The 144179-nt window shown below is 40.2% G+C and overlaps 2 protein-coding genes across 3 annotated transcripts; both read left to right on the forward strand.

Moving 5' to 3' along the window:
* The first annotated feature begins 21442 nt into the window (after positions 1–21442).
* LOC124776444 (GPALPP motifs-containing protein 1) lies at positions 21443–94568 on the forward strand. Of its 2 annotated transcripts, none has more exons than XM_047251445.1 (5): positions 21443–21738; positions 27418–27847; positions 40752–40925; positions 62301–62444; positions 93803–94568. In XM_047251445.1, exons 1-5 carry the CDS (start codon positions 21692–21694, stop codon positions 93956–93958), a joined length of 951 nt encoding a protein of 316 aa, XP_047107401.1. In that variant the 5' UTR covers positions 21443–21691; the 3' UTR covers positions 93959–94568. The 2 variants fall into 2 exon arrangements, with proteins under 2 accessions (XP_047107401.1, XP_047107402.1); XM_047251446.1 differs by lacking the exon at positions 21443–21738 and adding an exon at positions 22916–23075.
* LOC124776443 (phosphatidate cytidylyltransferase, mitochondrial) lies at positions 21771–23047 on the forward strand. The gene has a single exon (XM_047251444.1). The coding sequence runs from the start codon at positions 21863–21865 to the stop codon at positions 22904–22906; it is 1044 nt and encodes a 347-aa protein (XP_047107400.1). The 5' UTR covers positions 21771–21862; the 3' UTR covers positions 22907–23047.
* Positions 94569–144179: the final 49611 nt, after the last annotated feature.

Here is a 144179-nt window from a genome sequence, read left to right on the forward strand (position 1 = left end):
AAAGTTTTGGTGATTGACATCATCGATCCATTGTTGATCATGTGACCCCTGCACTCATTCCCTCCCAATACACGGGAGGAAATCATACGTTTTGTCATGGTTCTTGTGGTTGATATCAGTTGTTTGTTGTTCTTGTTTGTTATTTCTTTTGTTGAAATTTATGTCAAATCATGAAATATTAATTGAAGCAGTAAGGTAGCAGTGTGAATAGTACAACATGAGCATACTAACTTATTTGCCCTCCACTGCATTTATAAAATAGATTTTTATACATACCGCTACCATATTTAATATTTTACAATGAAATGGATTTCAGTACGGCTGCAATTTTACGTAGGTAGAATTGGATTGATTCATAGGTGAAATTTATTTTAACATTGTCAAACATTTGTAGTGTTTAATAAAGAAATGAACCGAAACTTTCAGATAGTGCAAGCTGTTTGTTGAAATATGTTTTTATGCAGGCTTATTTATTGTTAAGTTGCTCTCTGGATTGTGTGTGAAACCATTTTTCAAGCATCAGTGGTCAATATTTATCGTGTTTCATTACCTAAATCCAGTACAAATAAGCCACTTGAACTATTAAAAGCCAAACACAACATGTAAAGAAAACCTGTAAATCTTGAAGGAAATAAGTACGGAGTGAGATACGAGTGTTGGACTGGACTAGCAACTAAATCTTAAACAAAGCAGTTTTTCATGGGATGTAAATGGAAGCTCATAACACTATGCTCTTTTTACCAATTCTGGGTGCAATTTTTTGTAACAAATGAAACAACAGTTGCTTCGATTTTCTAAAATAGAAAGTCCAGATTCCTCATCTTCAACGTCTTGGTATACTTTGCGAAATTCTCCTTCTGTATCATGTAATGACATTTTTCAGACTTAGACTCTTTTTGTGTTGTTTTTCACTTCCTTCTGTAATATACAAGCTCTCCCTGCGTCTGCAAACCATTTGAGCCCAATAAATGTCATTTTTGTATAAATGTGCACTCCAGCATCCACTTATATAAGCTACTGCATTGTGTATGTGCACTTTACCTATAGAAATAGTTGAAAATCATCTTTTGAAGATCACAATTCCCGCAAAAACAGTTGAGGACAGCCATGCATATAGAGATCACATGACCCAAATTGACTTGACGTGCCATGACGTGATGGACAGTTGAATACATCTTGAGATGATGGTGCAATGATGTGATGGAGCTAGTTAGTGTGAATTGGCCTTCATGCATTGGGTTATTCTAAGCCACATGAATCCAAATGATACAGTGCACATCAGAGACAGAATGCTCCATGTTTTCAATTCTTGGAATACAACATAAAATCCTCCACTGAAATGTATACTGAGTAAGATCCAAAGAGATAATGTCTCTTAGTAGCTAATTATTATCTGCAGTACCACAGTGCTCTGTTGGAATGCTCATCATTCCACCTCCATCGAGAACAAGATTATTTTCGTGTGCTACCAGTGTACTGTTATAATATAATACTATTAACATCATCACTGATTATACTTGAACTGTTGAGTAAAACCACCTAAAATAGTTCTAAGAATCATTCAAAAATTTTGGTTGATGTATATTTTTATAAACAAAATATCGTTTTAACCAATTTGTGTCAAATGAAAGACATTTGGCTGGAGAGTGGCTTTAAAGTCAGTTCACATTGACCATCATATCATGTCACATCATAGCATTCTACAATATGTTTTAAATGACAGCGTTCACACAGGCTGTCAATGGACTGTGAAGTCATATCAAGGTTTCTCAGGAAGAAAGTTTTGATGGTGTCATCGCCTGTTAATATCGGAAGTTAACCTGGTTTCACATTCTCATTAGCGTTATTGTGGTCAATTTTGTGGTTTTGTATGTTCTTAATACTTATTTTATTATTGCACTTTGTTTTTGTGGCAAATTGCTAATGTTCCATGACGAGTTGCATATTTTTTCCATTGAGTGTTCTTCCACAAGGGAAATCAGATGTGTGAAAGTGAAAAACTATTTAAGTTTTACAATAACAGAACAGAGCTTGTAACACCGAAAATGCAGACAAAATACCTTCTGTATCATCCGAAATTTTTCGCCATTCAATATCCATTGATAACTTGTACTGTACTTCTGATTCTAAATTTGTAAGCTTTGTTACAAAAACTATAGTTAATGTCTAATGTATGTAATAGTGTATTTATATCCGACTGTATATAATTGATTGTAATTATAATGTAAATATTGTAAATTACTGGGTAGTAGCCAAGAGAACTTTATTTTTATGTATCGACACCAATGACGAAATGGCAGTAGCTGTGAGATTCTTTATCTTTGTGTGTGGAGAGCCTCTCTCACACTGTGTGCAGAGAGGAACCAAAGCAATTTGAGTCATGAAAGAGTGTGGAAAATGCTCGTTGGGTGTTCCCACAGATGCAGTACGCAGCTATGATCGCTCCATTGTAGCTGCACCTAATTCATTAACCCACGTGTATTGAGAGCATGGTACGAGTGAACATGTGGAGGAAGCTGCAATTCTAACTATTGCCTATCCCATAATTATTCGTGGTTCTTGAGACGACGGCAGCAACAACAGCAATGACGGCAGCTCAGCATTGTCATCAGCTACATTCTTCATCATCTGCACAGCTACAACATCATAAGACTGTTAACTAATGTTATAGAGGCCTTATCCAGTGGCATTTATTCCACAGAGTTTAACTTTCTTTGATAATAACCAGCAATAGTTAAAACCTGTAGGGCACCTGTGTTGTCATTGTCCACAGACATTATAACCAAACAGGGTCCCTTTCCTTTCCATGAAATCACTGACTGTCGTAAAAATATGAAAATTGATTAACTATTTATCGCCAGTTTTGTTTGTTTGCTAATGACCAGATGCAGTCTAAATGTTACTTTCTCAGTGACTGTTCATTCTTGTGTTGCATAACAGAGACTTAACTGATTTGCAATTTTGAGTATTAATTTCACCCGCCTAAAATAGTGTAAAACTTAACTGGTAAAACTAAAGATTGGCACATATTAAGGGAGTGCAGCTTCCTTTATTGTGTGTTTAGCTTAGCAATCGACTTCTGCTGGCTTGGTACATGCCTTATTAATGTGTTAAAACGCCATCAGTTGCTTAAACTAAATTCAGTTCAATATTTCATTAATTAAAAGTAAATGGCTTCCCATTTTCAAATTTTGCATTATATTATGTTGAGGTTACTGAAAGTCATTTTAAATAAAACAAAGTTTCAGTTACTGTCAGCCATTTATTTAACTAGCAACTTCATTTAACTTTACTTTCAAAATTTAGTATTTCAGACTGAGTAATTGCAAACTTAGTGATTTTTGATTAATTTATTTTCTTGTGCACTGTTGTATTGTGGAAAAGACAACCTTCCGCTGCCATGCCAGTGATAATTTGCTTGATTTTCTTTGCTATTACCTTTCTTAATATTCTGGACATTCACTATCCTAGTGGGCTGGCGACCTTTTAATTATCCTCTTTTTGCAAATCAGTATTATTTCTCTTATCAGTATTTCTTGTTTTAATATATCATGTGGTACCCCTCCCCCTCCCATGTGCTTCATGAGCGATTGCACTATGTTCAACCCATTTCAGAGTTATCACCAGAATTTAGATTAGGTTTAGAATAGATTCTTCCTTGAGGAGGGTCTGTTGTACACTTTCTTCCCACTAACTGGTAATATTTTCCGTTGGTAACGATAGCCTTACTCACTGTAAAATTTCTTTAGACATAAGTGATCATGGTCAATTATATTGCAGTCCAGTAGACTGATTTGGAAGGGGGGAGGTTACAAGCTGACACCCACACTGTATATAAATAAAAACATAAGAAGATGAAGCAAATTTAATTAAATAACATTTTTGTGACAAAGTCAGCTGTAATGAAGAAGAAAAGTAGTTCTTTATGACGCTATTAGTTACAGTAAGAACAAAAAGGCACACTGGATAAGATAAACAAACTCTGTTTATTCACATTTGATATGTGTGTGTGTGTGTGTGTGTGTGTGTGTGTGTGTGTGTCTATATACACTCTGACTTTTTGTATAATGGATGGTAACTCATAAACTCAGTTTCACCATTCAGTTCTGGGCTATGTAATGTAATGTGACAGTGTGACTACACCTTCACCTGATGGTGTTAGACATGATATGATGTGATGGCATATCCTGTCTAAATGTTTCAGAAAAGTAATTATTTCGTACATAATTTTGGCTTGTGTGATCATCTCTAGCAGCAATATACAATTTTACAGTCCAGGGTAGTATCTGTGACAGACACTAAAAATTCGTCCAAGTTCTGCTTTAGTAGCTCCTGGAAGCCGATTTGCCTGTATCAGTGACCAGTAGACTGCCAGTTAGGGTGAAATGCTGAGCAAGTTGTGGAAAGTTCAGAAACTGTCACCAGCATGGGAAATGATCAAGCACCCAATCTGCAAGCGAAGCATAATGACAGCATTGAACCCGAGAGATACGATCATACTAGTGACAAAGCAGATTGTTGTAAGGAAGGCTATGTACAATGCAACAATATGTATTCAGGTACTGCACCATCATGAAAAAGCCTCAGAAAGATGAAGTAGCGGAAGTCTGTAGTCAGTAGGAGAGCTGACAGCGAGGGAAAACCAGGACGCATGATGACATTGCCATTCCCATCACCAAAGAGCGTTCGGGAAGTGCCGACAAAAATACCCCACCCTTCTTAACAAATGTCTCATTGCTGAGTGCTGATTGTCGACTGCCCAGTGCACCTTGCAGGTCTGTTGGAGACTTGACCTGTGTGAGCAGGGCGCTGTCCTTCATCTTCCTTCAAGAAGAGGAGGAGAGGCACTGCAACTATTCATCATGTTGCTGCGACAGACATCGATGCTGCCAGCTCCTGTCTCCTAAACAGGGGCTGAGATCTAACCCCTACGAGCCAGTGAGTACTTCAGGTGGACCTGGGGCAAGACTCCTGAGTGCAAATCCTTGACTTCGATGAGAGCACTTTCGAGATCAATACGTAGAGCTGCAGACCACCAGAGTCCATGGGTCGACGACCCCCCATGATGCAACAGCCATCAATCGATGCATTGCTGTGCTGGTGGTATTGCCAGTCGAACCCGTGCCAGCCTTCTGCTGCTGATGAGGCTCTGCTCTTCCAGCCCACCTGAGGCATGGCATTTTGGAAGACAATCATGTATTACTGCCTAGTAAATGTGTTATTGTCAATACTGTTTTCTTGGAACTTTTGAGTGTAGCGAGGTTCTTACTACTGCATCCTGCCCGGCTCTCTCCTGATGACTGTAGTAGTCTGGGTCTGGACTCCTATAATACTCTAGAGAGAGGGGGAAGTAACTATAGATGTGACACATTCACTATATTATTCGTCGTTTTATAGAATCATCTCAATTTAAAACTGTTAATTCTTCTTTCATAATAAAAACACCTATTCTCAAATGTGGCAGAATTAGCAGAATTGTAGATAGTTGCGTGGCAAGAACCAGTGAAGGCAGGGAGAACTGTATTTGTTACAAAAAAAGCATGAAGCTCAAATCTGGGATCAGAAAAGAAAAAACATAACAGATGATTCCCAAATAAAAATATATTAATCTATATACATTTGTTTATTTTATTTTTGTTTAATTGCAACAGAGAACTGAAATAATTAACAAAATTGTCTCTTGTGCATGTTGCCCATTGTCGTAAAAACTCTTTTGATAATTCTGATGGCTGTCCCCTTGTCAGAAGCAATGCAGTTTCCAATGGACAGAAGGAAATTACCAGAGGCAAAATGAGTGTCAGTAGTAGCTGGTTTATTATTGGAACAGAGTTAGTTCTGAAAAATGAAACGATTACGTGAGTCAAGTTGAGTAACAGTACAAGAGGAATTTAAAAACCTCATATACCATCCACTCCTTCCACATCTTATGATTATGCGGATTCAGTAACTAAAATTGCTGTTAATTGAATGACAAGTACCAATGCTCAAATAACATACAGGTAACTACACTCCTGGAAATGGAAAAAAGAACACATTGACACCGGTGTGTCAGACCCACCATACTTGCTCCGGACACTGCGAGAGGGCTGTACAAGCAATGATCACACGCACGGCACAGCGGACACACCAGGAACCGCGGTGTTGGCCGTCGAATGGCGCTAGCTGCGCAGCATTTGTGCACCGCCGCCGTCAGTGTCAGCCAGTTTGCCGTGGCATACGGAGCTCCATCGCAGTCTTTAACACTGGTAGCATGCCGCGACAGCGTGGACGTGCACCGTATGTGCAGTTGACGGACTTTGAGCGAGGGCGTATAGTGGGCATGCGGGAGGCCGGGTGGACGTACCGCCGAATTGCTCAACACGTGGGGCGTGAGGTCTCCACAGTACGTCGATGTTGTCGCCAGTGGTCGGCGGAAGGTGCACGTGCCCGTCGACCTGGGACGCACGGATGCACGCCAAGACCGTAGGATCCTACGCAGTGCCGTAGGGGACCGCACCGCCACTTCCCAGCAAATTAGGGCCACTGTTGCTCCTGGGGTATCAGCGAGGACCATTCGCAACCGTCTCCATGAAGCTGGGCTATGGTCCCGCACACCGTTAGGCCGTCTTTCACTCACGCCCCAACATCGTGCAGCCCGCCTCCAGTGGTGTCGCGACAGGCGTGAATGGAGGGACGAATGGAGACGTGTCGTCTTCAGCGATGAGAGTCGCTTCTGCCTTGGTGCCAATGATGGTCGTATGCATGTTTGGCGCCGTGCAGGTGAGCGCCACAATCAGGACTGCATACGACCGAGGCACACAGGGCCAACACCCGGCTTCATGGTGTGGGGAGCGATCTCCTACACTGGCCGTACACCACTGGTGATCGTCGAGGGGACACTGAATAGTGCACGGTACATCCAAACCGTCATCGAACCCATCGTTCTACCATTCCTAGACCGGCAAGGGAACTTGCTGTTCCAACAGGACAATGCACGTCCGCATGTATCCCGTGCCACCCAACGTGCTCTAGAAGGTGTAAGTCAACTACCCTGGCCAGCAAGATCTCCGGATCTGTCCCCCATTGAGCATGTTTGGGACTGGATGAAGCGTCGTCTCACGCGGTCTGCACGTCCAGCACGAACGCTGACCCAACTGAGGCGCCAGGTGGAAATGGCATGGCAAGCCGTTCCACAGGACTACATCCAGTATCTCTACGATCGTCTCCATGGGAGAATAGCAGCCTGAATTGCTGCGAAAGGTGGATATACACTGTACTAGTGCCGACATTGTGCATGCTCTGTCGCCTGTGTCTATGTGCCTGTGGTTCTGTCAGTGTGATCATGTGATGTATCTGACCCCAGGAATGTGTCAATAAAGTTTCCCCTTCCTGGGACAATGAATTCACGGTGTTCTTATTTCAATTTCCAGGAGTGTATTATTTTGTGATAAATATGACTATGCTTATGTGGATAATACTAATAAATGAGAAGCATAACAGCTATATTCTATAGCTGAATAAGCATGTCCTTTTCCTTTTATTTTTTTTAAAGAAAAAGCGCTGACTTCGTTAATTAAAATAATAACCAGTCTCGAACGCAAAGATTCATTAAAAATTAATAATTACATGTCCAGATGGTAACAGGTTTCGATTTTAACTAAAATCATCTTCAGACCATGTGTGAACAGAGATGATGGCTCGCACATTGGTAAGCATTGGAGGTCACCACTGGTAACTACAATGGGGACCTGAGAATGAAGGTTGCAATGCTGGTAGTATTGTACCAGCGCGTAAATCGCACACTCACAGTCTTTTAGATACTTGTGGAGCAGTACCTTAGGTGCAGAGTGTGGGAGAAGGGAAGGTACGTGGAGGTGGTTACGTGGCGCTTTACTCGTGAAACCAGGTTGGGCAGGTCAGAAGGCAAGTTGACAGCTGTTGGAAAAAAGTTAGTAGGGAAGAAGAGCTCTTCACCATAAAAAATTTCAGTGAGCGAAGCTCCAAGGTTGCATTTGCGGTCTGTACACACTCCCAGGGGTACCAATGTTAGTGCCTCTGTCCAGAGTCCACAGTAGCACACGAGGTGCAATGCCATTGCTCGACGAGCCTGTTGCTCTGTGGATTGTATGCTGTCGTTTGATGGGTGCCACCTAGGTTGCATAACTCGAGGGAAAGGGCTGATTCTAACAGCCGACCTTGGCTGGTCGTTATGAACGTGGGACAAGCGAAGCTCGAAATCCTCAGTGAATTTTGCCATAAAGTCCTTAAGAGGTATAGCTTCCACCCATTGAGTGATGCGGTTGGCTGATGACATAATGCACCGACAGCCATTAAAAGTGGGTAGTGCAAATTCTGAAAACGTCCTTTTGGGACTTCGGAGCGACTTAGGGATGGTTGAGCGTGGCGCGATACTTTGCTCATTTTGCACAGAACACACACACAAGTCCAGAGCTTACAATCCTTCTTAACATTAGACAATAAGAAATGCTCCATCACCGGGCGCGTAATCGGACATATGCTTGAGTGTGCTAATTTATGGAAATGGTGAAGGATGAGATAGCGAAAAGGTTGAGGTACAAGGGGGAGTGTCCGTTTTTGAGAAATGTCTACATTTGCATTTAAATCTACAGTGATATACCGCAACCCACATTTTGGCGCGTGGCGAAGAGTATCCCATACCATTACAAGTCCTTTCCTTCCCTATTCCACACGCAAACAAAACGAGGGAAAAACGGCTGTCTATGTGCCTCCATATGATCCTTAATTTCTCATATATCATCTTCGTGGCTTTTATACGGAACGTATGTTGGAGGCAACAGGATCGTTCTGCAGGTAGCTTCAAGTGCCGGTTCTCTAAATTTTCTCGATAGTGTTCCATGAAAAGAAAGTTGCCTTCACTCCAGGAATTCCCATTTGAGTTCCTGAACCATCTCCATGACACTTGCATGTTGTTCAGACCTACCAGAAACAAATCTAGCAGACCGCCTCTAAATGTGTTTCGATTTCTTCCTTTAATCTAACCTCATGCATATACCAAACACTTCAGTAGTATTCAAGAATACATCACACTAGTGTCCCATATGCAGTCTCCTTTACAGATGAACCACACTTTACTAAAAACCTCTCAATAAACCGAAGTCGACTATTCGTCTTTCCTACTAAAATCCTCTCATGCTCATCTGATTTCATATCGCTTTGTAGCGTCACGCCCAATTATTGAAACGACGTTACTGTGTCAAGCAGGACACTACTAGTGTTGTATCCGAACATTACAGGTTTGTTTTTCGTACTAATCCTCATTAACTTACACTTTTCTACATTTAGAGATAGCTGTCATTCATCACACCAACTACAATTTTGTCTAAGTCATCTTGTATCCTCCTACAGTCACTCAATTACAAAACTTTACTGTACGCCACAGCATCTGCAGCAAACAACCAAAGATTGCTGCCCACCCTGTCTGTCTGCCAAATCATTTTTGTATATAGAGAATAACAGCGGTCCTAGAATGAAATTTTCACTCTACAGCGGAGTGTGCGCTGATATGAAACTTCCTGGCAGATTAAAACTGTGTGCCGGACCGAGACTCGAACTCGGGATCTGTTGCCTTTCGCGGGCAAGTGCTCTACCAACTGAGCTACCCAACCACGACTCACGCACCGTCCTCACAGCTTTAATTCCGCCAGTACCTCGTCTCCTACCTCTGTAGTGCGCTTGCCCGCGAAAGACAAAGGTCCCGAGTTCGAGTCTCGGTCCAGCACACAGTTTTAATCTGCCAGGAAGTTTCATTTAACAGTGGTCCTGTCACACTTCCCTGGGGCCCTCCTGACTATACACTTGTTTCTGATGAACATTTGCTGTCGAGGACAACATCCTGGGTTCCATAACTTAACAAGTTTGTGAGCCATTCACATATCTGTGAACCAATTCCATATGCTTGTAACTTCTTTAACAGCCTGTAATAGTGCACCATGTCAAACACTTTCCAGAAATCTAGAAATATTGAATCTATCTATTGCCCTTCATCTATAGTTCGCAGTAAATCAGGTGAGAAAAGAGCAAGCTGAGTTTTGCACAGGCAATGCTTTCCAAAATCATCCACATAACAGAGGATCAGATGCGTCGCACTCGAAATAGGCCGAAGTTAGATCTAGAGGTTCATTGAGGAGTCATGAAGAAGAGTCTGTAACTGTTAGTCTTGCTGTTGCACTTCTGTGAACTGATCATAGTCGAAGAAGGACGACATGGTATTGATGCACGAGAGGTACTGTGACGTTTTCCACACCTTTCACTTGACAAACGCTGGTGGTGAACTGTGCCGAAACTATTGTGGGCAGGTGTCATTGATCATATTTTGGATAGAGTCTGCAAGCAGTCAATGGTCCAGTAAATAATCGGGGGTGGTGGGGGGCTCGATGTCTTGCCAGAAGTAGTGTGCTACTTGATAAACTGCTAGCTGCTCTTGAACATACGTTGACCATTTGCATTGTGTAGACAAGAGCTTGCCCAAAAAAAATGAAGTATCTCTTGAACATACCTCTTGTTGCACGGCAGTGCCAGTAATGGAGTTACTAAGAACCGTTATTATGAGGCTCTGGGCGTCAGGTACGGGTGTGAGCCATAGTAAAGGCTCAGATGAAACAGTTTTCAATGTGATCGAAAGTGTATTGCTTCTCTGAAGTCCACGTGAGCTGATGAGGGTTCAAGTGAGTAGGTCGAAGAGAAGTAGCCACCAGACGATTCCGGTAGTAGAAATTAACCTTGTCTAAAAATTGATGTAGTTCATGATAGTCTTACAGCAGCAGGAGATGTTGAATGGTCTTTGTGTACTGTGGCACAGGGTGGATGCCACAGATGTTTACTGCATGGCCAAGGAAAACGAATTCATTTTGTTGGAGCTGGCATTTTTCTTCGTTGATCACAACTCTGCTGTTAATCAATGAATCAAAAACTGGCTGAGATGCATGTTATGGGAGTCTTCGTCTTGTGAGAAAATAAGAATATCGTCAACATAAGCATAACGGAATGAAACTTGAATAGTATGCTGTAAATAAAGTGTTGCCAGGCTTGAAAGGTGTTCTTAAGTCCATGTGGCATAAACATAAATTCAAACAAGCCAAAAGTGGTGGTAATAGTCATTTTGTGGATACTGTCTGGGCACACAACGATTTGCAGGTATGCCTTTCTGCAGTCATTGACACTAAACACAAAGGTGTCCACCAGATAAGGAGTGAAGTCCTGAATGTTTGGTATGGGGTAACTGTCCTGTACAGTTTGGGCATTGAGAGTTCTTTGATCTACACACAACCTAACAGAGCCATCTTTTTTCAAATTAATTTGATGGGTGAAGCCCAGGAACTGTCAGAGGGCCACATGATACCAACCTGTAGGATTTAGCTGACTGATGATTTAGTGACCTTTAATAGATCTGGCAGCAGTCTAGGTGGTCTGTGATTTACTAGGGGGTGGGGGGGGGGGAGGGGGCTGGGAGTGGTGTTGATCTTGCGGACCATTCCGTTTATAATGGCACATGGCAGAAACTGTTCTTGCAGGGAAACGAAGTCACAACAGGAGGAGGATGAACGAAAAATATAGAACTGGACTTTGTATCAGCAGATGGTTACAATGTTGTGGGTGTATCTGCAGATGGCGAAAGAATTTCAAGGTCAGGTCAGTGCAGATAGAAGGTAGGTGCGTCGGAATTGGTTGGTGGTGGTCAAGACTGCTGGTTGAAATGGAGCCTTGCCATGTGGAATTCCTCTTCAACTTCGTAGATTCTCCACTGGATGGCATAATTTTCATGTTCCAGATGGATGTTCTTTATGTGCAACTCGAAATATAGCTGCAGCACCAATTGAATGCGACTGATAGTGTGAAGGCAGTCCTGAAGGTATGGTGACCATTGGGCCTCTGGATAAGCAGCACATGCTGTTGTGTGAAGTGGGCGACTCTTCTGTGCCAGGCTGCCAATGGAACGTGGCTGATGACACCTGAGACAGACCAGTAATACCAGCATGACTCAAAATACCACCACACAGCTAAGGAACCAAGAAGAATTTTTTAAGGAAATCTGCGGCACGTACTGGCACGCTAACATCCACAACAATGAATGCCCAATCAAAAACATCATCAGAACCCAGCTCCAGCGTGCAGGTCTGAGATCCATAGACTTGGATTATCAAATTATTTACCGTGAGAAGCTGGATGGTTGAGCAGGCAGGCATTATCAATGCCAAAATGGTAACTTCTGTGCCGAGGCCGACAAGGAAGTGTTGCCCACTGATATGGATAAAAATGAAAAGCCTGCGGTTGTGATGACAATGGGGCAGGAAAGAGCCTGCATTATCATTCCACGTGTCTAGTTGGCTTAGATATACTGCATCGTTTGGCGCATCTCCTGTGGACTGTGCATCAAGTATGGACTGTCGCTCTGTCCATGAAAGTTGTGAGTAGTATCACTGAATTTTATGTCATACCAGCCGAAGTGGTTCTGCACAGGTGTAAGTGAAGTGCAATTGGTGTGTTTGTGGATGCTGTGATTGTGCACAGGTCGTCACTTTGGCTGGTAGCCGTGATGTCACAGTTGGCGGAGGTCAGATGGAACTGGCTCGGCTCGTGGTGGTGGGAAGCTAGTTGCACACCCATTGCAGTTGTAAATCATACCTGATGCTACTGTCGTCTACATAGTTAATACATGTTCCATGTTGAATGATGGCAAATATTCTGTCTGCAATTTTGAGGCGTGCATCTAGTGGTTCCAGCTCTTGGGCAATCATGGCCAGTGGAACGTGCAGGGAAGTGTTGACGACTCATGATGTCCATAGTGTGTTGTCAGGCATGAGGTGCAAATCTATTTGAGTGCATAACTGATGCCATAGTTGCGATGGAGTCCTGTCCTTTAAATCTTCATTATAGATGGCACTGTGTAACTGTTCTTTTGGTGAGCAGGAGAGGTAGTAGAGGAGAGCTGTTGTAGCAGCCTCGTAATTGTTGTTCAAGGGTGAGGCGAGGATGATATTGCTGATCGTACTTGCCAGTTCACCCAACTGAGTAAACAGTGTGATGCTTTTGTGCTTTCACTGATGATGCCACTTGAAACAAAGTTGCTTTCCATGATGACAAATCACAGGCTTGGTTGACCTGGCCATAAAATTGACTGTTTAAGGTGAGTCCGTAGTAGGTTACTACAGTGACATCCATAGATGAAGAACAGCCATGCAGTTTGACTCCACATGTGGCAAGACATGATGCACAGTAGGAAAGTCAAAAGACAGTGCATCCAGCTGCATGAGCCTGGAGTGAATGACTTCACACAAGGTGTGGATGACACCTCGGGCAAAGGTAACGAATGCATATCTGACTGGTCAGATTGGTGTAACTCGAAAGTAGTCCAGTTTATGAGCAGAGCAGAGTCCAATCTGAAATAACAAAGTAAGACGTTCGATGCACTCCATTGTTCAGCACCTTTGTTCACTGTCGGAGCACTGTCATGAAGATTGCCACTATCGCTTTTGATAACATGGAGGATGTTATCAATAACACTGTATATTGTTGCACGAGGACTGCTGTTTGCTTGTGTGAAATGTGCAGCACAATGGGGTCATGACAGCAGCATTGTAGCTGTGCAGTAAAAGTAGTTGCCCAGAAATGAATGTGAACACGATCGTCATAGATCACCAATGTAGTGCTCTACATATGGAATGTACAATAACACAATCTGTATCTGTACAAGCGCACACGTTATGCAATGAAGTTGGTACAACCACAGTCTAACACAACAGTCGCGACCCTGACTACTGTAAAAGTTGTTACCGTTTGATAGCTGGAGCGACACTAGCGCTCCAAGCAGTGAGAAAGGAGAACGTCAGATGCGTCGTAAGCATAATGTTTGTTTTGCGTCCCTTTCCTACATGATTTACGAAAGATTTGAAATATTTTTTTGCCTCAAAGAGTTTGTGTAATATCAGAGAACATAGAAGTTTAAAAAACGATTCTAAAATAAGCACAAGTAGGGATAAAAATCATGAATCCAGTGGAAACCTACAACACTTTTGTGAAGAAACACTTGTGACACTGGATAGAATTGCAGCTTACCACATTGATATCAAAAGCATATAGACACACATTTTCACACTTAATAAGCACAGAAATGTACCTCTATGTGCAAAAGGAATCAACGCCCCATCTGTCTTTCCGTAGGTCTACTGTGTTTTAGTCTTTGTCGCCTGTTGCCCCAAGTACGACCTTCATCTTTATATTATTCAAAGTGGGACAAGCTATGGCCAAATAGTGGGAGAAATATACTGTGAGTGTAAAGTCCAAGTCCTCAAAGCCAATAATGCTGTCAGAAGTACTGTCAATGTTACTTTTCCATTAGATACATTTCATCTGATGACATATTCACTTGTTTATCAGTATTGGAGAAATGCTGTACCTTCTGCTTTAAAAGGTTGAATACACTATCACTTATCCCACGTTTTATTTGCATGCCTTCCACATACCTCTGTAATGTATGCACTTATGGAAGCACAAAACTTTTGACAAAACCTGTATGCCTGAGTGCTGTCATATAATAAATTTAGAGCAAACAGCTTGTTTCCGTCTTTCCATCTTGCAGTACATTGCTCTTTCAGTGGCATGCTAATCTGACTTAACAACTCAAGGGCATCTTTTTTTAAATATCGGCATCTTATAGACTTTAAAATTTGTTTGTCCTTCTCCACTTGATCCTTCTGATACAGTTTCTTCTGCTGTCTGTACTTAAAATGACAGGCACATTCCTTGTCATGTAATAGTTTTGCGTGAAGACTAGCGATTGCAAATTCTTACACTTCACGAGCTTTTCAAAACACGAATAACTGCACTTAAACTAGCCACTTCACCATCATAACAGGTCTCTGTTGACGATCCAGATGAATTTGGGACTAATATATGAAGAATTGAACTGGCTGCTTCTGTGCCATAGGATTGTTTTACAGCTTTAGACGGTTTGCCGAAACTTTGTAGCAGTTTCCTTTTCATCGTCAGTTTAGGTGGCTTTTTTGGGATGTCAAACAGTGTGGGTTCTGCATTCCACACAAGTTTATTATTGTCAGCATTCGTGAACTGGTTTGGTTCAAAGTGTATTGAACAAAACTTAACATTATTGTAAACAGGTCTTTTTTCATAAGATCTTCTCGTCTGCTATTCATGGACCATTTTCTGCTTGTAAAACGAAACATTAATCATTAATACACATGTGGTTGGCATGTGAATCTTGACGATATAGTTTAGTAACATGATGGTGTATACCTCTTAGGGTCCTTAGGAAACCTAAGAAAGACAGATGGGTCTTCTTCTTGTATTTGTGCTACAGACACTCCTGTCTGTAAAAAAACCATTGTAGAAACCAAAATAAACAACTACTATTCGCTTTCGCTGAAACGATGGCGCCGAACTCAACAGTTTTACTTACTGGATGCTTGGCGCGCTGCTGGCGCAGTAGGCAACAGAATAGAGGCGAAGTGTCGCGAACATTATGTTAGACCGTGGTACAACATATTTGCCATAGTTGAAGTCCTTAAGGGAATTGTCTGCCAGAGATCTCTCACGTGTGATCTCAGTCGACAGCCAGCGATATTGTTTATTGTCACGGAGTACCCGCAAACATATAAATGCCGCGTCCACACGCTTGCCAAACCCTGAAAAGCCATCACAAATTCAAACTTGTGGACAGGGCGTTTGGCTTGACGTGCGTAGGCTTGTTAGCGCTTGTGGCCGATCCGGTGGAGTGTCGGTTTTTTGGTACAAATCAAAGGAGGGTTGCAGCGAGCGCTTGCAACGCGTTCACACGTTTGTTGTGGAATTAGTATTGTTTGTGCACTGGCGGCGGACAGAAGTGCGTTCCTCTTTGTATAGAAGTAGGCTACAGCACAGAATATGAATACCGGTAACTGGTCCAATGAGGAAATATTACAATTCATCGAATGTTATCAAGCAGAACCCTGCATTTGGGACCCGAGGAATAAAGACCATAAAGATAAAAAAAAATTGGCTGATGCCTGGAGTCATCTCAGTGAAGTTTTAAATAAACCAGTCAAGGAGATTAAAAACTGTGGTGAGCGTACTGTAAGACCTTCTACACACACACCATCAGATTATTTGACTTTTAACTCTAATGAAGCAGGCATGTCTAGTGGTCTTATCGTGGCGTGTTTATCTTCTGCCGTTAGGTCAGACGATGGAAATGCCACTTGCACACTGAGAGTAGCAGATTGACGGTGACCAACTTTAAACAGAACTTGATTTATTTTCACACATATTTATTAAAATAATACCAAGTATAAAAATTACTTAACTTTGTTCTGGATGCTATTTACAATTGACAAAATGAAGTTCCTTTGGTATTGGTATGTTAATCTTATTCTCACATATATCTCTGATACTGGACAAAAGTGTTTATACATTTATCGTCATGGCTATATACAGGAATATGGTAATCTTATTGGGCGCAGACTGAAACTTGACTATAGACTGGTACAGACAAATGTAGTACTCGTACAGACTGTTGCAGACAAATGCAGAATGGTGCAGACAAATGCAGACTGACCAATCGGAGGTCTGTACATTTGTTATAATACCTTGCGCGTTCATGTATCACTGTGCGAGTGTGATCAGCGAGGAGAAAAGGTTCTATGTTAGCAGCAATCTCATTGGCTGCGTTACATATTAATACGCGGATCGGTGGAAGCAGAATTTGGTCCGTCTCTGTGGCAGCGCCATCTCGTAGTGCGGAGACGGACGAGCGCTGCGCCTGCTCTGTTGTGCTTAGCGGGGCGCGCTCTAGTGGGAAAGTTGTGTATGCGCTGACTACACAGAACTCTGTAAACAACAAAAACAAAATAGGAAGTTCTTATGGTCACATTTTGTAAACATTTAAAGAAGAAACAAGATTCTATTCGTTCTGGCTCAGGTACAAATTTATTTATTTATTAATATTTACTGGATATATGCAATAAACTAGATAAATAGATGATTGGAACAAAGTGTCTATTTTTCAAAGTTCTATATTTATTTTTACTAAAATAGTTGTGTTATTAACAAAATAAGTATGTATATGACGTAAATAATAAGTAATAATAATTTTCCCCCAGGAGTCGAAGATATTAACAAACCAGTTTGGTTTGCATACCAGCTTATGGAATCATTTCTTCTGCCAAAATATACCAACAAGATTGGTTTGAACTCAGGTACGGTAAGCAAAAACACTTCAGTATTTTCGAATCTATCAATTTTGATTTTTACACTTTCTATAATATGAAGTACATGCTCTAAAATTAAGAAGTCAGAACTCCTCATGAAGCATTCGTACTCCTACAAAAGTATGAAGTAAATTCGTCCCTAACCTTGACGGCATTTAGTGGTGATCTTCAAAGTACTGGTAGCAAATTTTGTATTGCATTATATTCTTTTATATTCTGCCACGCACCAGATGTTGTCAGATTCCCATTACTATCCCATACATCCAAAGTTCCAGGGGGAATACATCTTTCTGCAGAAGATCTACTTTTTCTGAGTAAGTTATGTAGTAGCACACAGGTCATAATAATTTCTTTCAAAGTTTCGAGATCTAAATTAATAGGTCTTCGAAAAATTCTCAACACTGAAGTTAAAATGCCAGAAGTATTCTCCACTACAACCCAGGTTCTAGACAACTGTTCGATAAATATTCTTTTTGGCAATCTAGGGTAAGGCTTCATAACATGCGTACTGAGCGCAAAGGCACCATCTGCTAAAATACGTACGGCACGTTTATGTTATTATTCGATCCAGGAAGTGGGCATGATGTGGGGAAGTTCATTTCGTTTCTGCAGATTCTTTGCCATAATAATGAATTGTTAAAAACACCACCATCGCTAATCCTCCCTTGACATCTTATGTCAACAAATATAAAGTTATAATTGCTATCGACTAATGCCAAAAGCACTATACTGAAAGTTTTCTTGTAGTTGAAATATTCAGTTCCACTATGAGGCGGACACTCGATAACTATATGTTTGCCATCCAACGATCCCACACAATGTGGGAATTTACTGCTGTATCCCCTTTCTAAATTAATCCAATCTTCCGCTGTAGAGGGCATCTGAACAGATAAATGTTAAAATAATAATTAAAATCTGAAATAATTTTTTTGTACTGTAGAATTATTAATAAAATCTAATTTATGCAGCAATCAAGATCATCAGAAACAGCTGGCAAAGAAATGGTGGATGAATCCGAAAAGATAGAAAATTATAACAGCATGGTGGGTTCCTCAACTCCTGCGTCTACAGTTTCTTCACTATCTACAAGTAAATCTAAGGAGAAATCTCGTCGTTGCACTGCTTGGAATATAGTGGAACAGCAAATGGCCACAGCATTCAGTCAATTAACGAATGTACTTAGTCAACGTCCATCATGAGCAAATGCAGAAGTTGATGAATGTGATCTGTATGCTAAGCTATTAGCCAAAAAGATGCGGGAACTTCCTCAGGACGCCAGGAAATTAATGATGTATGAAATAGATGGTTTATTTATCAAAAGAATTAAACAGAGGTCATTTTCGTTGAAACACCATCCCCTCATAATTCATTTCAATATTCTAGACCATCATCAGTGTCAAGTGGATATATAATAGTACCAAACCACTCATGACGTGTTCTAACGTCTTTTTCTGAACCTTCTACTCCAGATCGTGACCCCTTCACTACCAATCCCATCTCCAATTTTGAAAGATCCTCCACTCCATTACCACCACCATCTCCTCCAAATAGAGATGATAACACAACTATTTACTCACCTGAATCCAACCCTTCAAAGCTCACCTCTACAATTACAGTAATACCAGTACTGGTATCTGATGAAATAACCGTGCCTCAGAGACAAAACATTATTAACGAAGCATTCCAGGTAGCTTACGAAGATTTTGAGCTATATGATACTAGTGCATAAGTAATAACAATTGTACAGAACGTTGATCACTATTTTTGTACACCTAGCTCTTCAAACTAGTAAAAAATATTTTAAAAATGTCAAACATTTTTCACATTACCTTTATTTCATCTTTCAGAACGTTGTTAATAGCTCTGCAGACTTCAGGTATAAGTTTTGATATTGCCTGGGTGGTTACTTTAAACAAATAGTGTAGACTTTTGTAACTGTCTCCAGATGCTAAATATCTTAGTGTTATTGTCAGACGATATTTAGCTGGTATAGCCACAGTCTAACATAATAGTCGCGACACTCACTGCTGTAAAAGTTGTTACCGTTTGACAGATGGAGCGACACTAGCGCTCCAAGCGGCGAGTAAGGTGAACATCAGACGCGTCGTAAGCATAATGTTTGTTTTGCATCCATTTTCTACGTAATTTACGAAAAATTTGAGTTTTTTTCTTGCCTCCAAGGGTTTGTGTAGTATCAGAAGGTATATATGTTTCTAAAAATGATTCTATAATAAGCGCAAGTATGGACAAAAACCATGAATCGAGTGGCAAGCTACAACACATTCGTGAAGCAACACTTGTGACGTTGTACAGAATTGCAGCTTACCTCGTCGATATGAAAAGAATATAAACACACAGATTCACACGTAAGAAGCACAGACATGTACCTCTACATGCAAAAGCGATCGACAGCTCATTTATCGTTCTGTAGGCCTACTGTGTTTGTCATTGTCGCCTGTTGCCACAAGTACGACCTTCATCTTTATATTATTCTAAGTGGGACAAGCAACTGCCAAATAGTGGGTGAAATATGTTGAAAACATTATAATGAGCTGATTACATTACATTTCACGCAAAACCAAATATCTGAATAATTTCAAACAACCTGTCAGTAAACAAGGTGCTAACAAAATAATGTCATCATACGAAGGAAGCAAGGAAAATTATGTGACTAACAACAGAAGTGAATGAAATACTTACCAAACATTACGATTTTGTAAGAAACGAATAACTGCACTTAATCTAACCACTTCATCGTCAAAGCAGGTCTGTGTTGACGATTCACACGAATCTGTCACTAATATACGGAGAGCTGAACTGGCTGCTTCTGTGCTGGCTACAGCTTCAGATGGATTGTCGAATCTTTGTGGCAGTTTCCTCTTCATCGTCAGTTGAGGTGGCTTATTTGGGATGTCAAACAGTGTGGGTACTGCATTCCACACGAGTTTTTTTGTCTGCGCTCATGAACTGGTTTTGTTCGAAATTTAGCCAACAAAACCTAATATTATTATACAGCTAAACTGGGTCTTTTCTCATAAGGTCCCCTCGTCTGCTATTAACTAGCCATTTTCTGCTCCTAAAAAGAAACATTAATCATTAATACACATGTAGTTGGCAAGTGAATCCTGACGATACAGTTTAGTAACATGAGGGTATATACCTCTCAGGATCCTTAGGAAACCTAAACAAAGACAGCTGTGGTGTCTTCTTCCTGTTGATGCTGCAATTTACTGAGCTACAAACGCTCCTGCTTGTAAAAACCATTGTAGAATTTAATATAAACAACCACTATTCGCTTTCACGATCACACCGAACTCACAGTTTAAGTTAGTGACCGCTTGGAGCGCTGCTGGCGCGGTAGGTGAAGTGTCGCGACTGTGGTATAGCTTCTCTGAAGTCTGTATTTTTCTTCGAAATCATAGGTGAAATTTCATTCAGCAAATACTCAAAATCAGCGCAGCTAATCATGGAGATGTTATCAAACTGTCCAGATGATTCACGAAGAAGCTCATTACATTTTTCTTCCATAAATTCTCTGCAATCACAAAATTGTAAATCAATAATTTTTTTATAGGCCTAATTATATTTAATGAAATACACATAAGAAACTATATAATGATCATAGATACATGAATGAAGCTATAATCTAATAATTTAACAATTACCTGTTACGGTTTCTACGAATTTTTAACATCCATCATCTTCTTTGCCGTATTTTTCGTTTTCTTTCCTCATTCTTTTTACTTGTATAATAAAGATAGGTTAAATCAAAGGTTATGGCCGGCACAAGCTCTATGTCCATCATGCTTGCTTCTCCAGAACAAACAAGCGCACTCGCGAGCGTGTGGATAGTTCCCCCAAAGGTAGCCAAGCGTTTGTAGAGGCTTGGAGTTAGCGGCAAGCGCCAAACGGGTGGACGCGGCACAATAGGTTGTAACCTTTTGTTGCATAGGGACTTTACGCTGTTTGAAAACTTGTTCGACACACACGTTCAACCAGTCAGTTTTTCCTAGAATCCTCTGCAGTGTGAATGATACATACCATAACGAAATGTATAAAACGTATATTCTGTTGTCACTAAGAATACCTTCAACGGGTGACACTATTTCTGTCAATTAAGTACAAAAGGTGTAAAAAGCACTATGTATAATTAAAGCCTTGAAAAACCACAACTGTCACAATTAGATTTTGCTGGGTGTTAATTTTAGTCGTTGGATTTTCGGAAAATACCCGTCATTGGAGAGGCATTGTGAAGCGGACTGGTGTACATGCTTGCATTTATTGGCGACTAGCAACTACTGATACACGCCACTTTCGCCCATGACTAGTCATGGCATAAAAGATGCTTTCATTGTAATTGTAAATGACTAGAGTTTCAATAATCGTTTGATTCAAAATTATCTCTTAGTTTACCGCGATCTTAAATAGATAAATTTATTTAACCGCGTATAATTATGTCGGTATGAGATTTTATGGGAATTAAACATTTCATAACTGAAGCAGTCAATAAAGAAGGCTGGTAAGTTTACACATATTTTGAGGTTATGTGTCAGTACGAAATATTTTCTTAACGCAGCGTGTTATTGTTCTGTACTGAATATTGAAATAATAATTATTTAGGTTTTCATATCTGCTCTCATAATATGATGGCTGTGAATTCTCTTGCGGGGCAACCATCCTTATATGCGAAAATCTTGGGGATGTTTCCACAGAACCTGTCGTTCGCATTTGCTTATGGTTCAGGCGTTATGAAGCAAAGTGGAGCCAGTCGCAAGTCAAAAAATATGATTGATCTTATTTTTGCTGTGGATAGTTCATCCCTTTGGCATGCAGAAAATATACGAAGAAACCCGAAACATTATTCTCATTTAAAGTGGTTCGGACACAATTTTGTCGCGAATTTCCAAGAACACTGGGGAGCTAGGGTGTATTTCAATACTTTAGTGCCAGTAGAAGGTGAAGATGTAGTGATAAAGTATGGTATTATATCTCGTCAAGCAATGGAAGCTGACTTGTTGGACTGGTGTGATTTGTATGTTGCAGGACGCCTCCATAAACCAGTTGTAATACTAAAACAAGCTACAAACTCCCATTTGCGCTCAGCATTGCATCAAAATCTGTACAGTGCTGTCCACGCTGCTTTACTCATTCTTCCAGAAACGTTTACGGAAACTGATTTTTATCGGTGTATTGCTGGATTGTCGTATTCTGGTGACTTTCGTATGACATTTGGGGAAGACAAGAATAAAGTTGTCAACATAGTTGCCCCGCAAGTGGAAGCTTTCAGGAGTCTTTATGCACCTGTTGTAAAATCCCTTCAAGATTACATGCACATGCCAGTTCTAATGGGTGAAGGCGAATGCTGTTGCCAGGATATTAGCCCAAGTGCCCGAATGTATCATCTTAATCAGCTTCCCAGAACGCCCCAAAGAGCAGTAGTGAGATTGTGGAATACTAGGGGTCCACGCCGCCTTCGTCAAGATACCGAAGATACTTTAAGAGCCATTTCTCATGACCCTGAATGTGGGAACGTAGTAGAAACATGCATACGGAACATTGTATGGAATTCCAGTGTAAAACAAAGTGTAAAGGGCATTGCTACAGCAGGTCTAATAAAATCCATCGTTTACAGTTGGAAAAAAATTAAAAAGATGTTGAAGGCAAGTTCTTGGAAGTCTAAGGATTAAAGATTAACGGTTGTCAAATATGTCGTACTTTGTTAACAAGGGCTGTAGGCAGTATAATTGTTACGTACAAGTTAAAGTGCTTGTAGTATTTTCAAATTGTATTATGAATTCAAGCCTAAACATTAAGCTACAAGATTACAGCTATGAAGTTCTTGCCAGTCATTGTCAGGTATGCTTCATCTAAAGATAATTACAATATTCTCTGAGCACACCATCATTCAATTTTTGTTACGTTGTTTATAAAATTTTCTGTAAGTATGTTGCTTTAAGTTAATGGAGTTTGTAGATAGCTTGTTAATCCATCTACTAATAATTTCTGTAACAGTAATGTGTAAAAGGTGGTGGGTAGAAATTACTAACTCATATCTGTATATCTTTTTCATTTTGTAAAATATATAAAACATTAGAAATGTTCAGAATGTAACCACATGTACAAATTAATTTGCAATGTGAGTGTAAAAGACTTGTGCCACGTCATTGCATCTATCGTACAAAATGACGCATGGAACATGTGACCAAGTAACTAGAGCCAAAACCACCCCAACGCAGATGATATGTGAGCAGTTGTGGGTTTACAACTAACTCCCAACAAACAGTTTACTCTCATAGAGACTCATATTACGCAATTTCAGATAAGCAAAAATTATCTGCAGGAATCAGAACCAGACCTTAATGGTCATAAACCAGTCAAAGCACTGTCTGTTTGGCGTGTTTCCCTTTTATTAAGTACCTCATTATTCTGATTTGTAGTAAAGTTGTTAGTGTATTTTGTTTTCCTCCATTCCCTTATACATGGAACTATCTTCTGTGGCAACAAAGCAGAAGTGTTTATTCAGGTAAACTGCGCAGGAAGAATATTGGGTGAAGAAGATAAAAATACATACAATAAATGCTTTCAAATAATTTGGAATTTGTGCACTCCACTTTGTTGTGATTGCTTATAATAGTATGATAATTGTCATTAAATGCTAGTTTTAGGCAAACAAAGTTCACAGGTGGTAGTAATAATATGAGTACAAACGAATACAGATTTTGTTTAAATTAAAGGTAACATGTTACACTGTAATAAATAAATATTACCACCCGCAAACCAGCACTAACATCAGTAATTCAGGTATACAAGCCGATGTGACAAGCAGAGGATGAATGGAGAAAGTAAATATATGAGGGTAGTGAATTGGTAATTTGATACATAAATGGAGATGAAAATCTAATTATCGTGGGGGATTGCAATGCAGTTGTAGGGGAGGGATTAGACAAAAGAGTAATGGAAGAATATGGGCCTGGTAGTACAAATGGGAGATTAGTAAGACAGTTCTGCAATAAATATTAGTGAGTAATAGCAAATATTCTGTTCAAGAATCACAAGAGGAGGCTGTGTTCACAAAAATGCCGGGAGATATTGGAAGATTCGAGTTGCATTATATCATGGTCAGGCAGAGATTCTGAAATCAGATATTGGATTATAAGGCTTACTCAGGAGCAGATATGGACTCAGATTACACTTTAGTAATGACGACGAATAGGCTCATGTTTAAGAGAACAGTTAGGAAGGATCAGTGTGCAAAAAAGAGGGATACAGAAGTACTAAGGAATGAAGAGGTATGCTTGAAATTCTCTGAGGCTATAGATACTGTGATAATGAATAGCTCTGTAAGTAATCCAGTTGAGGAATGGGCATTTGTAAAAGGGGCAATCATGGAAGTTGAAAGAAAAACGTAGGTAGAAAGAAGGTAACTACGAAGAAACCACAGTTAACAGAAGAAATACTTCATTGTTTGACTAATGAAGGAAGGACAAAAACTTTCAGGGAAATTAAAGAAATTGTTGTCTGAAGGACGGACTCAGCACATAGAAAAGTCAAAGCAACCTTTGGTGGAATGAAAAGCAAGGGTGGTAACCTTAAGACTGCAATGGGAAATCCACTGGTAAATGCAGAGGAGAGAGCAGATAGGTGGAAAGAGTAAACTGAAGGCCTCTATGAGGGTTAGTACTTATCTACTGATTTGATAGAAGAAGAAATAGGGAGCAGTCAACAGGGAAGAGATAAGGAATCTATTATTAGAACCAGAATTTAAAAGAGCTTTGGATGACTTATGATCTAATAAGGTAAAAGGAATGTAGACTATAACATTCCATCAAAATTTCTAAAATCATTGAGGGGAAGTGGGAACAGAACGAGTATTCATATTGGTGTGTAGAATTTGTGAGACTGGTAACAGCCCGGCCGATAACAATACAGTGCCAAGAGAGGCCCGTGCAAGCTAGGTGCAGCAGCCTCCTGTGCAGATGTGAGTTTTGTTGGTTTTCTAATGTGGCATGATCAACTGTGGATAAACAGACACATCGGGTGAGTCAACAAGGAATGGACCGAATTTCTGCTGAGAAAGGAGAAGAAGAAGATGATAGCTTATATCTTAACAGGAAGGGGAAAGATGCTTAACTGAAAATAAGGAGGTTGGGGAATGCCATCACTAAAGGTAGAATTCCTTTGATTACAGGTGTGAGAGGTAGGCCTTTTTTATATTGAATACCGTATTCAGACAAACTGCTGTAAAAGAGATCCAGATAAATGTAGTGTCACACACAAAAGAAACTAGAGTAAACTTACCATTATGCATTGGAGTATTAGAGGACTAAACAGAAATGGTAACAAACCTCTTATTTCATTGCATAGTCTAGTTTGTCAAAAAGAAGTTGATGTATTTGTCCAAACACCATGTAAATACAAGAATCCATATGTTAAACAGAGAGGACAACAAATTAGCAGACCACTTCTGTAGCCTTGAAAAAATTAGAGAAAATAGTGATTGTTTTACAGTATGTAAGAAAATAAAATAAATGTCAAATATGTCGCTTCTGCTTAGATCAACAATTGGAAACCTGCTTTTGGATTGCTGCTACTAGAGAAGTCATTTATAATTGTTATAGTATAAATAGTTGTACAAGAAATTAAAGTCATTATCATGTCATCTAGTGGTGAAAGTAAAGTAAATGACAGTCTGGGCTCTTGAAATATTATGAAAACTGTTTGATGATAGAAACAGTATCTGTTTTGCATTTTAAACTGTCAACATGTGAGTGGCTTGCCTCACATATTTTGGCTGCTTTCAAACTGACCATTTTTTCATCTGCGCTATTCAGTTTGGTTTGAAAGGAATCCTGTACACTACAACAGGTTCAAGAATTAGTAACAGCAGAGCTCTAGGTGTGGTAGGTACCATGCTGTCTGCAGGTTTTGAGGATTTTATCTGTGAAATGGGGATTCCAGCACTCTCTCATCAGAAATTAGGGAAAGAATGGAACAGTGAATGTTAGAGGCTGCAGCAGGGTGAATAAGGTACTCACATATATGCAAAATGCAGAAGTACGGAGTTCAAAATCACATTAAAAGTAAACAGAAAACATCCACTATCAGAAATAGTGCTACTAGTGGCTCAAGTACTGTAGTAGAGAAACTGTAAAATGAAATAAGTTAAAAAAGTAGGCTATTGTATGGAAGGAGCAAAGGTAAGGTAACCAACCTTTTAAATGAGGCATTGAGTGGTTGTTGGGTTTGTGAATATAACTGAAACCCAACAACCACTCAATGCCTCATTTAAAAGGTTGATTACCTTGTCTTTGCTCCTTCCATGAATAAAACTGAATTTAGCACCCGAAAACCTCAAACCACACACAATAAAACTGAAAATTTTGCTTAGCTTTAGATCAGAGTCCTCCTCCCAAACTAACTAATAAAACAAACGTGTCATATTACTGCCACATAAATGATGGATGAGAGACTCATGATATGAATGTTGTAAGATAGAACTATATCAGATCACTAGACCAGTGTTACGTTAAAACAAAGATAATCCAGTATGTGCGTATTGGGATTGGAGAAACTGAGAAAATGAAATTTATGCTGTTGTGTTGAGTGGAAAGTTGCACAAGATACTAAACCAAGAAAGAGAGGTTAAGATGGGATCTGACATATTATGTTGCTCTTTATATGTGAAGAAAGCACATTTGTTCCAAAAAGTTAATATCCATTCACCATTCCATGTACTTTGCTGGTAAATGTACACTGTACATTGCAGTTACTTAGCAGATACAAATAAATTTTGTGTTCTACAGCAAGAATTTATTGTCACAGGCCGAGCACCTGTCCTCATCAGTAGCAAGCAAAAGCATGATTACATGGTGGTGCTGTAGGGTTTTCAAGGGCGCATATTAAGAAAGTGATTGCAGTGTAACTGTTTTCACTGGTTAGCTTTTGGCCCTTGTTAATACCTTCAGTTTCTTAAGTAACTGAAGCCATTGGTTTATTCTTCAGTGCATTCATTTTTCTCTGTTTAACCGGGAGTGTGCGAATAAATAGGTTTTTACAAAATTGGTACTTCTGTATTTTGTTCATGCTGTGTAGCACAATGTGTAATATTTTGGTTTGGTTTTTCGTTTCATTTAATTTTTAATTACTATTTTCAAGTTCAGTTGAGTGTGGTAACTGTTGAATTGTTTGAATTCTGCAGGACACTGAGACAAAGAAACATGTCCAACTTCATTGGACCAGCACTGCCACCACATCTGAAGATTTCAAGGAAAAATTCAGATGACAAAAATGAGTGTAATGATGATGATGTCGTAACAGGTGATGTTTCTGATGAGGAGTACCGTGAGGATGCTCCAAGTGAGCAACCCGCAGTCTCGGAAGACATGTATGGTCCAGCATTACCACCTGGCTTCAAGCCTCGGGTGGTAGGTCCAGCTGCAATGGTTACCATTTCTATGGCAGAGCAGTCATCTACACCGCCTGATTCCATAAACAAGAGCTCAGATGATGAGGATGGTGATGTGGTAGGGCCAATGCCTGCCAGTGATATATCAGCCCAAGTTACACAGCAGTTACAACAGCAGCTAGAGAGCCGGGCTCACAGAATGAAGGAAAAACTTTCTGGCAAGGTTAGTGATAGCACTTTATTTTTGTATCAATTTTTATTTACAGAAAAGACAAAAATACTGGTTGCTCCACAAAAATAACTGCCCAAAAACATTTGGCCATTGTGATACAATGCCTACTAGAACCATTTAATATGAATAATATGTTATGTATTGCAAGTGAGTTTCTTAAGAACAGCTCAGAATAGATATGGTATAAATAAGTCTCTTATAAAACACCATATTGTCTAGTATGAGTTCTGGGATGGTTTCAGATCTTAAAGAATAGAATTTCGCAAAATAAACAGTGCTTTTGAAAAACTGTAATTATGTGCCACTAATCAATCACAGCTATTTGACTTTTTAAAAATTGTGTAGAAAATATTAACTAGGAAATGTATTCAGAGTTAGCATTTTTTGATGTAGAAAAATGACTTATTAGTGTGTGCTTTCATAAAGTGCAGAAAAGCAGTAATCAGAGTTAAATTGGTTCAAATACCACGTTGTTAAAAATCACAGTGCTGATGGCTGCTTCTCTGTAACCTGAAAACCTGATCACTCTTTCAGTTATAGAAAGACAATTTATTGTGATATCACGATGATGTTGCAGATTGACGTGTTTGGGTATAAAGTATTCCCAGGTTGAAAATCGCATCCATGGGACATAATTTGAATATAAGCAGACACACAGCCAGATGAAGTATGGAGCACCACGCAGTGTCTCAATTTTGCAACTTCTTCTTTTTTTTTTAAAAAAAGATAAAGAAAAGAGCTGTTTAAATCTATTACAGCTACAGTTACAATTTAGAGTAAAAACAGAAACAGGTTAATTGTGTAATTGACTGGTGAACACTTCTTTCTGCATATATAATAATTTTTTTCCTTTGTACACACTCTGGCATCATCTTGTAGTGTGTAGGTAGCATATTTTTGTTGAATCCTTAATATCAAAATCCTTGAGTTACACTGCATAGGCAATTTAGGGTGTAATGTGTACATCTGGGCAACTGAAGAATGTGTTAGATGGCTTAAAAGTCAGAAGTAAAAGTATCTTAAGAAAGGAAGGGAAATTTTTTATTGGTCGTGATATTGATGTAATTTTAACTCTTGAATTGCTGCTTCTGTAGATCATTGTTTAAAGTATGTAAAACACATTTGTTATACACATTGGTCATTGATCAACCAGAATTGTTTTCACTCTTTTGGCATTGTCCCTTAAACATCTTTTCAAGAACCTTTGAGTACCGTATTTACTCGAATCTAAGCCGCACCTGTGAAATGAAACTCGAAATCAAGGGAAAAAAATTTTCCCGAATCTAAGCCGCACCTGAAATTTGAGACTCAAAAGTCAATGGGAGAGAAAAGTTTTGGACCGCACCTCCAAATCAAAACAAAGTTGGTCCATTGTAACATGAGACATAATTTAGGTCAAATGGATGAAGCTACAGCTACAGTAGTTTGGTTCGAGTCGTAAGCTTAACAGTTAAGCTTTACTAAGTAGCCATTGCTATTGTTAGGCACTCCGTCTGTATTTATACAGGTAACCTTCCTTTTTCACATGCTTCGTCTGGTTTGAATCGATTGCTTATTTTGCTTTGATCTGATAAATGCCATTCTCTTTGTTATTGGTGTTTGTCACTCTAAGCTGAAAATGCATTGTTGTACTGTGTCATGCATTTTTTGTCGCACTCTGATAATGAGTGTTTATGACCTGTCGCCGCTCGCGGCATGACTTGCTTTTGTGCAGGCTACCGCGGCTTACAATTTAAAAAAAGAGAGGAATTGTCTCATAAGCAAAACAATGGCAAGAGACTGCTATTTGTTGTTACTTACACTGCTGCTTTCTTTGATAATGATCAGCAAGAACCAAATAATAGACTGCGTATGATAGATGTTCTGAACGAGAGTTTAGTGAAAATTTTTCTCTGTTTGAAAATCTTTGCAGACGCCTCTTTAGTACATTACATTCTCCTCTTTAGTACATTACATTCTGCACAGAAATTAGAGTCATCTTAGATTTAAAAATCTAGTTAGTTGCCTTGCTTCATTTCTGACTGTATTACTATTCACCATAAGAATAATACGAATATAAACATGACATGATATGTATATTCTTCGGCATTTGCTGTTGTCTCACTCTAGTTTCGTAGTTTATTAGGCAGACAGGATTTAAACGAGATAGCAGCAAACACAAAAGAATACATGGTATAATGTTTACATTATTCTACCTTTTATTTTAATTTATTTACTGACGCAGAGGTTTTGGCGCCAGTATTTATCTTTGTGACTGCAAGCATGCCTGTGTACTGCTATATATATTCGACAGCAGAAGTCAGTTGTGGTGGCACCTACCATTTTTCAGAACTTCCGCTTGCTTTGCACTAGATTCTAAGCCGCAGGCGGTTTTTTGGATTACAAAAACGAGAACAAAAGTATGGCTTCGATTCGAGTAAATACGGTAAGATGCTGTTGTGGGCCTAAGACACAACTTCAAAACCTGCCCTATCATCCTGGTTTAACTTCTACAGTTTGGCCAAATCATACCAAACCATTGTCAGGATGGTTTATTCATCAGGGACAAAGCTGATCCATCCTTGTAGTCATTCTCCATACGAGGCAGTCTAAAGAAATCCAGTCTGTGCTGTTAGGAGGCCACAAGTCTATGGATCAAACCACTTACACATTATCTCGAAGCAATATTTGAGACAAAAGCATCTGTGCTAGAGTGTAACTATGGTGAGGAAGTGTAACTTTTTAAGTGGCCATTATTTCTGTTCAGCGCTGCCCTACCATCATAATTGGTAGGTAAATTAATCTTTCCCGATGATCCCTCCCATCCCCCACCCTCCATTTTTAAATTAGTAGATGACATGTTAAATGTTGTGGGAAAGTTCTTGGAGAATTTAAATAATTTAGGATTAAAGGAGGCCACTTGCCAAAAGTACGAAGGTCACTCCAAAAGAAATGCACACTATTTTTTTTTTTTAAATCCATCTTTTATTCTACATGTTTGAAAGTTTTACAGTGTGTAGATACATCCTTTAGGAACAATATTTTCATTTCTACACGTAATTTCCATCCCTCTCAACTGCCTTATGCCATCTTGGAACCAGCGCCTATATACCCGCACGGTAAAATTCTGGACCAACCTGTTGGAGCCACTGTTTGGCAGCATGCACAAGCGAGTCATCATCTTCAAACCTTGTTCCACGAAGAGAGTCTTTCAGTTTCCCAAAGAGATGATAGTCACATGGAGCCGAGTCAGGACTGTAAGGCGGGTGTTTCAGTGTTGTCTGTCCGAGTTCTGTGGTAGCTTCCATGGTTTTTTGACTGACATGTGGATGTGCATTGTTGTGCAACAGCAAAACTTTCTGCTTTTGCCGATGTGGTTGAACATGACTCAGTCGAGCTTGAAGTTTCTTCAGTGTCACCACATATGCATCAGAATTTGTGGTGGTTCCACTTGGCATGATGTCCACAAGCAAGAGTCCTTCGGAATCGAAAAACACTGTAGCTATAACTTTTCCAGCAGAAGGTGTGGTTTTGAATTTTTTTTTTCTTGGATGAATTTGCATAATGCCGCTCCATTGATTGCCCCTTCATCTCTGGTGAAAAATGATGGAGCCATGTTTCATCACCTGTCACAATTCTTCCCAGATATTCATCTTCATCATTCTCGTACTGTTCCAAAAGTTCACGGCATACTGTTTTTCTTGTTTCTTTGTGAGCCACTGTCAACATACTGGGAACCCAACTGGCATAAACCTTTTTTAATGCCAACACTTTCAGTATTCTGCAAACACTTCCTTCCCCTATCCCAACGTAGCGTGACAATTCGTTCACTGTGATGCGTCTGTCAGCAGTCACCAATTCGTTAATTCTCTGCACATTGTCTGAAGTGTGTGCAGTATGAGGCCTGCCGCTGCGAGGACAATCCTCAATATAGCCGTACCCGCTTTCATCACGTAACCTGCTTGCCCACCGACTAACTGTACTGCGATCGACAGCAGCATCTGCATACACCTTTTTCAACCTCTTGTGGATGTTTCCCACTGTCTCACTTTCACAGCACAGGAATTCTATGACAGCATATTGCTTCTGATGAATGTCAAGTGTAGCAGCCATCCTGAAGACATGCTGTGATGGCGCCACTCACGGGAACAGGTTGAACTAAGTTTGAAAACAAGCGGGAAGGATGTATCTACACACTGTAAAACTTTCACACATGCAGAATGAAAACCGTATGTTTACAAAAATAGTGATCCTCGTAGAAGCATCGAGTTTTCGATAGGCACACATGGAAGAAAGAAAATTTCCTAGCTTTCAAAGCTATCTTATGATGGGATAGAGTGAAACACACACACACACACACACACACACACACACACACACACACACACACACACACACACACAGACTTAATCAGTAGCACCTATACCCTCAAAAAAATCTTGTATTCACCTGTATTTGTCTGTTTAATGTGAGTCTTCTTCTTGGTACAGGTATCCTTATTAGTTGTACTGCTATAATAAAACCTAAATTTTGCATATTTTAACACTATAATCTTAAAACCACAGTGACATCTCACATTGTTAGCTACTTGAGACTAGTGCAGAATCTCAAAAAGCTCCTGGACAAATAAGCATCAAAAACAAAGTGTGGATTATGGGTTGATGAAATGTATTAAGTGATCCGGCATGTTAGTAGATGACACACTAGCAAGTAGTGCAAACATGCAATGAACACGAAGAAAGGGACACACTGGTTTCCTAATAATGTGACTTTTAGGTTTAAAATAAATTATTAACTTCGATGTCTGGGTTGAGTATTCAATTAAAAGTAGTTGGTCATTGTCTCAAAAGGTGGTTTGAAGTCCCAAGTTTTTTGCTAGATATGGTTTTGGTTGCAAAACGTTGCCCCACAGCATATTAGACAAGCTTTTACATGATTTTGTCAAACTCCTATACCATCTTAGGTAGAAGTTAATATTGAATGCAAAAGGAAATTCTAAGGTTGAAGAAGTATCAAGGCCCAGTATATTGATCTGCTTATCAGAACTCGACAATGACTTGAAGCTGTGTGTGGTGCTGAGAGCAAAGAGTAATGGAATTTTGAGAATTTATAAAAATTATCAACAATATGTTGTGAAGCACGGAATATGTTATAAAATGAAGATGCTAACTATTTCTACAGAGAGAATTTTGGTGATAGTATTTTTTACAGTATATCTCCTGCTTCTCAAAAAAGTTGTATTTTGTACACTGTGGAGTATATACTTTTATCAAATCATTTCTTCCCCTCTCTTTTACAACACTTTATTTTAGTTTGAGTGAAATCAGCACGATGTCGCATCTAGAGTGTGGTTTCTGCAAGGGTTGCGTGGCAGGTGTTATTGCTGCAGGGAATTCAGTTGACTTAGGGAAGTGAGAGGGAGGCTGAGATCATCTGACTAAAATTCCCTGGCGTGGATACATATGATCAAAGGATGATGAGGATAACAAGCACGTCAGAAGATATTATTAACTTCTAAGTTTATTATGAATCTCAAGTTACGAAATGACTTTCTAGCTGAGGTGCTTCCACACTACAGTCAAATCTTTATGCACAGACAGTGAGTGTTTATCATCATTATGTCTGCTTACTGAAACTCTCATACATATTCTAAGGTCAGGAGAGCCCTCACAGCTATCTAACTTCTTCCCAGCAATTTCACTGTAACACACTGGCTGCCTCCATCTGAGACTGCTTCTCACCTCTAACTCATACTGTATACCGACTTTTCTTTCCGTACATCTCTTGTCCAATCTTGCAACTCCAGTGACTGGCTAAATGTTTGTAACTTCCTCTTGGACCCTGCATCCTCTAGTTTCATTTGCCTTCCCCATCGCTCTCACAAGATCCTGACATGAAATAAGGCTTTACATTGCCTTATTGGCTGCCCTCGTGCTTTATCCTTCAGCTGTCTTTCAGAGGCTGAAGGGAGGGGATGAGAAACCATTCCCTATAAGGTAAAGAACTGTCATAAGCCTTTCGTTGGCTTCTTATGACATAGCATCTGTCCCAAGACAAGCTCTCTGTCTGTCTCTCCAGTAGCTTCTGCTCTCTCTCTCTCTCTCTCTCTCTCTCTCTCTCTCTCTCTGTTCTAGCCGTTTGTTTCTAAGGTCCTGCACTCTGTTGCATTACTTATTTCTTATTGTATAAGGATTACCTTCATTAATGCTGTTCCCTTATTTACTCTGTTATTGTATAAGGATTGCCTTCATAAATCCTGTCATATAACTTATTATATTATATCTAGCCCTTGCTTCATTAACTAAGTCTCTTAACTTACTTCACAGGATTCTCTCATCCTCGCCCTCTGGCCTCCACCAACAGGTTTCTCATCCTATGTGTGTCTGCTTCTGCTGTGTCCCAGCTCTGTCTTTACTTTCAATATTATTTTTCTAGTTAATTTCAGTATTGTTACTGGAACTTCTCTTTATCACTGAGGACACAACAGTGGGATGGACTATTGTTAGGCCTACAGTTGGCACTTTTACTTCTATATGTAGATGAGTGTTTCCCAAATTGTGTTCTGCAGGAAGTTAATAAGTGCTCTGTGAAAAACAATGAATAACATAGTGACTTTTTTTGACATTTTGATGATACTAATTGTGATTTTAAGATCTTATGATTTCTGTACGGAAAAAATGGAAATGAGCGTTTGGCGTCATTGGCCGGGAGGCCCCTTGTGGGGCAGGTCCGGCTGCCTTGGTGCAGGTCTTACTACATTGACGCCACATTGGGCGACCTGCGCACCAGATGGGGATGAAATGATGATGAAGACAACACAACACCCTGTCCCTGAGTGGATAAAATCCCTGAACCAGCCGGGAATCGAACCTGGGCCCCTTAGGACGGCAGTCCATTACGCTGAACCTTTTTTTTTTCCACAAAAACAGTAACAAAAATGGCTAGCTTACAATGAAATGACATAAATAAGGTGACAGATAATTGCAGTCATAAATTACAGCATGCAAAGAAAGAGGAATGATAGCACCTCCATTGTCACCTTCAACTGGTGGCTGTTCATCATGCACATTTTCTTCTTCTGCAGCCTGAGGTTCCTCATCATCATTTCCCAGACTCAAATCAATCAGTCAGTAAATCCTTGATGTATGTTCCTTCCAGGGTAAATTACGTGGACAGAAGAGCAGTCCTGAACAGCGACATTGCAAAGTCCTTCACTGCCTTGTTATTTTTGTCAGTTCCAGCTTTCTAAATGCATCCTTAGGGAGTTCAAGATCTTCCTTTATAACAGACCCCAGATGTTTGCCGTCATATTCTTGTATTCTGCTGTACTACTGATGTATTTTTCATGCGTGACTTGTAGGTGAGTTTAGGGTCAGGGATGTGACACAACCCATCCCCTCTCCACGAGGAATCCAGTTCCTAACCTATACCCATTCTGTTGAAGACAATTCGGAGCATGTTACCATATTTCTTGTTATGATTAGAATACTTAAGTGTTTTATTGAATTCCTTTTCCATATACATCTTGTATTCAATATGTTCATCGCTCCCAATATTGTTAAATATGTAACTTGTATATTTGCCCATTAACCAAATCACTGCGTTAGTTTTTGCCTGAGGGTAGTAACTTTCTTCTGGTCTGAAGAAAATGTTAGTCTGTACATTGTTTGCTGAAGTTCTTGTTATTTGAGCAATTTTCTCCCTGGTCCACCTCCAGTTGATAATTCTATCTCCACATGTGTAACGGTGAGGCATACTATCAATGAGGTTGCATTTGCTGCAGAGGCTAGCATCACTTAAACTGATGGCAAAGAGGAACTCATTAGTGCTGATGATGTTACTGACTACCTTGTACTGCGCCGTCCTCATGTCAGACAAAAGAACATCACTACTGATGTTTTTCCAGACCACATTCCATGCTATTCCAGCATATTTAGTTTCTATGTTATTTTTCCTTTCATGTTTCTGTCTTTCAGCTAAAATCGCCTTCGCTGTAACGTTTTTGGAGTTTAAAGGCTTTTTGCTGAGATAGCTTAGTTCAAGATAATACTCCATAATATGTTTTAGTTTAAAATTATTTTTTGTATATTTATTGGCGGCTCTACACTTTCTGGCCTGACAATGTCGTATAGTTTTGCTGTAATGCACCGTGGATCGTTACATATTATGCTCCATGTTTGTTTGACATACAATGCCATCACTTTAGACTTGATGTCGATTAGTCCCATTCCTCCATTTCCTGGATCCAAAACTGCTGTCTTCCCCGGCACTCTAAACAATTCCCCTTTCCACAAAAACTTTGCTAAGGTGGACATGATAGTCTTCGCCACCATTGATGGAATGGGGAGAACCTGTGCTATGTAATAGGCCTTGGATAAAATATATATGTTGATAAACAGTTTTCTCTGGAACTGGTCTATGCTACGTTGACAGTTTTCAATCAAAGCTCCCTTGATTTTTCTTGCCACCTCCCGCCAATTCATTGCTATCATTTTTAAAAGGGAAGTTGTCAATGCTACTCCAAGAGCTTTATGTTCATTAACATGGTTCACCCACTCAATGTGCAAATTAGCAAGCTGCTTTATATTTAGAAATTTACTTTTGTTTTCATTTTCCCTTGTGTCACATCTGTGTGGTCTCTGATGATTATGCCTACATCGTCCGCGTAAGCACCTACCATGGTCTTGCACCTACCACGGTCTTTGTTCCTTGAATGGTAATGCCTGTCAGCCTGTGCTGTAGCTGTCTCAGGAAAGGTTCCAGTGATATAATGAACAGGAGCATGGGTAAGGGGCTTCCTTATGTAACTCCCCTTTCTATTTCAATTTGTTTTGTCAGTTGACAGTTAACGGAGATTTGTGCAGTAACACCCATTGCCATGTTTTTGATGATGTCGATGGTTTTTGGCAGGAAGTCCATTCAGTGCATTCTCTCTATCTGGTATGTGTGATTAATTTGATCAAATACCTTATGGAAGTCTATGAAAAGCAGTCCACATTTTATGTTACTTGCCTGCGTTAGCGCAATGACATCATGATACAAAGCTGCAGTTTGTAAAATCGTCTTTTTAAAAGCACAAGTCTGCTGTTGGCCTATGGTATTAGCAGTGCATGGAGTAAAGCGCTTGTTAATTACTTGAGCTCGCTTGTTAATTTCTCGAGCTATAATTTTATAATCTGAATTTAAAACCGAAATTGGCCATAGGTTGTTTATTTTTTTGCAGCCTCTGTTCTTCGGGATCAACACGATTTTGCATTGTTTGAACTCTGCAGGCACTGGCTTTCCCTGTAAGACTTCATTGACAATTTCGGTGAACTTTTCTCCTATTAGGGTCCAAAATTGTTTATAGAATTCAATGGGCAGTCCGTCAGGTCCTGGAGATTTCCTAGCAGGGAAGCTGCACACGATTTCTAATACATCTTCCTTGGTGATGTCCGAAGAAATGTTCTCATCATCATCTCGCAATATTTGTGGAAGATATGTACCAAACAGCTCATCGTATTCTTCTTCGTTTGTTTCCCCTGATGCATACATACGTTCATAGTACGCTGAGATCTCTTTAATTATTTCCTTCTGGTTGGTGATTATGGTACCATCATCAATTTGAAGTTCATCCATGAAACTACTTCTTCTATTCTTGGCGTGTCTGACAAGGTGGCACAATGCAGCAGTCTCATCTTCAGTGACTGACTTTGCTTTGGATTTTATTTTAAGTCCCTCCAGTTCCTTACATTTCAGACTTATTAATTTTGCTTTTATTTGCGTGATTTCTTTTGATCTTATAGGAATTGCGCCTATCTGATTGTAGAGGTCCCTTAGCATGTTGTAGTAGAATTCTGCAGTCTGTTTCCTTTCTCTGGCCATATCTATACTAAAAGATATTACAACTTTCCTTAGCTTCAGTTTTGCTCGTTGGCTCCACCATTCTATCACACTTGGATAGTTGTTCAGTGAACGGAGACACATTTCCCAAGCTCTGGTTAGGGCATCTTCTAAGTTTTCTTCTGATAATAATGATATTTTTAGATTCCCCTGGCTTTTTTCTCTTTGGGTAGGTTGTGGTGTTAAATTTACACAGGTCAACAACGCACTGTGATCGGAAAAACTAATGGGAACAGTTTCTGTTTTCAGTACTTTATCTGCTAACAACAATATGAGCAAAGTTCACCATTGTTGGGTATTATTTCCCACACAATTAATTTTAAAACAACAACAACAAGACATCTCAAGTCAGTTGAGTAATTGAAGTTCAGGATTTGATCCTTTCGACTCAATACACAATTAAAATCTCCCCCTATTATAAGGTGGAGGGGGTTTTTCCTCAGTAAATAAATTATGCTTTCATTAAAGAATGTGACCCTTGCAGCTCTATTATTGCTGCCAGAAGGTGCATATAAATTGATAATAACAACTCCTGCTACATTTATTCCAATACCTTGCCCCAATTCTAATTTATCAACATTATGTATGGGGATGACTTCTCTAACTAAAATGGCCATACCAACACTCGTTTCAGTGGAAATATTGTAAAAATCAACATAATTGGAAAAATGTAATTGTAGGAATACCGCTTCCTGTAGGAGAGCAATGTCCACCGGTGACTCTCACAGAAACTGTTTCAGAGCAGTTATTTTAACATCTGACTGTATCCTATTAATGTTTAGTGTGGTAATTGTATATGATTGTAACATAGGGGAGTGATCTTTTTTCCCGCTAATTTATCATTTCACGCCATTCCATGCCGTATACTTCCTGAGACTCTGACGGAAGACCACCATCCCGGTTCGCATTAGAACCTTTCTTTTTACTTTTCTTGCAGTTTGCATTGACACTGGCCTTCACTGAATGCTGCTCCTCCCACCCCCTGAGTAGTTTTCCACCGAGGGCGGCGTCGGTGAATCTGAGGGGCAGTCGTGTGCCACCATCTCTTCTGTCAAAGGCGGCGCAGACGCAGTTTGCAAACATTCTTCCAATGCCCGGTCACTTCTACGATCACTTTCATCTTGGGATTTGGGCTGTGACGTCTCCTGTTATTGACAATCACTCGCTACCTCGTCATGTTTGCTTTCAGTTGCATCCACAAGTGAATCTGTCTGCGTTGATTGACATACCAGTACTGCAACATGGGGTTGTGGCATCACCAAGACCAGCGCATTGCCATCTACTGGTGCGTCCAGTGCTACAGAATGGGACTGTGATGTCAATTCGACCTGTTCAGTTGATGGTGGCGTACTCAATTTGTCTACTGATATACTTGACCCAGAGTTTGAATCTATGCTGACAATATTGTCTGGAACAGTAGTTTCCAGTACTGTTTTCTGAATGTCACCTACAGCTTTCAGCAACGGGTTGATATCTTCATATGTGCTACTGCCGTCACAAGTTTGTCATCTCTTGTTAGCGGTTATACTACTTTCTCCAGCCAGATTGTCTACAGTGTCTTTCCTGAGTAAAGGTGGAAATGCTTAGAGTATTTCGTGGCCTTTCATCCACATTTCCCGTAATGCTGGAAACTTCACCACCTGTCATCTGATTTTCGGTCACAAGATCAGCCGGTGTTAACCTTTTACGCTGTTGTAAATTATTCTGCAATACAAACACCTTTTTTGGACAGTTCTGCTGGAGATGCCCACTTTCATTACGTATGTGACAAGTCAAAGTCTGTCCATTGTAAATAACGTGCATTTTGTAGCCACAAACCTAAATATGAGATGGAATGTTTTGTTTGACATGCATATTGACAGAACAAACACCACTAAAGCCTTGCAATCTATGTTGGTTTGACCATCGTTCATCACGAATTTGCTTGATGTCTCCATATTTAGATAATATGTCTTTCAAGTAGCAGTTTTCTACCTCAGGGGGCAAATTAAATACTCTGACTTGTTTATAATCAACATCAGCATTTGAAATGGTAACTGTTCTCAGCAAATTATCGCGATGGCAGATTTCAGCTTTTTCTTCAAATTTTTGCAAAATCCATTCCAGCACCAATGGGGAAAGCAGCTTCACAAAAAAGCAGTATTGCTCCAAGTCATTATAAGCAGTGTACGTCTGATCCAAAGTAATGCCAATAACATCAACAAACCAGTCATGAATTTCCAGTGAACTTGGCTGAACATTACGGGTTGCTTTGTCAAATCCAGATCTTAGGGTAAGCTTCCTGAGAAACACGGTTGCCATGTCAGCAGTTAAAAGCTCGCGAAAGCAAGGAAACTAAAATGCTGCATCACCACAATCACAATTTTACACAACACTGTAATGCAGAGACTGAATATAAAGTCGTAAAATCCAAACAGAAGCGCCACAGTGCGTCCGCTTAGGACGGCCACAAAAACCGCTATTCTGGCCCAGACAAATGAAACCTTTGTGTAATTGCTTGTCGAAAGGCTATGAACGATAATGGACAATGCTCAAAGTACAACTGTCTGTAATACAACTATATTTTTAAATTATTTCGCAATGCGAACCAAACTGAGCTCTCTGTTTGACCATTCAGCTATCGGGGTGGACATGATTTCTGTATTATTAGCCATGATTTAAAATTGAACTAATCACTGTATAAAACAAATTTTCTCAGTTTTTAAAATTTTATTAACTGTCAGAATAAACAAGCTTTTCCATCAATGTAACCAGAATTCTCAATGTGTAGTGTCAGAGGAAAAGGTTGGGACCCCCTGGTCTAGATGCCGTTCCCACTAGTTGTAAAATTCTTTTCAGTAGAAATATATCCATTAAGTTTGTTTATTTGAAGATGATTACAACTCCAAGTGGCTGACATGGTGACAAAAATTGTAGGAACAGATACTTCACTCTGATTAATATTATTTGTTAGCTTTCCTTATGTTTGTACATTTTTAGCAATAGTATTACCAGGCTTTGTTTCTTCATGAATGTAATAAAGTTTTGGTTGCAGGAAGAGGACCAAAAACTGAAACGTGAAACCTGGATGCTTGAACTTCCTCCTGAGAAAGCTAATCAGTTTGGCCTGGGACCACGGCAGTTTCGGGCACGAGCTGCGCCAAATACAGGAGATCGCTCAGTGTGGACAGACACACCAGAAGACAGAGAAAGAAAGGCATCACATCAGGTATTGTTGCTTCAAATGAAATTCTTGTCATCTTTACAATGTATAAAATAAATTTTGTATATGGATGTTACCTGTTGCCTGTCAGGCACCCTGAAGACATGGTCGGATGACATTGTAACTTCGTACATGTACACACTATCAGTGAGTATGTGAATGATTATAGTTGCAATTGTCTGTGACGGGTTGAACAGCCACTAGAGGGCATTAGTGTTGTTCACGTTTAGTGTCGTTACCAGGCCTATTAGGGTATAACAGGGGCATGAGGTAGGATACATCAGGGGCATGAACAGCATCATGTGTTGAATTATCACTGTGAAGGACTCTGAGATGCCGTGCATGCATGTGAGATGGCATAATCAGCACCTGATACAGTTTTCAAGGGATGTCATTGTGGATCTCGATTTGGCCAGCTGGTCAAATTGTGCAATATCCAGATTTAAGGGGCATTCGAATGTGACAGCGGCATGATGTTGGACTGCATGGGAACAAGAGGACAGGCATACTCACCATCAAGAAGCTGGTTGACCTTGTCTGACCACCACATGTGCTCCTGCCATTTGTGAACAAGTAATGGACTCCCTGAAGTATTCTGTGTCATCCCACACCATAGGTCAGGTACTGACAGCAATCAGACTAGGGAATTACTGTTAAAAGTGTAGGCTGCCATTAAATCACAGCACAAATGGCTGCATTTGTAGTGGTGCCATGATTGGGAAGCATGGACTACTGGTGAATGGCTTGCATTGTGTTCAGCGATGAATCGCAGTTCTGCACTACCCTGGATGACCATTGTAGGCGAGTGTGGCAGTGATGTGGGAGAGGCCCCATTCTTCCAATGTTTTGGAGAGGCACAGCGATGGAACTTCTGGCATCATGGTGTGGGGAGCCATCAGGTATGATAACTGGTAATGTAGTGCTTCGAGAATTTCGGAGTAAATTCTAGTACCACTAGGCCTTCCACCGTTTTGAACACCTGATATTTTAGAGGTGTGTGGGAGAAACAAATACGCCCTACTACACATCGCCTATTTGTATGTGCAAGTCTAAAAACAGTTACGAGAAAGAGATGGACCCGGTGGCTGAACGGCGGCAGACAAGTACCTGCTGTACGGTCCACAGAGTTTCTGTGTATGCGTTGAGAAGAACAAGGAAAGTTTATGTAGTATTCTGTACTCTCTAGTGTCTGTGTTGATTGTAAAAAGACTAATGAACAATTGAATATAGATTTCTATGTTCATTCATGTATTGGACTTGCTTCATGTCTTGGCTGTGAACGTAGCAAGACACATGTATGATGTTCATAAATTATTTGGTTATCAAACCAATGATATTTGAATATGTGTAAATGAGTCTAATGTTTAAGGACTAAGTTAGTTTGCAGAAGTTGTTGTCTGTGGGCGTTGAAAATATAAAGTGATTGAACTGAAAAGTATTCTATGAGTGCCCAAATTATTTCAAGGATAGAGAAGTAGTTTAATAAATTCTCTTAACCAGCTATAGTCTTCAGAGAAGAAGCTTTTGGGAGATCGACGTAGCTGATTACCCAGAGAAGAGGATTGGCTACACACAATGTGCAAGTTAATTGACTTGAGAGACATGTGAGCCTTGCAACCCAATACCACTCTGTCTCTTGTCGTCCGAAAAATGTTAGTCACAGCTGGAAGTGTGTTTCCTCATGTGTGATGCTATCATGTTGTCATTTTTCGACAGGACAATGCTCATACACACATAGTACATACCTCTATGAACTGTGTGTGATGCTGAGGTACTCCTATGGCCAACAAGATTCCCAGATCTCCCTGATAAAATGTGTTTTGGCCAGTTTGGACATCAACTCTGCCCCAGTGCCATTATACAGAATATCAAGGGCCAGTTACAGCAGCTTTGACACCCTTCTCAAGTGAATCAGTCCATGCTGCCAGGCCAGAAGAGGTGCAGTGATAAGTGGGCTAATACTGCCAAACTCTTTTTAAATATGACTTGATTTTGTAATCACTGCAATAACATCACATACCCTCTCAACCAGTTAAGTTTCATTTCAGATGCTTCACTTTTTTGTCTGACACACACACACATGCACACACACACACACACACACACACACACACACACACACACACACACACACAGAGAGAGAGAGAGAGAGAGAGAGAGAGAGAGAGAGAGAGAGAGAGCGCTTCGGGGAGTGTGCGGGGAGTGTGTAGTGTGTTCTTTCATCCTGGGGACTGAGTGAGCTGCTCTTCCTTTTTAACCTTCCTCAACCTACCTTAAAAAATCTAAGCTAGTGTATGTACATTTATAGGTGTTTATTGCCAGGGCTGAAATTCACCTCATGAATAAAAGTATGTAAAATTGTTTAATATGTATTTATGTCAGTGTTCCAAAGTTGACAACCATGGACCTTGCCACAGTGGGACAGCTTGTGTGCCTTAACAATACACATGGTTATACCATCAGCAGAGCCACATTGCAGGAGTATCTGTAGAGAGGTCTGACGTAACATGTGGTTCCTGAAGAGGGGCAGCAGCCTTTTCAGTAACTACAGGAGCGATGGCCTCAATGACTGATTGGTCTGGCTTTGCAACATTAGCCAATATGTCATGCTATGCTGATACTTCAAATGGCTGAAAACGATACAGCCGTTACATTTCCTGTGGACAGGAAGTTCTTCTGTATGGTTTAATCATGATGATGGTGCCCTCCTGATTAAAAGTAGTTCCCCATTCTGATTTAAATTGGGTTAATGGGTTAGAGAATTTGAAAAGAGAAATGGATAACTTAAAGTTAGATATAGTGAGAACTGGTGAAGTGTACAGGCAGAAAGGACAGGACTTCTGGTCAGTTGAGTACATGTTCATCAACATAAAATCAATTAGCAGTGGGTCTAATAATGAAAAAGAACACAAGGAAACAGATAAGCTACTATAAACAGCATTGTGAACATATTACTGTAGCCAAGATAGATACAAACCCAACATTCACTATTTATTACGAGTTTATGTGCAGACTGACTCCACAGATGACGGAGAGGTTGAAAGAATGTGTGAGGAGATAAAAGAAATTCTTCAGATGGTTAAGGAAGGTGAAAATTCAATTGACAGTAATGTGGTAGCAGGAAAAAGAAGAGAAAGAAAAGTTGTAGGATACCATGGATTGGAGGAATGGAATGAATGGGGAAGCCACCTCGTAGAATTATGCACAGAGTGCAGTTTAGTCATGCAAACATTTAGTCCAAGAATTGTGGAAGATGCCTAGAGGCAGACGCATCACAAACAGTAAAACATACCCAGTATGGACTGACCTAATTTATTGGTTATGAACTGCAGATATGTATTGAAGAAATTGTGGAGTGCTAGAAAATTAATGAGATGAGACCTGGATAAATTGAAATAACCAAAGGGAACTTTAGACAACTATTTACTGAAACCGGGGAAAGAAACACAACAGAAGACCAATGCGTAGCTATGAGAGATTAGACAGTGAAGGCAGTGGAGGAACAAGAAGATAAAAAAGGTAAGTCTTGGTAAAAATCCATGGATAACATGCGAGATATTGAACATAATTGATGAAAGAAGAAAACATATAAAAAAACAGGCAAAATGGAATCCAAAGATGTAAAAAATGATATTAACAGAAAGCGTAAAATGGAAAACAGGAATGGCTAGAAGAAAAATGCATATCTGATTGGGAAAGGAGGATATCACATATGGGAAAATTAAATAAGCCTTTGGAGACAGAGAATCTGTATGAATATAAACAGTTCAAGTGGAAATACAGTGTTACTCAGAGAAGGGAGGGTTGTAAGGTGGATAGGATGGCTATATAAAGGAAAGAAAAATTAAGATAGTGTTATAGAAAATGAAGTTGAAGTAGATGAAGTTGAGTAGGGGGATGTGATAATGTGGGGAGAATTTGACAAGGCTCAGAAAGACCTTAGTGGAAACATGGCATCTGGAGTAGATGCCATTTCATCTGAATTATTAAGGTCTTTGATAATATCAATTTCAAAGAAGGCAGATGCTGACAGGGGTGGTACTGCACCATCAATTTAACAAGTCATACTAACATGAACTGTTTGCAGTTGAATGGAAACAGTGGTCGAAACCAACTAGGGGGATGGTCAATTTGGGTTCCAGAGAAATGTAATAACACACCAGACAATATTGCCCCCATGATTTGATTAAAAAGAGGCAAATCTACATTTATAGTAGTTGTAGATTTAGAGAAAGCTTTAGACATTGTTGACTGGAGTATGCTCTTCCAAATTTGGAAAGTAGCAGGAATAAAATACAGGAAGAGAAAGGTTATCTATGACATGTTCAGTAACCAGACTGCAGTTGTGAGAGTTTAGAAACGTGAAAGGGAGACTCAAAATTGGGAAGGGAGTTAGTTGGGGCTATACCTTATCCCCCTCCCGCTACCCCACTTTCATTGTTACTCAGTCTGTACTTTGAGGAATCAGTAAACCGACCCAAGTAGGAATTTAAAAAGGCATTAAACTTTAAAATTCTGGAGAATAAATAGAAATTTTGAGCTTTACCGCTGAAAATACACACATCAAAAAGTTTTGCATCACCTCGGTTCCAAGAGTTCTCTGTACAGAAAATTGGATTAGATATCAACATAAACATCTTTTCCGCCCTTTTTATTGCTCATGAAAATCACACATTGCATGTTGTACCACCATACAGCAGTGACACCTTCAGAGGTTGTGGTCCAGATTGCTATACACACCGGTACCTCTAATACCCATTAGCATGTTGTCTTGCATTGATGCATACCTGTATTTGTCATGGCATACTATTCGCAAGTTCATCAGGGCACTGTTGGTCCAGATTGTCCCATTCCTCAACTGCAATTCTGTGTCGATCCCTCAGAGTGGATGGTTGGTCATGTCCTCCATAAACAGCCCTTTTCAATCTATCCCAGGCATGTCCGATAGGGTTCATGTCTGGAGAAAATGCTGGCCACCGATAGGGTTCATGTCTGGAGAAATTGCTGGCCACCGATAGGGTTCATGTCTGGAGAAATTGCTGGCCACTCTAGTCGAGCGCTATCATTATCATGAAGGAAGTCATTCACTAGATGTGCACAATGGGGGCGCAAATTGTCATCCATGAAGACGAATGCCTCGCCAATATGTTACCGATATGGTGGCACTATAGGTCGGAGGATGGCACTCATGTATCATACAGCCATTAAGCGCCTTCCATGACCACCAGTGGCGTACGTTGGCCCCATATAATGCCACTCCAAAACAGCAGGGAACCCCCACCTTGCTGCACTCGCTGGACAGTGTGTCTAAGGCATTCAGCCTGACCGGGTTGCCTCCAAACACATGTTCGACGATTGTCTGGTTGAAGGCATATGCGACACTCATTGGTGAAGAGAACGTGATGCCAGTCCTGAGCAGTCCATTCGCCATGTTGTTGGGGCCCATCTGTACCACGCTGCATGGTGTCGTGGTTGTAAAGTGGACCTCGCCATGGACGTTGGGAGTGAAGTTGTACATCATGCAGCCTATTGCGCACAGTTTGAGTCGTAACACGAGAACCGTTATTCAACATGGTGGCATTGCTGTCAGGGTTCCTCCGAGCCATAACCCGTAGTTAGTGGTCACCCACTGCAGTAGTAGCCCATGGGCGGCCTGAGCGAGGCATGTCATCAACAGTTTCTGTCTCTCTGTATCTCCTCCGTGACTGAACAACATCGCTTTGGTTCACTCAGAGATGTCTGGACACTTCCCTTGTTGAGAGCCCTTCCTTGCACAAAGTAACAGTGTGGACCCAATCGAACCACGGTATTGACCATCTAGGCATGGTTGAACTACTGACAACACGAGCCGTGTACCACTTTCTGGTGGAATGACTGGAACTGATCGGTTGTCGGACCCCCTCCGTCTAATAAGTGCTGCTCATGCCGGGTTGTTTACATCTTGGGGGGGGGGGGGGGGAGGGTTTAGTGACATCTCTGAACAGTCAAAGGGACTGTGTCTGTCATACAATATCCACAGTCAATGTCTGTCTTCAGGAGTCCTGGGAATCGAGATGATGCAAAACTTTTTTTGATGTGTGTTTAATCAGTAGATCCAAGGAAGGACTTCGAATGTCAGTTGAGCAGAGTGGATAATGTCTTGAAAAGAAGTAAAACAAGAGTTTAGAGCTAGCTGATTTTTCAAAACCAGTTAATACCTTTAAAAAGAAGTACTTTTTAAAATTATTACAAATATCTGCTACACATTAACTGTTGTTTAGGACTCACTCATTCTCTTTAATAGAAACAGTTTTATCTCGAAAGGTTCTTTTTCTTTCTTTCTTTTAAAGGTATTCAACATTGACTTTGTTTTATTGTCTGACAAGATATGAATTCTTCTGTAGCTCTTTTTAGTATGTTATCATACTTTTAATAATATGAAGTAATGTTGGATTCCTTCTGTTTATAGCTAATTTGAATATGTCTCTTTTTGTTTCTTAAGATACTCTGATGTGTGTAATAATCTGAAGTTTCTTTGAATTCTTCCTAATATTACTAATAATCATTTTTCCATAGTTTAGAAAAGAGTTGGAAATGGAAATGCCATGTGGCTAGGGCCTCCCATCTGGTAGACCATTCGCCTGGTGCAACTCTTTTGAGTTGACGCCACTTCGGCGATTTGCGTGTCGATGAGGATGAAATGATGATGATAAGGTCAACACAACACCCAATCCCTGAGCAGAGAAAATCTCCGACCCAGCCGGGAATCGAACCTGGGCTGTTAGGTATGACATTCCGTCATGCTGACCACTCAGCTACCAGGGGCGTGGGAAAGAGTTTTCAGAAATGGATACAAATACTGTATGTTGATTTTAGTGTTTGTATTAGGATAGCCTTTCCATATTTTTTGGATCTAACCGAGGATATATTATTGAAAAAACTTCGAAGTCTTATGTTGCGTGAAGCAGTAGCATTGATAGTGCCCCTATTTTCAGCTGTTTTCACATGACCTGTTATATTACCCTTTTTTTTACGTGCAACAGAAAATTCTCCAGTACATAGTACTATGTGAAATAAACACTTTCGTAGTTATTGTCTTTGAACAGTTTCAAAAAGTTTTATTCCTGTTACAAGGTAACATTAAACATACATCTTGTTTTGCTCATTTCTGAACATTGAGACAAAAAATGAATACAGATAAAATGATGAAAAGCATTTAAACAACTTACTCTACACAGGAAAACAAAATAAACACATTTCCCCTGTTGTGTTGCCAAATGACTAAGTGAAAAGTAGTGGGGAAACTGGTAGTCACACCTTCCCATTGATGTCAGCACCTGTTCAAAGGTCAGCTGAGAGACATGGCTGCAAAATAATGTTTAAAAAAGCGATACTGAACATATAGTTCTAAAATTAAAGAAAAAAAAAACCATGCCACTCATAAGATGCTCAAACCCTGGACATTTTTGCAACCTTGAACTAAAAATTCAGACCTGTCTGGACTAATCCCGAACATATAGTAAGCGGATATTGGATAATCGCAAACTTTGCTCCAATCAAAATTTTTAATCGTTCTCTTAAAATACATCATTATTTTCTTTGACTATTTGCAACCATTACATGCAGATGTGTTACGTAACGTAATTAACTCAAAGCTGCCAGCCTTGAGATGAGGCTGTCAGTAATCACATGTCGAATATGGACAGGAGCCAGGCCCCTCCTTCCCCCAAACGAAAAATTTTAAAAATTAGAATTCTGATTTAGGCCTTTAAACAGTGTATTTCAGATATTTTCTGAAAATATATTTAATTGATCATAAATTTATTTTTATTGTTGTATTAAAATTAATCCCCATTACTGTTTTGAATAAAGAAAACTTCAGCTTAAATACCACAAATATCACTCACACTTCCAATGAATGTGACAGGGGAATCTGCAGTTGATCTCCCTATCACACCCACATTATTGCCAAACACTGCCTCCACATGCATTGATCGCTGTCTCGTAGAAAGTGTCGTAAACTGTTTTTGTTGTCACCCTGCTTTCGTATGGCAGCAGCTCGTCTGACTTGCCCATGACAAATTTTTCCAATCAGATAATGAATCCTGCTGTCAACATAGTTGATTCTGCACTATTGAAAAATGAAAGACTTAATTTTAATCTAAATCCACTGCTGCTGGTGCCAAGCAACACAGCACTTTTTTGTTGGAGTTGTGTTTCTGTTCAATATTTTTATAACTATGGTTTCAAACATTCCAGAGACACTCTTCTGCCTCATAGTGTGAGACAAGTTCGTAAATTGTGCTTCTTGTCCATTCCACTTCATGAAGGAACACATGTGGAGACAACACATAACACTACAGCATTCAGTGGTATCAGATCAGGAGCAATGTTGCTCTCATCTGTACTTACACAGCCATGGAACACTGGTTTTCTGTTACCAAGATGCTGACATGTTGTTGCGAACGTTGATAGTCTAGTACAAGCCGCAACAGTGTTGCAGAATATGCTTCTAACTTAGTGTAAACACACATTTAGTAAGCTGTGGCGACGAAATCATTCGTAGGTAGATTTACGCATACCCAGGAAGGAAATTGTTACAATCTATAAAACAATGATTAGCAAAATGTAAACTGTACCTATTTTTTTAACATTAAATTGAGAGGTGTCTATTTCAGTAATTTTTAGTAACTCCTCATAACTCAGTAACTACAGTGATAACTCCAGAACTGTTTCGGACAGTCCGTAGTAGTTAGCAGCCATGCTAACTGTGCGTCATGAACAGACTGTTGATTTACTACAGGATATGTATGCATAACTTAGATGTGTTGTATGAATACATTATTGCTGTCTTGAGCTACTGTAATAGGGAAATTTATGACTGATGTTCACTTGTAAGTGGATTATAGAATCTTGATCACTTTTCCCATCAGATCCGTTTAAGAAATTTAAATTAAAATAATCACTTATCAATAACCATTTCTTTCTTTCTGACAACAGCACAGTAAGGCTTCAAAATTTTTCATGGAAATTTTCCAGTAACCCAATGGGGACTTTGCACTATAATAGTAACAAGTATTAACTCAACTGATCTGTTCAGTGTAAACAGTAAAAAGTTTGAGTTTTTTTCAATACATCTCAAACATGTTTATGCTGAGCAAAGTTTTGAGGAATGGAAAAGACTTGCCATGGTTCAACAACTGTGTAAGGAAGCCACTCCAATAGTAAAGATAGCTTCACATCAGATTTAAACATAGCCAAAATCTCATAGAGAAATGAAAACTGAATGAAAGCAAAATCGTAGTATGTGGGAATCTGCCCACTCGTCTCTTATAGGGTGCCTAGGAAGCTGTTTTCTTGAATAGCTGGACAACATACAAGCAAATCATATTAATGGAATTTATTACATTAATTGAATTGTGAGTACTTAACTTTCGTTTCTACACAATAGGTTGCAAGCAATAATCAGTGTCCTTTGATATATACAATTTCCATGCAAGGTAATCACACAAGTTCATAAGTCACTGCTATCATTAATATCGCTGTGGCTCTTCTAGTGCAGCTCTTCTAGTGCATTGAAGCTAGACGGTGCACAGCTTGTATTCTCTTCGTGTAGATGTCGCACCTGTTGTGGTGACGTCCCAGACAGCTTGTTATTTGTTGATGTCAACTCACAGCCCCCTCTGCTGTATTGTTCTTGATCTTCGTGCTGGCACTTGTCCTTACGCTGGAACATCAGAACATTCGTACCCCCCCCCCCCCCCCCCCCCAAAGTGACGAACTGTCATTGTGTAGGGAGCATGACAACGGCACGGGAGGCAGGGGTGTCGGCGCACCGGAAGCTATGTTTGAAGGGACATCAATCTTCCGGTCGTACCCCGCGATCTGGCTCTCACTCTGGTGGAAACATCCCCCTGGAAAAGACCAGAAGGGTATGGGTCCACCTCCTGATGCCATGAACCAGATGGAGAAGGTCGCGACTGCTGAGGCATGGGCGGGTCCAGCTCCATCGTTAGGGCTGTAGTAGGCGGAAGAGGCTATGGTGCCGTCTCCATCTGGTCGTTCCATAGTGTCGTGAAGACACCCTCTAGCAGCTGCTTGGACGCGCTGTCCTCAGGATCTGTGAATCTGGGGAAAGAGAAACCAAAAGATCATCATGCACATGGCAGCAGTGAAGTCAATTTTGATGTCGGCTCTGCAAGCCATCTGGACGTGAAATAAGATAAATGCAAGTGTCGACAGACGATCTCGCCTCACACCCACCATCTGCTGCTGCTAAAATCCCTGTAAAAGACAATATCGTGCAGCACAAAGTGATATATGCGGCCTTCCTTCAGATCCAGATGCTGAGGAGGGTGGAGCAGTGTCCAATGGCGGCGGCTGTGAAGCAGTTCCGCCAGCAATGGTCCATTCCATAGGTGCGAATTATAGGAGGTGAGAAACAGTTGCATTGCTTGATCCCTGGTGTGTGCGGAGCGAAGTTTGGCCATCTGCTGCTTGAAGGTTCTGACAAAACGTTCTGCTTTGCCGTGTGAGTGTGGATGGAATGATGCATTAGTTAGATACTGTATGCCATTGTGTTCACAGAATGTTTCAGATTCATTTGATGTGAACTGAGGGCTATTGTCCAACTCTATGACTTCAGGTAAACCTTCGAGGCAAAAAATAGAGGACAACACATGAATTTTTCTATGTGACGTTGGCGAGTTGATTGGCACAGCAAAAGGAAACTTGCTATATGAGTCAACCACAATCAACCAACGAGTGTTCCAAAAATGTCCTGCAAAGTCTATGTGCACACGTTGCCACGGTGCCTGCCTTAGGCCAAGCAGAGAATTTTTGTGGCGGAGCAGACTGATTTTCTGCACATGCATGACACTGTATGTCATCTGTTCTGTTTGGGTATCCATACCCTGCCAAGTACAGCACTGATGTGCTAACTGTTTTATACGAACAAATCCCCGGTGTAGTTGGTGAAGTAACTGCAACACTTCTTTTTGCAAAGCTTTAGGGATCGACACGTGTGACGGGCCACTGTCATTTTGAACAAGAATCACGTCTTTCTGTACAGCAAGGCTGTGCCAGCATGCAAAGTATTGGCGAACTACAGAGTTCTTTATGCTACGCAAGGAATGAGGCCAAGATGTGTGAATGTAAGTGAGCAAAATGTTCAAATCTGAATCAGCTTCTGTGGCCTGTGCAGTTTTCCTATAGTACAGCAGAAAAGAGTGAAGCAATTCAGAATCCTAAGAATCGATGTGACAACAAGATGCAGCAGAAGTGTCAAAGTCTGTATCAGGGCCAATCGGAAGACATGAAAGTGCATCTGCATTGTCATGTTGAGCTGTCGGACCATACACAATCTAGTATTGCGACAACAACAAAGCCCATCTTTGCAATTTTTGGGCAGTTAGTACAGGAACTGGTTTTGTCAGATGAAACAAGGACTGCAAAGACTTGTGATCCGGTACTAAGTAGAATATTCTGCCATACTAATAGTGGTGGAATTTGGTGACACCATACACAATCCCCAAAGCCTCTTTCTCAATTTGTGAATAGTTGCACTGAACTTTGGACAACACTTTTGATGCGAAAGCAATAGGTCTGTCTTTATCACCAATTCTGTGCAACAGCACTGCACTGATTCCATAAGAGGAAGCGTCAAGTTGGAACACAACTGGTTTGTCAGGATCAAAGTGAACTAAGCATCGATCACTGAGCAATGCGTCTTTAAGTTTTTGAAAAGCTACTTGGCACTCATCAGTCCAAACAAAAGGGACATTCTTTCGACACAAGCAATGCAATGGAGGCATGATGTGCGCACCATTCAGTATGAACTGAATGTAATAGTTCATTTTCCCTAAAACTGACCAAGCGAGGTGGCACAGTGGCTAGCACACTGGACTTACATTCGGGAGGATGACGGTTCAATCCCGCGTCCGACCATCCTGATTTAGGTTTTCCGTGATTTTCCCTAAATCGCTCCAGGCAAATGCCGGGATGGTTCCTTTGAAAGGGCACGGCCGACTTCCTTCCCCATCCTTCTCTAATCCGATGAGACCGATGACTCGCTGTCTGGTCTCCTCCCCCAAACAATCCAATCCAATCCCTAAAACTGATAGCCGTTCTGTGACATTTCGAGGAACTGTCAAATCTTGTATGGCTAACAAATGCGACTGATTAGGATGTATACCTTGACTGTTTATAACATGACCAAGATATTGCAACTCCGGTTTAAAAAAATCACACTTGTCCAGTATACACTTTAATCCTGCATCAGATAAAACATGAAATAAAGCACACAAGTTTTCTAATGCCTGCAGCAGGCTTTGAATACAGTGCATTGATTATGTGGGCCTTGTGATTAAATTTTTGTGAGTGGGCAGAATTCCTATGTTTGTTTCGTTGCAAACTTACAGATTGTACATGTCCTTTCCTACCACAAGTGTAACACTGAGCTTGTTGGGAGGGGCAGTTGTGGCATTTGTGTCATGAATAACACCAAGGACAAGACTTAATTATGTTCACCTGTGTAGCCACCTGTTGAGTGAACTGCTTACATGGCTTGAAGTGTTGTTTACTCAGCATGGTGAGCACAGGCCACTGCTGTGGAATGGGCCTATCGCAAACAAGTGACTCAACCTGACAAATAGCTGGCTGCTCAGATTTATTGTCTGACAGGGCACCTGAATCATACTGATCTAGTATTTGCACTACCTGCTGAAATGATGGATCATATTGTTCCAAAATCTGTTCTCCGAGTTTGACATCAGGTGCATTGTACACGATCACATCACCCAACATTACATCAGAATATAAACCTTCACAAACACGTTTGAATGTGCATTTCCTTGCTATACCCTGCAAATCTGTTACCCACTCATAATAAGTTTGTTCTAACTGTTTTTTTGCAGTTAAAAAATTGACACCTAGCTGCTACCACATTCACTTGTTGGTCATAATAGTTAGTTAGCAAATCCACAACCTGTTCATAAGAAAGTTCACTCGGAGTGGCATTAACGAAAAGTTCGTTGATGAGGTGGAACTCTGCACTTCCTACTGTGGATAAGAAATAATGGCTTTTCACAGTACCTTGTACATTGTGAGTGAGTATGTGTGCTTCGAACCATTGCAACCACTTGAGCCATTCCTCTTCTTGGTCATGAAACTGGCGAAATGGCGGTATAGCTGTAGGTGTTGCTGTAGCTGGTGCTTGTTCCTTCAACGTGCAGCGTTGGCCATTGTGACCGTGCCGAGCATGGTAGTGATTTGCTGCGTCTGGAACTGGAACATCTGCATTAGCTGTGTTGCATCCAACACTTGCAGCTATGGTGCCTGAGCAGGGGGGTGGGATAGGTGGGGTGGGCATATTGAAAGAGACAAATGCAAGAAACAGACAACGCAAGTAAGGAAATAACTAAAAAAGCAAAGAAAATTTCTGCAACGCCCATCTGAAAACACTGATTAGCAAAAGAGACTGTTAAAACAAGTAAACACCCTTCAAAGAAAAGACAAGAGAGAATTAAGGTGTGAGAAAAACAAAACAGAAAATTCCATGGCCACGAGGTGTGGGGTTGTTGGTATAACTCATCACATATGTGGGATCATGCCCACTCATCTCTTATAGGGTGCCTAGGAAGCTTGTTTTTTTTTTCAGATAGCTAGACAATATACAAGCAAATCATGTTAATGGAGTTAATTACAGTAATTGAATTGACAATACTTAACTTTCATTTCTACATGATGGGTTGCAAGCAGTTGGCGACATGCAAATAATCAGTGCCCTTTGATCTGTACAATTTCCATGCAAGCTAATCACACTAGTTCATAAGTCACTGCTATCGTTAATATCATTGTGGCTCTTCTAGTGTGGCTCTTGTAGTTCACCAATGCTAGGCGGTGTGTCACTTTTATTCTCTTCGTGTAGAGGCTGCTCCTGTCGTGGTGACTTCCTAGTCAGCGTGCTGTTGGCTGACGTCGTCTCACAGCCCTCTCTGCTGTATAGTTCTCGATCTTCATGCTAGCACATGATGTTACACCGGAACAGTGTATGTAGAGCTATGCATTAATCATTCAGTAAATTTACGAGTAAAATGCTATATACCAATCTGATGGAAAATCCTCAGAAGTTTTGGTTTAAGTTAAATCGGTAAATGGCTCAAACCCATCTGTTCAAATACTCTGTGATCATAATGACATTGAAACAGGGTGTGACAGAGAGAAGGCCATAAAACTAAATTCCTTTTTGCAAAATTAATTCACGAAGGAAGATTGAACTACAGTCCCTCCTTTCAGTCATCATACAGATGTTGAAATGACAAATATCGAAATAATTATGTGTGAGATAGAAAATCGGCTTACGAGGTCTGTTCAAAAAAATTCCAGAACATTAGTAATTTTGTGCTAATGGTGTGTTGAAGCAAAATTCGGTTGGTATCCTTGCCCATGGTGTGTTTAATGTGTAACTACTGAAAGTTTCATTGTTGTTTGTCTGTTAGTTAATTTTCAGTGCTATATTGAGTAGAATGTTGTGTCGCACAGTTTGCGAATTTCAAGATGACAGGTTTAGAGGAGCATGCTTGTGTTAAATTTTGCGTGAAGCTCAAGAAAATCTTTACAGAGACACACCAAATGATGCAGGAAGCCTTTGGTGATGAGTGTTTCAGCTGTACTCATTGTTACGAATGGTTCACAGGGTTTAAAAATGGCCTTACAGAAGTTAAAGATGACCATCGTTCAGGACGCCTTTCGACGTCTACTGATGATACTCATATCAGGAACAACAATGAAATTGCGCATGCCAATCAAAAACTGACTGTCCAAGAGACTGCAGAAGAATCTAACATTTCAGTTGGATCATGTCATGAAATCCTGACACAGCATCTTGGAATGCATCGTGTTGCCACTAAATTTGTCCCACGGTGCAGGAGTCACACATGACTATTGCACTGAAAGCGAAATTGCTGCACTGTCTCATCCTACGTATTCTCCAGATGTGGTCCCTGTGGACATTTTTTATTTTCAAAGTTGAAAACCTCTTTGAAAGGATGAAGATTTGCAATGCTAGACGAGATAAAAGAATATTTGCAGATGGCACAAAGCATTTGTAATGATTGGAAAAATGCACAGGTTAGTCCTGTTCAAGAAGGATCATAGAACACACACACACAACAGAGGGCCTGTATCACTGATGTCAGTCTTTTGTAGAATTATGGAGCTTATTTTGAGTTCCTGTATTGTGATCTTTCAGGAGACCCAAAATCTCCTCTGTAGGAATCATTAAGGGCTCTGCAAACAACACACTGTTGAAATCTAGCTTATTTGTTCATACAAGAGACCCAAAAGATCTTTGATACCAGTGCCCAGGTTCACACCATGTTCCATGACTTCCAGAATGCATTCTGCACTGTCACTTGGTGAACAAAGGACTAGTGTATGGTGTATCAGACCAGAAGTTTTTTGGGGGATTTGGTGGAGGGAATACAGTGGACACACTTGCCTCAGTGCTCTACTAGAAAGCTTGTTGACACTATGGCTCAGTGACTGAGTGTCTCATGCTAACTTATTGTGCATCAGCATGCATGATGTTTACATAACTTCAGGTCTGCTGAGACACATTAAAATACAGGGTGATTCAAAAAGAATACCACAACTTTAAAAATGTGTATTTAATGAAAGAAACATAATATAACCTTCTGTTATACATCATTACAAAGAGTATTTAAAAAGGTTTTTTTTTTTTTTCACTCAAAAACAAGTTCAGAGATGTTCAATATGGCTCCCTCCAGACACTCGAGCAATATCAACCCGATACTCCAACTCGTTCCACACTCTCTGTAGCATATCAGGTGTAACAGTTTGGATAGCTGCTGTTATTTCTCGTTTCAAATCATCAATGGTGGCTGGGAGAGGTGGCCGAAACACCATATCCTTAACATACCCCCAAAAGAAAAAATCGCAGGGGTAAGATCAGGGCTTCTTGGAGGCCAGTGATGAAGTGCTCTGTCACGGGCTGCCTGGCGGCCGATCCATCGCCTCGGGTAGTTGACATTCAGGTAGTTACGGACAGATAAGTGCCAATGTGGTGGCGCTCCATCCTGCTGAAATATGAATTGTTGTGCTTCTTGTTCGAGCTGAGGGAACAGCCAATTCTCTAACATCTCCAGATACTGTAGTCCAGTTACAGTAGCACCTTCGAAGAAAAAGGGACCAAAAACTTTATTGGCTGAAATGGCACAGAAAACGTTCACCTTAGGCGAGTCACGTTCATACTGAGTTGTTTCCCGCGGATTCTCAGTGCCCCATATACAGACATTGTGACGGTTGACTTTCCCGTTAGTGTGGAAAGTTGCTTCATCACTAAACACAATCTTTGAAACGAAAGATTCATCTGTTTCCATTTGAGCAAGGATAAAAGCAAACAAATGTACAACTAAATGAAACTTTATAGCTCTCTTAATTCGCCGACAGATAGTGCTTAGCTCTGCCTTTTGCCGTTGCAGAGTTTTAAATTCCTAAAGTTGTGGTATTCTTTTTGAATCACCCTGTACAATTTTTAAAACTTTACATTCATTTTACACATTTCCTGCTCATAATTAAAATGGTATTGTATTTCATTAAAATTCTAATGTAATTTCTGTAAACATTTTTTTCACTAATACTGCAAGTATGGATGATCTTTTTCCTTTCTATTTATATATTTTGCTTAGTATTACTTAATTATTAAAGTACACAATTGTGTGTTGCAGTCTGCGCTGAAGATTTGCAATGTATTTAGAATCACTGAAATTAATAACATTTCTAATTTAAATATTTTCACAAGAACCTATTTTGTAAAAAATCTGTCCTTTCTTTAATAATATTCTTTAATTTCTACAAATAACTCATTAAGGCTGATGTCCCCCTTCCTCCCAAAGAACTCATTGTGTTGTCACATAAATTTTGATATCTTGTTTCACAATAAACATTGTCAACTCTTAGAGAATTTTCTTTCATGAAATGGGAAATATGTAATTTTCATTCAGTCACTCCTCATAATACAATTGTTTCATAAAAAGTATGCAGACAACCAAAAAATTTCAAGAATTGATTAATAAAAAATGGAGAAACTTTGAGATGGTGGTTTTAATGCTTCAGGTGTTCTATGTAGTTTATCACCAATTTCAGTATAACACACATAACATGTATACATCCGTGTCAAACTGTCAGAAAAGTTCTTCTTTAGGATGTTATTCAACTCACATATCACTGGCTTGGATGTTGGTTATGTTGTCAAAGTCTGGACACTTTATGTAAATTTCTCATTTTGTGGTAAGTTGGTGTTGATATAACAAAGTCTCATCACTTGAGATGATTTTTCCCAGAAAAGAATTTGCACATTATGCATTTCCATCAAGTTGTGGCAGATGTTCACACATTGCTGTTTTTGTTTGGGAGTCAAGGTGTACAGGGCAGACTTTGCACGCACTTTGCTCTTCTTCAAAACATTATGGAGAATGCAGTGGACACTCGATTCATAGGTGTTGATTAAGTGTGATTTGTGACATGATGACGTTATACACTACGATCACACGTCCAGTACTTAACACTGCCTGCTCACAGCTGATTGATTGAAATGAAATGCACATCTGTTGTTTACAATTATTAGCTCAACCTGCCTCCACAGTTATTGAGCTGATGTCATGTATAAACCAAGAATAAAATCAATCTTTGTACATTTTGGGTAGACGATTTTATTTGTAACTAATTTTGTCAAGGAAATGAATTACAGTTTAAAATCTTACTCGTTACAGTTAATAACAGTTATAGCATTCGTTGAAATAAGTGCTGTGTACACAGTGAAACAATAATTACTTTGATTATCTTTGTTATTATTTTTGAAAAGTCATTTGGAACAATTAAATAAAACAAGGGAAGTAATACGTGAAATAAAGAAAAGGCAACCATTCACCTATAGCTAACTGATGTATGGTGCATTGAAACATGTGAGAAAACTATTTGTATTTGCTTTTGAGCTCATGCTCTTTCTCTGTTAGAAGTATACACATTCACAAACACAACCACATAGACATCCATATACACATTCCCATGGCCACAGCAAGACTGACTGTTGATAGCAGTTGCGCGGGCAGATGGATGTGGGAAGGGGTTAAGGAAGGACAAATGAGGTGGGGAGGGGGTACAGAAGGACTTGTGAAGCGAGGAGGGTATAGTGAGATAGTGTGCGGCAGGTCTTTTTTACAGATGATTCAGCGGCTGCAGAAAAAGACAAAAAAAAGTTCAAAGGATAAAGCATATAACAGTTGATGGGGGGGGGGGTGAAGGGAGGGGAGGTGAGTAGAGGAAGGTGGAGATGAGGAGGGAAACAGGGAGGGAAAAGAGAAAGGGGGAGGGGTAGAAAGAGGAGGGGGGGGAAGAGAAAGGGAGAGGGGCGGGGTTGGAGAGGGGTAGAGGGGGGGGGGGGGAGAGAGAGAGAGAGAGAGAGAGAGAGAGAGAGAGAGAGAGAGAGAGAGAGAGAGAGAGAGAGAGAGATTTGGGGGGGGGGGGGAGTGGTGGGAGAAGGCAGCAGATGATGTGAATAGAGGAGGAGTGGTGTGGACAGAAGAGAGAGGTGAGAAATTAAGGTGAGGCAGTGTGAAGAGGTTGTCGGAGGTTTAGGCCATGGAGACTGTAGGATGTGCTGGAGAGGTAATTCCCACCTGTGTAGTTCAGAGAAACTAGTGCTGAAAGTGAGTATTCAGATGGATAACTTAGTGAAGCATCTGTTGAAGACATTTGTGTTGCGCTGCACAGCATGTTTGGCAACTGGATGGTCACATTTGCAGTTTGCCACAGTTTGTCGTTTACCATTCATGTGAATACAGTTGGTTACTTGTCATGTCCACATAGAATACTGTACAGTAAGTGCAGTGTAGCTAATATATAACATGGCTCATCTGCCCTTGTAGGGTGGGAAATGCCTCTGACTGGACTGTTGTAAGAGGTGGGTGTTTGGAAAGGTCTTGTACCCGAGTCTATCACAACGGACTAACCCATGGGGTGGAGGATTGGAAGCCAGATTGGAACAGGGATGGGCAAGGATATTCTGTATGTTGGGTGGCAAAAAGAACACAACTTTGTATGATGTGGATAGGATTTTGGGTAGGATATCCCTCGTCTCAGGGCACAATGACAGGTAGTTGAAGCCCCAGTGAAGGATGTGGTTGGGCTTTTCAAGGCAATAGTGATACTGGGTAATCAGAGGAGTGCTGGTCAGTGGCACATTAACAAGTTTACTGGTGTCAGAGGAGGAGATTGGATGGGAGATCTGTTTATTGATGAGCTGGATAGGATATTGTCCGCCAATAAAAGCTCTGATAAGGTTAACCCTATATTTCAACAGCTGCTTTCCACTGCAGATGTGGCATCCATGGGTGCCAAGGCTGTAAGTAAGAGATTTTTTGACACAGAATGGGTAACAGTTTTCGAAGTGGAGTGTCTGTGTGGTGTTTGTGTGGATGTGTGAGTTTCTACTAGAGAAAAAGCAAGAATGTGAAAACTAGTATAAATAATTTTGTGGGTTTTTTTTTCCCTCCTATGTGCCACACGTCAGTCAGATATAGGTGAATAGGTGATTGGTTGCTTTTCCTGTATATTACGTATTGCTTGTAACACACACACACACACACACACACACACACACACTCTCTCTCTCTCTCTCTCTCTCTCTCTCTCTCTCTCTCTCTCTCTCTCTCTCTCTACTGTCCCGGTGCTGTATCCTGATTGGGATGAGAGACTGTGTGAGACGGAATGGGCTGAGAAGAACAGGGGGGAGGGACTGGTAAAGGGAAGGGAGAGTGCCTGTTAGCAAGGGAGAGGCAACAGGGAAACAGTGTAGGAATGTGGTGCTGACAAATTTACCTTGGTGCAGACAGAGGAAGTTATGTGTGAAATGCAGTTGAAGTGAAGGTGTGGGGTGGCAAGGGGTGAGAGTGGGCAGGTGTAAAACAGGGGAAATGGAGACCACAGAGAGAACAAAGTGGTGTAGGAAGCTGAAGAGACTGGTCAGTCTGTAGTGAAGTGAAAGGGAGGAGCTGAAAGATGTGGAGACAGTGCTGGAGGTGGGCGTGGAATATTAAAATTGCAGAGACTGAGGAGTTCAGGATGAAAGGGTGTGTTTTAAGGACAGTTTCCATCTACTCAATTAAAACAAATGCTGCTGTTGTGTGAGAACCGGAACATGTGTTGACATTGCATGGAAGTCAAAGTGCTTAGCAGCATGTTCTGGTACAGGATGGTGAACTTTATTCTTGGCCACAGTTTAGTGGTGGCCGCCTTCCATTCAGGTTGACAGGTGGTTGTTGGAGGTCATGTTGGCATGAAGGATGTGCAGAAGTTACGGCAAAGTCAATATATGATTTGTCCGCTTTCACAGGTCGTGCCGCATCTGATGGCGTAGGATGAGCTGGTGACAAGACTTAAATCAGAAACATGCAAGATGATTATTGTCGTTCATATCTGTGTGAAAAATCTATATGGCAAGGGGTTGTTGGTAGGTTGGGTAGAATAATAGTTTGGTGTGTGCTGTGTTGAATGTAGAGACTTTTCTTATCAATCTTATTTTGGTTCATGTGTAACACCAGCTTTTCAGTTTCAAATAATTTACTCTCATCTTTGTTGCCAGAGTTCTTTTACTTTTACTCTTGACACATTTTATGGTACAATAAATGTCATAAGAATGGAATAAAAGCAGATTTTATGCAATAACAGGATGTAGCATAAGTCTTGGTGATGTGTTATGTTGAATTACATACTTTAATGGATACACAGTATCCAGTCACCATTGAACATCCTTACCTAACATCAGTGGCCAAACTGGTTCATATGACATGGTCAACCCTGAATGTCCTTCCTTAACATCAATGGCCACACTGGTTTGAATGGCATGGCATAGTTTTTTATTTTATTTAAGAAAGTCACAGCATTTCACCATCGTATAGTATCTTAAACTTGAAGTTTCTGTAAGCTTCATATTATTGTATTGCCGAATCAGTCTATGTCTTATACATTAATCTTCCATTAAGGACTTACAAAAATCATAGGACTTTATAATAAATGCTGAAATGATTATTGTTAATTCATTCATCTTTCAAAGATATGTCAGCATGAACGTCTGTAAGAATGTTAATGTGCTTTTACCAAATATAGATCTTTTTTGTGGGTGCAGCTTGAAACACTGTGCCTTATTACTCTGTTTATTTTCAAGTACGTTGACTGATTGTAAAACTGTGTTTTCTCAGTGTGTAAAATTGGTAGGCACACTTTCTGTAATACTAAAACAAATAATTCTTCCTTTTGACCTGTGCCTTACTTACAACTTCACATTCAGGGTATTAATAAATGTGTTACTTATGATGTTTACAGCCAGTTGCACCAACAGACAGTCTAAAGCAGAAGGCTTTGAAACAACGTGACCAGGAAATAGAAAAACTTACTGAAGGATATTCAAAGAAAAGACAAAAGGAATCGTTATTGGAGTCTCATCAAAAGAAGCTGAAAAGTGAAAAGGTCAGTTAGGAAAAACTCCTCACGTAATTTCACTGTATCAAATTATGTTATTTTCATATGTTTTTATATGTTCATTGTATTGTTTTACTAATTATATGTTTTATGGTTAAGGAATTCTACTGCTGGTGATTATTTTCATGTTGATTACCATGCCTTAAGCATCCTCAAACTACATCTGCTCCTTCTGGAAGGTACTCCAACCCTGATATACAAGAATCTATCCTTTAGTTTCCTCGCCACCTCAAGACACTATTGAATCCAATGATTCCCTACTCTGCCCTTGGAATACAACAACCCAATGAAACTACTGTATCCCTCAGCAAATTTTTCTGCTCCCCATTCATAATCTCCAGATTCTGTTTTTCCCACCTGTTCCACATGCCATCAATCCAAAAGCTGCTGCTATCACCCAGTCCCACCCCCTCCCAGATATAAAGAGCACAAAACTCAAAGTGGCGATGTAGTTTTTAAACTATCTATTAAAAACTTAAATTGCACAGGAGTTTCAGTCCTGTCAGAGGCTTCACGGTCCTACATTCAGTTTCAATGATACTACATTACTCAGTAGGTATCTACTTGCATTCACCTTGTTCACAAGTGGAAATGCTTCTTTGACGTCCATCTTGCTGATTATAACTAAGTGAGTGTGTGCATAGGTCCAAACTTCACAATACCTATTCCAACCTAGTCATTCATAGTGGTGTGGTGCAGCCATCTACATCCTTCGTAACTAGGAACCTGGAAAAAGTAGCTTTTATTTTTGGTAAAATTTGCATCTGTTTTTTCCCAAACAAACAACACTCAACACAAAGCATTCAGGGACAGCTACTGTGCAATTGCTTGTTGAGCTTAGCAGAGTATTTTTAATAACATAGTTCAGGCCTGACCTGTAGTGATATTCGTTGCAACCACAGTTCAAAGCATCCACACCTAATTTGCCATAATGCCACGTCCCAAGGCCAAGTACTACGTTGGTTGCATTGTGTTGTTTGTATCTTAAACAGACCTTTCAACTGCCCACAGTCGGCATAGCACCAGATCATTGAGTGCTTCGATACATTGTTGCATTGATACACTTTTTATTTGCAGTTTCTTACATACATTATCTTTTCAAACTGGGCTTTGCCAGATGGTGTACAGTACCAGTAACTGATAATTGGTTACAGTTTTGATATTTGTATGCAGGAAATAAATCTATTTCAAACTATCTCTGATAAAGTAGTTCAACTGGATGCAAATCACTAAGAAATAGCATCAATTAAGTAATTTCTCATTTTTGCATTTTGAAGCATAATTTGCACATATTTTGCATTTATCACAAAATATGAATTTTCTGGTCCATACTCGTAACAGAAAATTACCCAACTATCCTTCCTGCAGACAAAGGTTTCAACACTGCCGAACAACAGTGGTTACTCTTATGTCACTGGTACTTATAAGGCTTGCTGCAGGAATGCCATTCCACAAGTTCGGCGTGATCTGTAATATCTATTTAAATTCTTATATCAGCTAAGAATATTTCACCTAAATCCTTTTCCTTTCTCACCACCATCAGTTTCCATACCTCTTTTTCTATGTGCTTTCCAAAATACAAAGAGTTATAGCTACATTAGTCATCCCGATGCTGCTCATTACTGTAATTTTTGCCTTAGTTGACAGAGATCTTGAGCGAGAACAATTGTTGCATCCTGCCTTCCCATAGTAAAAATTCCTACTACATCTCCATTGCCTCTTCAGTTACTGTTGATGCCATTCCTAATGCACCAACATACTTCATGCTCATGCTTTTGCTGCTACTGTTCATTAGTATCTTTCCTTCAAACAGTTGGTGATTGTCTTTTCTCATACCCACGTTCATATTCCATGCAGAATTTTCGCCAACCAAACACATTGTGAATGATGTTTGCAAATGCTTAAAATACTTGAACTTTCTAGTTACGTTGAATGTAAAAATTAATGTATGTTTACTTTTATAAGAAATTCGGTAATAAGCTCAGCTAAGCATCTGGGTAGCAATAATAACAGGAAGTTGCCTGACTGTTTCTATGTGAAGAAAGATAAAGAGCACAAGGAAAGTGAGCAGTTGTTTTAATATTCCCAATATAAAATCTGAGCAATGGAAAATTCAGAATGGAATGACCACAGTATCATGAAATGAATACATTGCTACTCACCCTATAGAGGAGACTTTGAGGCCAGACTCAGTGGTCAGAGACAGTGGTTGTGTGTGTGTGTGTGTGTTTTCTACTTTAGAAGAAGACCTTTTGGCCAAAAGATCAAATGTATAGCAGTGTTTTTGTTGTGCCTGTCAGCGACTCAGTGTCTTATCTGTATGATGAGTGGCAATCTATCCTTTTCTTTGTCAGTGTAAAATCTGAATTTTCATTAGCTACAATGCATCTAATTTGCAGGACTCTCAACTTGCCCGTGTTAAAAAAAAAAAAAAAAGAAGAAAGAATGAAAGAAAATCACTTGAGCTTATATTTGTTCAATATTTTATGCTACTTAGATAAGACTCCAGACATGTATTTTTTTGACTAGGAAATATCCATAAATTGTTTTCCAGAGAAATCAATCAAATAAATGTGGTGATCTATTTGAAAGTGGCATGCCTTTATTGTGTATTTCTGGTAATGACAGTGTAATTGGTTTGACAGTTTGTATTTAACATACCCTATGTAAGGGTATATTAAAGATGCAGTAAATGCTTTGTAAGTAATACGCCCTTTAGATTATGAGAATTGTTGACTTTGGATTTTCTGTTTCATTCTGGTGGGTAATATACGATGGCTGTTCATAAAGTAACCTTTTTTTAAAATGTGAGTGAAGTTATGGAGTTCGTTTTACAATTCTATGAATGTACACACTCTGATTTATTTTTCCAGCCACATTGAGTCATTTGTCATAGTGATTGAAGAGGGTAGAAGGTCTGCAATTATCGAGTTCTGCTGCTTTCAACTCAACCCAACTATAACACTGTTCACCATTGCCAAAGTGCTCTGAACCAAGCCACTTCTTCATTTGCATGACGAAATGATAATTGCTAGGTGCCAAATCATGGCTACAGGAAGGCTGATCCAATACTTGCCATTTTAACACTCACATTTTTTTTCGTGGTACTGTCTGCACAAACTAAGTTGACGCACTGTGTGGTGGCTGATGGGAACAGCCATACATTGGGAAATACCTTTACACTCCCATCAGCCACAGTGCCAAGTGTCATCTTAGTTGGCCTAGATAGTACTTTGCGCTGTATGCAGTCAGGCATTGTCATGCAGGAAAATCATGCCAGAGTTCAACATGCCACGACATATGATCTGAATGCTCGTTCTTGAGTTTGTCAGTGTGTTGCAGTAATTTTCAGCATTAATTGTGGTATATCTATGTAGGAACTCCGCTAGCAAAATTCGTAATCTGTCCCAGAAGACAGTACCATGAGTTTCCTGTTGGGAAGTGTTTGACGATGCTTTGTAGGTTCCAGTAACCTAATATGGCCCCACTGCATTGACTGAAGTTTTTGTTTTTGCATTCACATACTGCAGTCATGTCTCATTGCCTTCCACAATCTAGTCAAGAGAAGTTTCACTTTCTTTTTCATAACATACAAGAAAGGACTGTGCTGCTGCCATACACTGAGCCTTCTTCAGGGAGGAGTTTGTCACCTATCTGGCATTAAATTTGCAGTAGCCCAAATTTTCAGTAAACACTTTGCACAGAAAAGTACAACTAATCTGTTTCTCTTACCCTTTCATCAACCAATCAAATCAGATGTGCATTTGTGATACTCTGTCAACAAACTTTTCTCTTCATTATGGACACTGGAACATATGGCATCATTCGAAGAAATTTTGAGGTTGCAACCGGTCGTTGTCAGCTACACTCCATGATATTTCAACTGGACACATGTCAGTCATCCTCAGATGAGACATCGAAGATTGATGCAGACTTGCTCTGTTTTATATAGCATTGTGTGAGTATTGCGCACATGCATCAAAATCATGTGGACCCACGGAACTGCCACCTGGTGACAGTAGACTCGCTTGTGGAACTGGAGACTGCAGCTGTCCTCAGAGTTCCACTTGCTGCAGCTGTTGGTGTACTCTGTCATCTTCGATTTGAGCAAATCATGGAGATGATAGGATTCCATGCAGTATCCAGCTGGCAGCCGCTGTCATGGTTCATCAGATTTTCCGCCATGCATATTTCCATGGATTCTTTAATAATGGAATCCCAAAACAGTGTTGCTGTAGCCAAAATTATTGTTTTATTGAACTCCATTGAGTGTCTGGTGAAGAAGCAGTGTTCGGGGATTGCAGACTTGTGTGATTGCAAAAGGCGAGTCCAGCATTGGTGTTTGGTGCAGTGTTCTTCCACAGTATGCATGGTTAGACCTGTGTAAGCCATACCGCACTGGCAATGTATTTTGTTAATTCCAGCCTTCCACAATAACAAATTGTCATGCCAGCAGGTCAACAACCTTTTATGGTGGTTGAAAAGCAACTTTCACCCGAAACTTATGGTGGATTCTTGCTGTTTTAAACAAAATATTGCCAGCAAAGGAAAGAAAAGCTAGAGATTTTGCCAGTGTGCTCTCCTCTCCATCCATTTCCTGGCTCTTGGTAGTAACTGATAGTGCCCTGTTAATCTGCCCGGTAGGATATCCATTTTCCCTGAACACTGCCTTTAGATGGATAAGCTCTTAAGCAAACTATCTGCATTTGAGACTGTGAGCTCTGTGTACAGGTATTTTAAGTACAGTAATAATTAGCAATGGGTGATGACAACTAGATGATTAAATACAAGGCGGTATATGTGTGCTTACAATGAACTGAATACCTCAGAGAGCCATCATTCTTCCCTGCAACCAAAATGCCCAGGAAAGGCAGACAACCATCTTTCTCTAACTTAGGGCTTCCCAACCTTTTCAGCTGGCGGAGCCCTTCTTCAGTCGAAAATCCATGGCGGGCCCCTAGATAGTCAAGAGCACAGTAATTTTAAATTTCAGAGCGAAACCCATGGGAACTGAAAGCTTCTTAATGCAAGTGCCATGTTCCCAATGACCCCCCCCCCCACGAAGTATCAATAGTCTTTGGTTTAGAGAGGAATGAAAACAAAAAGGTCATCAGTCCCTAGTCTTACACACTATTAACCTAAGTTTAACTTCCACTAAGGACACACACACACACACACACACACACACACACACACACACACACACACACACGCCCCAGGGACGACTCGAACCTCCGCCAGGAGCAGCCGTGCAATCCACGATGACATGGCGCCTTAGACTGCGGTGCCATTCTGCGCCGCCGTGTAGGAAAGAGGCAAAGAGGCAGACCCATGATTCGGGATACAAACACATCACGAAAGAAAAGAGGCCAAGGAATTGTCTTTAAAGGACTATTGTGACATATGTTGTGCAATGTGTGGGAATATATTCACCCAGTTTACATGCGTTTCCAAAACCGTATTTCGTAAGCCGATGTCCCAGTTCCACTTTTGGTTGGTCAGGTAAACACTTCAAAATCAATTCTGGAACTCTGCTTTTATAAAGCCGATTTCCAGTTCCACAGTTGGTTTTCGTGCCCATGTAAACAGCTCGGAAAGTCTAGTTATTTTTACGTCTTTGCGTATCTACTGAACGGCAGCTGTCAGTCCATAGCCGGCAGCTAGCAGGCAGCGTTACAACAGTGTTACTGTCAGTTGGTAGCTGGCAACTGGCCAGCGGCGTGGCAACAGTTTAGCTACAGCTGACAACTTCAACTACTACTTGGACACTATATTGTGGCAGTCAGCCTCGACTGTAAACAAATTAGGAAAACAAACAAACAGACTCTCTTATTTCTATATAAGAAGACAAAGCATTTCACAGAACATAAGACTTTTTTTCTCAAAGAAAACAATTCTGGCAGAGGAGGTTTACCTTTTACAAGGTGGCACGTGAAAAGTCGTCATTTGTTTACGCTCGCAGGCAGTTGCCACAGTATAGTGTCAGAGTAATAGCAAGTAATTGTAATTGAAGTATAGGCAGGCCATATTTTTAACTGAGAGGAGGGAATATATTATAAAGAAAAGAAATTAGCTTTAGAGATCATATTAATTTTCGTAACAAAAATATCAATACCAACAGAATTCAATTAATAATTATTTTGTAAATTATAGAAACAAAATTCCTACAGAGTTATAGTTCAGATACGTTCACTGAGCATCTAAGAAGAAAAATTCTTTCTTCTTTACTATAGTTTAGTCTGTAAGAATAATAATGGAATCCTAATGCGATGGTTGAGGGTGCTTCTGCTGACAATTTTGAAAAGTTGGGTTCAATTCTTGACAACTGGAGGTGGATGTCTGGTTCCACATCTAGACAGCTTTGGTACTTAGTTTTGTGGGCAAGCCGGCCGGAGTGGCCGAGCGGTTAAAGGCGCTACAGTCTGGAACCGCATGACCGCTACGGTCGCAGGTTCGAATCCTGCCTCGGGCATGGGTGTGTGTGATGTCCTTAGGTTAGTTAGGTTTAAGTAGTTCTAAGTTCTAGGGGACTTATGACCACAGCAGTTGAGTCCCATAGTGCTCAGAGCCATTTGAACCATTTTGTGGGCAGCATAGATCGAGAACCCAGATTCACACATGTATGTTGTGGCAAACGTAAGAAGTACAGCCTTTTCAACAAGGAAGTAGTATTTCTTGTTATCGAAACAGATCCAAAAGTGTGAGTAATCGTCAATGTCAAAACATGATTTCAAGGTAGGGTCTGTGGCAATTTCTATCAACAACTCATATAGAGTGTTCGGCTTCTTGGATACAGTGAATGGGTTGACCACACATTCGTATTTCTGCAGCTTCTCATCTTCAGCTGTTGGGAAATAATGCTCCAACAATGACATCAAGCTACGGAGATGTTCCAGGATTTGATGAAACAAATTCTTCCCAAGCGCCAATGTTTTGTTCTTCAAAAACTCCTTGAGAAGAGGAAAACACTCGACCTCCCCCTCCTCGACACACTCTGTTCAAAAATTGATTTTCCTCTTGAATGCTTGAACTTTGTAGATAGCAGTGACCTTTGTTTCACTTTGCCCTTGGAGTGAAATATTCATTTTGTTCATTTTGGAGAAAATATCTGACAAATAGGCAAGTATACACTGCCAATTTTCGTCATTAATAAGGTCTGCTAATTTGGTGTTATGCTCCAAAAGGAAAGATAAGACTTCCAGTCTTAATTCGTACAACTGATAGAGTGCATTCCCACGTGAGCGCCACCTCACTTCTGTGTGGAGAAGCAGGGAACGATGAAGGCTTCCCATATCTTCACACAGTCTTGACTTCAACGGCCTTGATTTTATGTAGTTAATGATTTGAATGGATTCGTCTAAAACTTTCTTGAACGAAACAGACATTTGCTTCGTAGCTAAAGTGTATCTGTGGACAGCACAATGACTACTGCTGCAATTCTTGGCATTTTCTTTTATTTTCGTTATTGCTCCAACTATAGGACCCGTCATAGCTTTTGCACCATCTGTGTACATCTATGCAATTAGACCATGAAACTTCGTTAGTCCTTAAAAAATCATCCAATACACGGAATATTTCAGCACCTGTTGTGTTGGCAGGTAGTGGTCTGTACAATAAGAGGTCCTCCTCAAAACATCCAGAATATTCATAACGGACAAAAGCCAATAAAATCACTAATCTTGCAACATCAGTGGATTCATCTATCTGCGGAGAAAATAATTGTGTTGGATGAGAGAAACAAGAGTGTCTTTCACATCATTTGACATGTCAACAACGCGTCTCTTGACAGTATTGTTTGATAATGGCACCGAAGATACAAGTTTTACTGCCTTTTCGTCTAGCATGCAAGAAACAATATCATTAACACACTGCTTTATGAGATTTTCTGCAATGGTATGAGCTTTGCCTGTTTGTCACTCGATAACTAACCAAGAAAGAAGCTTTTAATGAATTTTCGTTAGCTGTGTTTGCATGAGTTTTCATGCAATGCTGAGAAGCAGCTAGTTCAGCACTCTTCCTTTTGAAAAAATCGATGTCTTTAGCCTGGAACTCCGGGTGAGTACCTTCAAAATGATGGCGCAATTTAACTGGAACCATTGAACTGTTCGGAAGGACTCGGGCACAAATTACACACTGAGCTTTACCCTCCTTTGTCTCCATAAAGCCCATTTCTAAATAGCTTTCGTTGTACTTACGCTTCTTCGTTATTCCACTTCCACAGGATATTGCAACCAATGGAGTTTTTGCAGCGTTTTCACATAATAAATCCGGCTGTGGAGCTTCTTGTGATTGTTCTTCCTTTGGCTGTCCTCCCTCCTCATTCATTTCAACTGGAAACTTCCCTTGTTGTGAAGGCGATGGAGAAACTGCACCCTTCTTCAGTGATCCTGGCTTCAGCCACCGATCCATGTTAGACTGGTCAGAAATCGACTTATGAAATAGGTAGTGCACTGACAAAGTTTAACATTTAATGATGCCAGGGGCTGCAAACGTGCCAGCGAGCGCTGTGATTGGTCGACGATGCTCGCTCCATGCATGCGTAAAAAGTTTCAGCGCATCTAGCGCCGTGAGCCGGCCCACAAACGACCCCCATATTGTTGCGAAACAGTTGATCAGGGAAGCCGCATTCTCCGGCACTAAACTGTGTAAGCGTTCTCACTTAGGAACCACAAAGGCTGCTTGGGAATACAACCTGCAGTAAAAGTACACACGTTTTACACATGAAAAAAATAGTGATGAATTTGATTTTCACATTTTTATTCAATAATTTTACTCATTATTTTACACGATTTGGTGAAAGGTGGCCGCGGACCCCCTAGAAAGAGCCGGCGGACCCCTAAGGGATCCACGGACCACACGTTGGGAAGCCCTGCTCTAATTCCATAGTGAATCGTATGTTCTTATGCGTGAAGATGAGGTTATGTAAAAACTCTTTTAATTGATATTCTCCATGAGGCCACACTACAAAAAAAAAGTCATCCACATATCTCCAAGGGCTACTGATTCAAGTACTCTCTCCTCAAAGAACTCCATACAAAGGTTGGCCGACAGGGAGTCAGAGGGCTAACTGTGGTGGTACTGCCAGTCTGCTCAAAATATTCATGGTTGAACAAGAAAAAGACTGAGGGAAGAGTATGCTGGAAGAAAGCAGTGGTGTCTACCTGAAACTTACTACCAATTAGTGACAAAGAATCTGTGAGAGGGACCTTAGTAAAAAAAGACACTACATCAAAGCTGATCAAACAGTCTGAACTCCATAGATGTAGAGCCCCTGTCTGTTGATAAAATCAGATGTTTCATACATGATGTGAACGTTTGCACACCAGTTGCCTTAGCAAGGAAGTAAGATGTTGGGCTGATTTGTATTTGGGGGCTCCAATATTTCTTACTATTGGCCATAAGACCTTTATTAATTTTAAGAAGGCCATACAGTCATGGTGGTGCACAGCCATGTGGTCTTGATATCCTGATGGCCCTTAGAAGTAATGCAGAAGAATTCAGGAGTGCAGAAGTCTTCCATTGCACAAGACCTGTAGGATCGTAATCAATTTCCTATGTGTAGAATTGCTTAGTGGACCATATATCTTATCAACATACACACTGTAAAGTAACAACACTGTTGAATTATCTTTATCAGCCTTCAGTAACACTGTGTCAGAATCCTCTTGTAGGTTTTGTAGTACAGCCCTTTTTGCGGAGGTTAAATTACTGCATTGAGGAGTAGCTTTCAAAAGAGCATGACAAATTTCCCTAATTATTTCTTCAACAGCTTGCAGCAAACCCAAAATCTCTTCAAACACTCAATTCACTGGGAAATTTCTAAAATTCTCATACAGCCCCATTATACTACAATACCTTCACTCATTACATTTGGCCCATAAACTTCACAGAGTTAGCGATGCATCTCACTAGCTTTACAGTTTTTGCCACAAGAAATCTTACAGAATGTACATAACATCTGGCGATTACAGCACGCATTTTGAAAACATGTGGCTCGGAGAGGAACAAAGACAAAACCTTTATTCTCCACTTCTCTCAGCATATTGGTTGAAAGTGCATTCCACTGCAAGAGTGGTGTACTGTATATGGGCAAGAGTGGTGTACTGTATATGGGCAGGGAAGGGGGGAGAAGGTTGTTACATATGCCTCATGATGACAGTGTGCAGGAGGTCGAGCGGTCAGGACTGGAGAGTGGGAATCCAGGGCTGCCGTTAAGTGAAAGAACAGGAAATTATGTACAATAAAGAGAATATATTTCAGTGTATGGCATACAAGGGGCGCACCTAGGGTTGGAAGTTACCAGGTTCAGGCCAGTCTAGAAGGTAGAACAAATAATTGAAATGGGCAACGGAAGGCGAAGTGGTTCATGTTAACTTATGTTGGTGGCCGTACATGATAAGCAGAGCCAGAGGCTCTGCCTTCCAAAAAGATGTCTGTTCTACTTGAGGTCTGGTTTACAAGAGAGAGAGAGAGGCAACTGTGTTTCGCACCAGAGAACATTCCAGCATCCACACATGTGACCTGTATCCCACGCATGCTTTTGGCTAAAACCAGTGGCATGAATGTGCTAACAGTTTCAGCAGAGGTCTCTGGCGTCTCTTGTCAGCAGCTTTAACTGGACAGAACTGCCTCGGTTTTGAAAGACAGGCAACTTGTGTCACGTAGGCACAGCATAAGTTGCTCTAGGAGTAAACTTGTAAAGATTTGACTGGGCCTTTGAAATAAATTTTTTAAACCAATTCCGTAAAATATTCCTTGACTGGCTGCCACCATGTACAGTGGTGCTGCTAGCTCTACTATTACATACTATGTGAAAATGGAAGTTCCTGTAGGAATAGCCCTTGTAGTTCTGAATTGTGTGTTTTTTCCCGGATGCTGCTTGAAGTACAGCAAGTTCCCGAGTATCTTGATTAATGCATACTAAGACTGTATGGATAGCTCAAAAACAAGGCTAATCGAAAATATGTGCTTTTACTGGAAATTGCTTTTACTGTATTTACAAAACATGCTACATGTCACATTAGTAAATCCATTGCATTACTTATGTGTTACTCACTGGAAACAGTGGACTCCTTAGACATTTATCTCCTTAGGGAGAGGTCTAGGCAAACATACAGACAGGAAGTTGTCTGCATTTATATTACAAGAGTAGTCTTCTCATTTCTGTAAAGAAGAAATGGGAAACAACAGAAAATATTTCAGGTGTATCTGACTGTGGGACTATGTTTCCTCATCATCTTCTGTCAGTAAAACATGAGTCACATGCATAATAGTGTCGGAGTGTATATGCCCCAGGGTAACTGGGAAATCCAGGAAAAATCTGTGAGCTTTTTCATCAGGGAGAAATCCAGGAAACATCCAGGCATTTTTTTAGAATTTTTCATTATTTTAGTTTTCTGTTAAATTTTTGTAATTAGCAGTTAAACATGAATGAGGGAATAACATCAATATAAAAATTTAGTTGCAAAGAAAATGCGCGAATTATAAGAAAATACAGTACGCACAACTGTCTGCTAACACCAAAATGTGTCAAAGACTACGCAGTAATTCATAACTACAAAGTGCTTTCAATGAGTCTTTCTCATGGGCCTCTTCTCAATGAGTGTGATACCACAACTGTTCACATTTCTAACAGTTTGCAGGATATATTGCGAATGGTGGTTTTGAGAGACATTACTTTCAAAGTAAATTTCGTTTTATGCAGGGTGAATTTTGTTATGGGTGAGAATGTGTGATGAATTTCTTAAATCGTGTAGCATTGGACTTCCATTCAGAACTTACACTAAGGACCAGCCACTCAGAAAAATTTTGAGCCCCAAAGTCCAGCCATTTGTGCCATTATTTAAAATCTTACTGGCACATTTGTGTGATATATCTTAAAGGGTAACACAGTCTAAAGAAGACAAAGTTTCAATGTTAGTTTTTCAGATTTATTTCAGTTGTTTCATAGATTACAAATTATGCAATAAGGGTGGCAGAAAGTGTAAAAAAAAAGTACAAAGCAGGTTCTAGGGCAGTTTCACAAATAATTGGGTTTTCTAAGGAAAAGTGAAATTTATAATTGTGCTTCGGAGAAATATTCAGCTGTTGAAATTTAAGCTGTGCACTTAGGATCCAACATAACCACACCCTTGGGGAAAAAACAGCAAAACGTTTTTGATGACCGATATTGTAAGTGAAAGCTTAAGTTTTCTTGTAGTTATACTGTATGGATATTAATTTAAACCATTAACTTTTCCTCCCTGTGTGTTCATGCTGCTTAACAATGATGTTATTAGTCGACTACATCACATGTCCTATGCCCTTAAGGGGGGTAGGACGTCAAACGGGAGCAGGAGAGGCACCACAGGACATTTCAATTTCCAGTGTCTATAATTTTACAAATAAATTCATAAAACTTTGTCAGTATGACCAGGAAGGATTCAGAATTCACACTTATAGCAGTGGAAGTTCTAAAACATAACGAAGTAATTTTTTTTACGTGCGAAATTTCATCATTTTTTTCACTTACTAATGGCAGCATTTGTTGCTATAGGTACACTTTTCTTCATAAGTAAGAGAGATTCTTCAATGAATTTTGCACAGCATACAAACCATACTTACAGGTGTATGAAACTCTAGAATTTTCCAAATCTATTAAAAACTGTGGTAAAAATTGAGGTAATTAACTATAAAATTTGTGTTTTTTCTAAACATGAAGTTTAAAATATAACAGTTAATTTGTTTTTTCATAAATTAAATAAATTCTAGAGTTTCATACACCTGTGAGTATGGTATGTATGCTGTGCAAAATTAATCGAAGAATCTCTTTAACTTATGAAGAAAAGTGTACCTATAGCAACAAATGCAGCCATTAGTAAGTGAAAAAATAATGAAATTTCACACGTAAAAAACAAAAAAAAAAAATTATTTTGTTATGTTTTCGAACTTCCACTGCAATGAGTGTGAATCTTGAATCCTTCCTGGTGATGCTGACAAAGTTTGATGAATTTATTTGTAAAAGTATAGACAGTGAAAATTAAAATGTCCTGTGGTGCCTCTCCTGCTCCAAGTCAGCCCGTTTGACGTCCTATCCCCCTTAATATCTGCTGATGAAATCACGTGGCATGAGTTATGATTGGCTGACAAAAGTTCATCGCAGTCTCAATTTCAGTGCTTAGAAAGCTACTGTTCTGTACTGGATTTGGAATTCATGTTTATACCTTTGTGATACAAAAATATGCATTGTAAATGTTGCCCTGCATCAATGGTCTTTCAAATTGCAGTGTTTTTTTTTGCTGGGTTTCATTTGCATAATATCGGGAATTTCTGTGGTGGTGTATAAAGCCTTCACCATTCAAAGGATTGATCAGTTTACCACTCTGTGGGAAAGTATATCATCATTTAACACAGAAAAAGATGTGCTTTCACGAGGGGCATAGTGTATTTTGACCTGGGAAGAAGTGTATTTTCACCTGAGAAAAAGTGAATTTTTAACAGGGAAATCAGGGGAAAATCTGAGATTTTTTTTTTAATTGTCCGTGTATACACCCTGAGTGTGTTTTAAACAAAAGTATTCATTGTAATTAATACAAAAACTTAAAACAGCAAATTAGGCATTGAACATCTGCAAACTACATAATCCGTTTTCAGATAATGAGGACCTTTCAGTACATTGTTGCTTAAATTACCTTGTGGGTGGAAGAAAGTAAGTTCTATGTCCTCCCCCCCCCCCCCCCCCCCCACCCCCACCTCCCTCCCTCCCCCCACCCTCCCATCTCCATATTATGTAGGAAAAGTTCAACTGAGATCATTGTAAAACTGTTGTAGGGTTTATGTAATGATGATGATGATGATGCCTTAATTAACTCTTGATGTATAAGTTGTTTTCTTTACTTCATATAAGCTCAGTTGTCATGTAATATATTTCAGTGGGTTGGTGAATTTTATAAAATACATGAATGATGCAAGTGTTTGCAATATCTGTAGTCACCTTTCTTGCTTAAGAGGTGTAGATATACAGGGTGTTTTCTTAAGAAGTATGGAAATACAGGGTGTCTGTAAAGTCCTGTTATCATTTTAAAACATCATAACTTTGAAACTATTACAGATGGAGTATTGTGGTTTGTTGTAAAACATATAGTGGCTTTCAGTGCCGTACATTCGTTAAGCCTATTGAAGGCCACAAAAATAATGGCAAAAAACACTGACCCAATTAAGAAGCATACATGTATGGTGTACAGTAATCAAGTAATCAGGGACCAGAAAGAAAAGGAAATGAGGCTGGACACTGCTTCAAAAAAGAAAAGCTATTCAGCAGGACTGCATGCTGAAGCGCAGTTTGCTGGTTCAAAATGCGAGACGGATCACAGCAAATGCTGCGGATGATTTCTATTTCTTCTAATGCTGCAGTTTGTGTTTATATTTGAAATGGAATGGTTATGATCCTTCAGGTGGTTAGTGAGAGCAAATTTGGAACTGCTAAGATCGTAATGCTCTCTGAACCATATGTTAAAGGAGTGACCAGTTTGGCCTATGTATGTGGAAGGGCACCCACTACACTGGATGCCATAGACGCCCGATTGTACTTAGCGATTGTCTTCTCTGGTTTCGTGGTGCTTCAATAGGTGCCTGACCTTATGTGGGTTTTCTAAGCCATTTGCCGATCCTGTCAGATATAACACCTACATATGGGACCCTGTTTAGTGTTATTGTAATCCCGTACGTATCTTCGGAAGCACCTTTCGATTGCATTTGGTGATGAAAAACATCAATGTCATTTGGCTGGAAGCCATTAGCATATGCTATGAATTTAATGGTATCCAAATCGCTGGTAATTTTCTTTTGAGAGAGAGACTCTGGCAGCACGGTAAAGCACAACATGAAGAGCTGCCATTTTTTCTTGCTTTGGGTGAACTGAAGAGCAATGAATAATAGAACTAGTTGTAGTTGGTTTTCTAAATATGTTACAGTGAACATTACTGTCCTGTAACGAAATTTCCAGATCTAAAAATGGGAGTGTATCGTACACTGAATCTTGGGGTGCATTTTGTTAAAGTCAAATTGAAAAAGTTGCAGCTGGGTGTCGGTCCCGTTATATAAAGTATGATGTCATCGACATATCTTTTGTAGCATACTGCTCTTTGAAGGAGTTGTGGGTGGGTTGTAAAAAACTGATGTTCAGTGTGATTGATGTAAATATTAGCTATTGTTCTGGCAGTGGGGGATCCCATGGCTAACCTGTCAGTTCGTCCATATATGGTGTCTTTGAAGACAAGGTAATTATGGTCTGGGACAATTCTGAGAAAATGAAGGAATTCATTAATTTTTTATGAATCTAGATGAGATAACATCCGTAAGTTGGATTCAATAATAGGAATCACCTCTTTAATGGGGATATTCGATGTTGAGACTTGCTAGATTCATATCACTGGTTACATTACGTGTTTGAGGTGTATAATTAACTCCTCTCTGTTCTTGGTGCCATGACCATCATGGAAAAAATAATGCTTACTGAGGAAACTTTTGCGATTCCTTAGCCAATAAGTAATTTGGGGCATTAATAACATTCATAATCGGCCTTAAAGGAGAGGAGACTGTGGCTTATGAAGCTTCACAACACCCCTGAAAGTGGGTGCAGCGTTTATACGACCCGGGACAACCGGGAGATCCGGGAAACACCCAGGAATTTTTTCATCCGGGAAAAACCCGGGAATTGTTTAGAATTCCAGGAATTTTTCATTGTTTTAGTTTTCAGTTAAATTTTTGTGATTTATACTGGTAAGAACCAATACTCTAACAAAGAATATGACTGTATCCCGCTACTGCAGAATAATACTGCAGTAACAAAACATGAAAAAGAGGGGAGGGGGGGTGGGGGGGGAGTGGGGGGGGGAACCCTTAAGTTGCAAAGGAAATGCGCCATATACAACTACTAAACAGTGTTCATACAATCGTCTGCCAATAGCAAAGTGTGTCAAAGTCTTTAGGAAGACTATGCAATGCTTTATAACAACAAATTGCCTCCGATGAGCGTGGCGTGACAACTGCTTAAATTAGATTTGTTTGAGCTGTTGCACGCGGGCTCTTGAGCAGGCGCAGTTGAGTCGCGTACGAGTAGTACCTTCTCCCACTTTTGGTTAAGAGTAGTGGTGCGATTGCCCCGGTTCAGGAATATAGTGAATCTGGGGCTGATGCACAGAGCAGTCTGAGTTGTGGTGGGGAGGTGGGGAGTCTCTACGTGACCTATGTTTACATTCAGTGATTTTGTTGTTTCCTCTTCGTTTATTGCTCTCACGTTAAATGATAAAATGGATTTTTGTGGCCGGTAGCTATCAAATGAATTAAAATATGTTCGCATAATTACGGAAGGCTAAAATATGTTATTAGTTTCAGATTTTATTTCCACCTTTCTGACAGAGCAATGAAGTAATTTTTGCCAGTTTGCTTAAGAGATTTGGCTTAAAATTACTCTTTTCTGCTGAGGCAGTCAATTTATTTGAAACGAAGTGTTTAATTTCACACTATTGGCTAGTTTCAACTGTTCACTACATTTCAAGTGCATGTACGGCATTATGCCATAATAAATAACCAAACATGAGATAATGCAATACTGGTACTCCAAGAAAATTTACATAAGAATGTGCATTTGAAGCTGAATTATGGGTTTTAGTATGGTTCACGAAATTCCAATGCTCTTGAAGTATCGTCTGATGTCTTCTTTCTTTTATGGCATGTGTAAGATCTGATGTAAAATGTTTTACACGTACGAACATATGAGCTTCCTGCGTCATTGTAGCTGCACAAGTGCGGTGATGCCTATTATCTGGTGCTCTATTGCAACTGCTGAAACGAACCTATTTCTAACAGGTCGCGGGAAAATATTGCAAATGGTGGTTTGAAAAGCGTTACATTCAAAGCAGATTTCCTTTTACGCAAGATGAACTATGTGGGAGAATGTACAATGTATTTCTTAAATCACAAAGCGTTTGACTCCCATTTAAAAATCAACTCTTTGAGGACGACCATTTAGAAGAATTTTGAGCCCAGAAGATGAGACATTTACGTCATTTTACTGGCACATTTGTGTGATGTATCTTATAGTGTAACACGGGCAAAAAAGATCAACATTATATGTGGAAGCTTAGCTTCTCTTCCACCTTATTAATCTTCGAGACCAATATTATATTTGAATGGTATGTATATCAGTTTAAACAATTAACTTTTCTTATTTGTGTATGTTCACGCTACTTAAGAATGATCTTGCTATTGGCTTACTATATCACGTGTCCTATGCTGCCATCAGCTGGCGAGACCACGTGACAGGAGCTATGACTGTCTTACAAAAGTGCATCGCAATCTCAATTTCAATGTTTCGGAAAGTAAAATGTAGTGTTTGGTGGAATTAAAATTTATACCTTCGTAATACGAAAACATGCAGTGTACATGTTTCTGCACATCAAAGGTCTTTCAAAACGTGTTTTTCCTCCCTTAGTTTCGTTTTCTAAAGTGCCGGGAAATTCTACTCCGGTATATAAAACCATAAACATTAAAAGGATTGATGAGTTATACAGTGCCGAGGAAAGTATACTGTCACTTAACACGGAAAAAGTGTATTTTCACCCGGGAGAAAGTGTATTTTTAACCGGGAAACCCGGGAAAAATCCAGGAATTTTTTTTCCTTGTCCACGTATACACTCTGTGGGTGTTCTTGGATTCACCAATATTAAAGTTCTTTTACTAAATGGGGTGAATAACGCATCTGTTTCTTTAAGTGCCTTCTTAATTTCTGCGACGAACTTAGCTGTGGGGTTAAATGAGTATTTTTTTAGCTTAGGGCTGGAGGGGAAGTCTTGGCTTTTTGTATGTAGTTGGTCTTGTATAAAACTACTGATGTGTGGCCTTTGTCCACCCGCACAATTATGGCTTGGTTCTCCTGAAGCTTCCTGTTAATATCACACAAAATGGATTGGTCCTGTGCGTGGACAAACTTCCTGTGGGGATCCCGATGTTTCTGATTTTTATGATTTATTGTGCCAAGTTCTAGTGCAACAGCTTTGTTCAGTTTTTGACAGATGGAGTTTTTTGTGGGGTTATCTGATTTAGCCTGTTCCAGGGAAACAATAGTATGGGTCACCAACAAAGAGGCCATATTTTGAGTAAATGGGGAACCAAGACTATGGGCTAACCCTTTATTTAGAAAACACATTTCCTCGTGATTAAAAACAATGCTCGTTTGGTTCTCAACCATATGGTAAAAATTAAAATTACATTTAGGAGCTACTTCTACCTCACCCCTAATCTTTCCAGCTTCCTGACATGAGAACTAGTAATATTATCCTTCAGACAACCAATGAGATGCGTAATATACGCATATGCATCGTCAAAAATTAAGTGGGTCAGTTCCTTAGAAAATTTGAGGTGCGTTACATAGGCTTTCTTATTTAAAAAATAATTTGTATTATATGCTTTGACATGCTGTAAGTCTCTCTGTAATTTTTTTTAAAGTAAAGTTACTTTCCTACTTTGAAAAAGACTATTAATGTGGAAAAAGTGGGCGAATAGAAAATTTTGATACTAACAGAGGTACAAAAGTGGGTGGTAGGTGAAACATGTTGACTACCTCTGTGCTAAGGAGATCGTCTACATGATACTCTGCAATTCATACTTAAGTGTCTGGCAGAGGGTTCATTGAACCATATTCATGTTATATCTCTACCGTTCCATTCTCAAACAGCGTGCAGGAAAAGTGAACACTTAAATCTTTCCGTGTGAACTCTGATTTTTCTTATTTTATTACAATGTTTGTTTCTCCCTCTGTAGGTGGGAGTCAACAAAATATTTTTGCGTTCAGAGGAGAGTGTTGGTGTAGCAACCTGTGTATGATTCCACACTTGGGATCTGGGCGTGCAGCTGTAAGCTGTACAAGGGAGTACCCCCCCCCCCCACCCCCCCAACCCATTTTTTGTTGGTATCTTTAGAAACACCTGATAGCTCCCCCCTCGTTTTGCCTTGTCTTCTTCAGTGCTGTCAAATCAGTGTCCTTTCATGTCCCTTTTCATGCATGGAAATAAGAAAGTCACACAGAGCCGGGTCTGGTGAGTAAGGTATGTGGGGCAGTCGTACCATGCCATTTTTAGCCAAAAACTAACAGAGATGTATGTGTGTGCAGGTGCGTTGTCGTACTGCGAGAACCAGTCTCCTGTCTGCCACAAATCGGGTCTTTTTTGATGAACACTGTTGCACAATTTTCTTAAAACTTCCAATTAAAACATTTGATTGATGATCTGACCTGGGGGAACAAACTCTGAATTTATTACGCCCTTGGCATCAAAAAACAAATCAGCATTGTTTTGATGTTTGAATTGACTTGACAACTTTTTTTTGGACGGGGTGATGATGATGTCTTCCATTGGCTTGACTGTTGCTTCATTTCTGGGTCATAATGATAACAACATGACTCATCACCAGTAATGACCTTTGACAGAAAATCTGTATCAATTTTAAGCTGTTGTTCCAAAGCACAATGTGTTTCAACCCGACGTTCCTTTTGATTGTCAGTCAGAACCCGAGGAACAAATGTGGCAGCAACCCTTTTCATTCCCAATATTCCATTAAAATTTGCTGAACCGAGCTCCTATAGATGACCCACTAAGCTCTGACAGTTGACCAATTGTCTGTCGATGGTCTATGAGCACAAGCTCTCGAATTTTTTCAATATTTTTGTCAATTCAGGCAGTCGATGGACATCCAGAATGAGATTTATCATCAATCAGCGTGTCATTTTTAATTGCGTAAACCACTCGTATACTTGAGTTTTTCCCATAGCCTCATCTGAGTAAGTTGTTTTCAACATTAAAAGAGTTTCAGCTGCATTTTTACCAAGTAGAAAACAAAATTTCACCGATGCATGTTGTTCACTTAAACTTGCCTTCATAAAAAACTAAACAACAATAAAACAGTGCTAGCAAAAACAATCAAAGCAGATTAACAGAACAGCCAGATTGACAACACAGTTGGCACTGAACTGGCAGTGAGTTGCGCTGTACACGCCTAGCGGCAGAAATGTGTACTACACAAGTTCCACCCATGGCAATGTTGTAATGTGCTACAGAAGATGCAAGATGCTAGCACCAGCAGAGGCCCCCACTCTTGGATGTGCGCGTATCCTCTCTGTAGCACACACTACTGGCAGGCCAACAGCTTATTGAGTCGGGTCCAGCCAGCTTCTCTCTCATTCCTATATTTACTTCAGTCAGTGTGTCTTGAATTAGTAGGCAGCCACTCCGTGGCATGTGTTTATCTGTACCTATATGCTTGATGTAGTAAACAACATATTAATGAGAAGTAGGGTCGTTTTTCATATGTACCATTGTGCCATTGCTTTTTGCATTAGGGAAGCTCTGCTTCAAATGTTGGTGCAACAGCAGATGGAACTTCTTACAAGTTTTTGCAGTGCCTGTGTTATTCTGATAACAATGCACTGTGGCGACCACAGCTATTAAGAAACACATCAGATGAATTCGCAATTGTGAATAATGACTACCATCAGCTGTAGAATGGAATGATGACAATGAAAATTTATGCCAGACCAGGACTCGAACCCTGATTTTCCACTTACCAAGAGTGGAACTTCTTATGGTCTTGAAACTGGCTGTGCCAGTGTTGCTCTCTCCACCTTCATCTCTGGCTATGTTTTCTCTTCTGTTCCCACTGTTTTGTGAGATGGTAGGAGTTTGGATTGTGTAAGAACACCTCCTCAGGCAACATTTCCACACCTTTCATGTGACAGACATGTTGCCCACTGTTTTTGGCATGGCTTTCTCCCACCTTGTATCGGGTACTGCGGCAGTTGGTCCTGTTGCAGGAACCTTCTTCATTGTCTTTCGACAGTTTATTCTTGTTGTTGTCTTCCTGTCATTGCTACCACATGCACATTGTGACCACTAGGGTTGAATTCTACCAGTGCAAGAAATGGTCTCATCAGTCTTATCATGCCTGGACTGCAACCCTCCATGACCGTAGCCGCAAATGCCATTTTGTCACGTCCTATTCCAAAGAATCGTATGTGGACGACATGGATCGCAATGTTACAATCTGCTCTGCCCCAGATAAGTCCAGCAACAGGTCTTCCAATTAGAAAATCCTTCCCTTGATGAGGCATTGTTAATTGCCCAGTTGTAAGAGGTCCCACTTGCCACTGGTTGGCACCTGGAAGCATGGTGCGACATCGTGATAGTGCAGGGTGGCCCAGCTGCATCCTCTGCATCTGAGGAGGACAACATAGCAGCAGTGTATGCCAGCCGATCCATGCAGCATGTAAACAGTGTTCCAGCTGCCGCTCCCAGTTGCCATTGTGAGTGTGTCTAATTACTCCCATCATGATTGACCAGTGTGTCACCAGTCCTGCGCCGTCTGTCGTAAGTGATGGAAAAAAGGCCACATCATGGTAATCTGCCAATCAATAGCACAGAATGCTGTATCAATACCAGCGGTTAATGTTTGGCATATGACAAATGCCACCACATTTTTTCAGTGCTATCTGGAACTGGTCATGTTCACTATACTGCAATGTTTCAACTACCTGAATGATATTAGTGTTACCAGATGTGCTACGAGTCACTATCTGCACAGCCTCTGGGCTCATTTTCAAAAACTATGGACCATGGGTCTCCATTGCACTCTGCAGAAATCCAAATTTTTCCAACTATCTCTAAAGTATCTGGTCCACACCATATTACGGCAGGGTTTTCTATCCATGGTGAGTCTGGTCAAGGCCATTAAGGACCTGCCATTTACACGAATTGCAGGCTTTCTTGGGTAAAATAGCCTGTTACCACTGGTTCATTGCCAGGACATCCACCATTGCACATCCTCTCTATCTTCTTTCCCACAAGGGTGCTTCCTTTATCTGGTCTCCAAAGTGCTGCAACCAGGCCTTTTCCATACTGAATGACCATGCCAAGCTACTTTTGATACTAACAAAGCATTGGTTTTGGCTATGGCTGTTTTGCAGTACAGCGTGGGGGCCGTCCTCGCTCATGGGAATGGAGACTGCTTGGAGCATCCACTGGTGTTTGCTCTCAGGTCAAAAGGAGCTTCTGGCCATCGTGTGTGCGGTCACCAGATTTCATATACTCTTGTATGGCACCAAATTCCAACTCATTATGGACCACAAGCCATTCCTTTTGTTTTTCAGTCCATCTGCCTGGATTCCCGATAAGGTGGCCTGCAGGTTGCATTGGTGGGCATTGTTCCTCTCCAAATACCACTATGACATTCATTTTCACCCCACTGACCACCATGCCAATGTGGATGCCTTATCCAGGCTGCACTTCATTTGGATGTTGCCTTCTGCCCGTACCCAGGTCACAAGGGTCACAGTGTCTGTTACTGCCCTCATGCAGATTGTCCACCTCATCCAGCAAAGTTGGTCATCTTGTCGTCTGGGCTGCACTTCTGATCTGCTTTGTAACTATTTTTTCTTGAGATCTTAGATGGGGTCTTCCACCTCTCCAAGAACACAGCTCCCAGAGTGGTCATTCTCTGGAGTTTTCGGCAGGACGTCTCACAGCTGTTGCATGAGGGTGACTGGGGTGTTTCCCGCACCAAAGACGTGGCTTGCAGACACGTACTGGCCTAGCATTGACCAGGAGCTGGAGCATTTGGTGGCTGTGTCCCCAGTGTGCTAGTCAACAGGCAGCTCCCGATGCTTCATTTTCTCCGTGTCCTCCAGCGACCCAGCCCTTAGAATGCATCCATGCGGACTTTGGTGGTCCATTTCTGAATGTTTTTTGGCTGTTTATCGTTGGCACATTTTCGCTTTTACCATACGTGGCCCATGCTTTTTAGACACTGTGGAGGTTACTATTCAGACTCTTTGAAAAAATTTTTTCTGTGAAAGGTCTCCCAGTTACCCTCATTGCTAACAACAGACCTCAGTTCCTGTCCCAGGTGTTTCGTGATTTCTGTGTGTTGTCAGGCAGTTGCTATGTTCGGTCCCCTTTCTTTCACCCACAATGTAGTGGGAAGGCCAAGTGCATGGTTCGCACCTTTAAGGCTCAGTTGAAAAAATATCTGCAGGACTATCCCACTAAGGAGGTGTTAACTGGTTTCTTTTCTTGTGGCCTACTAGGTGAATCCTATTGGTTCCCATAGCCCTGCTGAGCTTCTTCATGGTCGCCAGTTGCGTACGCCACTCCACCTCCTCCATCCAGCTTCTTGCCTGCCATCATGTTCCAATGTACCGCATTTTCCACCGGCGATGGCATTCTGGGCAAATGGTTTTGGTCAGTGCCCCTGCTGGTTGCTGGCAACCATCATGTGTCCATGTGTTGGAATGGCTGTCGTGTCTACACTCTCTGGACAGGAGAACTGGAGGTCTTAAAGCATCAAAATCAGCTCCGAGTGATGGTGGGCATTCACCCACTTTTCCTGGCCACGCAAACGCCCTAGCCGGTGCCCCAGTTGGTGTGTGCCACCTATCCAGTGAAGTTCCAGCCTCAGTTTCCACGTGTGTCAGTGCCTTGCCGCCCGATCAGCCGCTCCAGTGCCCCTCCAGTCGGTGGACACACCTTTGCCTGTTCAGTGTCTCCTGTGTGACCTCTGCCTGTGGCAGTCATCTCCACATTCCCCAGTGCCACTGGACATCACCATGGATCCTGGCTTGGAATGCCGATCGGCAGTCCTGTCATCTGATGCTCCTGCAGGGTCTATCAGGGCGCTCACTGTATTGGCCACTTCGTTCCATTTGCCGAAGTCCCTGCTAACCGGAAGTTTATCTCCCCTTTCTCCCCTCTCAGGCCTCCAAGGATGTGGGCACCATGTCCACGTTGCATCCATTCAGTTCTGGCCCTGTGAATCAGTGATGATGCACCCCCAAATGGGGAAGGGTATAGTGACATGTGTAACATTCCACACCTGCAATCTGGATGCGCAGCTGTAAGGCATGCCACAGAAATTGCAAGACGCCCGTTGCGTCAGAGGCTCCCACTCTTTGATGCATGCACAGCCTTTACATTGTGCACTCTACTGGCCAGCAGACAACTGATAGAATTGGGTCTGGTCAGCGTCACCCTCAGTCCTATTGTTACTTCAGCCAGTGTGTCTTGAACTAGTAGGGCAGCCCTTGGCAAGTACTTTTCTATATCCATATTCTTGATGTAATAAAGTGTTGTGTTCATTATTATTGGTGTGTTCTTGTACACAGAACAGTTGGAGATTGAACTTTGGTGAGAAGACCTTGCCACAGTGAAAAATGCTTTTGTTTTAATGGATTGTCAATCCCATCTCCCCCCCCCTCCCCCTATTTCACTGTAATACAAAACAAAATGCCCTTCTTTGAACTTTTCTGATGTTCTCAGTCAATCCAGTAGGGTAAGGATCCTATACTGCACAGCAATACTCTTAATAGAGGAAGGACAAGCGCAGTGCAGGCGATCTCTTTAGTAAACCTGTTGCATCTTGTAAGTGTTCTGTCAGTGAAGCAGTTTTTGGTTCATCTTTTCCACAAGATTATCTGTGATTGTTCCAATTTAAGTTGTTCATAATTATAATCCCAAGGTATATAATTGAATTGACAGCCTTTAAATTTGTAACCAAAAATTAATGGATTCCTATTAGTACTCATGTGGAGGACTTCACACTTCTCATTATTTAGCGCCAATTGCCTCTTTTCACACCATATAGGTATCCTGTATTAGTCATTTTGGTATTGATTCTGATCTTCCGATGATTTTAGTAAATTTTAAATGACTGTCATCTGAAAACGATCCAAGATGGCTGCTCAGATTGTGTCCTAAATTGTTTATATAGTTGAGGATTGCTTCCATTTTACTCGGTGATTTTCCATCAGTTATTATTATTTGTAATCTTTCCAACAAGAAATCATGAATCCAGTCTCACAACTTAGATGATATGCTATAGCCGTACAGTTTGATTAGGAGCCACTTGTGGGGAATGGTGTCAAAAGACCTTGGGAAATCTAGAAATATAGAATCAATTTGAGATACCCTGTTGGTAGCTTTCATTACTTTGAGAGAATAAATAACGAGTTGTGTTTCACAAGAATGATCAGTGCTGAGTGTGTGTCAACTGATTGTTATCCTCTAGGTAATTCATAATGTTCGAACACCCTACATATTCCAAAATCCTCCCGCAAACCGACATCAGTGATGTTGTTATTGTGGTCTTCAGTCCAAAGACTGGTCTGATGCAGCTCTCCATGCTACTCTATCCTGTACAAGCTTCATCATCTATGAGTAACTACTGCAACCTATATCCTTCTGGAATCTGCTTAGTGCTTTCATCTCTTGGTCTCCCTACACGATTTTTACCCTCTGTGCTTCCCTCCAATACTAAATTGATGATCCCTTGATGATTCAGAATGTGTCCTACCAACCAATCCCTTCTTCTACTCAAGTTGTGCCACAAATTCCTCTTCTCGTCGATTCTATTCAGTACCACCTCATTAGTTATGTGATCTACCCATCTAATCTTCAGCATTCTTGTGTAGCACCACATTTCAAAACCTTCTATTGTCTTCTTGTCTAAACTGTTTATCGTCCATGTTTCACTTCCATTCATGGCTACACTCCATACAAATACTTTCAAGAAAGAGTTAGATCTCTACTCGATGTTAAAAAATTCCTCTCCTTCAGAAACGCTTTCCTTGCCATTGCCAGTCTACATTTTATATCCTCTCTACTTCGACCATCATCAGTTATTTTGCTCCCCAAGTAGCAAAGCTCACCTACTACTTTAAGTGTCTCATTTCCTAATCTAATTCCTTCATCATCATCTGATTTAATTCGACTACATTCCATTATCCTCGTTTTGCTTTTGTTGGTGTTCATCTTATATCCTCCTTTCAAGACACAGTCCATTCCGTTCAGCTGCTCTTCCAGGTACTTTGTTGTCTCTGACAGAATTACAATGTCATCAGCGAACCACAAAGTTTTTATTTCTTTTCCATGTATTTTAATTCCTGCTCCAAATTTTTCTTTTGTTTCCTTTACTGCTTGCTCAGTAAGCAGATTGAATAACATCGGGGATACGCCACAACCCTGTCTCACTCACTTCCCAACCACTGCTTCCCTTTCATACCCTTTGACTCTTACAACTGCCATCTGGTTTCTGTACAAATTGTAAATAGCCTTTTGCTCCCTGTATTTTTCCTTTGCCACCTTCAGAATTTGAAAGAGATTATTCCAGTCAACATTATCGAAAGTTTTCTCTAAGTCTACAAATGTTAGAAACGTCGACTTGCCTTTCCATAGTCTATCTTTCTAAGATAAGTCATGGGGTCAGTATAGCTTCGTGTGTTCCAACATTTCTACAGAATCCAAACTGATCTTCCCCGAGGTCAGCTTCTACCAGTTTCTCCATTTGTCTGTAAAGAATTCATGTTAGTATTTTGCAGCCATGACTTATTAAACTGATAGTTCAGTAATTTTTGCACCTGTCAACACCTGCTTTCTTTGGGTCTTCTTGAAGTCTGAGGTATTTCACCTGTCTCATACATCTTGTCACCAGATGGTAGAGTATTGTCATGGATGGCTCTCCCAAGGCTGTCAGTAGTTCTAATGGAATGTTGTCTACTCCTGAGGCCTTGTTTCGACTTGGTCTTTCGGTGCTCTATGGAATTCTTCACGCAGTGTCATATCTTCCATTTCATTTTCATCTACGTCCTCTTCCATTTTCATAATGTTGCCCTCAAGTACATCGTCCTTGTATAGACTCTCTTTATACTCCTTCCACCTTTCTGATTTCCCTTCTTTGCTTGGAACTGAGTTTCCATCTGAGCTATTGGTATTCATACAGATCATTCTCTTTTCTTCAAAGGTCTCTTTAATTTTCCTGTAGGCAGTATCTATCTTGCCCCTAGTGACATATGCCTCTACATCTCTGCTTAGCCATTTTGCAGTTTCTGTCATCTCATTTTTGAGACGTTTGTATTCCTTTTCACCTGCTTCATTTACTCTGATTGTATGTTTTATCCTTTCATCAATTAATATCAATATCTCTTGTGTTACCCAAGGATTTCTACTAGCCCTTATCTTTTTACCTACTTGATCCTCTGATGCTGATTTCATCTCTTAAAGGTACCCATTCTTCTCATATTGTATTTCTTTTCCCCATTCTTGTCAATCGTTCCCTAATGCTCTCTCTGCAACATTCTACAACCTTTTGTTCTTTCAGTTTATCTGGGTCCCATCTCCTTAAATTCCAGCCTTGTTGCAGTTTTTTTCAGTTTTAATCTACAGTTCATAACCAATAAATTTTGGTCAAGAGTCCACATCTGCACCAGGAAATTGTAAAATTAAAAATCTGGTTCCGAAATCTCTGTTTTACCATTATATAATCAATCTGAAACCTTCCGGTGTCTCCAGGTCTCCTCCACATAGGCAGCCTTCTTTCGTGATTCTTATACCAAGTGTTAGCTTAAATTATGTTCTGTGAAAATTTGTACAGGGGATTTTCTCATTCAGTCCGTATTCACTTTCTATTTTTCTTCATTTTCATTTTCCCACTATTGGATTCCAGTCCCCCATAACTTAAATTTATGCCTCCCTTAACAATCTGAATAATTTCTTTTATCTCATCATATATTTCTTCATCACCTTTGGAGCTAGTTGAATATAATCTTATATTACTGTGGTGGGTGTGGCCTTCATGTCTATCTTGGCTACAATAATGTGTTCACTATGCTGTTCGTAACAGTTTATCCACATTCCAATTTTTTTAAATTCATTATTAAGCCTACTCCTGCATTACCCTGTATTCACCTGACCAGAAGTACTATTCCTCCTGCCACCAAACTTCACTAACTCCCACTATATGTAACTTTAATCTATCCATTTCCCTTTTTAAATTTTCTAACCTACCTGCTCGATTAAGGGATCTGCCATTCCACCCTCCAATCTGTAGAATGCTAGTTTTGTTTCTCCTGATGACATGCTCCTAAGTAGTCCTCACCCGGAGATCCGAGTGGGGGAATATTTTACCTCTGGAATATTTTATGCAAGAGGATACCATCATCATTTAGCCATATTGTAGAGCTGCATGTCCGTGGGAAAAATTACAGCTGTAGTTTCGCCCTTGCTTTCAGCTGTTCGCAGCACCAGCACAGCAAGGCCATTTTGGCTGGCGTTACAAGGCCAGATCAGTCAGTCATCCAGATAGTTGCCCCTGCAACTACTGAAAAAGCTGCTGTCCGTCTTCAGAAACCACACATTTGTATGGCCTCTCAGCAGATACCCCTCCATTGTGGTTGCACCTACAGTATGGCTGTCTGTATCGCTGAGGTGCGCAAGTCTCCCCACCAACAGCAAGGTCCTTGGTTCATGGAGTTGGATTCAACCTCTATGGGTTGAAATAGGAATATTTCTTTATGCAAGCACTTTTAAGCTAACTCTATGAAAATTTGTATTTTCTTCTATGTTAGTCCAAACCACTAATGATAGAAGAGGATGTATATCTTATATTTTTAAGTATCGTTTAAGAAGGGATTGTCAAAATTCCATTCCTAAGAGGATGAAAAGCTTTTTGAAGATATGTTGTTTTAAGGCAATTTTCAACTTAGAGCTATGAAAATTGGTGTTTGGTTTCTCAGTCAGAAATTAAAAAAAAATGGTTTTCAGCATTTTTGCAAATTAAACTTCTAAGATGGTAAAATAGTGAGTGAAAGTTTTTTGAAAATAAATCGTTATTAAAGAACTACTAAAGTGTTTTTAAAGCCACATCTATGAATACTGGTATTTGAGTTCTCACACAGAACAGAAAGAAAAAAAAAGAAAAAAAAAGGTACGTGTTTTGGTGTTTTTGGAAATTGAACCCCCTGAGGGAGTGAAAAAGGGAATGAAAAACTTTGTGAAAATATTTTGTTATATTAAAAAATTTAAAGGTAAATCTATGAAAATTGGTATTTCACTTCTTGGTTTGATATAAAGAAATATGTGTTATGGGATGAAAGTTTCTATGGAAATATCACTACAAGAAAGCAAAAGGCATGATTAACAAAAACCTTTGACTCCAGCTACCAGAATCACTGCTCAGAATTACATCCAGAAAAGAGCATACATCTATAGCCTTAATTAGTATGGAAAGTTTAGATGATTTTGCAGTTTGTGAACAACATAAAAAATTCAATTGAAGAAAAGCAGAGAGAATAATTTGCAGAGCCCATACATTGTATATGAGTGAAGCAGCAGGCACTAAGCTAGTAGTAAATACAAGGGGCAGATTTTCATTAGATAATATTGTTTCTGCGCCTAAAAGGACCATAAGACTTGTATCTGATTACATATGATGTACTTAAATATAATAGATGCTTCATTATGAAAAATAAGAAAGAAACTACCATGATAAAATTTTATTAATGTCAAAAATGCATACATTTTGTATTGTTTTATAACCCAGGATATGCAATTAAATTTATGGGGTTGGATAAAAATATGGAAACACTGCGAGAAATGCATGGTTGAAAATAAATGCAGATGTGCAGATGCTTGCCAAGCCTGCAGGTGGTGCTGTCATATTTGACCATGAATGGCTCCCTGCAGTGCCCTTAGTACATTGCAAGTCTCAGTCATGGTCAGAACAGTGTTCTGTGTAGTTGCGAGTGCATTACATTGGAGTTAAGTGAATTCGAACATGGGCAAATAGTTGATGCTCTTATGGTGGGTACTGCTTTCTTAACCAAGGTAGGCAAAGCGTTTGGTGTTTTAGGAGGTACCTTACTGAAGATTTACACCATATGCAGGGAAAGTGGAGAAACATCATCCACCATGTGGCAATGTGGGCAAAAGTGTGTGCTGAATGATCGTGCCAGACACTCATGGAAGAGGATTGTGTCAAAAAATGTGATGACAACAGCTGCAAAAATAACTACAGCACGGAGTGTCACACTGAAGAACTCTCAGCACAAAAACAACACCAAGAGTGCTCCCAAAGCTGCAAATTGCAGGGCATGCTGGAATTCCAAAACCGCATGAGTGATGCAAATAACCATAACAGGAAAATGAGCTGCCGAAGTTTGAAGCAATTAATGAATGTCATTTAGTTGGCTGAGTCTTGTTTCACAGTGTTTGCAACTTCTGTCCAAGTTTACAACTGGTGTAGGCTGTCCCATGCCTGTGCTGCTGAAGCTTGCTGTTAAGAGCGAAACATAGCAGAAGTTTGGTGGTGATTTGGGGAGCCATCATGGTATTCTGTGGCCCTCATGGCTACTCTGCAAGAGTGCGTTACTGCCAAGTATTATGGACCTTTTCGGCTGATCAGGTCCATCCCAAAATACAATGTTTGTCGCCCCTGTGATGACACTGTCTTCCAAGATGACAGGCCCCTTTTTCTCACTGTGCAGGATTGGTTTTCTGGTTTCTGAGCATGAGGATAAATTGTTACATTCTCCTGATCAACACAGTCACCAGATCTCAATATTATTGAGCCTTTGTGGTCTACTCTGGAGCGAAGGGTGTGTAATCACTTTCCACTGTTTTCATCATTACTTGATCTTGACATTGTTTTGGAGGAAGACTGGTACAAGATTCTCTTGAAAACCATACAGGATCTGTATTTATCCATTCCATGATGAGTGGAAGCTGTTTTGAATGCTAACAGTTTTCCTGCATGGCATTAGGCTTGGTAATGTGTTGTGCTTTTGGTGTTTCCAAATTTTTGACTGCCTCCTGTAGACAGATAAAACTTTGAAAACCCTGTATCTACGTTCCCATCATTGAATGGAACAATGGTAACCAACTGTTGTTGAGTTGGAGCACTGAGTCGTTGACAAAAATATAAATAAGACTGAAATCACTGCTGAGTATACTAATACAATATTAATTTCGATTAGCAGAATATTCAAGCAATTCTTCATTATTTTTAACTAGGTATATTACTTTTTGAAATTTTGCAACATAGGATACTTCTCGTTGTTGAGTGGTCAAGAACTGGCACCATAAATAAGTGGAGTAGTGAAAAATTTCAGAGATTTGTTGGTGGTTATTATCAGAAGAAAAGCAGTTTGGATACTATATTCTGTATTACCAAGTGCTAAATATCAGATCTGGCATAGTGTCCAAATGTCCTTCCAGTATTGCTATTCATTGATGGTCTAGGTAGAGCATGAAGTGTTCAGTCAGCAGGTCAGCACCTAATACAACAGCAGCACCACAGACTTCAGTTTAGTTTTCATATGTAAAAGGTTGTCATTGCCAATGCTCTTCATAAGTGTAGCACTTTTATTTCCAAAATAATATGAGCTAATAGTGCTACACATCGTCTTTCAGTGTTTTATTGGAGTGTGTCATTTATATTACTCTTATAAACATATTCTTTCATTTATATACGGTGTTATGTTTTCATTACAGAAAAAAAACAGTGACAGTAAGCAAGAACGGAGGCCATTTGACAGAAATGTTGACCTGCAGGCAAACAGATTTGATGAGGCACAAAAGAAGGCAATTTTCAAGAAAGCTCAATTATTAAATGATAGGTTTGCTAGTGGTGAAAGCAAATATCTTTGAGCAATGCTTTCAGAAAGTGTGCTGATTTTTTGGATGACTAAAAGTACAAATGTGTAGGAATATTTATGAACTAATTTTAAAATGATTTATTTTTGTCACTAATCTTACCAAGTGGAAAATTTATGAGTGGACAATTTTACTTGAAAAAAATTCTCATAGTAAGTGAAGAATCATATGTAATGTTTAGTGAGAGACTGTATTTTCTTATTTTATTTTTCCAATGAAGATGAGAGGCTCTAAGTTGTGTTCATTGTAATCTACTGACTGTTTGCCACCTTATTTTTTCAAGTGATGATTATGGTTATGGTTACTGTGTGTTCCAATTATATGTTCCAGTAAAACTATTTTTAACTTGTTGAAATAAAATGTTAATAAGTGATATTTTTAAAATTACAGATGACTTTTCAGATATTAATAACATTTTATTTGTTGAGTGACATCATTAATCACACATGTAAAAACTGAACTGTTGTGTTTGGTATTGTAGCATATATATATCTTTGCACATGTACAATTTCATAATTTTAACATGTATGTATTATAATAATACAGCCCTTGTCAAAGTACGTTATATTTATCTTGAGAGAAAGAGAGAGAGAGAGAGAGAGAGAGAGAGGGGGGGGGGAGGGGGGGGGGGGGGAGGAGCACATTGCCAATTTACATTGTCAATTTAAATAAAATTTATATGGGAATGGCCAGTAATACATGTGATGAATATGTAAGGTGGCAAAATTCAATAAACATTGTTGTCTGTTTGTGTGTTTCTTGTTCACCATTATAAATGCTATGTGCCCTTGTTCCTAGAGGACATGAAATATTGCTCTCTATGACACTGGGTAACAATATCCAGGATATAACAAGTTAATTGAAAAAAGATGTTTGCATCGACAGTAAGGAAATAAAGGCCAAGAATACGGTAACAAGACTAATGCAATATGTACAAAATAAATGTAGATCTCAATAAGGTCGGATTGGCTCTTAAGTGCAAATGGCAGTAGTCGGAGAATAAGTTCACAGGGAAAATACTGGCAGGATGCTCTGTGTGGAACTAAACACACCTTGTAGCTGGGAATGAGCACTTGATAGACGCTGAAGATGATCACTGGCTGGGTGCTATGTTCATGCCTTTATATCTGAGTCCAAGGATGGGGATTGTTCTGATTTAGGTTCAGTAAGGTAGCATGTAAGAGTTTGGAGCCGAAGACCAAAACGTCCAATTCAGAATAACATCACAACTGATGAGCACACTGTGCTGCTGCTCTGGGTATCAGCTCGCATGAGTGTCTGGAAGAAGAAATGATAATTACTTCTGATAGCAGCGTTTGTCCTTAACGATAGAAGTCCTGTTTGGTGGGGTTAGTAGCAGCCATTGCTCAGACTAGAAGATGCTCTTGACGCCTGTCTGACTCGTGCTGTCCTGTTGCCGGCTTATAGAGCTACCTGCAGCGGAGTAATGTTGGAAATATTATCTGTCACATGGCACGCCGATGTGTAGGTTCCATGGTAGCCACTTGGTGGCCAGTCTTGATGGCATCATGTCATGCTAATGGTGCTGAGACATGCAGGGGCTGCCTGCCTGCTGGATCTGCCAATCTATTGAGTGAGAGCCTCCTTCATGGCTGCATGCAGTGCATAAAGGAAATTAATTGCATGATTAACAGGCAGTGTTTATTTTTGTAAAAAACGATGGAGTGTTATGCAGATTCAGGTAAGTTGGTTCTTTGACTAGAGCTATGATTCGTGGGGTGGAGAGTGTGTGTGTGTGTGTGTGGGGGGGGGGGGGGGGGAGGTGGGAGGCATTTGTGGTGCTTCTGAGGCTGTTTCGATTTGTAGTTTGGGAAAAATTTAAATTATAACTTTCACTGAAGAGTGCGGGTGTTGTCATTCAAATCACGAGTTCGAACCAAAAATTTATGTGGGTATAGTACTGAGAATTATTTAGACATACACTGACTAGCCATTCTGCCTTTGAGGAACCCAGTGACCATTTTGTGAACTGAATTCTTTTATTGTATTTTTCACCCCTGGTGATACAAATGGTGTCATAAGAGGTTTCGACTCCTTAACGAATTGTCAGATGATCTGAGTGCATTACGTAGTAACTCATCAAAGTTGTGCTATGACTGGTTTCTATGTTATGTGCCCTAATCAACTGCTAACAACTTGTTAAGAAGTCCAAGCTGGTGGTGATACTCTGCCTGCAGGTCCGGGCGTTAGAATAGGCCTGCAGTATTCCTGCCTGTCGTAAGAGGTGACTAAAAGGAGTCTCTCACATTTCTGCCTTTGTGTGTTGGGGTCCCCTCTCGGGTTCGACTTCCATCTTTTCCAAATTTCTGTTGCTAGTGTGTGCCATTTGGGGAAGAACACCTTACATGGCATTTTTTTGTTTGTCCATTGTGCACCAAAATCTTGCATGCTACTTATTGTCGTGTAGCAGGCTTTGCACCCAACATCTTATGGGTTGCCTACTTCTCGTTTCCTGCGCCGTACCATCCTTTGCGCCCATGACAATTCTGGACCATTTCAGCACCCGAAATCCCTCGCCATAAGCCAGTCCGTGGTGGTGGGGTTGTCATGCACCCTCTTGGTGGTAGCCCCCTGACAACATAGGGATCGCACTGCTGATGCCAGAGCTGAGACCTCCCCGCATATGCCAAGGAGTAGGTGCCCATCTTTCTGGGGCACCAGGACTCCCGGCAATGGCCATTGGAAATAATATCTGTCACATGGCACACCGATGTGTGGCCCTTGCTGAGGCTGGGTGGCACCCATGGGGGAGCCCCTAGTTGGAATGGGTGGCATCAAGGCAGATGACCAGCAAAGAAACAGGTTAAATTGAATCAAGCTGGTGGTAGCTTGGCCCCAGCAGTCTCGAAGCGCATATGAAATGAATTTGATGCTGTGACCTATGATTCCCCGATCGTTCCCCTCCCTGGCCATGCCTTGGGAGGACCATAGGGCGACCCAGTCTCGTGAGCCGTATTCGCCTTGGTACCTACTTTGCTGCAGGACTGATGGAGAGACCTTTCAGGCAATGAAGCCCCAATTTTTCATAGACCACCTTGAAGATAGGTTTGGGGAAGTGGCGGCGCAGCGGGGCGATTTTGATCCAAGCGGCCTCCTCAGCCCAGTTGCGGGCATTGCTCGCCTGTGACAAGCCGGGTGATATCCCCGTCTCGTTTACTTCTCATAAAAGCCTTAACTTGGTCCAGGGTCTTATTTTCCATCGCGACCTCTGTTTGCAGTCGGATGAGGAGCTACACGCCAACTTAGTGACGAGGTGTCTACTTCATCTGGCACGTGCACAGGGGACCCAAAGACAACAGGGTTGCTACCAGTGCCTTCATCTTGGCCTTTGAGTGTGACTCTTTGCCTGAAAAGGTCGTGGTGATGGTTTACTGTTGTGACTTGAAACCATACATCCCTCCCCTTATGCGGTGCTTCAAGTGTTGGAAGTTTGCTCACATGTCACCTCATTGTGCTTCCAGTGCCACATGCAGGGATTGCAGTCGTCCTCTGCACCTGGGCAGCTGTGGGAAGTACCACTCCCCCTGTTCGCCTGGCTGCCCTGTTCTCCATAAGGAGTGATGAATCATGGAAATAAAAACTCTGGACAGGCTCACCTATCAGGATGTGAAGAGGAAATATGTACGGCTTCATCCTGTGCAGATGACTACATCGTATGCTGTGACTGCGATTTCGTTGCTCCTGATGGCGACGGCTGTCCCTGCGGTTGTTAAGCCTCCAGTGGGCTCTCAGGGCTGCCCTAGCTCTTCCCCCATGTCTGTGATAGGAAACACTGCTTCTTTTGGTACTCTCAAGGTACCTCCTTTGGGAGACCAACCCCCCAAATTGATGGAGATATCGGACTCCCACCCCCCCACCCACCTGCCGAAGGAACACCAGCCTCCTCAGGCTTCTCTCGCACGGAAAGGGTCCCTTGGAAGTCTACCTTCTAAGGCGTTCTCCAGTGCAGCAGCTGACATCAGTCAGTGGCTCAAGGAGCCAGGAGTGGCAGATCGCAGAGCTTCCTGCTCTTCTTATGTCCCTGGCCCCCCTCCTGTGACTCCCTCCCAGGTTGCTCCTAAGGAGCAGCGAGAGGAGGGAAGAAGAAGAAGAAGCTGGGCAAGACGGAAGAGGTTCAGCTTGGCTCTGTGCCATGTGTTACTACAGTTCTGCGTCTGAGGACGATTTGCAGATTTTGGCAGCCCCCAACAACCTCAATCTCGCCTCTTCCTCAGATGCAGTGGTCCTTGATTCCAGCTCTCCTTTGGTGGTGGTAGATGATCCAGCGGCGTAATCTGCCTCCTCAGTCCCTTCACGCCTTTTTCGGCCATGGACAATGTCGTTCTCCAGTGGAACTGCAGCTGTTTTTCCACCACCTTGCTGAGCTCTGACAACTTCTCAGCCTTCACCCTTTCTTTTTCTTTGCTCTCCAGGAAACTTGGTTTCCGGTGTTGGGAACCCCCGCCCTCCGTGGCTATCGGGGTTATTATAAGAATTGGGCAGCTTATGAGAGGGTATCTGGTGGAGTCTGCATCTACATCCTTAACTCTCTTTCTTCAAATGCCTTTAGAGGCTGTCACTGTTAGGGTGTGGACGTCATGGGCTGTTACCGTGTGCAGGATCTGTCTTCCACCAGATGGTGATGTCTCACAGCATGTACTGACTGCACTGATAGCCCAACTGCCACCTCCTTTTCTATTACTGGGCAACTTCAACGCCCATAACTCTTTGTGGGGTGGATTGGTGTCAACAGGCTGAGGCACTGTCTTTGAGCAAGTGTTGGCACAGCTTGACTTTTCTCTTTTAAATAATGGTGCCTCCACACATTTCAGTGTGGCACACATACTCAGCCATCGACCTCTCGGTCTGCTGCCCTGCCCTTCTACCGTTTGTCCAATGGAGTGTGCATGGCAATTTTTGTGGTAGTGACCACTTTCTGATCTTTCTGTCACTGCCCCAGCATCACTCACCTGGGCGCCGTCCAATATGGACTTTGAATAAGGCTGACTGGGACTCGTTCGCCTCCATTGCCACTATTGAGCCTCTTTTCTCATGATGCCATTGATGTGGTGGTTCACACGGTCACCACGGTCATTTCTGCAGCGGAATCTGCAATTCCCTGTTCTTCTGGGTCCCCTCGGTGGAGCACTGTGCATTGGTGGTCACCAGAGATTGCTGAGGCGATTCGTGATCGCAGCCATGCCCTCCAACGTCATAAGCAGCACCTCCCTTTAAGCAGCTCCGTGCCCGAGCCCGGCACCTTATTTACCAATGGAAGGAGGAGTGCTGGGAAAGGTATGTCTCCACCATTGGCATCTGTACCTGTCCATCGCAGGTTTGGGCCAAGATTAGGTGACTATGGCTATCGGACCCCCGTCATTGTACCTGGGCTTTCCCTGAATGGAGCAGTCTGTACTGACTCTGACATGATTGCACAACTCTTAGCAGAGCATTATGCTCAGAGTCCGCTTCTACAAATTACCCTCTGGCTTTCCACTTCCCAAAAGAGCAGTTGGAACGTCGGAATCTTTCATTCCATATGCGCCACCCCGAATTGTATAATGCTCCATTCAGTGAGTGGGAGTTCCAAAGTGCCACTTGCCCTGATATGGCTCTCGGGCTGGATTGCATCCACTATAAGATGCTCAAACACCTCTCGGTGAACTGCCAGTGATGCCTCCTAGACCTTTTCAACTGTATCTGGGTTGAGGGTGAGTTCCCATCACAATGGCGGGAAAGCATCGTCATCTCCGTGTTGAAACCTGGCAAGAACCAACTGGAGTTGGACAGCTACTGCCCCATTAGCTTCACAAATGTTCCGTGCAAGTTGCTCGAACGCATGGTGAACCGGAGATTGAGTTGGCTACTTGAGTCTCGTGGCTTTCTGGCTCCGTACCCAGGTGGTTTCCGTAAGGGCTGTTCTGCCACCGATAATCTAGTCTGCCTGGAGTCTGCCATCTGCATGGCACTTGCCCGTCGTCAGCATCTGGTAGCTGTCTTTTTTGACATGTGGAAGGCATATGATACGACATGGCGACATCACATCATCACCACGCTTCATGGATGGGGTCTTGGGGGCCCGCTCCCGATTTTTTATTCAAAATTTTCTGTCGCTTCGTTCTTTCCGCATGCAAGTTGGTCCCTTCCATAGTTCCTCCTGAGTCCAGGAGAATGGGGTCCTGCAAGGCTCTGTCTTGAGTTTTTAGTTGCTATCAATGGGCTAGCTGCAGCTGTGGGAACATCCGTATCGGCTTCTTTGTATGCTGGTGACATTTGCGTGTACTATAGCTCCACTGGCATTGTGGTTGCTGAAAGGCAGCTACAGGGTGCAGTCTTGGGCTGTCACACACAGCTTCCAGTTCTCGGCCGCCAAGACCTGTGTCACGTATTTCTGCCGGCATCGCACTGTTCACCCTGAGCCATGGCTTTATCTTGATGGTGAACCTCTTGCCATGTTGGTGACGCTTCGGTTTTTGGGCTTGCTTTTTGATGCTCGGTTGACTTGGCTCCCTCATATTCTACAGCTTAAACAAACATGCTGGCGCCATCTTAACGCTCTTTGTTGCTTGAGTCACACCAGCTGGGGTGCCGATCGGTCTACCCCTCTAAGACTGTATCAGGCGTTGATTCAGTCCCATCTCGATTATGGGAGCCTGGCTTATGGTTCGGCATCGCCTCACGTGTTGCGGTTGCGTGACCCCATACTTAACTGTGGGATCCGACTTGCAACTGGAGCTTTCCGCACAAGCCCTGTAAACAGCATCCGTGTGGAGGCTGGTGACCCTCCATTGCAGATCCAGCACCAACGAGTACTGGCCACTTATGCTGCACATGTTTGTAGCTTGCCCAGGCATCCAAATTGCTGTCTGCTGTTCCCCAACTTCGTCGTCCTCTTCCCAAATGGCGGCCCCAGTCAAGGTGTCTGATTGTGGTTCGCATCCAGTCTCTTCTCTCTGGGCTTGAGCTTTTCCCTCTCCCCCCTCTTTACTGGGCCCATATATCTATCCCCCCGCGGTGTGTGCCCCGCCCAGGCCTTCAGCTGGATTTGACACAAGGCTCGAAAGACTCAGTCCCTCCTGGGGCCCTCTGCCGACGCTTTCTTCCCATCCTTGCCACATTTCCCGGCTCTGCTGTCATCTATACTGGCGGTTCGATGGTTGCGGGTCGACTTGGGTATGCTTTTACTCTTGGGGAACAATCTGAACCACTCTCATTACTGGTTGGCTGCAGTGTTTTCACTACAAAGCTTGTCACCATCTCTCGTGCCCTAGAGTACATCCGCTCCTGCTCAGGTGAGTCCTTCGTTATCAGTTGTGACTCCCTGAGCGGTTTACGAGCTATGACCAGTGTTTTCTTCGCTCTCGTCTGGTGATGGCTATCCAGGAGTCCATCCATACTCTTGCCTGTTGCGGCTGCTCTGTGGTTTTTGTGTGGACCCTGGGTTGTGTCAGCATCCCGGGTAATGAACATGTTGACACGCGGGCCACATAGGCTGTCAGTGCGGCCCTGGAGATTGGCCTTTTGGAGTGAGATCTCCAGTCAGTTTTGCGGCAGAAGGTACTTGGTACCTGGAGTGAAGAATGGCACACCCAGCCTTCCCCAACAAACTTCAGGTCGTCAAGAAGACTACCGGTGTGTGGCGCTCCTCCTTGTGGGCCTCTCACAAGAACTCCGTTGTACTCTGCCGGCTACGCATTGGCCACACCTGGCTATTGCACGGTTATTTAGTGCACCGCGAGGACCCACCTCTCTGTAGCTGTGGTTCAGCATTGACGGTGGTCCATATTTTGCTGGACTGTCTGCTTTTAACTGTTCTCGGGCAGACGTTTGCGCTGCCTGATACGCTCTCTGCACTTTTAACAGATGACACTGCAATGGCAGACTTAGTTTTGAGTTTTATTTGAGCTGGGAGCTTTTATTGCTTGATCTGAGGGTTTGTCTCTCTTGTGCTTTGCTTGTGGCCTTTGGCCTACTGTTTTAGATTGGGATTTTTAGTGTGTCTTTAGGTGGTTTGCTTTTCCTTTTTCGTTTCCATGGTCGGCCAACCACTGTAACATTCTGTGTGCTTGTAATTCCTTTTGTCTGGTCTCTGTGTGTGTCTTTCTTGTCCTGTGTCATCCCTTGTCATCTCCATTTCTTGTTTTTGTTCCTTGTGGGTGTTTCGTGGTTGTGTAAAAAGGGACCGATGGCCTTTTTAGTCTGGTCCCTTCAACCCCCACAAACCAACCAACCAACTGGCATGATACCACTTTTGTGACTGAGGCTGAAAAATACAATAAAAGGATTTAAATAAGGCATTGGAAACCTTGTGGAACGAAGCATACAATGATGTGGGGTGAAATGGGAGGGGGAGACTGTAGGGAAGAGGATATGAGTACAGCAAGGGTGAAATTAAGATCATGGAGTGGGATAGAGTTGGGTGTGTGGTAGGAGTCTAATAGAGATTTAGGGTAGGAGAATTAATAGAATTGAAGGAAAACATCTAAATTATTCTAAGCTGATGTTTGGAGTGTGAATCCTGATGGCATGATTTATGAAGAAGCTGTTGAAATCAAGCATGTTGTGCTTATCTGTGTGTTCCAGGCCTTGAGTGACTGCTCTTGGCCACAGTTTAAGCACTGACTATTTATCCAGGGTGACAGCTGGAAGGTGCTCATGTCCTCATTAAACACTGCAGAAATTGGAGCAGAGTTGGTAAATGGCATGACTGCTTTCACAGTTGATAAGATAGGAGAACCCTGTGGTGGAACTGAAGTAGGCTGTGCTGGGTGGTTGTATCAGACAGGTTGTGCACCTGAGCTTTCCACAGGGGAATAACCCCCATATCTGCTGCCTTTCCGTACAAGCTGTCCACCGCCCATTCCTCTATCCACTCCCCACCTTCTTTCTCTCCACGTGCACTCCACACGACAAATGTTTCACACCAGTCAAACTGCAGTGCTAATGTGACTTTCAACATCTCATTGCCTCTGCTACTTGTTGAGTCAATAAAAGAATTTATTTAGACAAATTCAAAGCTTGTTTAGTTGTGGTTAATTCTGTATTGGAAGAAGCTAAGGTCACAGAAAAGTGAGATTTACATTTTAACGAGTATGCAGCTCTTCAAAATTTCTGATGTATTAAGTTATAAGCTAAAAAGGAAGGAAACAATACTGAAACAACTTAATATTGAGCTCTCTCTCTCTCATTCCCTTTGTCTCAGAGCAGGTACCAATACGGTTAAACTTAACACTCCTTAAAAATTACTAGTATTCATGAGGGATCATATCAGTGCCTGCTGGCACAATAACACAAACATACACATGTATCACCTTGCCTCCAACACAGATCCAGTCACAATTTTCTCCCTTCACAAAACCTATTACAGGGAATACTCTTACATTTGCATGAAATATGGCCTAGAACACAAATTGCAATTAGTAACACTGATTGATAGTCCTGCACTCAAATGCTGGTAGGCATATTAATATAACAGGTCCAAGTCCATATAACACAGGCATGGCCTTACAATATCTGGTACTCTAAATAAGAAAACAACACTTAACTCCACTCTGATGTGAAGAAGTCGTGACTTGCAGGATTCCAACTAGGGCATTATTGCCTCCAACCCATGCAGATGATCGTTTCCAGAGTATGCCAGGAACTTGCTGACCAGGTTGCATGCAATGACATGTGTCTTAGTGCCACCCCCTGCTACCAGTTCTTAAGTGAGCCGGCCAGGCTCTCCCCTGACCGATGTAACTTTACACCGTTTCTTAAGGCCCGCACTGGACAGCCAGAGTGCCGCAAAAACTGCAACTTGCCAGGTACGTGCCCCTTAGCCAACTCCACTCCAGGCCCCACCAAACCAACTACACACACACACACACACACACACACACACACACACACCTCGACCAAATACACGCGACTGAATCGATATTGGCAACCTAAGTAGTAAGAGGCACCAGTGGAATGCCATACCTTCAAGATTGGAGCCACCATGGCTCAACCTCCTCCCATTAAACCAATTATTCTCCCCCCCCCCTCCCCCCCCCCCCCCTTTGAGAAAAGGCGGGAAGCTAACTAACTGGTGTAACTTGACTAAGGTGGACTCTGAAGATCTTCCCTGTGGGTAAATCCTTGACCAGCAAGTTAACTGGACCCAAAACCTGAACAATGGAAGATGAGCCAATAAAGTGGGGGGGTGAACTTACCAAGTCAATGCCACCCTGAGCATGCCTGGCATCATTTCTAATGCAGATCTTATCCCCTACCTTGCCCTTTTTATAATGCCCTTTTTATAATGCTAGACAATGGGATAATACGGTATTGTTCCTAGCCCATTCCCAATGTTCCTCAAGGGTATCAGGAGTGATAGAAGTGACAGAAGATCATTAATATTCCACATGTTAGATAGTGGAGAGTTGAGGGGATAAGGCAACATAAGGGGGGCAGGAGCAGCCTTTGAAGCTCCGTATTGAGCAGAATTAAACCTGAAATTGAGCCAAGGAAGTGTAGTATTCCATTTATTCAGGGACTTGTCATGGTATATAAGCAAGCTCGACTTAAGAGTATGGTTCACTCTTTCGGCAAAGGATTCCTGAGGATAATATGGTGTGATAGTGATGTGCTTAATGGCATTGCGAAAGCAAAACTGTTTAAATTGTTTAGAAACAAACGCCAGTCCATTATCACTCACCAGAGCCTTATGAGGGCCAAACCAGGAGATGATATTGGTGAGGTGTCTAGCAGTAATAGCAGCAATAACCCCCCCCCCCCCCCCCCCCAGCTAGGAATGAGCCAAACACTTCACTTGTATGTGTCAACGACCACAGGAATATAAAGATTTCCTTTCTTACCATGGGGAAGGATCCCCACAAAATCAATAAAGATTTTATCCATGGGGTACTATTTGCACTCAGATTGTAATAAGCCACTCAGTGGGTATTATTGCTTTTGAGCCTTCCAGTGTAACTTTCACAAGATTTGTGAACTTTGGTATTCCAAACTTTTGCATTTTCTCGCACAACTTTTTTCTGTTTATGCTACCATAGGCTTTCTTAAAATCAACAAACAATATTGCCATTGTTTTCTTGTACTCTCAATATTTTGATATGCCTTCTTTCAGTACAAATATCTCTTAAATATGGTTCCAGTCTTTTATGGAGAATCTTGAAGAAGATTTAGTATTTTGTGCCAACTAATGAAACGCCTCTATAATTTCTGCATTCTTGTTTACTGTCCTTTTTATGTATTGGTTCTATGACCACTTCTTTTCACTTATATAGCATTCTTTCTTCAATTTAAATGTTGGTCACGAGTTTGTGTACTTGTTTTACAATTGTACCCCATCTTAAATTGTTCAACCATTATTCCATCTATCCTTGGAGCTTTGTTTTTCTTTTTTTAAGTATTTTGATTGCATCTATTATCTCTTTCTATGTCAGTGGCACAACTAAGAAATTTATGTTCTGATCTATATGTTGTTCCTCTGTTTTCATATTTTCATCTTAAATGTATAAAGCTCCTCAGAATATTCCTTCCAAATTTCCGTAAATTTTGTTCCTTCCAAAACTATATTGCATTTTCATCTTTAATACGATACATCTGTAGTGTGTATCCTTTCCTGAAGAACCTAAATCACCTGTAAAAACCTCTTGCATTCCCTGCAGTTGTATCCTATTCTACTCTTCATACACATTACTCATACATGTTATATATTTATACACATAATATGATGAAGTAACTGAAGCAGGGACAAGAGTCTCAGTGAAATTGTTCTGCTAATGGAAAATCTGAATACCAAAAGTGCAGTGATTTCAGGACAGACACCACTTCCTTTAAGATGTAGAATTAAGTGGCAGATAGCGTGGGGTCTTGCCCACTCATCATTTATAGAGTGTCTAAGGATGCTAAGTTCTCTGAATGCTATACAACAATCCAAACAAATAACATTAGTAGTTTTATGTCTATAAAGTAATTGACAATACTTAACTTTGGAGTTACATCATCGTAGCAAGTAACATGCAAACAGTAATAGTCATTGCTATAGGCAAAGTCCAGACAAGTAACTTAGGATCACTACTAGTTGTTCTTGTAGCATGCTCCGCAAATACGTTCCACTAATGTCAGGTGATCTGAATGGTCGAGGCTGGCAGGAGTGGCGCTTATATTCACTTCTTGCAGGCGTCACTCCTGGTGCTGCGCAGTCCAATTCCGTGCACCATTGGCTGACGTTTCCTCACTGCCTTCTCTGGTCTTTCATTCTGCATCTTCGTTCCGGTGCTTGTGGTTACACCAGAACATTCCACCCCCCTAAAGCAACGGAACATCGTTGTGTAAGGAGATGGTGGAGTGTGGGCACCTCAACAGGCCGGAAGCTGTGGTTGCAGGGGACGTCAAGCTTCTGGCCGTACCCCACTGTCTGGCCTGACTTCTGATAGAAACGTCCTCCGGAAAACGACCAGAAGGGTAAGCATCCACATCATGCTGCCATGAACCAGATGAAGAAGGCAGTGACTGCTGCAGTTTGGGCAGGTCCAGCTCCATCGGTAGGACAAGAGGAGTGGAAGAGGCAAAGGCTCCGTCTCTGTGGGGTCATCCCATTATGTTGTGATGACACCCTCTGGCGGCTACTGTGGCTGCACTGTCCTCTGGACCCGTGAATCTGGGGGTAGAGAGACTGAAAGATCGTGTACATGACAGAGCCAAAGCTGATTTTGTTGGCGGCACTGCAAGCCATCAGGACCTGAAAGAAGATACATGCAAGCACAAAGTCGACGGAAGATCTCACCTCATGCACACCGTCTGCTGCTGCTAAAACCCTGTAAAAGACAATATCGTGTGGTGCAAAGCAATACTTGCGGCCTTCCTGCAGTGCTGGATGCTGAGCAGTGTGCGATGGTGGTGGCTGTGAAGGAATTTCCCCGGCGATGGTCCGTCTCTTTGGTGCGAGCAAAATGAGGTGAGAAACAGTTGCAAGGCTTTAACCCTGGTGTGCGGAGCGAAGTTTGGCCATCTGCTGCCTGAATATCCGGACAAAATGTTCCACTTCACCATTTGAGTGTGCATGGAACGGTGTACTTGTTAGATGCTCTATATCATTCCATTCACAGAATGTTTCAAATTCACATGACGTGAACTGAGGGCTGTTGTCTGACACTATTACTTCAGGTAAACCTTCTAGGCAAAAGACAACGCCTGAATTGTACTATGTGACATTGTCGAGTTCATTGGCACAGGAAAAGGAAACTTGCCATATGAGTCAACCCCAATTAACCAACAGGTGTTTCAAAAAGGTCCCGCAAAGTCTATCTGCGCACATTGCCATGGCAATTGTGACTTAGGCCAAGCAGAGAATTTTTGTGGCAGAGCGGACTGATTTTCCGCACATGCGTGACACTATGATGTCATCTGTTCTATTTGTGCATCCATATCCTGCCAAGTACAGTGTTGACGTGCTAACTCTTTTGTATGAACAATCCCCCAGTGTCCTTGATGAAATAACAGCAACACTTCTTTTTGCAAAGGTTTAGAGTTCAACACACGTGACTGGCCACTTGAACAAGAATCACACCTTTCTGTACAGCGAGGCTATGCCGGTGTGCAAAGTATTGGTGCACTAAAGAGTTGTGTTTGCTGTGCAATGAGTGAGGCCAAGATGTGCGAATATAATTAATCAAAATGTTCAAATCTGAACCAGCTTCTGTGGCCTTTGCAATTTTCTTATAGTTCAGCAGAAAAGATTGAAGCAATTCAGAATCCTGAGCATCGATGTGACAACAAGATGCAGCAGAAGCATCAAAGTCTGTATCAGGGCCAATTGGAAGACGTGAAAGTGCATCCACATTACCATGTTGAGGCGTCAGATGGTACATAATCTTGTACTGGTATTGCAACAACAAAGCCCATCTTTGCAATTTTTAGGCAGTTCATACAGAAACCGGTTTCGTTTGATGAAACAAGGACTGAAAAGGCTTGTAATCCATTACTAGTAGAATTTTCTGGTGGAATTTGGTGACACCATACACAATAGCCAAATCCTCTTTCTCAATTTGTGAATAGTTACACTGAGCTTTGGACAACACTTTTAATGTGAAAGCGATAGGTCTGTCCTTACCACCAATTCTGTGCAAAAGCACTGCATTGATTCTGTAAGAGGAAGTGTCAACTTGCAATGCAACTGAATTTTCAGGTTCACAGTGAACTAAGCATCAATCACTAAGCAATGCATCTTTAAGTTTTTGAAAAGCTACTTGACATTCTTGTGACACAAGCGATGCAATGGAACAGCATTGTGTGCAGGCATTTGGTATGAACCGAATATAATATTTCGCTTTCCCTAAAACTGACATCAATTCTGTGAGGACCTGGCAAATCTCGTATGACTAACAAATGCGACTGAAGAGGATGTACACCTTGACTGTTTATGACATGACCAAGATACTGCAACTCAGGTTTAAAAAAAAATCATTCTTGTCCAGTCTACACCTGCGTCCTACTCCAGATAACACATGAAACAAAGCACATAAATTTGCAATGTGTTCGGCAGGTGTATGACCTGCTACTACAATATCATCCAAAAAGTTTTAACAGTTTGGCTCATGTGCAGTCAGCTGTTCTAAATACTGTTGGAAAATGGCAAACACAAATATTTATACAATCCCATGTAAGTATTTACTACACAATTTTTGAGATACTTCATCAAGCGATATTTGAAGATATCTGCTGCACAAATCAATTTTAGAAAAGTAGCGCCAACGCCTACTCAAGCACAAGTAACGATGTCACAGTTAGCGTAAGGAGGGCAATGCTTGAAGCGTTCAGTGAATTCGAAAGTAAAATTCTATGTACCGACTTGACAGAAAATCCTAGGAAGTTCTGGTCTTATGTTAAATCAGTAAGTGGATCGAAACAGCATATCCAGACACTCTGGGATGATAATGGCATTGAAACAGAGGATGACACCTTTTTCCAAAGCTGTTTCACAGAGGAAGACTGCACTGCAGTTCCTTCTCTAAATCCTCGCGTGAACGAAAAAAAAAAAAAATGGCTGACATCGAAATAAGTGTCCAAGGAATAGAAAAGCCACTGAAATCGCTCAACAGAGGAAAGTCCACTGGACCTGACGGGATACCAATTCAATTCTACACAGAGTATGCGAAAGCATTTGGCCCCGCTTCTAACAGCCAGGTACTGCAAGTCTCTAGAGGAACGGAAGGTTTCAACTGATTGGAAAAGAGCTCAGGTAGTCCCAGTTTTCAAGAAGGGTTGTCGAGCAGATGCGCCAAACTATAGACTATATTTCTGACATCGATCTGTTGTAGAATTTTGGAACATGTTTTTTGCTTGTGTATCATGTCATTTCTGGAAACCCAGAATCTACTCTGTAGGAATCAACATGGATTCTGGAAACAGCGATCGTTGAGACCCAACTTGCTTTATTTGTTCATGAGACCCAGAAAATATTAGATACAGGCTCCCAGGTAGATGCCATTTTCCTTGACTTGCGGAAGGCGTTCGATACAGTTCCGCACTGTCGCCTGATAAACAAAGTACGAGCCTACGGAATATCAGGCCAGCTGTGTGGCTGGATTGAAGAGTTTTTAGCAAACAGAACACAGCATGTTGTTCTCAATGGAGAGACGTCTACAGACGTTAAAGTAACCTCTGGCGTACCACAGGGGAGTGTTATGGGACCATTGCTTTTCACAGTATATATAAATGACCTAGTAGATACCGTCGGAAGTTCCATGCGGCTTTTCGCGGATGATGCTGTAGTATACAGAGAAGCTGCAGCATTAGAAAATTGCAGCGAGATCCAGGAAGATCTGCAGCAGATAGGCACTTGGTGCAGGGAGTGGCAACTGACCCTTAACATAGATGAATGTAATCTATTGCGAATACATAGAAAGAATGTTCCTTTATTGTATGATTATATGATAGGGGAACAAACACTGGTAGTAGTTACTTCTGTAAAATATCTGGGAGTATGCGTATGGAACGATTTGAAGTGGAATGATCATATAAAATTAATTGTTGGTAAGGTGGGTGCCAGGTTGAGATCCATTGGGAGAGTCCTTAGAAAATGTAGTCCATCAACAAAGGAGGTGGCTTACAAAACGCTCGTTCGGCCTATACCTGAGTGTTGCATATCAGTGTGGGATCTGTACCAGGTCGGGTTGACAGAGGAGATAGAGAAGATCCAAAGAAGAGCGGCACGTTTCGTCACAGGGTTATTTGGTAAGTGTGATAGCGTTACGGAGATGTTTAACAAACTCAAGTGGCAGACTCTTCAAGAGAGGTGCTCTGCATTGCGGTCTAGCTTGCTGTCCAGGTTTCGAGAGGGTGTGTTTCTGGATGAGGTACCGAATATATTGCAACCCCCTGCTTATACCTCCCAAGGAGATCACGAATGCAAAATTAGAGAGATTAGAGCGCGCACGGAGGCTTTTCGGCAGTCGTTCTTCCTGCAAACCATACGTGAGTGGAACAGGAAAGGGAGGTAATGACAGTGGCACGTAAAGTGCCCTCCGCCACACACCATTGGGTGGCTTGCGGAGTATAAATGTAGATGTAGATGTAGTAACAGCTGCACCATGTTGAGTAATGTGGGTATTTGTCGAGTCTGGAACTGAAACTGAAACATCTGCCTTAGCTATGTGGCATCTAACGCTTGCATCTGTGGCGCCTGAGTAGGGGGCAGGACTGGAGGGGGGGGGGGGGTATGATGGATGATGGATGACACAAATGTAACAAAAAGATGAGGCAAGAAAAATAGGCAAAAATATATGCAAAGAAAGAAACACCCACCTGAAACCACTGATTAGCAAAAACGACAAGAAACTGCTAAAGCAATATGCGCCCCTTCAAAGTAAAGACTAGAGTGAATTAAGGTGCCTGCACAAAAAAAAAAAAAAAAAAAAAAAAAAAAAAGAAGAAAAAAGAAAAAGATACAGAAGTCTGTGGCCAGCAGGCATGTAGTTTATTTGTAACACCTCATCGCCAGTTGTGTGGTCTTGCCCACTTGTTGCTTATAGGGTGCCTAAGGATGTTAGGTTCTCGGAATGCTATAAAGCAACTGACAATACTTAACTTTGGAGTTACATTGCCGTAGCAGGTAACATGCAAACAGTAATAGTCATTGTTATAGGCAAAGCCCAGACAAGGAACTGATAAGGATCACAACCAGTTGTCCTTGTAGCATGCTCTGCAAATATGTTCCACTAATGTCAGGTGATCTGAGTGGCCGAGGCTGGCGGGCGCAGCACTCATATTCACTTCTCGCAGGGAGTGCTCCTGGCGCAGTGTGGTTAATTCCTCGTACCACTGGCCAACATTTCCTCACCCCCCTTCTCTGGTCTTCTGTTCTGCGTCTTCATTCTGGCACTTGTGGTTATGCCAGAACAGGTAGAAAGCTGAAATGTCTCTTTAGTACTGGGTTGACGCATAAGATTATAGCGTTTCTGTTTTACATGTTGATATTCTGGTTGCTGTGGTTTTATTTACTGACAATTTTTTTAAATTTGTAGTCCCTGTTTCTATTTGAGGTTACATATTGTCACTCTGTCATTTGGAGATAGTGAGTGGAGCTATGGATGACGGCAACAGAAGCAGACAAAGTCAACTTAAAGTTTGAAGAACCAGCTGTAAATGTTGTCTCTAGGAATATACTACAACCCCTAGTTATCACTCTCATAGGCATCATGAGGAAAGATTAATTACAGACCACATAGAGGCATTTAAAGAAGCATTATTCCCATACTCAGTATGTGAATGGAACAGGAAGAAACCCTAAAAATTGGTACAATGGGATGTACCTACTGCCGTGTGCTTCACAGTGATTTGCAGAGTAGATGTAGACTTTTATGATATCTTTGTGGACACTGCTTTCTTCACTAAGGTGGCAGTTGCACATCTTGAAATCTTCCTTACTGAGACTCTCAAATTTAGTTGATGTGTTGGAGTGATTAACAACATTCAGGAACTGGTGCCATGATTTCCTTTAGATTTCTTCTCTACAGGGTGACTGCTCTCGAACCTTCAGAACAACATTGCTCATTCCACCAAGGGCAGGTTTAGTTCTGATATGTTGTGAAGGCTTCAGTATTCTAGTTTTTCAAGGAGATTTAGTTATACTGGGAAATACTCACTTGAGATAAGGTGCCTCCTCACTTTCTATCAGATAGCATCGCTGAGGGCTAGTATCTCTGGACATGAAAGATTTCACGATTGACAAGTACATAATACCCAAATTCATATACTAATTATCAATGTCACGTAACACAACTCTGATATGGGTATATAAGCACCAACACGTAGGCAAGGAATTAGTGTGGCCTTAGTATCTATCTTCCATGTGTGTGGTAAATGTGCAAACATGAAATATGGTGACGTTATTACCAAATGTGTTCAAATGGGAAATGTGCTGTCATTCTTTTTGTAGCTGCTGAAGGATAAACACCAGTAAATATCCATGGGAGAATGAAGAATGCATATGGGACAGGGTTTTTTTTTGAAAAGCACCTTTGTGGAATCGTGTGCCAAGTTCTGTGCTGCCTGCAGTTCGACATAAGATGCCGGCTGATCTGGCAGGCCAGCCTCATCCATTACAGACACGTTGTAGACACTTTAGTACCCACCCTATAGTCCTGATCTCTCCCAAAGTAATTATTTTGCCTTTGGTCCCTTAGAGAAAGCCTTGAAGGGTCAACGATTCCTGCTTATAGATAATTATGTGAATATTATCGGCATACATCTTTGACGTGTACTAAGTAACCAGAATATATAATAAACCACTGATGATGGGTGTGTGCACCTGACACTAATCCGGTAATAAATAAATTAAAGTATTCTCTTTTGGGCAGCTTGTAGAAACATAATTTATTGTCCTGTGTGAAAAGTTGTCAAGGGAACATCTCTGTTTAGATAGCGGACATGCATTATAATTTGCCAACAAAATAAGTTGTCATCTTCTGGAGCATAAATGGACTGATGTTATGAGGTTGGAGTTTCACTTTATACTTTTGAGTGTCCAGTACACTTATCATGCAGCATGGCAGTGACCCCTGTGTTCTCTCTGAGGTTTGCACCCTGAAACTCTGGGCACCAACTCAGCAAACCTGCAATCTCACCCTCCAACTGCTTAAAGAAAAATGAAGGTTAAGACAAAATTCAAGAATCAAAATGTAAGTGTCAGACAAGACTGGGTGTGGAATGCCGGTGCTGCTCATCAGTGTGTCAGTGAGGCAATGCTGCAACGATCCTGCTTCCTATTGCTGCTTATATTTTACCTTTAAGTTCAATGTACAGTGCAATATTTGTTGTTTAGTGCAGTGGTGTCCCAGTAAGAAGGCAGCTGCAGTGATCTATTCTGTGTAGAGAGGGACAGAGCATACTTTTGTGTGCCCTTTGTCTCTGTCCACGCCAAACTCTCCAATCATTGCCTTCCCTGGCAACTGGCAACTCTAGAGTAAAGCACTACATGGAGCCAACATTTCTGGTTCTCACTCTCCCTATAAAAATTATTAGGTTGGTCATAAGTTTGTAATCTATTGCCATAACTTTAATAAACATAACAGATACACGTAAAAGAGGCTTTAGTTATTAGTAATATAGTGTGCCAAAGATGGGGTAACTTTTCGGTTCTATGACTATAGAAATCATGTGATTTTTAGCTGAAGAACTTGCTGATCCATGTTTGGAGCGCATTTTCATCCAGAAATAAAGTTCCTTGAGGGATCTTTGATAGAGAGCGGGAAAGGTGAAAATCTGAGGGCGCAAGATCAGGTGAGTAAGACTGGTACTCAGTAACTTTCCAACCAAATTCCTGTATTGTAATTTTTGTCAGTCTAGCAGAATGTGGGTTGGTGTTATTGTGAAGTAGCATCACTTGACACAGTCTTCCTGTTTGTTTTTCTTGGATTGCATCTGCAAGGCCTCTTGTTGTTGACAGTAAATGTCAGCAGTGATAGTTACACCGCAGGGAAGCAATTTGCTGTCCCATTAGATGCATAATATTATCTTTTGTGGACACATCCAGGTCTTTGTACAAGGAGTTGCTGCTTTGTTTGGGCTCAACCATTCCTTTCTTTTCCTTACATTGGCCTAAAGACACCATTTCTCTTCACCAGTGACAATACAGAATAGGAATGGTTAGTGTTGTTCATGAGCCAGTTGACGATGCACATTTGGCCACTTGTTAATTTTTGTGATTTTGGGTTATAGCATGCAGTATACATAAACCTGATTTTTAAACCTACACCACTGCTTGCAGATATTGCACAATGTTGGAATGATCACAGTTCATCACATTTGCCTGTTCTCAAGTACTATCACTGAATCATTGTGGGTTAATGCATTTAAATGATCTTCATCAAACCCCAAACGTCATCCTGAACATGCAGAGTCACTAATGTCAAAATGATCCTCCTCAACATGAGAAAACCATTTTATTGCTACGCTCTGTCCAATAGCATTGTCCTTACCCATGGCACAAATGTTTCTGGCTGCATTCACTGCTGTCACCCCTCTATTGAACTTGTACAGAAGAATATGTGGGAAATGTTCCAATTTCTCCAATTGGCATTCCATTGTCTAGCATCCACAGCTCCACTCACTATCTCCAAATGATGAAATGACAATACATAAACTCAAATAGCAACAGTGAACTACAAATAAAAAATGACAATCAATAAAGAAACCAATAGCACCCGAATACCAACATACAAAACAAAAACACTACAAACTTATGCACCAACCTAATAATATGATCAGAAAATGGCTCTGTCAGTTCTTGACATGATATTTACCATGTTTGCTTTATGACACCTGTAACGAACTCTACAGTGACTAAGAACTTCACAATACCTAAATTAACATTAAAATAAATGCAAAATGTTCTATGCACCCTCTGATCACATTGTACACTGTCCTCAACCATTACTCATTGCCCCCTCACCTACCTTCTTACATGCACCCACTGTAGTAATGATCTTCATTAACTCTTTGAAGACTCAGTATTATCACCTGCAGGAAAAACTGTTAACTGTGTTGTAACTGTACACAACGTTTTTTTCAGATTTGAAACAATGTGTAAATATTCTACGTTGTACAATGAAAGCACTAACATTATTTTTTAACCTCAATTACTATTCAGAAAGCACTGAAAAATTGTATGAGTATGTAAAAGTCTACACTTTTGTGAGTGTCCACGGCAAGATAATGTCGGTTTGAAATGCTTAATTAATTATATCAATAGCTGTTTTGTTCAATTGGAAGTGTGCTGATACTATTGTACCATGTTTTGTTGCTGTCAGGAGTGTACATTCCCGTTTTATTGTTGTAGTTCTTGTTGTTAGTTCCAGTTTTATGACAGTTATTCCTCCTGTAGGCCTTCCTCCTTTGCCCCTTTTTGCTTGAAGATCAGTGCAGTTCATGGTGTGGGTTCCTGTAGTCATGTCCTAGTTCATGAACCACGGGCAATGTATGAGTGGCCAAGTAAGTGGTCCTGACAGTCGGGATACCAGTTACTTTGGAATAAGGCTGGGCATCTCGAACATATTCTGAGTTGTGGTCACCTTTGTGCTCATACGACAAAGACTACCAAATCCACTGGTTAGTCCCTCAGCCGTTAGGGGTAAAACCCAATGGGACTCGGGGCAAGTAAGGCTAGCAACCTGCTTCCCTGGTACTTTAAATATGATGCTGGCAACAATCAGAGCAAAATGCCTCGGACCTTTGGAGGTGACGAAGTCCCACCTCTAACTGACAAACCAGGGACTCCTAAAATACGACTTGGCAAACAAATGGTAATGAGATGGGGGGCTATTAATATCAATGGGGGCTACTCTGGGAAGAAGGTAGAGCTGGCAGAGGCTGTAAGTAAGATGGGGCTGGACGTTTTAGCTGTTAGTGACATTCGGGTAAGGAGTGAGAAAGAAGAGGAAGTGGGAGAATACAAGGTCTACCTGTCAGGAGTCAAAGCAGGAATAGCACAATGGGGTGTAGGGCTTTACATCAGGAAAGAAATGGAATCCAGCGTAATTGCAATAAGGTATGTAAACGAACGACTGATGTGGATAGATTTGACAGTGTCTAGCAAGAAAATTAGGATTGTGTCAGTATATTCGCATTGTGAAGGGACAGATCAACATAAGATGGATAGTTTTTATGAGGCACTCAGTGATGTAGTTGTTAGAGTAAAGGACAAGGACAGTGTTCTGCTCATGGGTGATTTTAACGCCAGGATTGGAAATCAAACAGAAGGGTATGAAAAGGTTATGGGTAAATTTGGAGAGGATATGGAGGCCAACAGGAACGGGAAACAACTCTTGGATTTCTGTGCCAGTATGGGCTTAGTAATCACAAACTCCTTTTTTAAACATAAGAACATTCACCGGTATACTTGGGAAGGCAGGGGAACCAGATCTGTCATTGACTATATAACAACAGATCAGGAATTCAGGAAGGCTGTGAGGGACACACGTGTAGTCAGGGCATTCTTTGATGACACTGATCATTATTTAATCTGCAGTGAAATTGGGATTGTGAGGCCGAAAGTGCAGGAGGTCAGGTCTGTATGTAGGAGGATAAGAGTGGAGAAACTTCAGGATAAGGAAATCAGGCACAAGTACATAACAGCGATCTCAGAAAGGTACCGGTTAGTTGAATGTAGTCAATTACAGTCATTGGAAAAGGAATGGACAAGGTACAGGGACACAGTTCTAGAAGTGGCTAAAGAATGTCTTGGAACAGTAGTGTGTAAAGGGAGGATGAAGCAAACAGCTTGGTGGAATGATACAGTCAAGGCAGCCTGTAAAAGGAAAAAGAAGGCGTATCAAAAATGGCTACATACCAGAACCCAGGTAGACAGAGAAAGTTATGTTGAAGAAAGAAACAAAGCCAAACAGATAATTGCAGCATCCAAGAAGAAATCGTGGGAAGACTTTGGAAACAGGTTGGAGACTATGGGTCAAGCTGCTGGAAAACCATTCTGGAGTGTAATTAGCAGTCTTCGAAAGGGAGGCAAGAAGGAAATGACAAGTATCTTGGACAGGTCAGGAAAACTGCTGGTGAATACTGTGGATGCCTTGGGCAGATGGAGGGAATATTTTGAAGAGTTGCTCAATGTAGGTGAAAATGCGATCAGTAATGTTTCAGATTTCGAGGTAGAATGGGATAGGAATGATGATGGAAATAGGATCACATTTGAGGAAGTGGAAAAAATGGTCAATAGATTGCAGTGCAATAAAGCAGCTGGGGTGGATGAAATTAAGTCGGAACTCATCAAATACAGTGGAATGTCAGGTCTTAAATGGCTACACAGGATAATTGAAATGGCCTGGGAGTCGGGACAGGTTCTATCAGACTGGACAAAAGCAGTAATCACACCAATCTTTAAACATGGAAACAGAAAAGATTGTAACAACTACAGAGGTATCTCTTTAATCAACGTTGTGGGTAAAATCTTCTCAGGTATTGTTGAAAGGAAAGTGCGAGTATTAGTTGAGGACCAATTGGATGAAAATCAGTGTGGGTTTAGGCCTCTTAGAGGTTGTCAGGACCAGATCTTTAGCTTACGGCAAATAATGGAAAAGTGTTATGAGTGGAACAGGGAATTGTATCTATGCTTTATAGATCTAGAAAAGGCATATGACCAGGTTCCTAGGAGGAAGTTATTGTCTGTTCTACAAGATTATGGAATAGGAGGCAAACTTTTGCAAGCAATTAAAGGTCTTTACATGGATAGTCAGGCAGCAGTTAGAGTTGACGGTAAATTGAGTTCATGGTTCAGAGTAGTTTCCGGGGTAAGACAAGGCTGCAACCTGTCTCCACTGTTGTTCATATTATTTATGGATAATATGTTGAAAACAATAGACTGGCTGGGTGAGATTAAGATATGTGAACACAAAATAAGCAGTCTCGCATATGCGGATGACTTAGTTGTGATGGCAGATTTGATTGAAAGTTTGCAAAGTAATATTTCAGAGCTAGATCAGAAATGTAAGGACTATGGTATGAAGATTAGCATCTCCAAAACGAAAGTAATGTCAGTGGGAAAGAAATATAAACGGATTGAGTGCCAAATAGGAGGAACAAAGTTAGAACAGGTGGACAGTTTTAAGTACTTAGGATGCATATTCTCACAGGATGGCAACATAGTGAAAGAACTGGAAGCGAGGTGTAGCAAAGCTAATGCAGTGAGTGCTCAGCTACGATCTACTCTCTTCTGCAAGAAGGAAGTCAGTACCAAGACTAAGTTATCTGTGCACCGTTCAATCTTTTGACCAACTTTGTTGTATGGGAGCGAAAGCTGGGTGGATTCAGGTTACCTTATCAACAAGGTTGAGGTTACGGATATGAAAGTAGCTAGGATGATTGCAGGTACTAATAGATGGGAACAATGGCAGGAGTGTGTCCACAATGAGGAAATCAAAGAAAAACTGGGAATGAACTCTATAGATGTAGCAGTCAGGGCGAACAGGCTTAGATGTTGGGGTCATGTTACGCGCATGGGAGAAGCAAGGTTACCCAAAGGACTCATGGATTCAGTAGTAGAGGGTAGGAGGAGTCGGGGCAGACCGAGGAGAAGGTACCTGGATTCGGTTAAGAATGATTTTGAAGTAATAGGTTTAACATCAGAAGAGGCACCAATGTTAGCATTGAATAGGGGATCATGGAGGAACTGTATAAGGGGGGCTATGCTCCAGACTGAACGCTGAAAGGCATAATCAGTCTTAAATGATGATGATGATGATGATCAGTGCAGCAAAATTCTGGGTGTTGTCAGTTTCTTGTAGGATTGCTATATCATATCCATGTAGAAAGTTTCTTGGAGCCATGTTCATTACACTTTTCAGACCTCTATATGCCATAGGAGGGTCTTCAAGTTTCCTACTGTTTCTGTATCTTTGATTTTTTTTAAACAGTGTTTTTGTGACTTATTCAAGGGATGCCCCTCCATTTTATTGGAAAAGATCCTGGGGGATCCCAAGCATTCTACAGTGACCCCTACTGACTTGAATTCAGTTTTATTTACCATTTATAAGTAGTTAAAGGGGAGTCTTATTTTTAAAAAATTTTGTGTTATTGTTGTTAGTCACTTCTTCACATATCACATTTTCTTTGTCTCTCCTCTTACTGAGGAATTATTTTATTGAGTCTGATGCTGTCTCAGGTTTCAGTTGTCCTATGTAGAGCCAGGACATCTTATCCGTGGCTTGTAGTTTTGCATCTCTTGGTCAGTTAAAGGTCAGTGACATGTGTTGCTTAACTGGTCTCCTCTTTTATGTGGGTTCCTGTCGTCCATTGCTTTTTGTTTATATTTTTTGATCTCATGTTATATTTCTTATTGCAGGTGTTTGGTCTTTATTCATGATGTGTGAGACTTTTACTGTCCGCCCTTCCATGTCAGTGTGTCTTTGTTGTGGTTTTGGTATTTTTTGTCTTGTGCTTTCAGTTTCTTCCAAAACCATTATGTTGCTATGAAAGCCAGCATTTTGACAACCTTGGCATGCAACAAATAGGCAATTTGTGGGAGATACATAACTGGAATTGAATGTGCTGAGAAGAAGAAGATACAAGATATCGGTATTATCAAGCAAATGTTTTGTGCAGAGGTGAATAAACTATGTAAGCACTGCAGCTATGACATCCTATTTATCTTCTACCTTTGTTGGCAAGAAGTTGACTTCCAAAGTAAATGCATCAATATAGACATATTAACCCAAGGGCAATAAATCCTCTGTAAACTTGCATATGGGTATTGTAATCTTGTCCTCCCACAGATCACCATTTAAGTTCTCGTTCTTTGCACAAATTTTTGAAAATTGTGAGAGGAGTAAGATTACAAAAGAAGAACTTTTTTACTTATCTTCATTATTTCATCGTTGTTGTATGTGGCTCAAAGTCTTGTGCAGGAGTACCTTCTTGCAGCTGAAAATTCGATTTCTTAGGTCCTTGATGACAAAGTAACTGATGAAGAGTTGCCTGTTGCTATGAATATCTTTTTATTTTATCCCATTCTTCTAAATCACACTGACTTTACAATTTCCACATTCAAAAACCAATAATTTCATTTTTGTTGACAAGTGTAGCAAAATACGTTCATTTCCACCAGAGGAAAATACTGCGAAAGCAAAGAGAGCTTCACTGCAAATTTAAATGCAGCCAAAACCTCTCAGACAAACAGAAGCTAAATGACGTCACAGTTACCATAAGGAGGGCAATGCGTGAAGCGTTCAGTGAATTCGAAAGTAAAATTCTATGTACCGACTTGACAGAAAATCCTAGAAAGTTCTGGTCTTATGTTAAATCAGTAAGTGGATCGAAACAGCATATCCAGACACTCTGGGATGATAACAGCATTGAAACAGAGGAAGACATGCGTAAAGCTGAAATGCTAAACACCTTTTTCCAAAGCTGTTTCACAGAGGAAGACCGCACTGCAGTTCCTTCTCTAAATCTTCGCATGAACGAAAAAAAAAATGGCTGACATCGAAATAAGTGTCCAAGGAATAGAAAAGCAGCTGAAATCACTCAACAGAGGAAAGTCCATTGGACCTGATGGAATACCAATTCGATTCTATACAGAGTACGCGAAAGCACTTGCCCCCCTTCTAACAGCCGTGTACCGCAAGACTCTAGAGGAACGGAAGATTCCAAATGATTGGAAAAGAGCACAGGTAGTTCTAGTTTTCAAGAAGGGTCATTGAGCAGATGCGCAAAACTATAGGCCTATATCTCTGACATAGATCTGTTGTAGAATTTTAGAACATGTTTTTTGCTTGTGTATCATGTCATTTCTGGAAACACAGAATCTACTCTGTAGGAATCAACATGGATTCCGGAAACAGCGATCATGTGAGACCCAACTTGCTTTATTTGTTCATGAGACCCAGAAAATATTAGATACAGGCTCCCAGGTAGATGCCATTTTCCTTGACTTCTGGAAGGCGTTCGATACAGTTCCGCACTGTCACCAGATAAACAAAGAGCAAAGTAAGAGCCTACAGAATATCAGACCAGCTGTGTGACTGGATTGAAGAGTTTTTAGCAAACAGAACACAGCATGTTGTTCTCAATGGAGAGATGTCTACAGACATTAAAGTAACCTCTGGCATGCCATAGGGAGTGTTATGGGACCATTGATTTTCACAATATATATAAATGATCTAGTAGATAGTGTTGGAAGTTCCATGCGGCTTTTTGCAGATGATGCTGTAGTATACAGAGAAGTTGCAGCATTAGAAAATTGCAGCGAGATCCAGGAAGATCTGTAGCGGATAGGCACTTGGTACAGGGAGTGGCAACTGACCCTTAACATAGACAAATGTAATGTACTGGGAATACATAGAAAGAAGGATCCTTTATTGTTTGATTATATGATAGCAGAACAAACACTGGTAGCAGTTACTTCTGTAAAATGTCTGGGAGTATGCGTATGGAACGATTTGAAGTGGAATGATCATATAAAATTATCTGTTGGTAAGGCGGGTGCCAGGTGTAGATTCATTGGGAGAGTCCTTAGAAAATGTAGTCCACCAACAAAGGAGGTGACTTACAAAACACTTGTTTGACCTATACCTGAGTATTGCTCATCAGTGTGGGATCTGTACCAGGTTGGGTTGATAGAGAAGATCCAAAGAGGAGTGGTGCGTTTTGTCAGAGGGTTATTTGGTAAGTGTGATAGCGTTACGGAGATGTTTAACAAACTCAAGTGGCAGACTCTGCAAGAGAGATGCTCTGCATCACGGTGTAGGTTGCTGTCCAGGTTTTGAGAGGGTGCATTCCTGGATGAGGTATCGAATATATTGCTTCCACCTACTTATACCTCCTGAGGAGAACACAAATGTAAAATGAGAGAGAATCGAGCTCGCACGGAGGCTTTGCGGCAGTCGTTCTTCCCGCGAACCATACGCGACTGGAACAGGAAAGGGAGGTAATGACAGTGGCATGTAAAGTGCCCTCCGCCACACACTGTTGGGTGGCTTGCAGAGTATAAATGTAGATGTGGATGTAGATGTAGGCATGTCCACCACTACCTGACTTCTACAATACTCACAATTTCCAAAGGGTTTACAAAGCAATAGAGTTTACAAACTTTCTTGACTGAAGAAATATCTTTACCAAATTATATCATTATTTCATAAATAAATCCAGAAACAAATTTAATAATTAGTGTTTGATTGCACAGTTAATAATATGAATTTTAAATATGCCAGAAATGTTGTAATTTCAATTATTTTTAAAAGAAGAGTAATTTTAACTGTTAGTACAAATCAGTTGTAATACATTAATTTCTTTTTTATACATTTTAGCCTGAAATACAATACATCATATACAAAATCATACGAATTCTTTTAATGAAACAGCTGAGATAATTTTAACCTATGCAAGATTCAAGATTATAAATGGTATCAGTTATCTCTATAAAAAAACAAAAGGGTAGGAAGATTCATTACAATATCCCCCTCACAAAATTTGAGAACATAATGTTTACAATATTTTGTGACGGACTACAAGGTTTGCCAAACAGTGTACAAAATGTTGCCCATGACAGCGGATAGTTGTACAGAAATATCTGATACATAACATATTACAGAGAACATAAGAAAAATATCTACCATAAAAATCATAATCTATACATATATCAGGAAATGGCATTCAGATTTTCAGACCTGTGAAACATACTGTCACAACACAAATAATGCAAGGACAAAACTACAACATTACACCACTAAACTATAGAAATAAATACAGAGACAATGTAAATTACTAGAAATCATACATTTTAAGTTAAGATCTATACAATCAAATCTTCAGAAGAGAAGAGAACAAATTTCAGAGCCTAAGTGTTCAACAAGTGAGCCGACTCGAAAAACTCAATGACAGGTACAGACCAGAAGAATATACTCAATCAACCATAGTATTTACGGATATGTTGACTCATGAATGAACAAAATAATGGAAAAATATTAGGCCCTAAGTTTATGATGTGGGGATCGACCAATGGATCCAAACCATACAGGGTACAAACCATCAAAAAAGTTTTGACACAACAAAATGAATAAAGTTCATAATCATATCAATGAGTTCAATCATATGCAAAGAGAAATTGTGAGAAGCATCTGGCTTCAATCAATGGTTGTACACCGTCCTTGAGTACACACTCACCCAGTCGCGATACCCAAAACAGAACTCAGCATGTCTCTGCATACAACTCAAGATCCAGTGAGATACAATATTGCAATATTCAGGATAAATTCAAGTAAACATAGTCATAGTTAGCTTTGAATGATGGCACAATCCAGAAGCTTGAGAACCAAAATCAGACATGAAAGAAAACGTGTATACATCTAATTATATTGTCCGTACTAGTATATGTCTTCCACACTAACCTACGTATACAAGGACCTAGAAGATTTATTTTCAATTGACATAAAAAAAACTGATTTAAATTTGCATAATGCTTGGAGAGTCAAGCCCCTGATAATAAAAAAAACCACGATGCATTTATACTGAATAACATTGTCTTTAGCACTCTTGGTTAACAATTCACAAATGTCAGAGATAACACACATTCCGGTCGACAGATGCTCGAGTACATTACCCAGCACCCATGATCTCTTGCAAGATGACTGGTCCGGCAGGGTACAGCCATACAGCAGTGTGGGGAGTGGATCTACCTACACCTTTCAGCTTCCTCCTTAGAGTTATTGTCACATGCTCCAACGGATAGGTAACTTCCTGTCTAGCATTCACATCAAATCTTGAAACATTGTTTTGTGTACTAAATATGTTGTTCAATACCTTCTTCACATCACACAAGATATGTTCTCCATCTTCATTTTACATAGTTAAATGAGATTTATGTCAGTTGAGATTAAAAAATGTTCACATATGAAACACTAATAATCACAATTAAGTGCAATAAAAATGGACTAATAAGGTAATGCACACAGATATGCTCAAATACTATTCCTAATCTTTAAAGTACAAATTATGAATATTGTCCTATTTCAAAACTGTAAAAGGTTCTTCTCATTTTGTGTCATGGCATATATGTATCAAATTTGGAGCGCAAATCCATTACAGAACATAATTGTATAGAGTATCATAGATTTTAACCCAGTCAATACATAAGACAGAACTTCAAAATTCACATCAACTCACATACTAAATTTCAGAAAACAAAACACAGTTATATAGTCTTATGAATCTACAGAGAGATTTAAACTATCTCAATGGATAAAATAGAACTCTGGGAATCACATCATCTTACATACTAAATTCATGGCAAACAAAACACTATTAAATAGTCTTAAAAGTCTACAGACATAGTGAATATTTTCTTCTAGACTAGGTGTCATTATGCATACATGTTCATATATCTTGTCCTTGACACTAAATGTTAACAGTACTTGGCATCTTACATACTTGCTGTGCTTATCAATAGCTCCTCTTCTGTTTACACGTGCAATGGACATTTACACAGAATTCTGACTATATTGGTTCTCATCTCTAAATTGTTCAGACATGTCACAAATGGGCTGCCTGTATCAATCAAATAGTTTGCTTCCCACTGATCTATCTTAATTTTAATGTAAGGACATCCAAAATCTGAATTATCATCTCTGCTATTAGACACTTCAAGTAAAACATCACTTTCAATTTCATCAAATGCTACATCTACACTCTTTTTGCAAGGTTTTATCAACTTCACTGGTATCATAGCATTACTTTGGGTACACATGTTGTCAGCTAAAGATTGAATTCACTGGAATGGTTCCATAGCACAACTAACATAACATATTATAGAATGTACACAAAATACATTACTGTCAAAATTCCATTTCCTTCTTAGATCCTCTTTCACTTCATTCCACCAATTTGGATACAAACTTTGACTAACCACAGGTATCTTATTCCAGAATGCAAATTTATCTATGTTACAGTGTCATCAATATAGTTCCAAAAAAATTTCAAAAAAATTCACCTTTATTCTCTAAGTTTACAGATAACCCACCTTTACTGCTTTGAATGTACTGGTATCCCATGACTCTGACTTACATCATCAAAAATATCACTTACCTTACCTGTATTTGCAAATAACTCTGCAACTCCATTATTCTTAACCAATACAAAAATGTGATGATGATGATGATGATCATCATCATCATAATCATTATTGTCATCATCATATTTTTCCAAAATTACTTCATCAACAACATCATTAACATCACAGTTCTCATCACTATGAAAGTCACGTACCTCACCTACATTCATTTGCAATAAGCTACCAGTCTCAGACTTACCAACCTCAGTCATTTTGCAGCTCTCATTCACATCTACATAAAAAATACCACCTAATTCAGATCCAGCACAGTCAGCACCTTCTTTCACATACTTCGATTACACGGTTTTCTGACCAAGAGAAGACATCATTAATACATACTATATCAATGGCACATGATTGTAATTAAACATAATATTCCAAAACTTTTGATCAAAACATAAATGAGAAATTGGAAGTTCCTTCTGTTCAACTTCAGATATCTGTGTTACATTATTAATACTGTTATTATTGTCTAAATGTAAATGTAAATTGGGGGTCCTGTATTTGTTGTGTTTCCTTGCCCCAGAACTGGGAACCTTCATTTAAGTGGACCACCATTTCCTGAATAGTTGCCTCTATGTTTGTTTCTCCTATTAAATTGCCCATAGTTATCCCCATTGTTCTTATTCTGCTGAGGTTCAAAATTTCTGTCTCTATTACTATTTTGACCCTGATTGAAATTACCATTATCTCTGTTTCCGTAGTTGTAACCATTGTGATTTCTATCATTACGATTTTTATGGTACATGTTTCTTTCTAATGCCCTATCAAGGCTGTCTACATATTGTAAAAATTGTTCTAGACAGTTGTCAGGTCCATGGACTAAATCCCACTGCAACCTTTCTGGTAATCTCCTTTTTAGTGCATCAATTCAGGTCTTTTCATCAAATGGCCTGTCAAGGTGTGCTAATTTCTTAAGTTGATACTTACAAAAGTCTTTCAGTGTAACGTCCCTAGTCCTATAATTTGGACCATTCAGAAATTCACTTTTAATTCTACCTTGTACAGCTTCTGACCAAAATTTATTTAAAAAACTTTTTTCAAAACTTTGATATGTCTCCCACTGACTTAAATTTAGATTTACCCATGACAGAGCTTCACCTTCAAGACATCTTTTAAAAAATTTAATGTTTCGGTCATCACTCGTGCCTGACACAAAACTGTCTCTACGGTGGTGTAGAAAATCTACTGGATTTTAATTGTCTGATGGAAAACTTTTAATTGGAATGTTGGACCATGCAATACCATTGTTTGAATACAGATTACTGTGAGTACAATTTTCCTGAACTAATGAAATTTTTTGGTCTAAAACATTTACATTAGTTAGCATACTGTTTTCAATATTTATTATTTTTTGATCCAAACTACGTAAGTTCTGTTCCATTCCTTCTGCTATGGTTTTCTGTTCAACTCTCACATCACCAACATTCTTTGCTTGTTGTGCCGATTGGGCCACGAACTCATTTTCCAAAGCAATAAATTTATTTTCTAATACATTGCCTTTCTTATTCACACTTTTTAATCCCTCTGACAACCCATTTTTTAGCTCTGAAACCTGATTACTAAGCAGGTCTATTTGGTATTGTACCCTGTCCATTTTATCATTGTTTTCAGACTGTTCTGTTTTAATTTCTGCTAACTGATCATTGACTGCACTAAATTTGCTATTGTTGTCCATTTTTATTCTGTTAACTGATCATTAACTGCACCCAGTTTTGCCAAAATAAGCTGCGTAATATCGGTTTTCACTGCTTCCTTGCTTTCTACACTTTCACTTGGTTCAAACATGTCTAGGCTACAACCTACAGCTTTCACTTCATCACCACTACCCACATCCCTATTCATTTTGCTAACAATCACACGAGTCCACCAAGAAGAATTAATTTCACAAATGGTTTGTACTTATCTTTTCTGATGTCCTTCATTGTAGTTGTCAAGTCCTCTTTCAATTCATCTGCCCCATCACTGTTGATATTATATGAAATTCTCGTCACTGTTGATAACGACTTTGTTGGGCAGTTCTCTGGTCATCTTTTGTTGAGTAATTGGAGTTCTGAATCTTCATTTACATGAAAACTGAAAATACACATATCCAAAAACCATTCGTCTTCTGCCACAGCCAAAACTTCGTTATCAGTCAACAGATCCCGGCTGACGCCACCACTTGTGATCCTACCCTCCCACACATCACCATTAAAGTTCTCATTCTGTGCACAGATTTTAACTGTTAGTACATATCAATTTTAATACAATAATTTCTTTTTTTTTATACATTTTAGTCTGAAATATAATACATTGTGTAAAAAATCATATGAATTCTTTTAATGAAACAGCTGAGATAATTTTAACCTATGCAAGACTCGAGATTATACATGGTATTGGTTATCTCTCTAAAAAAGATAATGTTAGGGGAATATGATTCAGTACTGGAAGAACAATCTCCATGATAAGACAGCTGATGGGAGGTATTTGTGTATTGAGTAGCAATGAATAACATACCTCATATGTTTTCCTCTCCACATTTTTTCAAGCAGTTGCAGTTATGATATGCACCCAAAACAAAGTAATAGAGAGCATGAAAAGGTCATAACAGGAGTTCCTGTATTGAATTGAATGAATGACTTCAATCAAAATACAGCAAGCTATCAATAGGGTTTCTTGCACAGAATCCATGGCAACAGTATCTACTGTACTTATACAAGAAAGCCTAAATGCAGATGTTGCCTGGGCAGTGTCAGAACCGGTGGCAGATACAGAAAAACCTCAAGGAGGGGGTGCTAAAGATATCTTGAGCTACCTTTACTTTTACCATTATAAAAAATAATCAAGTTACATGCAAAGTTTAAGAAAGTTTTATTTAAACTGATTATACATATATACAAGACAATGCCATCTTATGATATAAAAAAGTTACAGTTATGGTTCTCTTCCTCAAATGATGAATTCTATGTATCTATTCTTCCTGGGAAATTTGTTAATTACATCGTCAATACAACAATCAATGTCAGGGTGAGTGTTCAACAGAGCTAAGCAATTAAGTTGATCCTCTTTCATTGTTGACCTCAGCCATGTCTTTGTACACTGCAATGTTGATAAACTTCTTTCTACTGTAGCAATAGATGCAGGTAGGCAAGCAAATATTTTGTATACAGTGTGTGCAAAGTAGGATAGTCAGATCTAGGACAAACAGACAACACTTGCATAATCATTAAGGGCATTTATGCTCATTTGCTTACATTGAAGAATCTCTCCCATTAATCTCTTTTTAATCACAAAACAGTAAAATATTCGTGACTTTTCTCGAACAAATACCAGACAGAATAATGTATCGAGATCACTAGAATGTCTGCGACTTTTCTCGTAGGTATCAGTTAGCTATCTGTGCGCTAGACGGAAATGTATAAAATATGACACGTGTGCTACATAGGAAAGTACAGCTACTCGATAACTCGATTCGGTGGAGTCAACTGACAAAAGAAATGAACGAATAGCATGCGGGCTGACAGAATGGCGTGGGTGGCAATTGGGGGACCTTGAATTGGAAGGGGGGGGGGGCCCTCGCACCTCCCCACCCCCCACCCCCCACCCCCCACCTCATATGTATCCACCACTGGTCTGAACATTATGCTATTGTGATTACAATATTACAATAGCTTTTTGGATCCATTATTTTGCTGCCACAAAAAGGTTCTGAAGTGGTGTAGCTGTAATTTCATTTCCAAAGGTCCTTTCTCTATGTGGGAGCTGGAGTCCATTCTGTCTAAGGTTCTGGACATGTCTCCTGACAGTGATTAGGTCCAATATAGCATATGGTAAAAATTTAACTGTCAATGAAAGACAACTGTCCCCTAACTTTTAGTCAAATGTGGCAGACATAATAGTTTCCACATTTTTAGAGAGAAACAATTGTCATCACCTTCCTGAAACCAGGGAAGTGATGTGCATGATTGAATGCTGACTGAAATGTTGCATTTGCTAGATGCTTAGAAAAAACTTTGAGTGGATAGTAATTACAATTAACTAGGGTTCTAGAAATCAAGATGCTCCTTAGTTGCTCCCAGTGTGGATTCAGGAGATATTTTTCAACTATTGAGAATTCAACCAATTGGGGGCACCTATTAGGTGAGAACCTAGACAGTCAAAAACTGGTAGCAGTTTTCAAGGAAAGAGAGGAATGACACAATACTACTTAAATGCTTCACATTCTACAAGGACTCCACAAATGGAAAGTCTGCAGCCCCCGGCATTCAGAATCTGCCAAGTACATTGTGGCACTTAATACATGTTAAATTCCTGTTCTAATCCCAGAGTAGAGCCAATTGCCACCTTTTCATAATATTGTTACATTCCAACTCAGATATAACTGTCATTTGAGATTTTCTTTGCCTCATGGATAACGTTGTTAAATATTGTTTTGTACATTTTGAAATATGGGTGAAATTTATCAGCCCCTATGCAAGTTTTTGAGATGTTATGAAGTTTTCATTTTTCTGCACAAGATACTGTAATACAAGTAGAGAGCCGGGATAGATTTCTGACACAATATTGAAGTTTTTGCTTTTTGACTGGGAATGATACATTACAATGATGGTAATTGTTTTTGGAAAACAAATTTTTCACATGTATTGTTATATACATCCAGCAATCTCAAAATAGCTTTAAGTTTATCAGCCAAAATTCTAAAAGGCATAGGAAATAAGCACACTGATTTGGACACCACAGCATGTATTAATAAACCCAATGTTTTAGTTATTACTGAGCTTTGATGCTCTGAAGAAAAAATTCTCACTATTCACCCATTAATAATGAATTTTTACCCAGCTTTCATTAGGGAGGAAATGTCTGATGTGATAAAATTTGCAAACTGTATAGTAATTATCATGCCATTAGACATAGGTTGTCATTGAACTTTCTGCGATAAGATATAGAAGGGAGAGGCAACATATAATCGTAGATATATGTGGACCTCCATTTGCAAGCATAGATATTTTTCTAGCTAACCTCTATCAAGTGCTTGGAGAGATAGATGGCAGATACTCTGGGAAAGGTAGCTGGATAAATGTAATAGCAACTGGGAACATCAGTATTGATACTCTATCTAATAATCGTACTATAAAAATTACTGCTCTTACTCAAAAGTAAAGTGAGTTCGAAAGTAAAGTTCTATGTACTGAGTTGGGAAAAAAATCCTAAGAAATTTTGGTCTTATGTCAAAGTGGTAGGTGGATCAAAACAAAACGTCCAGACACTCTTTGACCAAAATGGTACTGAAACAGAGGATGACAGACTAAAGGCCTAAATACTAAATGCCTTTTTCCAAAGTTGTTTCACAGAAGACTGCACTGTAAATCCTTCTCTAGATTGTCGCACAGGTGACAAAATGGTAGATATCAAAATAGATGACAGAGGGAAAGAAAAACAGTTAAAATCGCTCAAAAGAGGAAAGGCCACTGGACCTGATGGGATACCAGTTCGATTTTACACAGAGTACGCGAAGGAACTTGCCACCCTTCTTGCAGCAGTGTACCATAGGTCTCTAGAAGAGCGTAGCATTCCAAAAGATTGGAAAATGGCACAGGTCATCCCCATTTTCAAGAAGGGACGTCGAACAGATGTGCAGAACTATAGACCTATATCTCTAACGTCGATCAGTTGTAGAATTTTGGAACACGTATTATGTTCGAGTATAAGGATTTTTCTGGAGATTAGAAATCAACTCTGTAGGAATCAGCATGGGTTTTGAAAAAGACGATTGTGTGAAACCCAGCTCATGCTATTCGTCCACGAGACTCAAAGTGCCATAGACACGGGTTCCCAAGTAGATGCCACGTTTCTTGACTTCAGCAAGGCGTTTGATACAGTTCCCCACAGTCGTTTAATGAACAAAGTAAGAGCATATGGACTATCAGACCAATTGTATAATCGGATTGAAGAGTTCCTAGGTAACAGAACACAGCATGTCATTCTCAATAGAGAGAAGTCTTCCGAAGTAAGAGTGATTTCAGGTGTGCCGCAGGGGAGTGTTGTAGGACCATTGCTATTCACAATATATATAAATGACCTTATGGATAACATCGGAAGTTCATTGAGGCTTTTTGCGGATGATGCTGTAGTATATCGGGAGGTTGTAGCAATGGAAAATTGTACTGAAATGCAGGAGGATCTGCAACGAATTGACACATGCTGCAGGGAATGGCAATTGAATCTCAATGTAGACAAGTGTAATGTGCTACGAATACACAGAAAGAAAGATCCTTTATCATTTAGCTACAATATAGCAGGTCAGCAACTGGAATCAGTTAATTCCATAAATTATCCGGGAGTAGGCATTAGGAGTGATTTAAAATGGAATGACCATATAAAATTAATCGTCAGTAAAGCAGATGCCAGACTGAGATTCATTGGAAGAATCCTAAGAAAATGCAGTCCGAAAACAAAGGAAGTACGTTACAGTACACTTGTTTGCCCACTGCTTGAACACTGCTCACCGGTGTGGGATCCGTACCAGATAGGGTTGATAGAAGAGATAGAGAAGATCCAACGGATAGCAGTGCACTTTGTTACAGGATCGTTTAGTAATCGCAAAAGCATTACGGAGATGATAGATAAATTCCAGTGGAGGACTCTGCAAGAGAGACGCTCAGTAGCTCGATGCGGGCTTTTGTTGAAGTTTCAAGAACATACCTTCACTGAGGAGTCAAGCAGTATATTGCACCCTCCTATGTATATCTCGCAAAGAGACCATGAGGATAAAATCAGAGAGATTAGAGCCAACACAGAGGCATGCCGACAATCTTTCTTTCCATGAACAATACGAGACTGGAATAGAAGGGAGAACTGATAGAGGTACTCAAGGTACCCTCCACCACACACCATCAGGTGGCTTGTGCAGTATGGATGTAGATGTAGATGCATTTAATTTAAATTTACTAATTAAGGAACCAACTAAAGAGGTAAGTGACAGTAGTATCTGTCTGGATAATGTTCTCAGTACAACAGAAAGTTTCAATGTAAGACAGCTGCCATACTCACTATCTCTGACCATCGTGCTATGGCATTATGAAGTCCATCTAATATAAACACTCCACTCAATGAAGTGAAACAATGTACTGAAAAGAATTTTATACGAAGATCATATTGAGGAAATGCCGCATGGGCTGAAACAAACTGTTACACTTGTAAACATTTTGCTAGTGACTCACTCTACTATTTTGACACTGATTGCCCAATGAAAACCATAGCAGTGAAAAATAAACAAAATATACATGGAAGTAGGTGTAGTGACAACAAAGTTGTACAAGCAAAGAAAAAATTAACACTTTTCCCATGCAAAATGTTGGAACCTGGTAAAAATGTTTAGCTAAAAGAAGCATACAGCAAATAACATGAATATAATAAGGACTTATTAGTGTACACAAGAACTAAATATGTAACTCACATACTAAAAAAAATGGAAGCAATACTGTGGCTAGTGTCTGAAATGACATAAATAGCTTCTGCAAAAGAAAGGATAAATTTGTTCATGATTTTGTAATAAACTGCAGTGTTACTATTAAAGAATGCCAACATATTGCAAATTCTGTAGTTTTACTGAATAGTTCCGTTCTCTTAAGTCCATCAACAATAATTTCAATAACCTTAAACATGACTTTAAGGGCAGTTCTGCTGTATACAGCATGTATTGGCAGCAATGAAGTAAACAGCATAGAAAAATCATTAAGAAATTTTAAGTCTGCTGAATATGGTGTGCTAAATATAAACATTCTAAAGTCCTGCATTGGAAACATCCAGATCTCTTTTCAATGCAATTAATAGCATATTAATTAATATTAGAAGGTTTTCTTGGCCCATTGAAAACAGCCCAAATGACTCCTGTTTTCAAGAAAGATGACAGACTGAAAATAATAAATTTGCATAACCAGTTATGGTGCTATGAGCATTATTTTTGTTTGAACTATAGGCCTATATAGCAGTCACGATCTGTTGTCAGGATCAGTGCTCCCTGTACCATATGGATCTTACTTTTGGGAGAAAAGTATGTGTGGAGTTCTGGAAGAGAGTGGAGTGGGAGGCATTCAGGGTAACCTTGGCACATATATCTCATAATTTGCTTTAGGAGGAGCTTCTCAACTGTGTTCTTTGTAATTATGGCTGCTGTGAGGTGAAAATTTTGTAGGTGGTTTTTTAGGTCATCATTGATTTGGAACTACAGTGCTTCCTGAGGGTCAAGTGTTGAGTCTGGACCCATAGGTCATATGGATAATGCATCAGAATTAGCATCTTGTGCTACCAGCTGATGATTATGAATTGCATAAATATAATTGCTAAGGAAGAGGGCCTAGCATTGGAGATGGGTCTTTTTTCAGAAAGTAAACAAGGAAATCTGTGGTTTATGGTCACCAATGAGGTGAAATTTTGTGGGGGGAAAAAAAGTTGAATTTCTGAATGTCCAGGATCACTGCAAGGGCGTCTTTTTTTATGTGACAATAGTTTATTGGAGCTGAAGCTAATGTTTTATATGCATATGTGATTAGTTGCTCATGCTCATCAGCATTTTAGTGAGAAATGACTGCCCAGACACCATGTTGCAAAGCATTGGTGGCTAGGATGAGACATTTTGGTGGGTCAGAGGGCACCAGACAAGGCTTGGACTTCAGATATTACTTTAACTTATTAATAATTCTTTTGAATACCTGAATGTATATTGGAGATTAGAAATCTTCAATTATTTAAAGCATGAAGTAGAGAGCCACAGAATCAGTGAAAAGTATTTTGCACTTACCTTATTTCTCATTGTTTATTGTTGCAGCTTCTCTTTCTTGGAATAGCGGTCATAGTTTGGTGATGCCCTCATGCAAAAACTGCAAAGAGGTATCAGGATTTGGTTTATCCATACATAAAATCAGTGGCATCATGAAACAGGAATATAAATTCTCTCCATTATTAATTTATTTCATATTTTGCAGTTTCCACAATTTAACACACTCCTTTTCACTCACCATAACTGCATACAACCAACTTGTTGCATCTCAGAACAATAACTGCCTTCCACCTACCTCATTCCAAAACATAACACCCACTTTGCCTGTGCAGACAAGAACAGCTGTATCAAAATGATAGTACAAAGATATGTATGTTGACCAAAGAACTACAGTTGATTAATATTTTATGAAAGCAAAAACAAATACAGGCTTCTATTGATTTCATATTTTTTGAACAATTATGAAAAACAATAAGTTATGTGAATTACATGAATACATGGTGCCTGTGCTTTTGGAGATGTATGAAAGAACATACAGTGCGATAAAGATAATTTGGACAGGAAGAAATGAAACAGGTAGATTTTAAGATAGAGAAAGAGGGTGTAGCACAGAAAATGAGGAGGAAACAGTGCTACAGCAGCTTGGGGCCCTGTACTCACCACACACATAATGTACTAATGAGTATATATTCCTCTGGAGGATTCATATACATTTTCATACAAAATTGACATATTGCATCAAAATAATGAAAATAATACACTCCTGGAAATGGAAAAAAGAACACATTGACACCGGTGTGTCAGACCCACCATACTTGGTCCGGACACTGCGAGAGGGCTGTACAAGCAATGATCACACGCACGGCACAGCGGACACACCAGGAACTGCGGTGTTGGCCGTTGAATGGCGCTAGCTGTGCAGCATTTGTGCACCGCCGCCGTCAGTGTCAGCCAGTTTGCCGTGGCATACGGATCTCCATCGCAGTCTTTAACACTGGTAGCATGCCGTGACAGCGTGGACGTGAACCGTATGTGCAGTTGATGGACTTTGAGCGAGGGCGTATAGTGGGCATGCGGGAGGCCGGGTGGACGTACCGCCGAATTGCTCAACACGTGGGGCGTGAGGTCTCCACAGTACATCGATGTTGTCGCCAGTGGTCGGCGGAAGGTGCACGTGCATGTCGACCTGGGACCGGACCGCAGCGACGCACGGATGCACGCCAAGACCGTAGGATCCTACGCAGTGCCGTAGGGGACCGCACTGCCACTTCCCAGCAAATTAGGGACACTGTTGCTCCTGGGGTATCGGCGAGGACCATTCGCAACCGTCTCCATGAAGCTGGGCTACGGTCCCGCACACCATTATGCCGTCTTCCGCTCACGCCCCAACATCGTGCAGCCCGCCTCCAGTGGTGTCGCGACAGGCGTGAATGGAGGGACGAATAGAGATGTGTCGTCTTCAGCGATGAGAGTCGCTTCTGCCTTGGTGCCAATGATGGTCGTATGCGTGTTTGGCGCCGTGCAGGTGAGCGCCACAATCAGGACTGCATACGACCGAGGCACACAGGGCCAACACCCGGCATCATGGTGTGGGGAGCGATCTCCTACACTGGCCGTACACCACTGGTGATCGTCGAGGGGACACTGAATAGTGCACGGTACATCCAAACTGTCATCGAACCCATCGTTCTACCATTCCTAGACCGGCAAGGGAACTTGCTGTTCCAACAGGACAATGCACGTCCGCATGTATCCCGTGCCACCCAACGTGCTCTAGAAGGTGTAAGTCAACTACCCTGGCCAGCAAGATCTCTGGATCTGTCCCCCATTGAGCATGTTTGGGACTGGATGAAGCGTCGTCTCATGCGGTCTGCACGTCCAGCGCGAACGCTGGTCCAACTGAGGCGCCAGGTGGAAATGGCATGGCAAGCCGTTCCACAGGACTACATCCAGCATCTCTACGATCATCTCCATGGGAGAATAGCAGCCTGAATTGCTGCAAAAGGTGGATATACACTGTACTAGTGCCGACATTGTGCATGCTCTGTTGCCTGTGTCTATGTGCCTGTGGTTCTGTCAGTGTGATCATGCGATGTATCTGACCCCAGGAATGTGTCAATAAAGTTTCCCCTTCCTGGGACAATGAATTCACGGTGTTCTTATTTCAATTTCCAGGAGTGTAGTAATTTCATGTATGTACATAAATTTGACAATCAATAAATGCATCTATCAATATTTGATTAATACAAGAAAATATTCAATTCTATTTCCAGTGAAAAATCTTTTTCTTTCAAGTACAAATTCTTTAAGAATTATCACCACCATTCTGCTTATATGGTTTCAAAGCAATGTTCCTAAGCCCAAGAAATTTCCTAGATTTTGGGTAGATCAAGCAGTAAGCATTAGGATTTTGATTTTTCAAAATTTCAAATGGACCAATATATATTTAAAAAAAACTCTTTTTAATTCAGCAGTTAGCATTATACACCTTTCATGTGATTTGACACATACATAATCTAAATCTTTAAGTTTTGTTGTTTTTACTTTATCATCATGCCTTCTTTTTCCTTGTTCCCTATTTTTCTCATAGTTTCTTTGATAATTGCCTCAGGTTCATGTTCAGGCTTAAGTGTACATGGTAAAAACTCACTAGTTCAGAAATAATGTTTGCTGACTCTTTGTGAAAAGTAATTTCAAAAAGTGATAATCCACTAGAACTGTGTTGTAAGCTGTTCATAACATCCTCAAACTCACTCACACTTTCCTATCACATTTGACATTTATGACTACAACATGCACACCACAAATGCCTAATTTCATGCATGTACCTCTCTGCAGGATCTGATGGTGAATTCTGTTCTGAAATAAAAATGTGTATAATTTCAGAGTTTTCTATAAATGATTTCCAATTCTTACATAGATAAAAACCATGAACTATTGTCTCACAAGATAACTTTTGGTTTCCCAACATTTTTGAAGCAGTCTTTTTGAATTTTTGAAATAATTGCTGTACTTGTAGCTTTCCTGACAAGTGCAACATCATGAATTTTGAGAAAACGGCTAGCACAATAAAAATATAATAGTGTCTGTCTTTAATTTCTGGTAAAGCTCCATAGAAATCAACAGCCACTAAAGCCAAAGGTTTTTCAGGAATAATATTTTGCATTTCACCTTGACCTGTCAATTGCTTACCTTGACTCAATGACATTTATCACAAGTTGATGACTCTTTCCATACATTTCTAGCCATATTATAAAAATAAACATTTTTCTGTAGTTTTTTCATGGTTTTTGAAATCACAATGACCATAACTTTCATGTATTTATTTAACTACTCTCTCTGCTTCCTCCTACAGCCAGCATAATTTACAATTATCAGAATCTGCATATGCTCTCCTAAATAGTGTACCTTGTTATACTCATCCAATTTGTCATATTTATTTTGTCCTAAACTGATTTTTACCTGTGATCATGATTCTGACTTCCCCTATTTTTTTATTTTTATTTTTTTATTTATTTTTTTTGCCCAAGGACCTAATGATTTTTCCATTATGTATACCTTTCAAATAACTCATCTCAAATTTTTTTTCATTAAATTTTATTAATTCCCCCTAATAGCATTCTTGACCAAACATCTGCAACAGAGCCTTTAATATATCTCATTTCTGCCAATCTGGTAAGTCTGTTTTAAAGTCTACATTCCTGAAGAGATCTCAAAGCTTCATGATTTGAATCTACTTTTATATTGCAAAAAATAACTTCTGAACTTTGTAAATACCAAATGCATTCCTAATAACTTATTTTCAGTAAAGGTGTAAGATTTTTCATGTTTTAAAAGTGTTCTATTTATGAAAGCAATTGTGTCATGTATAATTTCTCCATCAATTTCTCTTTTCTGAAATAATTCTGCACCCAAACCAAAACCACAACCACTACTGTTGGTGTGTAAACAAAATGGTAAATTAAATTCAGGTCAAAGTAACACATTTTGGTTATTTGATTCTTTCTTGAAATTTTCAAAAGCTTAATGGCATCCTTCACTCCATACTCACTGTTCTTTCTGGGCAAATTACTTTGACAGTGTGAATTTAAATTTTGTCTACTGATAAATTTTCTGTAAAAAGCACACAACAACCAGAAAATAACTTCACTCATTTTCTGTTATGCAGGGCTGGACAGCCTAAAATAACTTTAATTTTCTCTGGCTCTGCTAAAACTCCTTCTTTAGTAATCACATCCCAAAAATTTTAATTCAGGTACTGAAAATTTACATTTTTCTAATTTTAATATCATTTCTTGTTGTCTTAGTTTTCCACATATGTGTTTCAACGGGTCAGTGCATTTGTTCCCATCACACCTGGTTACTAAAGTGTCATCTAAGTAAACTTTTAATTTAGATACAAGTTCCTGTCCAAGTACATGGTCTAATGCTCTAATAAATTCTGCTACAGATGAGTTTAAACTAAAAGGCACCACATATCATTGATGAATATCCACAGTAAAGAAAAGCAGTATATTTTCTGGTTTTGGTGTTAAAGGAAACTGATGAGCTCTTGATGTTAAATCTAAACTTGAAATAATCTGAATATTTTTGAATTTATGCATAAGTTCATTAGCGTTTCCAGGATGATCTGTTTCTCTATACAACAGTTTATTCAAATGTCTAGAATCCAAATCTTGCTTCACTCCTCCATCTCTTTTTGAAACAATTACATGGGGATTTTTGTATGGACTAACACTACTCCCCATAATATCACACATTCCTTCTTTGTATAACTCCTTTCCAATAGCTGCTCTTTTTGCAATGGAGACCCCATATGGTTTAATGAAAAGGGGTTGCTGCAGTTTTAACTGTAAGGTACACTTGCATCCTTTAATAATCCCTGGTATGTTACTAAAACATCAATATGTCCCAACAATAAAGATTCGAGCTCATCAGTAAACCCTCCTGTTTCAAAAATCTTTGTGTCTACCAGTATTTTAAAGACTGTTTCATCTGTGTCTAATCCTACAAGTACTACATCTTGTGAAAAATCTTATGCTGTTTATTTTGTCATTACAGGTTACATTTGATGTAATAAATCTAGTGCAAATACATTCTCCATGTGTGCTGTCATGCAAAACTTTTATCCTCAGTGGTTGGACCCTGCACTCACATTACCTATCCAAGCTGTCCCCAGAATAAAGTCCTCATAGAGATCAGGTGTAATTAAATATCCATGTGTAAAAGTCTCTCCTTCAACAGTAAAAGTTAATAAAGTTCAGTATTTTACTACCTTACTACATCTTCCATATTTACACCAATTACAGGCAACTTAATATAATCCTTTCCACATCTCAATTTTTTTACTTAAACTTGAAAGCTGTCTACCTCTGTCTATAACACACCTGCCTTCCCAAGAACCAATCTGTGGTTTGATAAACGGACTGTAGAATTCAATACTGTTATTAGAACCAACAGCTTCATGTAATAAGTCTACCTCAATTTCTTGAAAAAAAAAAAAAAAAAAATAAAAGACCTCCAGATTTACTGTTATTTGCTATCTTTGTTTCCATGATACACTATCATTTAACTAACAGAAGCATCATCATAATTATTATTTTCATTAATAATTTTACTAAGCCAATTTCACTCATTTGTTTGACACTGTTCTTCACTATGGTATTTACTTTTCAGTTGTTCAACAATAGTGTATTTAATGTTATCTGGATACAAAGTTATAAACACACTGATAATCATTTTCCAGAAGTTCTCATCTTTACTAATAGCATCACTATTTAGATACAGGTCATAAAAATTTTACTTTTCCCCATTTCAATAGGTAACTTATCTTCACTGCCACATTAGGCAACTGAAATATTTTTAACATCTACGTATGTTTTTCACAAGAAATCAAATCAAGCAACTCATTAGCTACTACGCTATCATTAATGTTACTCAAGTCTCTAATAATGTCCTTTGGTATCTCCACAACATTCTTACCATCACTAATATCCTCATCAATTCCCACTGCTTCTAATTCCTCCTCAAAACAAAGAAAATACTTCTCTTCTTCATATGTTACTAAGTCACGATAGCCAATATTCTTCCTAAATAATGCCACCTTCCACTACTCTTTCAACACTACTTGTACATCCAACTACATTTAAATCATTTTCAGTTAACACAGTCTTCACATCCTACTTACCTAATTCCTTTATCAACTTTGCAGTTCCTAAATCATTGTACCAATCAGTTACCTGCTCATTTTCTGACAAGTGATAAGTTTCTACCCAGTTACAAAATTCTGCTAAGCTAATTACTTCATTTTCTTCACCAGCATGTGGACTTTTCTTTTCTTTACCTGCATCTTCCAGTCTGACTGGTTGACATACTTCATTTTCAACAGACATTTTATTGATAGAATGGTCCACATTTGAGAAAAATTGCTAATTTCTTTATATGAGCCTTTGTGTTCTGTGTTGTTACTATTGGTCCATTGGTTATTCAGTTAATTTGCTTTCCCCCTCTCCTGTGGACCAATAATGGAGTGCGTGCTAGTTCTTCATTTCCTGAATAGTTACATTACCTTGTTTCCTTATGTCCATGCCGACTTCTGTTTCTATTGTCACAGTCTCTATTCCCATTTCTGTCCCAAACATTGCCATAGTGTCCCCTCATAGGAAAATGATTAGCAGTGTAATTATTGTATTCTCCTGAGTGAAGTTATCACCATTGTTATCACTGTGTTCCCTTCTATTATGGTTAGCATTTCTCCAGCTTTTATTACCTCCCCTTTTGCAAGAGACTTGTTGTGGTGTTGTCTGCCCATTTTCTCTGTTATTCTGTCTAGCTTGTCCATATATTTTAAAAACTGATCTATAGTATCATCTGGCCCATATACTAAGACCCATGAATGTCAGCTGGTAACCTCTTTTTCAAAGGATCTATCTATATGAACTCATCAAATGGTTTGTTTAAGCATGCTAACTTCTTTATTTGATCTCTGCAAAATTGGTTCATGCTACTGAGCCCATCCATATAATTCAGTCCACTCAAAAATGCACTTCTATCCTGTCCTGCTCTTTTTCTCTTGAGATTTTATTTAAAAGCCTTTTTTTATGTTCTGAGTAAGATATGTCCAGAGAAAAATTATATTAGCTCATGACAGTGCTTCACCTTTAAAAAATTGTTTGACAAACTTAATTTTCCTGCTGTTGCTATAAAGTTCTCTTTCTAATGTCACAAAAAGTCAATTGGATGCAAACTACCCTCATCTGAAAAGTTTTCACTTGAATGTTACACCAAATATGCCATGTGTCTTTTTAATTAAATACCATTTTGAAATAAAAATAAAACAAGTAGATTTTTCTTAGCTATATTATTTTTACATTAAAGCCTGTACTTTAACCTACTTCTTCACATAATTACCATCAATATCAAGGCACTTACCATATCATACAACCAGCTTTGAAAACCATCCTCACAGAAATCTGCCACCTGAGTGTAACTTTTGATAATTTAACAGGCAGTGTGCATCAAGCACACAAATATTGAACTAAAAACTGTATCTAATCACTTATCTGACTATAAACAAATTAAATGTGGTGTACCCCAAGGATCAGTAATGGGACCCCTTCTGTTTCTTCTGTACATAAATGATCTAAGCTTAAATGTTGATGCGCACAAGACTATCATATTTGCAGATGACACCACGATTCTACTAAAAGGAGATGACGATGAACAGTTACAGCAGACAGTAAACACGGTCACGAAACAACTTAGCAGCTGGGCACAGAGTAATCAGCTTGTAATAAACAGTAAGAAAACCATTGCTCTAAAATTCCACAATGTTCCTAACAAGGACATGTTTATCCCATCAATCTCTATCAATGACGAACCAGTTGGTAACAATTCTGAAACAAAATTCTTAGGACTTTGGCTGCAGAGTAACATCAGATGGAATAAGCATATTGAATATATCAATGCAGAACTGAGCAAAACATGTTACCTTTTTGTTCATTAAAATCATGCTGTAGTGAGAAAACAGTACTGAATGCATATCATGCGTACTTTCATTCTAATCTTAGATATGGGGTCACCTTCTGGGGAAACTCTAAAACAGCTAATAGCACTTTTAAACTACAAAAAAGGGCCATTAGAATCTTGTTTGGGTGCAAGCCTAGAGACTCTTGTAAATCCCTGTTTAAAAAATATGGTACTCCTCCATTACCATGTGTATACATTATGGAAACCCTTTTGTTCTTTAAATTAAATGTAATAGGCAAGGACTGGAGACTGCAAAAAACTGTGATACACATGATCACTTTACCAGACAAAACAGAAACTTACATATGACTCAAATCAGCACAGCACTGTCCCAAAAAGGTACTTTTCACATTGGAGTTAAGCTTTATAACAAACTTCCTGAAAACATAAAAGCTATCACTGAGGTCAATACATTTGGAAAATCTCTAAACTCATATTTACAGCATCACTGCTTTTACTCCATTGAAGAATATTTAAATTTATGAAATGTGTTATATAAATACTTACGCGTAAAGTGTATTATTGTAACCTTAAATATGTATGCCTTGAAATGACTTTCAGCCTGTATATTTATAACTTGCTTGTCCAATGTCTTATGCATAAGCTGCTATGTAGACAACAGGACCAATAAAAAATCAGTCTGTATATTTATAACTTGACTTGTCCAATGTCTTATGCATAAGCTGCTATGAAGACAACAGGACCAATAAAAAAATACAATACTATAAAGTACAATACAAGATGACTGACTTTGCATCACAAGCATGCATAATGGAGCAGTGGTTCTTTATTGTTTCATCTCAATAATGTCGTCTTTTGAGAATGTTCTTGCTCAGCAGTACAGTTATTGGTATGCTTATATTTAATTGAGGTATGTGATTTTACACACATGATTTCAGTCATCTTACATGTTAGCGTAAAAAAAGAGAAATCCACTAAAATGAAAACTGAAACAAGAAATGAGATAGAACCCAAGGCTGATTATAGCAAATTTGCTGATGCGGCAGTTGAGATTGCTGGAACTTCACTTCACACATTTTCACACATGCTAAGAACTCAGGTGTCCAGCGCACAACGGGCAAAATGATGCAATGTCATGCTCAACCATTCTGGGGCCTGAGTGCCAGACTTGATTGTCACTGTAACTACTGGGCACTGTAATCTCCCCTCTCCTTCCTTCTTCCATCTATTGTCCACATTACAAAATTCCCAGTCCAAGTAATTAATAAGCAAAGTCTTTTATGAACATTTGAGAGGAGTGAAGATTTCAATAAACTTTCAAGTTTACTTAACTTGTCGTTTTCAAATGGCACCAGGTTCTTCTTGTCTAGGGGTCTGATTCTTGAAGCTTAAAATCTAACATCAGGTCCTCATGGTTAGTTTGAACTAAATAAATTGGAAGATTGTTGTTGCAGAATTTTTTATGTAAATATATTTTCCACTGATTTTCCCACATTTTAGTATATCATACATCTCTCAAACGTCATTGTGCTCGATATTCCGCACAGGTATGACTTGCCTCAATTCTTGTGTGTTTATAGGGCATACATATACAAACAGTCAATATGCAGAAATTTTCAACTGTTATGTGAATGTACAAATGGTTAACATGCAAAATTTTAGTAGAGAACTTTACACCACTCACGGCCTTCACCTCAATCGGCGTGGAAAAAGTCACTTAGCATCCACTATTTGTGAAATCGTCTAAATGCCAGGAACAACATATACTCAAGACACACACATTCAAAGAATGAGTGCTCCACAACACAAGAAGACTGCAGGAATGGGTATAGACAGACAACATTGGACAAATGGCTGCTGAAAACACCAGGTAAACCTGATTCTTCCCAGTCTCCCAATACATGGAAACAGACCAACTCGACTAAATGGATAGTGAAAAATACCAAACTCACTCTGTCAACTGATATTTCTTTTCTAGGGATAAATGTGTAAGTGGTTATGGAAATCAAAATCTGACTATTTACCATCAAAACATATGTAGCCTGAGCAACAAGATTAATGAACTCTTAATTAATATCCAGGAGCCACAAGATATAGATTATGCCCATGTTCTGTGCTTTAGTGTGCACCATTTTATGTTGGATGTTGAAAAACTTGCTATAGATAATTACTGGTTAGCAACATCTTACTGTAGAAAATTCATAGAAAAAGGTGAAGTAGCGATATATGTCAGAAACAGCATCACATGTAGTGTAATTAATGGGCAGAATTTTTGTACAGATCAACAATTTGATGTGTGTGCCATAGAGCTGGCTTTAAATAATTCTTATATAGCAGTAGTGGCTTTATACAGTGCACCTTCAGGT

This window comes from Schistocerca piceifrons, chromosome 2, assembly GCF_021461385.2.
Source record: "Schistocerca piceifrons isolate TAMUIC-IGC-003096 chromosome 2, iqSchPice1.1, whole genome shotgun sequence".
In the NCBI taxonomy this organism is placed as follows: Eukaryota; Metazoa; Arthropoda; class Insecta; order Orthoptera; family Acrididae; genus Schistocerca; species Schistocerca piceifrons.

Bases quoted from the DNA above. Each gene is read 5' to 3' on its own strand.
- LOC124776444 (XM_047251445.1), top strand. From the start codon at position 21,692: ATGGGAATTAAACATTTCATAACTGAAGCAGTCAATAAAGAAGGCTG. The intron at 27,848-40,751 runs GTTAGTGATAGC...TTTTGGTTGCAG, and splicing joins AGGAAAAACTTTCTGGCAAG to GAAGAGGACCAAAAACTGAA. The intron at 40,926-62,300 runs GTATTGTTGCTT...TGATGTTTACAG, and splicing joins AAAGAAAGGCATCACATCAG to CCAGTTGCACCAACAGACAG.
- LOC124776443 (XM_047251444.1), top strand. From the start codon at position 21,863: ATGATGGCTGTGAATTCTCTTGCGGGGCAACCATCCTTATATGCGAAA.